This window comes from Miniopterus natalensis, chromosome 10 (genome assembly GCF_054644295.1).
Source record: "Miniopterus natalensis isolate mMinNat1 chromosome 10, mMinNat1.hap1, whole genome shotgun sequence".
In the NCBI taxonomy this organism is placed as follows: Eukaryota; Metazoa; Chordata; class Mammalia; order Chiroptera; family Miniopteridae; genus Miniopterus; species Miniopterus natalensis.
The window spans coordinates 3,405,285-3,549,165 of record NC_142090.1 but is presented as its reverse complement, the minus strand read 5'-3'; the positions used below and the strand labels follow the sequence as shown (position 1 = coordinate 3,549,165).

General features: G+C 43.8%; 5 protein-coding genes and 4 pseudogenes across 6 annotated transcripts; 7 read left to right on the top strand and 2 right to left on the bottom strand.

Annotated features, from left to right (window-relative positions):
* The first annotated feature begins 10,724 nt into the window (after positions 1-10,724).
* LOC148092146 (GTPase IMAP family member 4-like) lies at positions 10,725-17,514 on the top strand. The gene is made up of 4 exons (XM_087821310.1): positions 10,725-10,769; positions 12,659-12,730; positions 14,377-14,440; positions 16,583-17,514. The coding sequence occupies exons 1-4, from the start codon at positions 10,725-10,727 to the stop codon at positions 17,512-17,514; spliced, it is 1,113 nt and encodes a 370-aa protein (XP_087677436.1).
* Positions 17,515-27,925: 10,411 nt separating this feature from the next.
* Positions 27,926-28,810, top strand: LOC148092145 (GTPase IMAP family member 7-like; annotated as a pseudogene).
* A 23,301-nt stretch (positions 28,811-52,111) lies between these two features.
* LOC148092144 (GTPase IMAP family member 4-like) lies at positions 52,112-57,099 on the top strand (annotated as a pseudogene).
* Positions 57,100-67,423: 10,324 nt separating this feature from the next.
* Positions 67,424-68,308, top strand: LOC107524949 (GTPase IMAP family member 7-like; annotated as a pseudogene).
* A 5,741-nt stretch (positions 68,309-74,049) lies between these two features.
* On the top strand, positions 74,050-76,215 carry LOC107546398 (GTPase IMAP family member 5 pseudogene; annotated as a pseudogene).
* Positions 76,216-78,843: 2,628 nt separating this feature from the next.
* LOC148092143 (GTPase IMAP family member 6-like) lies at positions 78,844-82,177 on the top strand. Its single transcript, XM_087821309.1, has 3 exons — positions 78,844-78,867; positions 79,532-79,616; positions 81,027-82,177. The coding sequence occupies exons 1-3, from the start codon at positions 78,844-78,846 to the stop codon at positions 81,644-81,646; spliced, it is 729 nt and encodes a 242-aa protein (XP_087677435.1). The 3' UTR covers positions 81,647-82,177.
* A 5,633-nt stretch (positions 82,178-87,810) lies between these two features.
* LOC107524947 (GTPase IMAP family member 4-like) lies at positions 87,811-125,011 on the bottom strand. Its single transcript, XM_016197016.2, has 3 exons — positions 124,945-125,011; positions 92,672-92,743; positions 87,811-88,832 (listed from the first exon to the last, which is right to left on the bottom strand). The coding sequence occupies exons 2-3, from the start codon at positions 92,727-92,729 to the stop codon at positions 87,901-87,903; spliced, it is 990 nt and encodes a 329-aa protein (XP_016052502.2). The 5' UTR covers positions 92,730-92,743; positions 124,945-125,011; the 3' UTR covers positions 87,811-87,900.
* Positions 119,809-121,233, bottom strand: LOC107524948 (GTPase IMAP family member 7-like). The gene has a single exon (XM_016197017.2). It carries the CDS (start codon positions 121,203-121,205, stop codon positions 120,315-120,317), a length of 891 nt encoding a protein of 296 aa, XP_016052503.2. The 5' UTR covers positions 121,206-121,233; the 3' UTR covers positions 119,809-120,314.
* Positions 125,012-141,293: 16,282 nt separating the features above from the next.
* On the top strand, positions 141,294-143,221 carry LOC107524936 (GTPase IMAP family member 1). Of its 2 annotated transcripts, XM_087821351.1 has the most exons (3): positions 141,342-141,413; position 141,642; positions 142,338-143,221. In XM_087821351.1, the coding sequence occupies exons 1-3, from the start codon at positions 141,354-141,356 to the stop codon at positions 143,201-143,203; spliced, it is 927 nt and encodes a 308-aa protein (XP_087677477.1). In that variant the 5' UTR covers positions 141,342-141,353; the 3' UTR covers positions 143,204-143,221. The 2 variants fall into 2 exon arrangements, with proteins under 2 accessions (XP_016052490.2, XP_087677477.1); XM_016197004.2 differs by lacking the exon at position 141,642 and having other exon boundaries at positions 141,294-141,381.
* Positions 143,222-143,881: the final 660 nt, after the last annotated feature.

The following is a 143,881-nucleotide window of genomic DNA, read 5'->3' as shown; positions in this document are numbered from 1 at the left end:
ACCGGGGGTGGGGATCGAACCTGCAACCCACCTATGTGTCCTTGAGCAGGAATCAAATCTGTGACCCTTCTGTGCACAGGCCAATGCTCTAACCACTGAGAACACCAGGGAGGGTTAAAGACAAGAACTTCTGAACAATATAAAAACCAATTGATGTAAAATTTGAAAAAATTGCAAATATTATTCTTTAGAGCTACACGAGAAGTGTGATATATGACACTGCCCAAATAGTATTGTAGGTCTTAAAGAATTCCCAAAGCTATGAAGAAATGTTATGAACTCAGTGGGGAAATTCAAATTGGTGGTACAGATATTTTTCAATCTTTTGAACATGTCAGATAATGGAAGCATCTGCTTAATACTCCAGTCTCACTCTGTCTGCCCCAGAATTACTGGACCAAGCCTCCTCCACTCCTGGATCATGCTTCTATTTGTCTAGATTGTCTCCAGAAACATTTCATCGACCTCCACTGATACACAGTATTTGATTCAAAAATTGAAGTCACTTTAGGTATGACAAGTCAGACGACGAGGCACGACTGTTGTCTGTTTGCAAGAGCTGTCAGACACCGGTATTCCTCTGTTGCGTATGTTTCTAATCTCGTAGGAGGGCCCTTCATTGGGGGACCCTAACCTAGGCCTGATACAGGGCAGTAAGGAGCTAGGAAAATTCCAGGGTAGGAGGCATAGGGAACTGAGATAGGGAAGTTGAAGCAACGCCAAACAAAGTGGGCAATTGGCAGCCAGCTTTTCAATAACAAGCCTTATCTTCCCAGCCAAGGACACTTGAGAGCAAATGGTTAAAAGCCTCCCTAACAAGAGAATGAAGAAAAGGAAGGGAGAAGGGGAAAGTGGGAAAAGGGCAGTTTTACTCCCTAAGCAGAGAAGCCAGCAGTCTGGGGGCTTGGCAAGATAAAATTGCCAGGTGCTTCTCATGAGTCCTGGGAAGGCCACAGCAAAGTCAAAAAGGACCTTGAGAACGAATGTATACCAGAATATTCAGCAGAGGGGTTCTGAAACCTAGAGGCAGGAGGGAGTATAAGGCCTCAGACCCCCACCCAACTCACCCTTCAGTCTAGCTGAGAGCCCCTCTGTGCTTCATAAGCCACATGTATAGATTTATCCACCTTACCTCTAGAATAATGGTGCTTGCTTTAATAAAATTGGTTTCACGACAGCGCAATCATCTGGAGTTTTCTCATTGAAATTTATTTATATGAGAACACAAGAATCAATGGTGGGAACAACCTTGTCCATCCAACTTGGGGGGCTGTCCAATGACACCTCTCTGGTGTCTGTGAGAGGTGCCTCCAACAGACCTGTTCGAAATGGAAGATAGGATGTCTCCAGGCCCTTCCCTGTGATGCTGAGAACACAGCGGGACAATCCACGGAGCCCTGTTTACAACAGAGGACTCAGCCAGCTGAATAGTCCCTGTGAGAATTCACTGGTGCCTGACCTTCCTAGGGAAACGTTTCCATCTCATCCAAGGCAGCAGTAGGACTTACACCTAAGATGCAGGGCATGCCCGGGACAGAGTATTAACTTACTGTCTTGTACTTTCATGACCTGTGGTCCAAGTGGACTAACACATGCTGTCATCAGAGTGGGTGCCAGGGGCTCCTCCCTGCTCACCGCTTTCTTTCAGATTCCCAGGGTGCATGAGGCCCTCACTAAAGATCTGTCACCCTACCGTTAGGAGATTTGCAGAAACTGGGCTCAAGGGACATTGCCACAGCATGGAGAGTCCCAAATCTCTCTTGCTCTTTGAGGGAACTTTCTGAGATCACTTCCTCAAGCTTCCCTCTACATTCTCAATCATGTGCCGCAGTCCTGTCTATTTTTCCCCAAATTCCTATAAACTTGAAATTCAGTTCTTTAGCTGGTTTCCACAGTAACAACATGTAGGAAGCGTTGTGTAGCCTTTAGCTTCTATACTGGAGATTTTGAAAGTCACAAGGAGGGTCCCACAGGCAGCCCTGGGCATTACTGCACCAAGCTGACTGGTGTCGTTCTGGAAAGAGGGAGAGCTTAACCCCCAACCCTGGAGGGAGAAGCTCTGGGTGATACTTCATAAATTACCCTCTTCTCACAAGAGGAAAGGGTGGTCTGTTTCAGGATGTGGGACCACTACCTGCTATTCTATTTACTTTTCGCAAAAAGGAAACAGACTGCCTTCTCTCCCTCTTGGCCAGTGGTGGCCACATCAGAGCTGCATTTGGGTTCCTTGTTTCATTCTCTGGGCAGACCACTGAGTTCTCTGTCAGGTGGGTCTCGCTGAGTCTGACTTGTTTGGTGTCATCTTCTCAGACTGTGACTCTTTGGTCGTCAGGTGGCCCCAGATGTGCAACTGGCTCCCTTCCATCCTGAGAGAAGAATGAAGTCCCCTAACTTTGGCCTCTGGTCCCTGCTACTGTATTTACTCATCTTGTGAACAACCTCACCATTCTTTTAACATTATTTCTGTAAGTGATGACCTGTTAACTAATGTGTGGCTGCAATTAGATAGCCTGTTTGCTCTAGAATTCTATAAACTAACTTCAAATGCAGTCGACTCTGACCTTCAGACATTCTGGATCTGGGATTATTGCTGACCCAGCTGCCCAGAGTTTCTGATATTGGAGACTCTCCCTACGAGTCCTCTCAGGGTATCAGCAGACTATAAACACTTTATTGGAAGAAGGAAATGGTCACTGGGGGAGTTGATAAACTCCAAGCCTGGGAAAGTCAAACAGGTGTACATTCTAGGACACCTCTGTCTCCTCCATTTGGGCTTTGTGCCATTTGGACCTTGTAAAGGCCATTCCTGGTAATCTGTTGGCGTGAGATAAGTTCAAATACCAGAGGGTTGGTTTGAGAGGCCTTGTTTGTTTGAACTTAATCTTTACTTTGGAGTTTGTTTCTGTTTTAAAATGAGCGGTTCAGGCCTGGCCAGTTTTGGCTCAGTGTTTAGAGCATCGGCCTGTGGGCCGAAGTTGTCCCAGGTTTGGTTCCAGGCAAGGGCATGATCCTCAGTTGCAGGCTTGATCCCAGGCCCTAGCTGGGGAGGGTGTGGGAGGCAACTGAAAGATGTGTCTCTCTCACATCAATGTTTCTCTTCCTCTATCTCTCTCTCCCTCTCTCCCTCCACTCTCTCTGACGAGCAATGGAAAAAACATCCTCATGTGAGGATTTGAAAAATAAATAAAATAAAATAAAATATAATATAAAATAACATAAAATAAAATAAATTAAAAAATAAAATGGGTGGCTCAGTCTCAGGTCTACCAGAGAATCCTTTAGGCCATAGTTTAGCTGACCCGTTGACTTCTATCTATAAGCCAATAACTGATTAGAAATGTTTTGCCAAAGGCCTGGTAATTGGGATGAGATCTCTTAAGTGGAAGGTTTCCCGTTGTTACATAATAAGGATTCTATTCAGAAAAGATCTAAGTAGATGGTTCAAAGAGGCAAAAAAGTTCTCACTCCTCTCCCAGACAGTAAAACTCAGGAAGAAGGAAAACACAATGAAGTGAGTCTTTTAAACACCCTAAATCTTCCTCTTGGAGGCCTGGGAGCTGCTGAAGTCCTGGGAGTAATGGGGGAACTGATGCAGGCTGTGGGAGCAGCAGGGGCGACTGCCCCTCCTCAGTGTGCAGGAGAAGCTGGCCGTCAGCCGTCCACCCTTCTGACCTTACACTTTCTATTACAACGAGTTTTGCAGTTTTGCACACCTTTCAAATGTCATTAACTGTGAGAAGATTTTACTTGAATACCAAATACATATAATGTTTATATTTAAAAGGGCCTGATTTGTGTTCAAGAGGAAATCAGGGTTGTAGTAAATTTCAACACTGCACAAATAATAAAGCATTCACTCTTTCAATAGAAATTGTCCCACATAATGCTTTTAATAATTTGCTATTGAAAGAATAGATGTTTTTTTTTTTTAATGTGCAGAGTGAATTATTTCTTCATAGTACTAGAGTTAGGACTAGGGCTTCTTTATTGCTTCTTAAATATCATATATTTGATATGCCCAGGCTGCATACAATTTTAAGCAGAGTAAAACTACTATTGTAAAGCTGTGAAAATACTATTAGTAAGAACTTGTTCCCCCAGAAATTTGGTGTCTTTCAAATAATACATTGACCTTAAAACATTTGAATATCCAGCCAATTTATTCCTTAATGAGGTAAATTCTCATTTTCAATAACTTACTGGTGCTGAAATGGCTCACTAGCTGTGGTCTGACCCAGTTAATTTACAAATACAGATTACATAGCACCTATTAAAGCTGCATTTAGAGAGTCTATGGTACATTGACTAGGCAGAACTCATCTAAAATATTCTCAGAAATATCATATATTTGATATTTCTATATATTTTCTATACCTCATCAGTTTCATTCAACAAATAAAGTTTTAAATTTTTACAAAGCTACTAGGATTTACACATTTCTATTTAAACATTGACATATAGAGAATTGATTGACTGCTCATAATTGAATTGGTAAGGTTAGAAACAACTGTTCCTAAGATCTCACCATCAAATAATCAGGTTCAATAAAAATTGATTATGGGATGGAATGAACTGAGTATAAGTATAATTTTTATGACTTTGTTCAAAATATTACTGATTTTTAAATCTTTTTGTTCCTTTCCAGATGTAAGGAAACTTGATTTTTAGAGCAATTTGGTGGATTATACCTTGATAAGTAATATCAAAGACTTTATATTCTTCTCCCTACTGATTCCTCCAGAATTTGAAAACTCTTATTGCGTGACTATTATTACTTTCTTAACAACATGTCTGTTTGCATGAATCCAACAAGAATCTGTTCTCTTTATAACAGGTCATGAGTGGAAACTTTTTATTAACTGAGCCTTTGACTGCAATGTCATATATGAGAGAGACATGCCTAGACTCTGAATGTCACCAGAAAGCTTTAAAGAATTAAGATTTGGGGTGGAACGTGTCATTGGGGAGCAAAAGGGACATCTGTTACATTTTAAACAACAACAACAACAAAATTAAGATTGACTATGGAAGCTGATAAAACCCCTTGGAAAAACCGCCTGGTACCTTGATTATTTACATGGTCCATGGCAGTCTTTCCAGGTCAGAACGAAGGTTGCTTTCCTGGGAGATGGCAAAGAAAGAACCTCAAGACATTTTTGGGTAGGGAACCTCAATAACTTTAGAAATTTATCATTTTTATGAGTATTCCAGGAAAATTCTGACGACAACTATGTGGCTTGGCTTCTTTGTCCTGAGAGGCTTGGGTCAATTTCTGGGTTCACTGTTTGTTCCATTGATCAATATGCCTGTTCTTGTGCCAGTGGTCGGCTGTGTTGATTACAGTGGCTTTGTAGTATAACTTGATATGTGATATTGTGATCCCTCTAAGTTTGCTTTTTTTTCTCAAGATTGCTGAAGCTATTCGAGATCTTTTTTGGTTCCATATAAATTTTTGGAGTATTAGTTCTAGATCTGTGAAATATGCCATTGGTATTTTAATAGGGATTGCATTGAATTTATAGATTGCTTTGGGTAGTATGGACATTTTAATGAGGATAATTCTTCCAATCCATAAACACGGTATTTTCTTCCACTTGTTTATATCCTCCTCTGTCTCTTTTTTCATCATTCTGTAATTTTCCTAGTAGAGGTCTTTTACCTCCTTGGATGTTTATTCCTAAGTATCTTAGTATTTTTGTTGCAATGGTAAATGGGATTGTTTTTTAGTTTCTCTTTCTGAGAGTTCATTATTGGTGCATAAAAATGCCACTAATTTCCGGATGTTCATTTCCTATCCTGCTACCTTGCCAAATTCATTTATTAAATCTAGTAGTCCTTTGGTGGAGTCTTTACGGTTCTCCATATAAAATATCATGTCCACTATGAATAATGACAGTTTTCCTTCCTACTTTCCAATTTGGTTGCCTTTTATGTTTTCTTCTTGTCTGATCCCTGTGGCAAGGACTTCCAGTACTATGTTGAATAAGAGTAGTGAAAGAGGATACCCCTGTCTTGTTCCTGTTCTTAGGTGAAATTGTTTTATTTTTGCCCATTGATTATGATGTTGGATGTAGGTTTGTCATATATGTCCTTTATTATGTTTAGGTATGATGCCTCTATTCCCACTTTACTGAGAGTTTTTATCAAAAATGGGTGTTGGATTTTGTCAAATGCTTCTTCTGCATCTGTTGATATGATCATGTGATTTTTGATTTTCAATTTGTTTATGTGATGTATCACGTTTACTGATTTGTGAATATTATACCAGCCTTACATCCCTGGAATAAATCCCACTTGGTCATGGCGTATGATCATTTTAATATATTGCCAGATCTGGGTTTTTAAAATATTTTATTGATTTTTTTTTTTTAGAGGGAGGAAGGGAGAGAGAGAAGCAACAATTTGTTGTTCTCCATGTTCACGCATTCATTGGTTGATAGTTGTCTGTCTCCTGACCAGGAATCAAACCCATAACCTTTGTAGTGCTCGAATCCACTGAGCTCCCAGGAGAGGGCTCCATATGGTTTTGGTCAAACTAGCTAAATATTTATCAATTTGTTGATATTTTCAGTGAACTAATTTTGGTTTGGTTAGTATCTTATATTTTTTCTATTTCTAGTTTATTGATTTCCACCTACTCTTTATTGTATTCTTCTTGTGATTGCTGTAGGTTTAGTTTGCTGCCTTAATCACTGCCTTAATGTGGAACATTAGGTTATTGGATTGAGGTCAACAGCAATACTGTCATAGCAGAGGACGTTAACAACCCACTGACTTTACTGGATAGATCTTCCAGACCAAAATCAACAAGGAAACAGTGATTCTAAATGACACACAAGATCAGATGGATTTAACTGACATTTACAGAATATTTCACCCCAAAGTTGCACCATATGCATTCTCCTCAAGTGCACATGGGACATTCTCAAAGATAGACCACATGTTAGGACACAAAACAAGCCTCTACAAGTTCAGGAAGAGTGAGTGAAATCCATATCAAGCATCTTCTTGGGCATTGAGACCATGGACTACTAGGCAGCTGTAAAAATGAAGGATCCCTTACCCTTTGAGACAGCATGGTGGGACCCAGAGAGTATTATGCTAAGGGAAATAAACCAGTCAGAGAAAGACAAGTATCACATGATCTTACTCACATGTGGAATCTAATGAACAAAAATACACCAATAAATAAATTAGATCCAGAGACACAGAAGCAAGAAAAAGACTGAAGAATCTAAGAGGGAAGGCAGGGGTGCGTGGGAGGGTGGGGAGAAATTAACCTAAGAACAGACAATAGTGTGATGAAGGCCTGGGGGGTGGTGTATTCCGGGGGGGGGGGGGGGGGGGAAGGAATCAACGAGGAGGAAAAGGGAACATTTTATTACTTTCAACACTGAAGATAAATTTTTTAAAAAACAACAACAATGAGGCTGCTCAGCTGTTTATTGACCAGTGAAGCTTTGAAAATGTCATTGTTTGAATTTGAAAGATGCCACCATCCATGAGCACCAGTCCCAACAGAGAGAAGAGTTTATTTCGTTTGGCTCAGGTCAGGGTCAAAGTGCTCAGTGTTGTGCCTGCTCAGGAACTGCTGAGGGTTTGGAGACACAGGAAACTCCTCCACTTCATCCTCAGGCCAGCACCAGCCTAGGAAGGATCTGAACTAAACCCTGAGCATAGTTCAGTGTGATATCCATGGTGAGGTTTCTTCTTGGCCCAGCCTTCTCCTCTCAGTCCTCTGAACACTTCAGCAGGTACAAGTAAGGGGATGTGGGCCCTGTAACCCAGCCTTTCTGGCCTGTGCTGTGACCACAACTTTAAGTGATGAGTAAGCTGGGTGTGAGGCAGGAGAGCACTGTGGCTGAGGGAGGAGCCATACTTTCCTACGAACAACTGAATTGTAACCCTGTACAATAAGTAACCCTGTAACTCATTCCTTGGAAATGGAGGGGACTATGAAGAACAAAACAGTTTAACGGTCCTGTGATATGCTGAGATACACATGGGAGTTGTATCTTAGTTCCTTGTTAAGGATGTATTTACAGAATTTGCCAGTTATAACAAAGCAGTTAAGAACATATCTTTATGGGAGGATTGGAATGAAGCAAGAGATTTCTAACTAAAACCAAAAGGGAAAAACAGCAGAAGCTGTACAAACCAAACTGAAAATCCCAGAAAGAGGGCAACTGACTGAAAGGACCAGATGGACCCAACAGCCTCTGAATTCTTTCCTGGTTCCTGTCCTAAGCAGCCTCTTCTTCTGCCTCTGGCATCATGAAATAGCTGGAATTCAGGGGTTTTCTAAGCAGCTGTGTGGGGTTTTAGAGGGGGGGCGGAATAAGGTACTTTGGAAAAGGAGTCAGGAAGGGAGCATGGACTAATCCAGTTTCTCAATCTATTGAACCAAAATGTATAATTAAAAAACTCAGTGTTTTACAGTGATGCAACAGACAACTAGAACATCTTGTCCATCGTGAGAGCTTTGACAGCTTGCGCCACTTACTTGAATACAATTTCCAAAGCCTGTTGGATGCATCCACTGGTGAATCTAGGATAAGCTGCCTCTGCCTGGGCCTGGCCTGGGAGAAGGTGGGAAAGCTGGGAGGGAAAGTTGCATCTACTCCCCAGGTGCATGTTTACTTGTCAGGTCCTGCAGATTTTCAACCTTGCAGGAACCATAGGAAAAAAAAAAAAACAGGCTGTGTGTTCACTTGAAGTCTTTTACAGGCCTTTTCTTCTTCCTTTTACTTTGGCTCCCAATGGTCTAGACCCCTTTGGCTTTGTACCCAAGTCCTAATTTCTGAAGGAGTAACTTCAGAGCTTCCTGAAATACTAGACTCAAAACTCATATTGTACAATGACCAGGGAGCACCTGAAGATCCACCAAGTCACATGCCAGACTTCCTTCTTCCAGAATCACCCCACAGGCTCCCACTGCACCCTGGAAATTGACAGGCACAGTGCCTCACTCTCTGGGCAAGATTCAGGTCATTTAATAAGGGCCTTGTGGATCCATCAATATAAGTCAAAATACTGAATATAGTTTTGGAAATTTGGGTGTGAGATTGGGTACATGGAGGAAAGGGTTTCAACTTGGCAAAACGGAGGCCCCCACAAAATAAGGGACAATATTGCCATGTCATAAAGGCAATGTTTCTCCTCTGGCTCCTCCCAATCTGAGCTTCCTGGTTTAATGAGTCCAGAGGGCACACTTTATCCTCACAGTTAAAAGCACCAGCTCTAAGGTCTTCTTGGAGAGATCTTGAGAACTCACCAACTGGTCCAAAAGAAGGTGAGTATGGCTGAGAGTCGGCCCCAGTTAGTAAAGCTGTGATGGCGGGAAGTCCAGGGGGTGCAGGGTGTGGGTTATGGTCTGAGTAGGGACCAGGGACTGTGCCAGCAGCACAGTGCCAGGTGGGGAGGGTGCTGTCGGAGGCTAGTATGGAGGATAGTCGAGGGAGTCAGGAGTGTTATTAGCACAATGCCACACGTCTCCTATTTGCAGGACACGTGTACTGACTGGTGCCCCTTCATGCACTTGCTGTTGGGACAGACATTGAGAACTGCCTGATGAGCCTTCCTTTTCCCTGGAGTGGAAGTTAGTATCCCCAAGGCAGGTGTTAGAGCTGGTTTGTTGGTTGTTTTTAAAAAATATATCTTTATTGATTTCAGAGAGAGGAAAGGAGAGGGAGAGAGAGAGAGACAGAAACATCAATGATGAGAGAGTTATTGATCGAGCCCGCAACCAGGCATGTGCCCTGACCAGGAATCGAACCTCAGCCTCTTGGATCCTAGGCTGATGCTCAACCACTGAACCACGCCCGGCCGGGCTGTTAGAGACCACACGGGTGGTTTAGAGACCACCCACTCTAACTCCCTCCTTTTACTGAAATAGAAGCATGATCCCAGGGAGTGTGGGGACTCCAGGGGTTGCCCATGTCCCTAAGGGCAGAGGAAACCTAGGCTGCAGTTTGCTGAATCCTTTCCATTGTTCAGCAGAGACGAGATGTGTCCCCAGTAAAGTGACACATGAGGTGAGGAGGGTGCTGTGGGGAGGAGGTGGGCTGCTCTGCAGGAACAGTGTATGTGAAACCCTCCTGCTAGCTTCCCTAGTCACAGGCTCCCTGCCAGTTCCCTGTCTGCAAGGAGTGTGGCCCCTCTTCCCTGCCCTGTGTTGATGCAGCTGTGATGTGATGGGAGTTTAGAGTCATGGGCCTGAGAGGAAACCGAGAAGAGGCCATGGTGTGCAGCGTTAGGAGGGAAGGCGTAGGTCAGACAGACTTAGAATTGGATCCCTGCTCCGTCCAGAACCTGTTAGCACCGTGACCTTGGGCAAGAGTCTCAACATTTTCCAGCCACATCAATATTCCTGCTTAAAAGGTTAGAAAGGTAAAATTAGCATTTTCGCAGGCTATTTGGGGGAGTAAATGAGATCATGTACAAAACATTAATCAGGGTGCTCGGTATAGAGTATTCAGTAGTCATTTTATTACACACAAAGAGAATAGTACAAGGAACTATGGGGGCCGGTTTGAGATTACTTCCAGGAGGTTTCCAACCAACATAAGCTTTTAAAAGAGCAGTCTCATCTATATTTATAAACAAATATAAAAAAATGGAGTGTCTTAGGCAATCAATGATTCTCAAGCTCTTTCTTCCTGTTAAAAAGCATCTTGATTTTCTAAAATTCTTCCTAAGTTGGGATTTAGAATCAGCAAATTGCCATGTCGCTGAACACCATCATCATCTCCTCCACAGAAGTGGAAGATGTCAGCTCTGAGTCTGGGCCTCAGCCCCTCACATGTTCACACCATGGAATGATTGCCAGGCCTATCTTCTCATAGCACACAAGTGGTTGCTGGATGGGGGGGCTGGGGAGGTGGCAGGGTAAGTGGGGTGGGCAGGGATTACTGTAGGGCATGAGGAAACCCATAGGCTCATAATCTTGTTTGTGGTGATGGTTTCACTGGTCTATACATATGCAAAAATTCAACCAATTCTTTGTTCTAATTACATACGGTATATTTTATGTCAAAAGTGCTTATTCATATCTTTTCCCCATTTTAAATTGGGTTATCTTGTCTTTTTATTAATGGATTGTAGGAATTCTTTGTATAATCTTCTCTTTGCCAGTCCTTTATCAAATATATTTACAAGTTCTTTATAAGATGTGTGAATTGCACTTTCTCCCAGTTCTTAGGCTGCTCTTATTTTTATTATTTCCTTATTGCTTAAGATATATTTGCTGATTATTTTTCATACTTTTGAATAATATATATCCCTTTTCATTTCCAAGGTAGTAATTTTATTTCTTTTATTATTTTTTTATTTCATTAAATTTCTTGAGGTGACATTCGTTAATAAAATTACATCGGTATCAACTGTACAATTCTATTATACATCATCTGTGTATTGTATTGTATGTTTACTAGCCAAAATCAGGTCTCCTTCCACCACCATATATTTAATCCTGTTTAACCTTTTCTATCTCTCCCTACAACCCCCTTTCCACCTGGTAACCACCATACTGTTGTCTGTGTCTATGAGTTTCTGTTTGTCGTTTGTCTTGTTCATTTGTTGCTTTCTGTTTTTATGTCCCACATACAAGTGCAATCATATGGCTCTTCTCCTTTGTCCATCGGGCTTATTTCACTTAGCGTGATACGCTCCAATGGCAATATTTCATGCTTTTTATAGCTGAGTAGATTGCATTATATATCCACCTAGCACCACACATAGATATTACAATATAATTGACTATATTCTCTATGCTGTACTTTGCATATTATGACTATTTTGTATCTACCCATCTGTACTTCTTAATCCCTTTACCTTTTTTCACCAAGGCCCCCAAACCTGCTCCCTTCTGGCAACCATTACTCTGTTATCTGAATCTAAAAGTCTGTTTCGGCTTTGTTTTGGTTTAATTTCTATTGTCATTTAGATTCCACATAATTGAAATCACAGGGTGTTTGTTTTCTCCTGACTGACTTATTTCACTGAGTATAAGACTCTCTAGGCCCATTCAAGCTGTCTCAAATGGTAAAATTTTCTTTTTTTTTATGGCCGAGTAATATTACACAGTATATTGGTACCAGAGTTTTTATCCGCTGGTCAATCGATGGGCACTTAGGTTGCTTCCGTATCTTGTCTACTATAACGTTGCAATGAACATAGGGGTGCACATAATGGCGATGGCACCTACTGAAATGGGGACAGAGTCATTTATATGATCTGGAGGCAGGACAGGCTGGGGCTGGGGGAGGTCAAGGGTTACATTTTGGCCCAGTTCTGTTTGAGATGCCCACAACTTGCCCAGTGGAGATGCTGGATGGGATATAAAAGTTCAGAATTCCAAGGAAGGTCTAGGCTACAGAGGACTTACAAAGGGCATTCAAAGCAATAGTTCCCTGAATGAAGGGGGGAAGGGTGCCTAGTACCAGAGCTGAGGAAGCACTTGAAACATTCATATTTGTGTGGAAAAAAACAACACTCGAGAATGAAACTGACAATGGGGAGTTGAGGAGAAGTGCTGGGAAATAGGGGAGGTGAAATCAAGTAGCAAGTTTATAGGAAAGAAGGAACTGTTGGCTGCATGAGGGTTTAATTTCAAATTACTCTCCCTTTCCCTCAAACGAGTTATGTTTCTTATCTACAGGAATTCAAACTACAATGGCAGCTGAATCCCACAGTACCAGTGTCAACGTCAGTGAATCCAATACCAGCTATGGTGAGAGAGACTCAGGCTCCCCAGGCCAGGCTGAATACTGGGGACCTGGCAGGGAGTTCTTCTGTCCTGCCTCTCAGTTCCCATCTGAGCAACAACAAAGTATTTCCAACTCCATTTCTTACTTTCTTGTCATTGACTTGTCTCTTTCTTTACTCTCAATCTTCTGCACTGTCTCCTTACTGTTAGAGTTTAGCCAATGTGGTCTGTGAAAGAATTCACACCTGAAAAAAGAGATAGATGCGGGGAGGGAGTTTATTTTACTTTCCTGCCCCTGAAGGAGGGAAAGGGCTAATGCATGCTAATCAATACAAGGGCAAAAAATAAAGGGTGGCCTAGGGTTTTAAGCAGGTACTGTTGCTAGGTGACAAGGAAAGGAGGGGTTTGGGTTGCCTTGAAGTTGGGCAGATACTAGGGAGGTTTTCTTGAAAAGTGCTTTGTTTGCTTTCCAGGCCACAGTCTGTCAGGTACCCTAGGAAGGTGTCCCATCAGTATTTTACCTAGGCCTATAAAACATGCTCAGAGCAAAAGTTATGAAGAGTGTAAAAGAAGCCTGTTGAATGGGGGGGGCAGGGGGGGCTTTATAACTCAGACTCCGTGGTGTGAATTATCCCTGAGCTGTGGAAACAGAAGGGAGGGGGGGATGCAAGAATGTAGCCTTGAGAGTAGCTTATCTTGTCTGTGGTTTGAACAGAAGGGCTGTTTGAATCAGCGGAGCCAACAATCTTGGGGTTTAATTACCAGGTGCTTCTCATCATTGTGGAAGGCCACTGCAAAGAAAAAGAGAGGCTTTTTTTCCTTCTATCATTACACTCATGATGTAGAGTAACCTCTGAGAGGAAGAGAGGTTAAAGTGTCCCGACTGAGCCCAAACTGCCAAGGTTTCTGATTTCCTACTTCCTACAATGTGGACACAGCAGAAGGGCCAGCTGTAGCCTCTCTGGGTGTTTCTCTGCCCCTCTCTTCAGCCTGACAGAGGACTGGGAAGGAGGAACGTGAGAGGAATTGAGTCTTTATTCAGGTCCTTCATTTCCCTGCTCAGGTGGCCTCACTATGACCAACAAAGTCAACAGACTGGCTCACTCAGTCTCTCACATAACCCTTCTTTTCGCTTATCTCTAGAAATCTACAATATCAGTTTAACTTTTGCTGGTTTGGCACCACACCCCACCAAATCACAATTTAGTCACCTAACACCTAAGCCATTTCTTTGGCTCTGGATTTGGCAGGTCACTGGGCAGTTCTTGGGTCTGGGCCAACTGGGTTCATCTCAGCCAGATTCATTCATGCACAGGTGGTTATCTGGGGGTCCAGCACACAACTGGATAATCTTTTTATTTTATTAAATTCGTTGGGGTGACCCTGATTAATAATATTGTATAAGTTTCAGGTGTACAATTCTATAATACATCATCTATGTGTTACACTGTACAAAGCCTTGTCTCCTTCCATCAACATATATTTCACCACCTTTACCCTCTCCAACCTCCTCACAACCCCTTTCACTGTGGTCACCACCATATTGATGCCTATGACTATGAGTTTGTTTATTGTTTTGTTTATTTCCTTGTTGCTTTCTATTTTATACCCCATATGTGATTGAAATCATATGGTTCTTGACCTTTTGTCATCTGACTTCTTTCATTTAGCATGATACTTTCAAGATCCAGCAAAAGGACAATTTTGAATTGGATAGCCCCACGGCCATGTCTGGTAGTTAGCAGGCTCTTGGGCAGGACAGGGTGACAGGGATAAAGGGGCTTTGTGTCCCTCATCAAGCAGGCTAGTCCCAGCCTCTTCATAAAGCAGTTACAGGGTTCTGAAGAGCAGAATACAGCAAGCCACACAGAGCATGAGCACTTTCAGAGTCTACTTGCATCATGCTTCCACTGCCCTGTTGTCCAGAGCAAGTCATAAGGCCCACCCAGCTGCAAGGGGCAGAGAAACAGACTTAGCACCTTGTGGGAGGAGGTACAGAAACACATCCCAAAGAGGCATGTGCACAGAGATGGGAAGAATTGATGGCCAAATCTCCAATCTGTCAGGAAGACTTCCGTATTCTGTTAGCATTGGGAATTGTGGCAGTGTTGGAGCTGGCCTTTGGTGAATTTTCATTTCACCTCCCGTGATTTTCCTACTCCTTCCCTAATTGTAACTAATGCCCTAAGATATCTTTAGGTTGGAGTCTTCCATTGTGAAGCTAACTAAATAATAATCTGAACTTTTACCTGCAGTTTCCCTTAATCTTAGCCATCCTGTAGCCAGTGCTCTCAGCTTCTAGAAATTTACTTCTCTCATCCCAGGATTCTGCTTTTCAAATGTGCAAACTCAGCCTTAGGAATGGTTTTTCTCATCCCTGGATTAGGAACAGATTCACCATAAAATAGGTGGGAGATGGGGAATAACTACTGATTTTATGGAAACCAGAGAGGGAGGTTCTGCTAAATCTCTCTTCTGTTTGATGTTTTAAAAATCATTCCAATTTACAGAATAGAAGAGGGCATGATGGAACTAGAGGTCAGTTAGGGGACTGCTGAGGCATGGGTGGTGATGGTAGCTTTGGTTACTAGGATGGTCTTCAAAATGGAGAGAAGTGGTCAGATTTGTGGATGGAGCCAGGAGAACTTGCCCATGGGTGGGATCTGGAAAGTAAGGGGAAGACAGGAATCAAGGGAGAATGGTGATGATATCTCTGAATAATAAAATGGAGTTTATAATCATGTCTGCAGTATTGTCAGGGTGGTGGTGTTTGCATCGACTGAAAGCAGAGACAGATGGTGGTCATACAGGACTCCTCCTGCAGGAATCAGTCTTTGTCAAGGGCTGTGCTGACAGGCTCTTCCTTCTGGGAGAAACAGGCCCTCAGATGTGGTTGTCAGTTGTCTTCCATGGTCCCAGTCTGTGCCTCACAAATCCTGAAGACTTTAGCTTCATAGACACATTAGAGATAAGCAGAAAATTACTGAATAGAAACAGGGAAGGAGCTATTTAGATGATTTGGTGTTAACTTAAGACACAGTTACCTTTGAAACATCAGTCAGGTGATAGGCTCTGCTGTTTTGTTCTTAACTTCCCATTGTCCTAGGAAGTGGACATGCCTATCCAAGGAACACTAAGAAAGTGTAACTCTACTGATGCTACTCTGCATGAGTTATTATTATTATTGATGTTGTTGTTGATTTATCAAGGGGTTTTATAGTAACCCCAGGGATCTGGTAATACTGGCTATACCTCTTCAACATATTAACTTAAAATAGGAAAACTTCATTCGATTTCTATGATAAGGTGGTAACTTTAAATGTATTTTGTTTCCCATGGGTCAGAATTCCTGAGGAGATGGCTGTACATGAAATTTAAAGGAACACTTTGTCTTTCTGCCTGTGTGCCCCTTCCTCCCCTCCAAGGGTGAGATGGCTTGAATCACCGCCTACCTGGCTTCTTAATGGGGAGAAAAATCTTCCATTTTGAATATAAATTGGGGGAGGGGGGTCTTCCACTGTGATGCCCTGAAGTCAGACTTTGTGTTACTTCGGTCATTAGTTTATAAAGAACAGGCACCAGCAGGGGTTCAGTTTTCTCACTTGAAGCATTTTGCGCCCTAATCTGGGGGCTCTTAGTTTCCAGAGGTCAGAGTGAGCAGCCCAAGGGACTCCTGAGAAGTGCCCAGCATTACCTGAGTCCTGCAGGAGAGAGGCCAGGCCCAGGGGTTCTACAGACCTCCTATGAGTGCAGAGGTTGCTCATGGGATAGGGCCCGAGTGGGCAATAGAGAAGGGCAATGAGGGGCGGGGAACTTAAAGAGGAAAGGGTTGGAGGTCAGTCCTAACCCTGTGACTTTTGTTTATTGATGTCCCAGGGCTTGGAAACCAACACCCTAGAGATTCACAACTGAGACTTGTCTTAGTGGGTAAGACTGGAGCAGGAAAAAGTGCCACAGGGAACAGCATCCTTGGAAAGAAAGCGTTTTATTCCAGCATTGCAGCAAAATCCATCACCAAGGTCTGTGAGAAAGGGAGCAGCATGTGGAATGAGAGTGAAATTGTCGTAGTGGACACACCTGGCATTTTCGACACCGAGACACCGGATGCTCACACAGAAAAGGAGATTATTAATTGCATCATCCTGACCTCCCCGGGGCCTCATGCTGTGATCATGGTGGTTCCCCTGGGCCGGCACACAAAGGAAGAGAAACAGGCCATTGAGAAGGTACTGACAATGTTTGGACCCAAAGCCAGGCAATACATGATTCTCTTATTCACCCGGAAAGATGACTTGGATGGCATGAAGTTCGAAGATTACTTAAAGGAAGCTCCAGAAGGCATTCAGGATCTGATGAAGAAGTTCAGGGATCGCCACTGTGTGTTCAACAATAAGGCGACAGGGGCTGAGCAGGAGGCTCAGAGGGCGCAGCTGCTGGACCTGGTCCAGCGCATGGTGAAGGAGAACCAGGGGGGATTCTACACTAATAAGATGTACCAAAGGGCTGAGGAGGAGATTCAGAAACAGATCCAAGTGATAGAAGAACAATACAGAGCAGAGCTGGAGACAGCGCAGAGTAAGTTAAGGGCTGAGTATGAGGAGAAAATCAGGAAACTAGAGGACAAAGTCGAGAAGGAAAAGAGAAGGGCAGAAATGGAGAGGGAATTGGCAGACAGGAAGAAAGACTATGCTAGAAAGCAACAAAATGCCAGAGCTGAAGTTGAGAAGGAGAACAAGATAATTGAGAATATCCTGAAAATTTTGCAATATGCTGGCTTCATTCTTCTAAGCATATTCAAATCACTTTAAGCTTAATTTTTAAAAATGTCTATATTTCTTGCAAATTTTCATGTGTCCCTGCCCTGTATAACTCATTTCTAATGTCAGAGCTCTCTGTTTCTGTCTCTCAGGCTCTCAGAACTAGGGAGTTAAGTCAAGTTCCCTGTTGGCAGTAGGTAGCGGTTTGGTTGACTGACGAGGGAAGGGACACATTCCCAATTTCTAAAAGTCCAAAGCAGAAAGTACGGATGCTCCCTATCTTCTGAACACTTTCTCAGACGCACAGAGAAAAGGAATGCAGGAACCAAGAACCATGACCCCAAGCTTTCTCTGTGTCTTCCCAGTACCTGTTTCTCCTCTGGATTCTGTCTAGATTGGCAGATAAGCTCCTCCTGTGGCTTCTACTCCTCATTGTTGCCTTTAGGACCATGCTGCTCATTTTACCCATGTGGTCAGAGAAGTCAGTTCTTTGCCTTAGATAATCTATAGCTAGAGAGGCTTACCGAATTCTTCCTGGATGAACGCAAATTCATTGAATTACATTTTTATGGAAGGACTAAAATTGTTCCCTGTCATCTGCCCACTGAAGAACAAAGAATTGTCTGGAAAACAGATCTCTCAGAACCCAACTAAGTGAAATGCCAGGAAGAGCCAGGAACAGAGATTCAACAGACAAGAGAACCATGTTTGGTATATTCAGATGTTCCTGTAGAAGGTGCTTGACCAACCTCAACATAACCACTTAGCTGAAGAACTAGTTCTCTCCTTTTCATGGGAAACGAGCTGTTGCCACCGCACCTCCATCACCTCACACCTTGATTACTTACTGCTGGGGGGTCATCCCCACACTGCTGCCCCGCCCACTTGAATTGTTTGCTTATTTTTGCTGTAATAAAACTTTTCTATTCTCTCATATTTGTGCAGAAGTGGAATTTCTTTTATCTTGGGAAATACCACTAATACTTCTAAGAGCACAGGGATGAATTTCACTTTTTGGTAGAATGTCAAGATGATTTCCAAGCTTGGCTTGGTCTACCCCTAAGACATCTTCCAGTCATTTCCCCTGAATGTTTGAACCCTGTTCTTGTCTTCTCTGTGCACATTCTCCTTGGATTCATTCATCACGTGCTGATAAAAGTTATCTGTAACCAAGTTTTCTGAGACCTTTTGTGGGTTTTTTTGGGGAAAATGCCTTTAATATGTGAATAAAGAGTTGAAGTCTATCCCTTTTCTACCGGGTCCTCCTACCATAATAAGTTTTAGGATTTCCAAAACCACATGTCCATGTTCTACCAGTGTGTCCTGGTGGTCACATGCTACTGTCCTTGCTCTGCCATTTTGAAATTGGCTTCTCCATGCCTCACCCCGTTTTGCCCCAAATAGGACATATACCTCTCCCTTACTTCCCCAAACACACATTAGTTGAGCTTTTACATAGAATGAAAGTCAGCAAACGTTCAGGAATAAGAGAAGTATCACAGAAAGTTCATGATTCTTACGTGAATCATGAGAGCTGTGCTATCCATTTGTCTCCCAGGGCAGAAGGCAGACAGAAGGTCTTTGATTAATACCATGCATTGTGATCAATACAATAGAAGGATGAGCCATGTTCCCTTCTCTGAAGAGTGTTGGGGATTCATGCTATGCATCCCTTCCATAACAGTCAGTGATGGTTTGAACCTGATGGAAGATTTTATCCCGGACACTGAGAATCTAGAGAAAGTAAAACGAAGTCCCCTTTGAGACTGGCTTCCTTCACTTAGTATAATGACTGAGAATCACACAAGTTGCTTGTATCAATAGCTGGACTCTTTTGCTGATGTGTAAGTCGTATTCCACCTTATGGATGTACCACAGTTTCTGTATCACTTCCTTTTTTATTTCCTCTTATGCCCCTAATTGACTCCTCTTGCCTAATTGCTCTGATGTATGCCCGTGCCTCAAGCTCATAGGTATTTTTCTCTTGTTATCTCCTTGGTTTAGCTGTAGAATGAAAAAAAGTTGATACTTATATGAAACTTTGGGTTAGGAGACTGTCGCCAAGGCCGAGCCCCGGGCAAGTGGGAGGAGCTCCCCAAGAGGACCTTTCAGCGGCAGTCGAGGCTCACGGAGCACCTCGGGGTGCACACCAAGGGGTGTGCAGCCGGAGTGTGCAAAGTGCAGCCGGACCTTCCGCCGACACTCTCACCTCTCCGAGCACGAGCCTTCCCAGCGCCCCGGCTGCGGCAGGGGCGCCCTCTGGAAGGCCTCCGAGGGGGTGCACCAGCGCGGGCACCAGGCCCAGAGGCCCTTCGCCTGCGCCCCGTGGCGCCAGCTCGCCGAGCGCGGGAGAACCCACGGCGGCGGGAGGCCCTGCCGGTGCCCCGAGTGCGACAAGAGTCTCTCGGCTCAAAGGGAATTTGAAAAGCCACTTGCTCCAATCCCTCGTGTCGAGCGGCAAAAGCTTCAGGGCGTACATCAATGCTCTGTCTTTGTAGCACGACGTGAGGTCCCAGACTACCCGAATCCATCAGCTGGGATTAAGGGCGCTCCAGGAATCATAGTGTCTAAACAGAAAGGAGAGGTGCCACCTCTGTCTGGTATGTTCCCGTAGGTGTTAGTCTCTCGGTGAGTCTGTGGTTCCTTTGCGCCACGGGAAAGACCCTGTCCTCTAACCTGCGCTCAAGTGCGTGGGCTGGACGTCCGTGCAGGTTCGCGCTCCTCGGGCGGCTCCCGCAGGCGGCGTTCGCTCCTCCCGGCCGCTGGGGGCGCTGTGGCGGGTGAAGCGTCGGCCGGCCGCGAGTCCCAGCGTGCACTGCGCCAGGGCTGGGCCTGCGCGTCGGGGCGAAGCCGCGAAGGGTCATGGCCGAGCTAGTTCCGGCAAAAGGGGCGCCCCCTACCCCCGCGCGGACGCCCAGGGTCGGGGCGGGTCTTCTGTTCCGGGTTTGGGGGGCGGGTGGGGTGGCGCGAGGCTCTGAGGGCGGGTTCGGCCGGGGCCTGACAGCCGAGCGCGCGCCGGTCCCAGGCTGGGGGCTCGGGGGGCTCGGGGGCGCCGGGGGCGGGCTCGGGGAGGCCCGGGGCGGCGAGCGGGCCGCAGCTGCGCCAGCTTCCGAGGCTGGACTGAGACGGAGCGTTTTCGAAGGTTGAGGAGCCTGCGCGGCGCGGCGGCCGCAGGGTTGCGGCGTCGGGGCGGAGGGAGGAGGCGGCGGGCGCGCCCGGCGGAGAGACCCGCGCGGCGTCGCGTTAGCGGTCGGTGGAGACCGCGGTTCAGAGGGGTGGCCGTTGTGTTTACTGCGTTTCTCTTCGTGCGCTTTCACGTTGAGCGTTTCCGCTGCCTCCGAAACAACGAGGTCCTTAGGCCATTGGTCTGAAAGCGCCCTCAACCGTCTCCAGGAAAGATGTAGTTCCGGGGTTAAAGGTGGAAGAGACGGGGCGCATGCGCAGAGGGAGTGACGAGTAGACGGGGGACGCGCCGGCCCCACCGACGGGAAGACTGAGCGGCAGGGGCGATGCTCTTCTTCCAAGTTCAGGTGTGAGTTTTAACTGCGGTTTCACCAAAACGGCGGCGAGGTTTCTAGGGATTTAGATGAACAGAGTCTGAATTTCATTTGGAAAAAGGTGAAACGTGATTCTTAAAAAAAAAAGCAAAGGAGGAGGAATTAGCCCAGAAGGTAGTCGGATTTACTCTACATCTGTAGGATTCATACTGTGCTGTTTTGTGTGGAGAGAGACAGACACAGAGCGGTGGGAACCGGAAGAGCACCGGAAGCGAACTGTAAGGGATTGAGCGTCTCCCTACCCCCCGCCCCGCCCCCCGCCAATTCAAGCCTCTCCTGGGACCTCAGACGGTGACCCTGCTTAGAAAGGAGGGTGTTTGCAGATGTAACAGGATGAGATCATTCTGCAGTGGGGTCGGTTCTCAGGCCAGCATGACTTTATAAGAAGAGACGCAGGGACCAGACACACCGGGGGGAAGGCCATGCGCCGGCAGAGAGGGGAGCGATGCAGCCCTAAGCCAACCTGCACCAAGGATGCACAGCCACCACCGCAAACGAGGGGAAAGGCCAGGAACAGAGCCTTCCTTAGAGCCTGCAGACAGAGCATGGCCCTGCTGACACCCTAGTTTCAGGCTAGCCCCCAGAACTGAGAGAGAATAAGTTTTCATTGTTTTAAGCCATCCAGCTGGTGGTACTTTGTTACAGCAGCCCTAGGAAACTAATACAGAGACCTTCAAAAGCAGTGCTTGGGAACAGTTGACTTTTCCATTTGGGAAAAAAGAAAAATTGAGGTAATCACTACTATATACCATTTAAAAAATTAACATTCGGTGTAAATTAAAAATATAAATGTAAAAAGTGAAACTACAACCTTTTGGAAGAAAATGTGGAATATCTTTGTAACCTCAGTGTAGAAGAAGATTTCTTAAAACACAGACAGCAAAATAACCTAAGAAAAGATTGCTATATTTACATCACAATAAAAAATTTATGTATAAGACAGCATAAGTAAAATTAAAAGATTTAGGCACACTAGGAGAAAGCATTTGCAACCTAATGTAGTCAACAATGTACAGATTATATAAACAAATCCTAAAAATGGAAGAACAGGTGACCCAGTAAAAATACGGGCAAAGGATATGCACAGGCAATTCGCAGAACTGAAAGCAGTGAGTGGGCAATGGTTAAAAGAATGGGTAAAAAATTGTGACATTCAGACAGTGAAACTCTGTACAAATAGAAAGTAAATCAGTTCTCTAAATATCCACAGAGCTCAGAATATTGAATGAAAAATACAAGTTGCAGTATCATAAAGCATTTTTGCATAAAAGACAAAGCAGTAGTATATATTATTTATAGATATGTATGAGTATTAAAACATGAACTGAAAAGTTAACACATTCATCATACTGTTTGTGTCTTGGAAAGGGGGAGAATAGGACTGAGTGTAAGAACAAGACTGAAGGAGGGACAAAGGGGACTTGAGCTTCATCTGTCACTCCATTTTATTAAAGGGAAATTTGAAGGAAAAAATGTTAAAATCAATGGTAAATACAAGGATGCTTGTTATGATCTGTGATTTTCTGGATCTTGTAAACGTCTGAAGAAGTCATAAACAATGAAGGCTTTTTGAGCATTTTTGAAAAACATTTATTTAAAAGTAAGGAATTTGCCCGGCCAGTGTGGTTCAGTGGTTGAGCATTGACCTAGGATCCAGGAGGTCACCAGTTCGATTCCCGTCAGGGCACATGCTCAGGTTGCAGGCTGATCCCCACTAGGGGACGTGCAGGAGGCATCCTATCAATGACTCTCTCATCATTGATGTTTCTCTCCCTCTCCCTCTCCCCCTCCCTCTCTCTCTCAGAAGTCAATAAAAACATTAAAAAATAAAAGTAAAGAATTTACCACCAAGAAGAGGAGAATAAGTATTTAACACAGAAATAAAAACATACATTCAGTTCTGCTGTAGTACATCATACACATTTCTAAACAGCGCCAGGCAGAACCATGCAATGGAAACCACTTAAGCACACAACACTCAAAAAGTTTGTCAGTGGTAGCCCTGGCCTGGTGGCTCAGTTGGCTGGAGTGTCGACCCGATATGCCAGGGTTGTGGGTTCCATCCCCTTTCAAGGCACATTGAACAGTCAGCCAGTGGATACATGAATGGGTGTAGCAACAAATCAGTGTTTGTCTCTCCTTCTCTCTCTAAAGTCAATAACTTAAAAAAAAAAAAAATTGCCAATGAGATGCTAAAAAGAAAAGATAGGAGCCCTGGCTGGTAGCTCAGTTGGTTAGAGCATCCTCCCCTGGTCAGGGCACGTACAAGAAGCAGCCGATGAATGTATAAGTAAGTGGAACAACAAATCAATGTTTTCCTCTCTCTCCCTCCCATTTTCCCTCTCAAACTTTAAAAGCCCTGGCTGGTACGGCTCAGTTTGTTGGGTGTCACCCACCACTGAAAGGTCGCCAGTTCCATTCTTGGTTAGGACACATGCCCGGGTTTCGGACTTGATCCTCAGCGTGGGCTGTGCAGGAGGCAGCCAATCAGTGACTCTCATCATTGATGTTTTTATCTCTCTCTCCTCCTCTTGTCTCTCTGAAGTCAATAAAAAAATATTTTTTTAAAAAGTTACAATAGCTCTGGCCGATTTGGCTCAGTGGTTAGAGTGTTAGCCCATGGAGTGAAGGGTCTTGAATTTGATTCCAGTCAAGGGCATGTACCACTGTTGCAGTCTCAATCCCTGGGCCCCAGTCAGGGCAGATACCGAGGCAACCAATTGATGTGTCTCTCTCACATCAGTACTTCTCTCTCCCTCTGTCTCCCTTCCACTCCCTCTGTAAAGCAATAGAAAAAATGTCTTTGGTGAGGGTTAAAAAATAATAGTTATAATAATAAAGTTAGCTTCCTTGCAGGCTAATATGGTTGAATAAATGAGATGTACAAAAAATTTATCAGGTGTTTGGTCAGGAATACTTGTAGTGGTTATAGTACATAGAGATTAAATTTTTTTATTGCAGAAAAATTTTAACTTATTCAAAGATAAAGAGAATAGTACAAGAAACTTAGAGCAGCTTCCACAATTACCAACTGATGCCAACCTTCTCTCACCTGTATACTCGCCCTCCCCACCTGCCCACATTATTTTGAAGCAAATTGGACATTGTTTCAGTTTATCAGTAAATATTTGAAACAATTTTTTAAATATTAACAATAATCAAACTTCACAAAGCAAGTAGAATTTTTTAAAAAGTTACCAGTTGTGTCCATATTTTACTGATTTTCTCATAAAATTTTAAAAATGTTTGAATTCAGATCCAAATATGACCCATAAATCAGATTGTTTGATTTCTTTTAAATTTAACTTAATATATAGGTTTCCACCTTCCCTGTTTCTCTCTGGGAAGTTTCTCTATAGGACAAAGGGCAAGTCTTATGTCCACAGAACGGAACGTGTACACTGTGTCCATTCCATCCTCATGGCATCATTTCACCTGCTCTTCTAGCTCCAGGGTTTGGTGTGAAGTTATATTTAAGGAGTGGCTTCATCAGACTCAGGTTTAACTGGTTTTTAGTGGGAACACTTCATAGGCACAGTGGTCACCTTCCATCAGAAGGCACATGATGTTTGGTTGTCTGTGACATTAATTGACATTAATGATTGCCTTAGCTTCATTAAGGGTCACAAATGATAATACTCAAATATAAAAAGGAAAACAAGATAAATGCTCGATTCTTTCCCTGTGTGTGTCAATGTTCAGAACAAGGAGATGCTCTCCTAGCAGACTCCAAGGGATCAATTGACTACTTTTAAGAAGGCAACAGGGTAGAAGGGGTCAATGGGGAAAAAGGGGTACATCTGCAATTCTTTCAACAATAAAGATAAATTTTAAAAAAAAGGCATTGTTGTGAACTCATGGATTTCAGCATATTTGATACATCTTGATTCACTGGAATTATGATTGATGTTCAAATTGGCCCATTGTTATCCATTTAGATTTGAAGTTAGCTTTTAAGTCTTTTTGATAAGATCCTAGTGATTATTGAGAGCATCCTGGCTTTGTAGTTGATGAGAGTGTAGGCTCCACTCAAACATTTCCTGCCTAGACCTAAAATCAGTACTTTAATCTTAGAGCCCTAATTTTTGGTGGGAAGTGGCATTTGAAGACCATACTTGGACACTAAGGGTACTTATTCACTGAGTTTATTATCTCTGTGCGTTTTCAATGGACTTCAAAACCACCACACACACACAGCCCTAAGATTATGATTTTTGAAAACAGTTTGAGATTTTTTTTCAGGTTTTGGATTTTTTTCTTTTTTGACCTTAAGATATATCCCTCTAGAGATGGACAGTGAAATTACTGCGTTTTCAAGTCTCTGGTACCAATTTCTTATGTGGTTCATCCATCACACAAAATACAATTAGATTTGTTTATTGGCTTTTGATTTTAGCATCCTAAAACATAACTTTTGTTGTATAATTATTTCAATTACCTACCTGGTTTCAAGATCAAATCTATGAAATCTAAGTGTATCCAAGACGTCCAGTTTCCAGCTTCTGTCCCTGTGACCTTCGCCCTGCTTCTCCCATCCCCATACCATTACCTTTTCGTTGGTTTAGTTTCCAGAGTATTCTGCTATTGCCTTTTCATATATATAAAAAATATATGTACAGTGTTATATATGTAGTTCATATTCATTCTTATTAGAGAAATGGTAAGTAAACTCTATTTTCTTCATTTTGTCTTTTTTTCACCTGATGACATATCCTGGAGATCTCTCCACACTGGTCTAGACAGACACATCTCATCCCTTTTCACAGCTGGACAGCACTTCACTGTGTGACTATACCTTAGTTTATCCAACCAGTCCCTGCTGATGGCCATTTGATAGGTTTTTGGTCTTTTGCTATTAAGATGATGATGCAGTAAATAAGTAGCCTCATGCGTCATATTTTTTGTACTTTTCAGTGTAATTTAGGGATAAATCCTGACACTGGGGACAGACAATCAAGGGGAAAATGTGTAGGTACTTTTGCAGGAAGCGCTGACTTCCTTGTAGGGTGTGGACTGGTTTTCCTTCTCAGCAGCCACGCAGGAGAGGACCTGCTCCCCCCACCCCTTTACCAACAGATTCTGCCAGCGAACATTTACCCTTTTGCCTAACCTGGAGAAGAGAAATAGTATCTCACTCAGAAATAGAGCTGTAGTTTTAATTTATTTTACTTATTTTATTTTGTGTGTTTTGATTTCTTTTTTTCTATTATGAGTGTATGTTAATGCCTTTTCATATATTCAGGGCACATTTAAATTTCGTTTTCTCAATGTTTATTCCCATCTCTTGCTCCATTTTCTATCCAGTTGTTGGCCTTTTGTTTTTTTTTTAATAACAGGAAAATTCACTCCCTTTATGCAAGTTGGAAAATGCTTCTTTCCCTAGTTTCACATTTGTGCATTAATTTGTGTATGGTGGCTTTGTCCCATATTACCTGTGAGATTTTTATGTAATCACACCCTATTTCAAGTCTTAGAAGTATTTTCCCTACACCCCGCTTACAAAGAATTTATCCATGTTTGTTCTATTTATATGGATAAGATTTTTACATTTAAACTTGTAACCCATTTGGAATTTGAATGGCATGAGGCAATGGATGCAGCTTCACCCTTTTCTATATGGTTTTATTTATCTCAGAGCTGCTTTATTAGTCCATCTTTCTCCCCATTGATGTGAGATGGTGCCGTCCTGAATGTAACTGTAACACAATGGAATGGAATATAAATGAACACGGTAGGATTAATTTGGTCTGTTTCTAAATTTTCCATTTTTGTTTCACTGGTCTCTCTATTCTGCACAAACATCACACTGCTTTTTTTTTTTTTTTTTTTTTTAATATTGATTTCAGAGAGAGGAAGGGGGGAGAGAGAGAGAGAGAGAGAAAGAAACATCAATGATGAGTCATTGATAGGCTGCCTCTCCTACGCCTCCTGCTGGGGATCGAGCTTAACAGCTGGGGCGTGTGTCCTGACCAGGAATCAAACCAGTATCTCCTGGATCCTAGGTCAGTACTCAAGCTCTGAGCCACACTGGCCAGACCACACTGCTTTAGTTATAGAAACTACGATGCTTGGCTCCTGGGAGAGCCACCCTCCCTCCTTGTTCTTTTTCTTGCTGGTGCCGAACAACTTTCTTTTTTCTTCATTCAAATGAACTTTATAACCCGTTACAGTTTATAACCCACTATTTAACTGTATAACCCACTATTTGTCACCTGCATAAAAACAAAGATGGTAACAAAAATTTGACTTTATAGTTATATAAAATCATGTGAGAGAAGTATCTATTAATTCCAATTTTATGAAATTCTTTAAACCTGAGTCAGGATTGAATTTGGTCAAATGTCTTTTCTTCATCTAGGTAAGTTTCCTCTCCATCTATTAATGGGATGTAACAACCAATTTTCTCATATCGAAACATCCTAGTACTTCTGAAATATATCACACAATCATGGTGTATTATTTTTTAGTGTCTAATAATTTATTTAGGATTTTTGTATTAATATTTCCAAATGAGACACATATGTAGCTTGATATTGGTAAAATCTATGTTAGCTTTACATCAATATTACATTTGATTCCTATAAAAAATGAAAGCTTTCATCTTTTTTATTGCATCAGGAATAGCTCACATAGCATGGAGATGACCAGATCTTTAAAGGTTGAAGTGAGTTCCCCTGGGACAGCACCTCGGCCTTGGACTCTTTTGTAGGAAACTCAACTTTATTATCATCTCTCTGCCCTTCCGGGGATCAGCATGAATAATAGACCATTACAAATTTCCAGGGAGGAAAATAATAAAAGAGGGTTGGGAATGGTCCCCAATTAGCTAAGTTTGCCCTTTCCCCCTCTCCTTCCCTTCACTAAGGTCCTGTGAGTACCTGCACCCCAGAGCCTCTTGATAGAACATGGATGGCCTTGAGGACAACACCCTGAGGATTGTTCCGGTGGGAAAAACTGGAAGTGGGGAAAGTGCGACAGCAAACACCATCCTTGGGAGAAAACAATTTGAGTCTAAAATTGCTCCCCATGCTGTTACCAAGAAATGTCAGGCAGCATTGCAGGATTGGAAGGGGAAGAAGATTCTTGTTGTGGACACCCCAGGGCTCTTTGACACCAAAGAGAAACTGCTGACCACCTGTGAGGAAATGAGCCAGTGTGTCATTGCCTCCTGCCCTGGGCCTCATGCCATCATCCTGGTTCTGCAGCTAGGCCGCTACACTGAGGAGGAGCAGAGAACAGTTGCATTGATCAAGGCCACCTTTGGGGAGCCGGCCATGAAACACATGATCATCTTGTTCACTTGCAAAGATAATTTGGAGGACCAGACAGTGAGTATCTAGCAGAGGCAGAAGCGAACCTACAAAACATCATCAAGGAGTGTGGGAACCGCTGCTGTGCCTTCAATAACAGGAAAAATGCAGGCGAAGCTGTGAAGGAAGCTCAAGTGCAGGAGCTGGTGGAGCTGATAGAGGAAATGGTGCTGAAGAACAGAGGGGTTCACTTCTCTGATCCCATCTACAAGGACACACAGGAAAGGCTGAAACATCAGGCGGAGGAATTGAAGAAACAGTATGCTGATAAATTACAGAGGGAAGTTAAAGTAATAGAAGGAATATGATCAGGGAAAAATATCGCAGCAACAAAAGGAGGGGAAGATAAAATTCCTAAGGGCAAATTATGATAAAAATGTTAAAAAAATAAAGGAAGAAACTGAGAGAAATATATTTGAAGATGGTGTACATCACATTCGGAAGATCCTTTCTAACATATGGCTTAGCTTTTGGAAATGATGTAAATTATGTTGTTGTTTCTTAACCTACAATGGTGTGTTAATGCGAATGATTGTATTTTCCAAAGATGGCTATAGTAGTATCTTCTGTCCCACCCATTGTTCTTGCATTCTGAACTTGATTTTCCTTCTGTAGAGTTATGGGACCTGTGTCTCCTACCTTGAGACTCGATGGACTTTGGGACTGCCTTGACAAATAGTGGATGGTTGTGACTTCTAACGTGAGATAGGGAGAATGCCTCCTTGCTCTCTGGGGTACATGCCCTTGGAAATTGGCCACCATGTTGGGAGGAAGCCCAAGTTGCCCATCGAGAGGCCACGTGAAGAGGACTGGAAGTCACTGGCCCACTCCCCTGGCTGGTATTTCATCTGCCAGAAGAACCAACTTGGCAGCCACACAAATGAGATAAAACAGAAGCCAATTCTCCAGCTGCCTGTCTAGCCACCTCAGATGAAGCTGCAGACAGCAAATATGAGCCTTCCCCACTGTGCTCCCCAACCCCCAGATTGCAGGTTGATGAGAAAAAGAAATGATTCTTGCTGCTTTAAACCACTAGTCTTTGAGATGTTTTGTTATGTAGTGATAGCTAACCAGAAGCATCCTCCCAGCTCATTTCCCATCACACCCACAATGCCAACAAACAGAAGAAATTACAAAATTGGCATAATCAGGCAATGACATATTCTGTATAGTTCAATTAAGGAAAATTTGAATGAGAAACACTGCCTGTGTCCTGTGTTAGCACCACTGGTGATGTATGTTATTTCAGTCCACATCTCTGAGCACTTTGTTAGTGAAGCAGCAGACTTCTCCAGCATGATGGTTCTGTGGTCCCTATGAAGCAGGATAGCGAGAAGCTAAGAAGGATCCAGGGCAAGTGGAATGGGGAGACTGAGATAAAAAATTAAACAGTGCCAAACAGTTTGGGCAGGTAGCAGCCAGTTTGTGAATAGCAAGACCTTGTCTTCCCCAACCAAGGGCACTTGCGAGCAGGGGGTTTACACCTCCTCTCTAACCAGAGAATACATAGGTTAAATCACCCTGGTCTGGGAAGCAGAACACAAAAACCCAATTAATGCCATTTGTGCCAGCTCAACCCAGAGACAGATGAAGTCAGGGAACATATCACAAAAATCCCACTATAGCCAGACAGACCTAAGGTAAAAGTAAAACAGACCAAAGAACAATCCAAAACTCCTCTATATGCTTATTTTGATGCATCAGCATATTAAAAATGCACTGGGAAAGCTGATGAATATTGTACTGAAACTGTCCCCTAAGATTCTCCCCACAGGATATATTCCAAGAATCCTGAAACACTAATCAGAAAGAATATCTGCACCCCTGTGTTCCTAGCAGCATAATTTACAATATTTAAGATTTGGAAACAGCCAAGTGCCCTTCCGTAGATGAGTGGGTAAAAAAGCTGTGGTATATTTAGACCATGGAATACTATGCAGCTGTAAAGAAGAAGGACTTCATATCCTTTGGGACAGCATGGAGGGACCTGGAGAATACTATGCTAAGCGAAATAAGCCAGACAGAGAAAGACAAAGATCACATGGTCTCACTTATGTGTGGAATCTAAAGAACTTAATAAACTCATGAACAATACAGGTTCAGTGACATGGAAGCATGGATCAGACTGAAGAATCTCAGAGGGAAGGTGGGACGGGGTGGGAGGAGGTGGGAGAGATTAGCCAGAAAATTTGTATGCATATATGCAATACCCGTGGACACAGACAGTAGTGTGGTGAAGGCTTGGGGGGGGGAGTGGGTGCTGGGTAGACGGGTCAATGGGAAAAAAAGGAGACATCTCTAATATTTTGAACAATAAATAAATAAATAAATAAATTCATTACATAAAATTAAAATTTTAAAAAGATTGAAACATTAAAAAAAAACTAGAAAACTAGAAAAAAGAAAAAAGAAAAATAAACACACACACAAGAATAAAAGCTCTACGGTGCTAACAGGTATTGGGCAGAGCGGGGATCCGATTCTAAGTCTGTCTGACCTCCGACTTCCCTCCTAACACTGCGCACAACGGCCTCTTCTCGGTTTCCTCTCAGGCCCATGACTCTAAACTCCCATCACATCAGAGCTGCATCAAGAGAGGAAAGGAAAGAGGGGCCACACTCTTTCAGACAGAGAACTGGTAGGAAGCCTGTGACTAGGGAAGCTAGCAGGAGGGTTTCACATACACTGTTCTTGCAGAACAGCCCACCCTCTCCCCTCAGCACCCTCCTCGCCTCATGTGTCACTTTACTGGGGACACAGCTCATCTCTGCTGAATAATGGAAAGGATTCAGCAAACTGCAGTCTAGGTTTCCTCTGCCCTTAGGGACATGGGCAACCCCTGGAGTCCCCACACTCCCTGGGTCCTGCTTCTTTTTCGGTAAAAGGAGGGGGTGAGACTGGGTGGTCTCTAAACTGCCTTCCAGCTCTAACACCTGCCTTGAGGTCAGGGAAAAGGAAGGCTCGTCAGGTAGCCCTCAGTGTCTGTCCCAACAGCAAGTGTATGAAGAGGCACCAGTCATCACACATGTCCTGTCAAATAAATGATGTGTGACATTGTGTTAATACTGCTCCTGACTCCCCCCATTACCCTCAGCGCTAGCCTCTGTCACCATCCCCACCCCTCGCTGTGCTGCTGGCATAGTCTCTGGTCTCTCCTAGGAACAGAGCCTATGCCTTGCACCCCCTGAACCTCCTGCCCTCACAGCTCCACTAGTCAGGGCCGCTTCTCAGCCAGGTTCACTCTCTTTTCAACCAGTTGATGAGTTCTCAGAATTTCTCCAAAGAAGCTCTTTGTGTTGGTGCTTTTGCTTTCACTGTGAGGATCAAGTGTTTGTGCCTTCAGAACCCACTGACCCAGGAAGCTCAAGTTGACTGGAGCCAGTGGAGGAACTGCTGGCCTAAAGAAGTTAGAAATCTTGCCCCTAATTTGGTGGGTGCTTCAGTTTGTCAAGTCGAAACATTTTTCCTCCAAGTGCCCCATCTCACACCAAAATTTCCAAAGGTATACTCAGTGTTTTGGGTTATAGAAGACCAGGAACAGTGTCTTCCATCCTCCTGGGTGCACTTGGAGCCTGTAGGGTGATCCTGGAAGAAGGGAGATGGTCATTTGACTTGGTGGATCTTCAGGTGCTCGCTAGTGATTGTACAATATGGGTTTTGAGCCTAGTATTTAGGAGGGTCTCGAGTTACTCCTTCAAAATTAACAAGACTTTGGTACAAAGCCAAAGGGTCTAAACCATTGGAAGCCAAGTGAAATAAAGGAACACGAGTCCTGGAAAAATGTCTTCCAATGATCACATAGCCTCTCAGGATTTTTCATATGGTTCTTGCAAGACTGAAAGTCTGCATGACCTGAGCAGTAAATATGTACCTGAGGAATAGATGCAACTTTCCCTACTAAGCTTCCCACCTTCTCCCAGGTCAGGCCCAGACAGAGACAGCTTGTCCTAGATTCACCAGTGGATGCATCCAACAGGCTCTGGAAATTGTGTTTAGGTGAGAGGCAAGCTGTTAAAGCTCTCACGGTGGACAAGATGTTCTAGTTATCTGTTGCATCACCATAAAATACTGAGTGTTTTATTATACATTTTGGTTCACTAGATTGAGAAATTGGATAAGTCCATGCTTAAGCTTGAAGGTAGGTACTAAGAGGACCAGATGTGGCAGGAAGTAGTGGACAATAGGGTGGCTACCCATGGAGGGAAGCAGCTAGATTTGGGAATGATGGTGTTGATGACCATGTCATTGGACCAATTAGTGCTGTTAATGACTTGTGTCACCTAGAAAGGGCCAATAAAAGAGTCACTTGACTTCTAAAAATTTAAAGATCGGGACCAGCTATTAATTTGCAAGGTCTGGCACAAAAGGAAAATACCTGGTCCCACATTCAAAAACCATGAAAAATTCCAAGGTGACATTACAGAGCATTACACCATGTGAGGGGCCACTCTAAGCACAGAGCCCTGAGCAGCCCTACAGTTCACCCACCCAGGAAGCTCACCTTTACAGGCTGCATATATATGAGTTGAGAGGTGAGCCAGAACTTCATCTCCTGCTCAAGGTATCTCCACCACTGGCCAATCTCACTTCACTCTCCACATTCCTTGCATGAACCTTGTTCAGGCAAAAGCTGCCTTGGATGATTTTCTGGTCAACTAATGGCTTCTCCAGGTATTAAGCTCAGGTACACTCTTCAGTTCCCTAAAGGGAAGAGGGAACTGGCTGAGACAGAATCCACAGGTGCTACAGGGCATAGGACCCAGGTCTTGAGTGGTAATAGCCTTGAGGCCATTGACCATGAGGAGCATCTAGAACCCAGCTCCCACCTCTGAACCCTACCTTAGGGGTGACCTCCCTCTAGAAGACTTGTGATAGGAGGAGAGATGCCTCGTCTGTCTCCTGCACTGTTCACCTGGCCATGCTCCTTGTCAGTAAGAACTCCTTTCCACTTCCAGCTCTGCTGTGAGCCACCTGTCTCTCTGCTGCCGGTCCCCACCTGCAAGTCCGTGAAGTTGCTCTAACCCTTCCAGGATGCTGGTCCTGCACATAGTCAGAAGCAAGAGGATGGATGTTGAGAAAGACACGGCTTCCTTTTTGACATTTTCCCTTCATTCCTTTTTCCTCTTTGTTCTTTACCTCATACACACAGAGCAATGTGGATATATATGGACTTTTAAAAACATTGGGGGTTATTAAAACACATTTATTTAACTTCAATCAGAGTCTGCTGGCAGAACTTCGGGCTTTTCTGCTGCTATGATCTATAGAAATTCAAAGCACAAATTTATTACGACAATGCAGAAATAATAGCAGGAGGTGAAAAGAACGGTTCCTGACACTGTCCTGACTCATCTACAAACAAACAATTAACCTTGGTATTTCAGTTACTCTTGCTGCCATAACAAATTACTACAAATTTAGTGGCCTGAGACAATACAAATTAATTCTCTTAGAGTTCTGAAGATCAGGAGCCTGAAATTAGTCTTACGGAGGTAAAACGAAGGTGTCATCAGGGCTAGTCTTTCAGGAGGATCCAGGAGTGAATCCAACTCTTGCTTCTTCCAGCTTTTGGAAGCTTCCAGATTATTTTAGTTGTGACCCCATCACTCCAAGCTCTCCTGCCATCATAACATTGCCTTCCTCCTTTTACCTTCTTGCCTCCCTCTTCTAATGGCCTTTGTAATTACTTCTGGGACTCATTCAGAAATACTGGCATAATCTCCCCATCTCAAAATCATTCATTTAATCACATCTGCATTAAGGTAACCCTCACAGGTTCTGGGGATTAGGACATGGCTATACTGGGGAGATGGATTTTCAGTCGACCACTTGTGGATAAGTTAACCTCTTTGCAACTCACTTTCCTAATCTTTTAAAAGGATATTTGCTTCATAGGGTTGGTGTTGGTACCAGCAAGTGTGGTGCTGCTGTAAACAATCATTAAAATGTGGAAGTGGCTGTGGAATTAGGTGATGGACAGACACTGGGAGAATTCTGAGCAGGCATCTGACAGAAAGGCCTACATTGCCTTGAAGAGACTGTTGCTGGGAATTTGAATATTAAAGGTGAGATCTCAGATCAAAGTGAGGACTGTGTTACTGGACACAGGAGGAAAGTTGACACTGATACACAATTGGGAGAAGTTGCTGAGTTGTGTTGTGCTGCTGGGTGGAAAGAAGAGCTTATAGGTGATGAACTTGAGTCTTTAGCTGAGGAGGTTTCCAAGCAGAGTGTTGGGGGTGCAGATTGGTTTCACCTTGTAAAATGCAAAAGGCAAGAAATCAGAGGGATGCATCCACCAGGCTAGAACCTCCAAGGACTGCCAGGAGCCGGGAGGAGCTGGGAGCCAGCAAGGGAGGATCATCTCCAGCACCTTCAGAGAGAGCGGGGCTCTGCCAACCTTTTCATGCTGGACCCCTAGAACTATGGGACCATAAGTTTCTGTGGCCTCAAGCTGCTCAGTGTGTGGTGCGGTGTTTCAGCAGCCCTGGAATCTCACACAACACTTCACTCCTTCTCCACCTCTTCTCCTGCCTTTCTCGCCTTCCGTCATCTCTACACCCCAGAGATTTCCCCTTCTGTAGGAGCTAGGGTTTAGAGAGTAGCTGCCCCACCCCCCCTCCACATGTGGACCAGAAGGACCGTGGAGGTCATGGAAGGGTGAATTGCTGGGTTCCTTGGAGGCCTTGAATCTGCCTCACCCTGTTTCTCAGAAACTTCTCAGTGCCCAGGACTCTACACCCGAGAGGTGCCCCAACCCACCCTCTTTACTTTTGCCCTCTCTGAACTCAGGCCCTTAACCGCAGAACTTATCAGTTATCAACAATGAATACAACACCTAGACAGAATTAAAGCCTTGCTCCTTTTTGACAGACACAGAGGGAACGAAGGACTCCTGGACTGTTAAGGGGAACCGGCAGACTGACAGTGGGTATGAGCCCAGCAGGTCCTGAGACCACCTCTGCCTGAGAGCTCACTCCAGGCCCACCAGCAAGAGTCGACCTCGCCCTCCCAGAAAACAACCAATTCACACAAAAGAATAGGTTTACAAAAACTCACAGACACAGACAACAGTATGGTGGTCACAAAAGGGAAGGGTGTGGGTGGGGAGTAAATGGAAAAGAGGGTCCAATATATGGTGAAGGCAGAAGACTACACTTGGAGTGGTGGGCACACAATGTAATATACATAGGGCATATCATAGAATTTTACACTTGAAAGCTATCAGTGATATCACTTCTGTCTCACCAATGAAGTTAGTGGCAGCCATTTCCCCTTACAAAATAAAACGAAATGAGCTTTCATGCATTAAATACACCTGACTGAGGAGCCACCTGCCTCAGCCACAGCACAGGATGGCTAACCTGTCTGACAGGGTGTCCCCTTCTATTAGCCCAATGACACTTGCTTTGTCCCATGAGCTTCAGAGCAGACTGTCATCATAGCACATCAGCGCTGGTGTCTGCCATTAACACCTGAAATGTGGTCAGGAAAAGTGAGTGGGTCTGTTTCTGCCACTATCGGGTCTATGGCTTTGGACAAACTATCACCCCTCTGACCCCGGTATCTCTACAGATGAGAAGATGGGGAAGTGTCAGATCATGCAGGTCGGATGTCGCCCAAGGAACTACATCACACGCCAATATCTGGGCCTTGCCCATGAGAACAAGTCCAAGACTCTCCCACCAGTAAGAACCCTGAGCACTGGCCGCGTACCCACACTTCCTCACAGATTTGGGGTGATTGTGGTGATTAACCTGTGACACTGCTCAGGGTCCTCATGGAAGACCATATGCAGAGACCAGTCCTGGGACTCTTGGCCTGAGGGGTCTGGTGTGAAGGAGCAGCATCACTATGGGCCCTCTGCTCCCATGCTGTCTGTCCCCAGGTCATCAGAACGATGCACAGTTACAGACAGGGACAGACAGCAGCTCCATTTACCACGTGGAACCAACAGCCAAGAAGGCAGAGGCAGGGAAGCAGGGGTCTTTCTCCCACAGTTTTCTGTTGCTCTCAGGACACCCTCTGCTCCCTTCCTAAATCGTCTTCCAAGACTTTTTATTCCCCTCCCTCCAAACCCCACAAGGTTGCTTGGAAACCCCCTGAATTCCAGCCCTTCCATGATGCCAGGGGCAGAAGAAGAGGCTGCTTCCAACAGGAACCGAGGGAAGAATTCAGAGGCTCCTGGGTCCATCTGGGACTGTCAGTCAGTTGCCCTATGTCTGAGATTTTCAGGTTCGTTTACACAGTTTCTGCTGTTATCTGCATTTCCTCCTTTCGGTTTTAGCTTTACAGTTTTTCTTCATTCCAATCCTCCCATAAAGATATGTTCTTAAGTGCTTTATGACTACTGAGATATGCTGTAAATAAATATTTAACAAGGGACTAAAGGACAATTCCCTTGTATATCTCAGCATATCACAAGACCGTTAAACTGTTTTGTTCCTCATAATCCCTCCCTTTCCAAGGAATGAGGTACAGGGTGGTTTAGTGTAAATTCAGCTGTAAACAGGAAAGCAAGCATCCCACCTACACCACAGCCCTTTCCTGCTTCACATTCTCTTAATTGAGTTTCACTCATCAATTCAAGTTGTGGTCACAGCACAGGCCAGAAAGGCTGGGTTACAGGGCCCATGTCCCCTTACTTGGACCTGCTGAAGTGTTCAGAGGACTGAGAGGAGAAGGCTGGGCCAAGAAGAAACCTCACCATGGAGATCGCACTGAACTGTGCTCAGGGTCTGATTTGGACCCCTCCTAGGCTGGTGCTGGCCTGGGGATGAAGTGGAGGAGTTTCCTGTGAGGCTCCAAACCGTCAGCAGTTTCTCCTCCAGGGCAGGGGCAGCTCTTAGCACTTTGACGCTGACCTGAGCCTATCAAAATAAACTCTGTCCTAAATTGGAACTGGTGCTCACAGATGTTGCCATCTTTCAAATTCTACAGTGAAGTTCTGAAAGCTTCACTGGTGACTTGATAGCTGAGCAACTTCATTGTTTTTAAATATTGTTGATCATGAAGAAATATCACTTGAAAATTAGAATTAAAAGACTCATGCCTGATCTGGGAGAGACCATAAATGATTATTTGGAATTATAAGGAGACACCAGCATTTCTCCTGTCCTCTGAGTATAACATATCTCATTCAGTGGAAAGCCAAAGACTCCAGCTAAAGACAGCAACCTGAAGGCATTGGCAGCTGTCACTTGGGCCCGCATTTAGCAATTTGTCATCCACCTCCACTCAAGACAACAAAAAGGGAAAAGTGAACTATACAAAATGCATGCACTCGGCAGGGAGGAATATGAGGGAGCTAGCTGGGTAGCCACGTTGAATCCAAAATTACTGACAGAGTTTCCACCTGTTGACAGCATTGTGAGGAACCCTGCAGACTTATTACTGGTGAAACAACCCTAAGTGGTGAATTTATTTTTAATTCAAAGCTCTAAAATTTGCACTAAGGTCATATAGCAAATGAGGAAATGTTACTTATTTTTTAAATGTAGTAAATCTCAGTAAGTAGAGTGATAGTCTGTGCGGTACTTGAGCCAGCCTTCCTCTTCCCCCTTACTGACATTCTGCTCAGCATGAAGGTAACTCCATTCTGGGCAGGTGTGGTGAAATGAATGGGATCCCTCTCCCTACAGTTACCCATCAAGGGTCTGCTACCTTGCCAGTAGGAGCAGGCTGGCAGCATTTCTCATGCCTTCCAACTCTGAGTTGCAAGACTAAACTGGTGAATGCAGCCAGCTTCACCCTCCTGCTTCTCTATTCATAGTGCAGAGGCTCAATCGCAGGTACCACAGGCTCAGGATCCAGGGAGACCAGCTGCCCACACGCCAGCTCCCTCATATGATGAAGGGTCCATAGTGGGAGAGGCAGGTTGAGAAGACCAGAGGATACCATCCCCTGCTCAGAGCCTAGAGCTGTGGCTCAGACATTTTGTTCAGGGAGAAAAGAAGTCCATAATTACAGAGAAACCCAAAGCTCTCCTCAAAGGAAATGACTATTTGAAGCAAAGTGTGGGAAGTTCAAAGTGGTTTTTTTTAAAACACTGATGATTTTAATGATAAGTAATTTAGAGGAGACTGATCATCCTACAAGAGACTTTCCAGAGAAATCACAGGCAGAAAATTTACCAGGGAGAATCAGGAAAGTAGACAGGTACAAATGGTCCTTCTGGATTCAGAGAAAATGTGAAAGACTGACCACAAAAACCACCCCTTAAAAGGAAAACCCAATTGAATTATATCAAACTGTGGAGTCAATTATGCACAAAGGCATTGTCAAAGAAAACAAAAAAAAAAACAACAAAATAAACTGAAGAACAAAATAGATCCAGTGACTGGTGAATCTCTGAGGAAAGGCAAGGGTGGGTGGAGAGAGATTAACCAAAAATTTATAAGGGTATATGCATAATTCATGGACACAGACAATAGTGTGGTTAAGGCCTGGGATTGGAGGGTGAGTGTGAGGTAGGAGTCAATGGGGGGGAGGAGGGGGACATCTGTAATACTTTCAACAATAGATACACTTTTAAATAAGTAAATTAATTAATTAAAACGAGAACAATCAGCTGGTGATTACTAGCCCTAACAGCTGGGTGTAATACCAATAGAGACACACAGATTAACAAAGAGATTAAGGAAAGAGACAATCAAACAGAGCACTGCTAAAACAATTGTCATCTAGGGGACATCTCAAGGTTACACCCTCTGAAAACAATATCAGAGTTTTCACAATGCAAGGGAAATAAAGTTCACCAGAAGAGTCCAGCTAAGTTTTTAAACGAACATGTAAGCAACAGCAAATTGAGCTGTAGAAATACAGAAGGTAGGTCAATATCCTGATTTCCTACACTATATTATCTAAAATGCCTATATATATATATACAAAGAAATATACAGAAACAGGGAGGTGTAACCCATGAAGAAAAGCAGAATGTGGACTTAGTACTTCAGAATCACAGGTGGGCAGGGGTCTTTATGTTCTAAAAGTACAGATATGTGAACCAAAATCTTTAAGAAACATACATTTTACAGGATCCCCTAGATAATTCCCAAAGACAGGAGGTTCAGGAAACCCTGGACTCAGTGAATAGACTCAGACCCTTGGAAGACCGGGGGTGGGGATCGAACCTGCAACCCACCTATGTGTCCTTGAGCAGGAATCAAATCTGTGACCCTTCTGTGCACAGGCCAATGCTCTAACCACTGAGAACACCAGGGAGGGTTAAAGACAAGAACTTCTGAACAATATAAAAACCAATTGATGTAAAATTTGAAAAAATTGCAAATATTATTCTTTAGAGCTACACGAGAAGTGTGATATATGACACTGCCCAAATAGTATTGTAGGTCTTAAAGAATTCCCAAAGCTATGAAGAAATGTTATGAACTCAGTGGGGAAATTCAAATTGGTGGTACAGATATTTTTCAATCTTTTGAACATGTCAGATAATGGAAGCATCTGCTTAATACTCCAGTCTCACTCTGTCTGCCCCAGAATTACTGGACCAAGCCTCCTCCACTCCTGGATCATGCTTCTATTTGTCTAGATTGTCTCCAGAAACATTTCATCGACCTCCACTGATACACAGTATTTGATTCAAAAATTGAAGTCACTTTAGGTATGACAAGTCAGACGACGAGGCACGACTGTTGTCTGTTTGCAAGAGTTGTCAGACACCGGTATTCCTCTGTTGCGTATGTTTCTAATCTCGTAGGAGGGCCCTTCATTGGGGGACCCTAACCTAGGCCTGATACAGGGCAGTAAGGAGCTAGGAAAATTCCAGGGTAGGAGGCATAGGGAACTGAGATAGGGAAGTTGAAGCAACGCCAAACAAAGTGGGCAATTGGCAGCCAGCTTTTCAATAACAAGCCTTATCTTCCCAGCCAAGGACACTTGAGAGCAAATAGTTAAAAGCCTCCCTAACAAGAGAATGAAGAAAAGGAAGGGAGAAGGGGAAAGTGGGAAAAGGGCAGTTTTACTCCCTAAGCAGAGAAGCCAGCAGTCTGGGGGCTTGGCAAGATAAAATTGCCAGGTGCTTCTCATGAGTCCTGGGAAGGCCACAGCAAAGTCAAAAAGGACCTTGAGAACGAATGTATACCAGAATATTCAGCAGAGGGGTTCTGAAACCTAGAGGCAGGAGGGAGTATAAGGCCTCAGACCCCCACCCAACTCACCCTTCAGTCTAGCTGAGAGCCCCTCTGTGCTTCATAAGCCAGATGTATAGATTTATCCACCTTACCTCTAGAATAATGGTGCTTGCTTTAATAAAATTGGTTTCACGACAGCGCAATCATCTGGAGTTTTCTCATTGAAATTTATTTATATGAGAACACAAGAATCAATGGTGGGAACAACCTTGTCCATCCAACTTGGGGGGCTGTCCAATGACACCTCTCTGGTGTCTGTGAGAGGTGCCTGCAACAGACCTGTTCGAAATGGAAGATAGGATGTCTCCAGGCCCTTCCCTGTGATGCTGAGAACACAGCGGGACAATCCACGGAGCCCTGTTTACAAGAGAGGACTCAGCCAGCTGAATAGTCCCTGTGAGAATTCACTGGTGCCTGACCTTCCTAGGGAAATGTTTCCATCTCATCCAAGGCAGCAGTAGGACTTACACCTAAGATGCAGGGCATGCCCGGGACAGAGTATTAACTTACTGTCTTGTACTTTCATGACCTGTGGTCCAAGTGGACTAACACATGCTGTCATCAGAGTGGGTGCCAGGGGCTCCTCCCTGCTCACCGCTTTCTTTCAGATTCCCAGGGTGCATGAGGCCCTCACTAAAGATCTGTCACCCTACAGTTAGGAGATTTGCAGAAACTGGGCTCAAGGGACATTGCCACAGCATGGAGAGTCCCAAATCTCTCTTGCTCTTTGAGGGAACTTTCTGAGATCACTTCCTCAAGCTTCCCTCTACATTCTCAATCATGTGCCGCAGTCCTGTCTATTTTTCCCCAAATTCCTATAAACTTGAAATTCAGTTCTTTAGCTGGTTTCCACAGTAACAACATGTAGGAAGCGTTGTGTAGCCTTTAGCTTCTATACTGGAGATTTTGAAAGTCACAAGGAGGGTCCCACAGGCAGCCCTGGGCATTACTGCACCAAGCTGACTGGTGTCGTTCTGGAAAGAGGGAGAGCTTAACCCCCAACCCTGGAGGGAGAAGCTCTGGGTGATACTTCATAAATTACCCTCTTCTCACAAGAGGAAAGGGTGGTCTGTTTCAGGATGTGGGACCACTACCTGCTATTCTATTTACTTTTCGCAAAAAGGAAACAGACTGCCTTCTCTCCCTCTTGGCCAGTGGTGGCCACATCAGAGCTGCATTTGGGTTCCTTGTTTCATTCTCTGGGCAGACCACTGAGTTCTCTGTCAGGTGGGTCTCGCTGAGTCTGACTTGTTTGGTGTCATCTTCTCAGACTGTGACTCTTTGGTCGTCAGGTGGCCCCAGATGTGCAACTGGCTCCCTTCCATCCAGAGAGAAGAATGAAGTCCCCTAACTTTGGCCTCTGGTCCCTGCTACTGTATTTACTCATCTTGTGAACAACCTCACCATTCTTTTAACATTATTTCTGTAAGTGATGACCTGTTAACTAATGTGTGGCTGCAATTAGATAGCCTGTTTGCTCTAGAATTCTATAAACTAACTTCAAATGCAGTCGACTCTGACCTTCAGACATTCTGGATCTGGGATTATTGCTGACCCAGCTGCCCAGAGTTTCTGATATTGGAGACTCTCCCTACGAGTCCTCTCAGGGTATCAGCAGACTATAAACACTTTATTGGAAGAAGGAAATGGTCACTGGGGGAGTTGATAAACTCCAAGCCTGGGAAAGCCAAACAGGTGTACATTCTAGGACACCTCTGTCTCCTCCATTTGGGCTTTGTGCCATTTGGACCTTGTAAAGGCCATTCCTGGTAATCTGTTGGCGTGAGATAAGTTCAAATACCAGAGGGTTGGTTTGAGAGGCCTTGTTTGTTTGAACTTAATCTTTACTTTGGAGTTTGTTTCTGTTTTAAAATGAGCGGTTCAGGCCTGGCCAGTTTTGGCTCAGTGTTTAGAGCATCGGCCTGTGGGCCGAAGTTGTCCCAGGTTTGGTTCCAGGCAAGGGCATGATCCTCAGTTGCAGGCTTGATCCCAGGCCCTAGCTGGGGAGGGTGTGGGAGGCAACTGAAAGATGTGTCTCTCTCACATCAATGTTTCTCTTCCTCTATCTCTCTCTCCCTCTCTCCCTCCACTCTCTCTGACGAGCAATGGAAAAAACATCCTCATGTGAGGATTTGAAAAATAAATAAAATAAAATAAAATATAATATAAAATAACATAAAATAAAATAAATTAAAAAATAAAATGGGTGGCTCAGTCTCAGGTCTACCAGAGAATCCTTTAGGCCATAGTTTAGCTGACCCGTTGACTTCTATCTATAAGCCAATAACTGATTAGAAATGTTTTGCCAAAGGCCTGGTAATTGGGATGAGATCTCTTAAGTGGAAGGTTTCCCGTTGTTACATAATAAGGATTCTATTCAGAAAAGATCTAAGTAGATGGTTCAAAGAGGCAAAAAAGTTCTCACTCCTCTCCCAGACAGTAAAACTCAGGAAGAAGGAAAACACAATGAAGTGAGTCTTTTAAACACCCTAAATCTTCCTCTTGGAGGCCTGGGAGCTGCTGAAGTCCTGGGAGTAATGGGGGAACTGATGCAGGCTGTGGGAGCAGCAGGGGCGACTGCCCCTCCTCAGTGTGCAGGAGAAGCTGGCCGTCAGCCGTCCACCCTTCTGACCTTACACTTTCTATTACAATGAGTTTTGCAGTTTTGCACACCTTTCAAATGTCATTAACTGTGAGAAGATTTTACTTGAATACCAAATACATATAATGTTTATATTTAAAAGGGCCTGATTTGTGTTCAAGAGGAAATCAGGGTTGTAGTAAATTTCAACACTGCACAAATAATAAAGCATTCACTCTTTCAATAGAAATTGTCCCACATAATGCTTTTAATAATTTGCTATTGAAAGAATAGATGTTTTTTTTTTTTAATGTGCAGAGTGAATTATTTCTTCATAGTACTAGAGTTAGGACTAGGGCTTCTTTATTGCTTCTTAAATATCATATATTTGATATGCCCAGGCTGCATACAATTTTAAGCAGAGTAAAACTACTATTGTAAAGCTGTGAAAATACTATTAGTAAGAACTTGTTCCCCCAGAAATTTGGTGTCTTTCAAATAATACATTGACCTTAAAACATTTGAATATCCAGCCAATTTATTCCTTAATGAGGTAAATTCTCATTTTCAATAACTTACTGGTGCTGAAATGGCTCACTAGCTGTGGTCTGACCCAGTTAATTTACAAATACAGATTACATAGCACCTATTAAAGCTGCATTTAGAGAGTCTATGGTACATTGACTAGGCAGAACTCATCTAAAATATTCTCAGAAATATCATATATTTGATATTTCTATATATTTTCTATACCTCATCAGTTTCATTCAACAAATAAAGTTTTAAATTTTTACAAAGCTACTAGGATTTACACATTTCTATTTAAACATTGACATATAGAGAATTGATTGACTGCTCATAATTGAATTGGTAAGGTTAGAAACAACTGTTCCTAAGATCTCACCATGAAATAATCAGGTTCAATAAAAATTGATTATGGGATGGAATGAACTGAGTATAATTATAATTTTTATGACTTTGTTCAAAATATTACTGATTTTTAAATCTTTTTGTTCCTTTCCAGATGTAAGGAAACTTGATTTTTAGAGCAATTTGGTGGATTATACCTTGATAAGTAATATCAAAGACTTTATATTCTTCTCCCTACTGATTCCTCCAGAATTTGAAAACTCTTATTGCGTGACTATTATTACTTTCTTAACAACATGTCTGTTTGCATGAATCCAACAAGAATCTGTTCTCTTTATAACAGGTCATGAGTGGAAACTTTTTATTAACTGAGCCTTTGACTGCAATGTCATATATGAGAGAGACATGCCTAGACTCTGAATGTCACCAGAAAGCTTTAAAGAATTAAGATTTGGGGTGGAACGTGTCATTGGGGAGCAAAAGGGACATCTGTAACATTTTAAACAACAACAACAACAAAATTAAGATTGACTATGGAAGCTGATAAAACCCCTTGGAAAAACTGCCTGGTACCTTGATTATTTACATGGTCCATGGCAGTCTTTCCAGGTCAGAACGAAGGTTGCTTTCCTGGGAGATGGCAAAGAAAGAACCTCAAGACATTTTTGGGTAGGGAACCTCAATAACTTTAGAAATTTATCATTTTTATGAGTATTCCAGGAAAATTCTGACGACAACTATGTGGCTTGGCTTCTTTGTCCTGAGAGGCTTGGGTCAATTTCTGGGTTCACTGTTTGTTCCATTGATCAATATGCCTGTTCTTGTGCCAGTGGTCGGCTGTGTTGATTACAGTGGCTTTGTAGTATAACTTGATATGTGATATTGTGATCCCTCTAAGTTTGCTTTTCTTTCTCAAGATTGCTGAAGCTATTCGAGATCTTTTTTGGTTCCATATAAATTTTTGGAGTATTAGTTCTAGATCTGTGAAATATGCCATTGGTATTTTAATAGGGATTGCATTGAATTTATAGATTGCTTTGGGTAGTATGGACATTTTAATGAGGATAATTCTTCCAATCCATAAACACGGTATTTTCTTCCACTTGTTTATATCCTCCTCTGTCTCTTTTTTCATCATTCTGTAATTTTCCTAGTAGAGGTCTTTTACCTCCTTGGATGTTTATTCCTAAGTATCTTAGTTTTTTTGTTGCAATGGTAAATGGGATTGTTTTTTAGTTTCTCTTTCTGAGAGTTCATTATTGGTGCATAAAAATGCCACTAATTTCCGGATGTTCATTTCCTATCCTGCTACCTTGCCAAATTCATTTATTAAATCTAGTAGTCCTTTGGTGGAGTCTTTACGGTTCTCCATATAAAATATCATGTCCACTATGAATAATGACAGTTTCCCTTCCTACTTTCCAATTTGGTTGCCTTTTATGTTTTCTTGTTGTCTGATCCCTGTGGCAAGGACTTCCAGTACTATGTTGAATAAGAGTAGTGAAAGAGGATACCCCTGTCTTGTTCCTGTTCTTAGGTGAAATTGTTTTCTTTTTGCCCATTGATTATGATGTTGGATGTAGGTTTGTCATATATGTCCTTTATTATGTTTAGGTATGATGCCTCTATTCCCACTTTACTGAGAGTTTTTATCAAAAATGGGTGTTGGATTTTGTCAAATGCTTCTTCTGCATCTGTTGATATGATCATGTGATTTTTGATTTTCAATTTGTTTATGTGATGTATCACGTTTATTGATTTGTGAATATTATACCAGCCTTACATCCCTGGAATAAATCCCACTTGGTCATGGCGTATGATCATTTTAATATATTGCCAGATCTGGGTTTTTAAAATATTTTATTGGTTTTTTTTTTTTAGAGGGAGGAAGGGAGAGAGAGAAGCAACAATTTGTTGTTCTCCATGTTCATGCATTCATTGGTTGATAGTTGTCTGTCTCCTGACCAGGAATCAAACCCATAACCTTTGTAGTGCTCGAATCCACTGAGCTCCCAGGAGAGGGCTCCATATGGTTTTGGTCAAACTAGCTAAATATTTATCAATTTGTTGATATTTTCAGTGAACTAATTTTGGTTTGGTTAGTATCTTATATTTTTTCTATTTCTAGTTTATTGATTTCCACCTACTCTTTATTGTATTCTTCTTGTGATTGCTGTAGGTTTAGTTTGCTGCCTTAATCACTGCCTTAATGTGGAACATTAGGTTATTGGATTGAGGTCAACAGCAATACTGTCATAGCAGAGGACGTTAACAACCCACTGACTTTACTGGATAGATCTTCCAGACCAAAATCAACAAGGAAACAGTGATTCTAAATGACACACAAGATCAGATGGATTTAACTGACATTTACAGAATATTTCACCCCAAAGTTGCACCATATGCATTCTCCTCAAGTGCACATGGGACATTCTCAAAGATAGACCACATGTTAGGACACAAAACAAGCCTCTACAAGTTCAGGAAGAGTGAGTGAAATCCATATCAAGCATCTTCTTGGGCATTGAGACCATGGACTACTAGGCAGCTGTAAAAATGAAGGATCCCTTACCCTTTGAGACAGCATGGTGGGACCCAGAGAGTATTATGCTAAGGGAAATAAACCAGTCAGAGAAAGACAAGTATCACATGATCTTACTCACATGTGGAATCTAATGAACAAAAATACACCAATAAATAAATTAGATCCAGAGACACAGAAGCAAGAAAAAGACTGAAGAATCTAAGAGGGAAGGCAGGGGTGCGTGGGAGGGTGGGGAGAAATTAACCTAAGAACAGACAATAGTGTGATGAAGGCCTGGGGGGTGGTGTATTCCGGGGGGGGGGGGGGGGCAGGAATCAACGAGGAGGAAAAGGGAACATTTTATTACTTTCAACACTGAAGATAAATTTTTTAAAAAACAACAACAATGAGGCTGCTCAGCTGTTTATTGACCAGTGAAGCTTTGAAAATGTCATTGTTTGAATTTGAAAGATGCCACCATCCATGAGCACCAGTCCCAACAGAGAGAAGAGTTTATTTCGTTTGGCTCAGGTCAGGGTCAAAGTGCTCAGTGTTGTGCCTGCTCAGGAACTGCTGAGGGTTTGGAGACACAGGAAACTCCTCCACTTCATCCTCAGGCCAGCACCAGCCTAGGAAGGATCTGAACTAAACCCTGAGCATAGTTCAGTGTGATATCCATGGTGAGGTTTCTTCTTGGCCCAGCCTTCTCCTCTCAGTCCTCTGAACACTTCAGCAGGTACAAGTAAGGGGATGTGGGCCCTGTAACCCAGCCTTTCTGGCCTGTGCTGTGACCACAACTTTAAGTGATGAGTAAGCTGGGTGTGAGGCAGGAGAGCACTGTGGCTGAGGGAGGAGCCATACTTTCCTACGAACAACTGAATTGTAACCCTGTACAATAAGTAACCCTGTAACTCATTCCTTGGAAATGGAGGGGACTATGAAGAACAAAACAGTTTAACGGTCCTGTGATATGCTGAGATACACATGGGAGTTGTATCTTAGTTCCTTGTTAAGGATGTATTTACAGAATTTGCCAGTTATAACAAAGCAGTTAAGAACATATCTTTATGGGAGGATTGGAATGAAGCAAGAGATTTCTAACTAAAACCAAAAGGGAAAAACAGCAGAAGCTGTACAAACCAAACTGAAAATCCCAGAAAGAGGGCAACTGACTGAAAGGACCAGATGGACCCAACAGCCTCTGAATTCTTTCCTGGTTCCTGTCCTAAGCAGCCTCTTCTTCTGCCTCTGGCATCATGAAATAGCTGGAATTCAGGGGTTTTCTAAGCAGCTGTGTGGGGTTTTAGAGGGGGGGCGGAATAAGGTACTTTGGAAAAGGAGTCAGGAAGGGAGCATGGACTAATCCAGTTTCTCAATCTATTGAACCAAAATGTATAATTAAAAAACTCAGTGTTTTACAGTGATGCAACAGACAACTAGAACATCTTGTCCATCGTGAGAGCTTTGACAGCTTGCGCCACTTACTTGAATACAATTTCCAAAGCCTGTTGGATGCATCCACTGGTGAATCTAGGATAAGCTGCCTCTGCCTGGGCCTGGCCTGGGAGAAGGTGGGAAAGCTGGGAGGGAAAGTTGCATCTACTCCCCAGGTGCATGTTTACTTGTCAGGTCCTGCAGATTTTCAACCTTGAAGGAACCATAGGAAAAAAAAAAAACAGGCTGTGTGTTCACTTGAAGTCTTTTACAGGCCTTTTCTTCTTCCTTTTACTTTGGCTCCCAATGGTCTAGACCCCTTTGGCTTTGTACCCAAGTCCTAATTTCTGAAGGAGTAACTTCAGAACTTCCTGAAATACTAGACTCAAAACTCATATTGTACAATGACCAGGGAGCACCTGAAGATCCACCAAGTCACATGCCAGACTTCCTTCTTCCAGAATCACCCCACAGGCTCCCACTGCACCCTGGAAATTGACAGGCACAGTGCCTCACTCTCTGGGCAAGATTCAGGTCATTTAATAAGGGCCTTGTGGATCCATCAATATAAGTCAAAATACTGAATATAGTTTTGGAAATTTGGGTGTGAGATTGGGTACATGGAGGAAAGGGTTTCAACTTGGCAAAACGGAGGCCCCCACAAAATAAGGGACAATATTGCCATGTCATAAAGGCAATGTTTCTCCTCTGGCTCCTCCCAATCTGAGCTTCCTGGTTTAATGAGTCCAGAGGGCACACTTTATCCTCACAGTTAAAAGCACCAGCTCTAAGGTCTTCTTGGAGAGATCTTGAGAACTCACCAACTGGTCCAAAAGAAGGTGAGTATGGCTGAGAGTCGGCCCCAGTTAGTAAAGCTGTGATGGCGGGAAGTCCAGGGGGTGCAGGGTGTGGGTTATGGTCTGAGTAGGGACCAGGGACTGTGCCAGCAGCACAGTGCCAGGTGGGGAGGGTGCTGTCGGAGGCTAGTATGGAGGATAGTCGAGGGAGTCAGGAGTGTTATTAGCACAATGCCACACGTCTCCTATTTGCAGGACACGTGTACTGACTGGTGCCCCTTCATGCACTTGCTGTTGGGACAGACATTGAGAACTGCCTGATGAGCCTTCCTTTTCCCTGGAGTGGAAGTTAGTATCCCCAAGGCAGGTGTTAGAGCTGGTTTGTTGGTTGTTTTTAAAAAATATATCTTTATTGATTTCAGAGAGAGGAAAGGAGAGGGAGAGAGAGAGAGACAGAAACATCAATGATGAGAGAGTTATTGATCGAGCCCGCAACCAGGCATGTGCCCTGACCAGGAATCGAACCTCAGCCTCTTGGATCCTAGGCTGATGCTCAACCACTGAACCACGCCCGGCCGGGCTGTTAGAGACCACACGGGTGGTTTAGAGACCACCCACTCTAACTCCCTCCTTTTACTGAAATAGAAGCATGATCCCAGGGAGTGTGGGGACTCCAGGGGTTGCCCATGTCCCTAAGGGCAGAGGAAACCTAGGCTGCAGTTTGCTGAATCCTTTCCATTGTTCAGCAGAGACGAGATGTGTCCCCAGTAAAGTGACACATGAGGTGAGGAGGGTGCTGTGGGGAGGAGGTGGGCTGCTCTGCAGGAACAGTGTATGTGAAACCCTCCTGCTAGCTTCCCTAGTCACAGGCTCCCTGCCAGTTCTCTGTCTGCAAGGAGTGTGGCCCCTCTTCCCTGCCCTGTGTTGATGCAGCTGTGATGTGATGGGAGTTTAGAGTCATGGGCCTGAGAGGAAACCGAGAAGAGGCGGTGGTGTGCAGTGTTAGGAGGGAAGGCGTAGGTCAGACAGACTTAGAATTGGACCCCTGATCTTCCCAGAACCTGTTAGCACCGTGACCTTGGGCAAGAGTCTCAACATTTTCCAGCCACATCAATATTCCTGCTTAAAAGGTTAGAAAAGTAAAATTAGCATTTTCGCAGGCTATTTGGGGGAGTAAATGAGATCATGTACAAAACATTAATCAGGGTGCTCGGTGTAGAGTATTCAGTAGTCATTTTATTACACACAAAGAGAATAGTACAAGGAACTATGGGGGCCGGTTTGAGATTACTTCCAGGAGGTTTCCAACCAACATAAGCTTTTAAAAGAGCAGTCTCATCTATATTTATAAACAAATATAAAAAAATGGAGTGTCTTAGGCAATCAATGATTCTCAAGCTCTTTCTTCCTGTTAAAAAGCATCTTGATTTTCTAAAATTCTTCCTAAGTTGGGATTTAGAATCAGCAAATTGCCATGTCGCTGAACACCATCATCATCTCCTCCACAGAAGTGGAAGATGTCAGCTCTGAGTCTGGGCCTCAGCCCCTCACATGTTCACACCATGGAATGATTGCCAGGCCTATCTTCTCATAGCACACAAGTGGTTGCTGGATGGGGGGGTTGGGGAGGTGGCAGGGTAAGTGGGGTGGGCAGGGATTACTGTAGGGCATGAGGAAACCCATAGGCTCATAATCTTGTTTGTGGTGATGGTTTCACTGGTCTATACATATGCAAAAATTCAACCAATTCTTTGTTCTAATTACATACGGTATATTTTATGTCAAAAGTGCTTATTCATATCTTTTCCCCATTTTAAATTGGGTTATCTTGTCTTTTTATTAATGGATTGTAGGAATTCTTTGTATAATCTTCTCTTTGCCAGTCCTTTATCAAATATATTTACAAGTTCTTTATAAGATGTGTGAATTGCACTTTCTCCCAGTTCTTAGGCTGCTCTTATTTTTATTATTTCCTTATTGCTTAAGATATATTTGCTGATTATTTTTCATACTTTTGAATAATATATATCCCTTTTCATTTCCAAGGTAGTAATTTTATTTCTTTTATTATTTTTTTATTTCATTAAATTTCTTGAGGTGACATTCGTTAATAAAATTACATCGGTATCAACTGTACAATTCTATTATACATCATCTGTGTATTGTATTGTATGTTTACTAGCCAAAATCAGGTCTCCTTCCACCACCATATATTTAATCCTGTTTAACCTTTTCTATCTCTCCCTACAACCCCCTTTCCACCTGGTAACCACCATACTGTTGTCTGTGTCTATGAGTTTCTGTTTGTCTGTTTGTCTTGTTCATTTGTTGCTTTCTGTTTTTATGTCCCACATACAAGTGCAATCATATGGCTCTTCTCCTTTGTCCATTGGGCTTATTTCACTTAGCGTGATACACTCCAATGGCAATATTTCATGCTTTTTATAGCTGAGTAGATTGCATTATATATCCACCTAGCACCACACATAGATATTACAATATAATTGACTATATTCTCTATGCTGTACTTTGCATATTATGACTATTTTGTATCTACCCATCTGTACTTCTTAATCCCTTTACCTTTTTTCACCAAGGCCCCCAAACCTGCTCCCTTCTGGCAACCATTACTCTGTTATCTGAATCTAAAAGTCTGTTTCGGCTTTGTTTTGGTTTAATTTCTATTGTCATTTAGATTCCACATAATTGAAATCACAGGGTGTTTGTTTTCTCCTGACTGACTTATTTCACTGAGTATAAGACTCTCTAGGCCCATTCAAGCTGTCTCAAATGGTAAAATTTTCTTTTTTTTTATGGCCGAGTAATATTACACAGTATATTGGTACCAGAGTTTTTATCCGCTGGTCAATCGATGGGCACTTAGGTTGCTTCCGTATCTTGTCTACTATAACGTTGCAATGAACATAGGGGTGCACATAATGGCGATGGCACCTACTGAAATGGGGACAGAGTCATTTATATGATCTGGAGGCAGGACAGGCTGGGGCTGGGGGAGGTCAAGGGTTACATTTTGGCCCAGTTCTGTTTGAGATGCCCACAACTTGCCCAGTGGAGAAGCTGGATGGGATATAAAAGTTCAGAATTCCAAGGAAGGTCTAGGCTACAGAGGACTTACAAAGGGCATTCAAAGCAATAGTTCCCTGAATGAAGGGGGGAAGGGTGCCTAGTACCAGAGCTGAGGAAGCACTTGAAACATTCATATTTGTGTGGAAAAAAACAACACTCGAGAATGAAACTGACAATGGGGAGTTGAGGAGAAGTGCTGGGAAATAGGGGAGGTGAAATCAAGTAGCAAGTTTATAGGAAAGAAGGAACTGTTGGCTGCATGAGGGTTTAATTTCAAATTACTCTCCCTTTCCCTCAAACGAGTTATGTTTCTTATCTACAGGAATTCAAACTACAATGGCAGCTGAATCCCACAGTACCAGTGTCAACGTCAGTGAATCCAATACCAGCTATGGTGAGAGAGACTCAGGCTCCCCAGGCCAGGCTGAATACTGGGGACCTGGCAGGGAGTTCTTCTGTCCTGCCTCTCAGTTCCCATCTGAGCAACAACAAAGTATTTCCAACTCCATTTCTTACTTTCTTGTCATTGACTTGTCTCTTTCTTTACTCTCAATCTTCTGCACTGTCTCCTTACTGTTAGAGTTTAGCCAATGTGGTCTGTGAAAGAATTCACACCTGAAAAAAGAGATAGATGCGGGGAGGGAGTTTATTTTACTTTCCTGCCCCTGAAGGAGGGAAAGGGCTAATGCATGCTAATCAATACAAGGGCAAAAAATAAAGGGTGGCCTAGGGTTTTAAGCAGGTACTGTTGCTAGGTGACAAGGAAAGGAGGGGTTTGGGTTGCCTTGAAGTTGGGCAGATACTAGGGAGGTTTTCTTGAAAAGTGCTTTGTTTGCTTTCCAGGCCACAGTCTGTCAGGTACCCTAGGAAGGTGTCCCATCAGTATTTTACCTAGGCCTATAAAACATGCTCAGAGCAAAAGTTATGAAGAGTGTAAAAGAAGCCTGTTGAATGGGGGGGGCAGGGGGGGCTTTATAACTCAGACTCCGTGGTGTGAATTATCCCTGAGCTGTGGAAACAGAAGGGAGGGGGGGATGCAAGAATGTAGCCTTGAGAGTAGCTTATCTTGTCTGTGGTTTGAACAGAAGGGCTGTTTGAATCAGCGGAGCCAACAATCTTGGGGTTTAATTACCAGGTGCTTCTCATCATTGTGGAAGGCCACTGCAAAGAAAAAGAGAGGCTTTTTTTCCTTCTATCATTACACTCATGATGTAGAGTAACCTCTGAGAGGAAGAGAGGTTAAAGTGTCCCGACTGAGCCCAAACTGCCAAGGTTTCTGATTTCCTACTTCCTACAATGTGGACACAGCAGAAGGGCCAGCTGTAGCCTCTCTGGGTGTTTCTCTGCCCCTCTCTTCAGCCTGACAGAGGACTGGGAAGGAGGAACGTGAGAGGAATTGAGTCTTTATTCGGGTCCTTCATTTCCCTGCTCAGGTGGCCTCACTATGACCAACAAAGTCAACAGACTGGCTCACTCAGTCTCTCACATAACCCTTCTTTTCGCTTATCTCTAGAAATCTACAATATCAGTTTAACTTTTGCTGGTTTGGCACCACACCCCACCAAATCACAATTTAGTCACCTAACACCTAAGCCATTTCTTTGGCTCTGGATTTGGCAGGTCACTGGGCAGTTCTTGGGTCTGGGCCAACTGGGTTCATCTCAGCCAGATTCACTCATGCACAGGTGGTTATCTGGGGGTCCAGCACACAACTGGATAATCTTTTTATTTTATTAAATTCGTTGGGGTGACCCTGATTAATAATATTGTATAAGTTTCAGGTGTACAATTCTATAATACATCATCTATGTGTTACATTGTACAAAGCCTTGTCTCCTTCCGTCAACATATATTTCACCACCTTTACCCTCTCCAACCTCCTCACAACCCCTTTCACTGTGGTCACCACCATATTGATGCCTATGACTATGAGTTTGTTTATTGTTTTGTTTATTTCCTTGTTGCTTTCTATTTTATACCCCATATGTGATTGAAATCATATGGTTCTTGGCCTTTTGTCATCTGACTTCTTTCATTTAGCATGATACTTTCAAGATCCAGCAAAAGGACAATTTTGAATTGGATAGCCCCACGGCCATGTCTGGTAGTTAGCAGGCTCTTGGGCAGGACAGGGTGACAGGGATAAAGGGGCTTTGTGTCCCTCATCAAGCAGGCTAGTCCCAGCCTCTTCATAAAGCAGTTACAGGGTTCTGAAGAGCAGAATACAGCAAGCCACACAGAGCATGAGCACTTTCAGAGTCTACTTGCATCATGCTTCCACTGCCCTGTTGTCCAGAGCAAGTCATAAGGCCCACCCAGCTGCAAGGGGCAGAGAAACAGACTTAGCACCTTGTGGGAGGAGGTACAGAAACACATCCCAAAGAGGCATGTGCACAGAGATGGGAAGAATTGATGGCCAAATCTCCAATCTGTCAGGAAGACTAGCGTATTCTGTTAGCATTGGGAATTGTGGCAGTGTTGGAGCTGGCCTTTGGTGAATTTTCATTTCACCTCCCGTGATTTTCCTACTCCTTCCCTCATTGTAACTAATGCCCTAAGATATCTTTAGGTTGGAGTCTTCCATTGTGAAGCTAACTAAATAATAATCTGAACTTTTACCTGCAGTTTCCCTTAATCTTAGCCATCCTGTAGCCAGTGCTCTCAGCTTCTAGAAATTTACTTCTCTCATCCCAGGATTCTGCTTTTCAAATGTGCAAACTCAGCCTTAGGGATGGTTTTTCTCATCCCTGGATTAGGAACAGATTCACGATAAAGTAGGTGGGAGATGGGGAATAACTACTGATTTTATGGAAACCAGGGTGGGAGGTTCTGCTAAATCTCTCTTCTGTTTGATGTTTTAAAAATCATTCCAATTTACAGAATAGGAGAGGGCATGATGGAACTAGAGGTCAGTTAGGGGACTGCTGAGGCATGGGTGGTGATGGTAGCTTTGGTTACTAGGATGGTCTTCAAAATGGAGAGAAGTGGTCAGATTTGTGGATGGAGCCAGGAGAACTTGCCCATGGGTGGGATCTGGAAAGTAAGGGGAAGACAGGAATCAAGGGAGAATGGTGATGATATCTCTGAATAATAAAATGGAGTTTATAATCATGTCTGCAGTATTGTCAGGGTGGTGGTGTTTGCATCGACTGAAAGCAGAGACAGATGGTGGTCATACAGGACTCCTCCTGCAGGAATCAGTCTTTGTCAAGGGCTGTGCTGACAGGCTCTTCCTTCTGGGAGAAACAGGCTCTCAGATGTGGTTGTCAGTTGTCTTCCATGGTCCCAGTCTGTGCCTCACAAATCCTGAAGACTTTAGCTTCATAGACACATTAGAGATAAGCAGAAAATTACTGAATAGAAACAGGGAAGGAGCTATTTAGATGATTTGGTGTTAACTTAAGACACAGTTACCTTTGAAACATCAGTCAGGTGATAGGCTCTGCTGTTTTGTTCTTAACTTCCCATTGTCCTAGGAAGTGGACATGCCTATCCAAGGAACACTAAGAAAGTGTAACTCTACTGATGCTACTCTGCATGAGTTATTATTATTATTGATGTTGTTGTTGATTTATCAAGGGGTTTTATAGTAACCCCAGGGATCTGGTAATACTGGCTATACCTCTTCAACATATTAACTTAAAATAGGAAAACTTCATTCAATTTCTATGATAAGGTGGTAACTTTAAATGTATTTTGTTTCCCATGGGTCAGAATTCCTGAGGAGATGGCTGTACATGAAATTTAAAGGAACACTTTGTCTTTCTGCCTGTGTGCCCCTTCCTCCCCTCCAAGGGTGAGATGGCTTGAATCACCGCCTACCTGGCTTCTTAATGGGGAGAAAAATCTTCCATTTTGAATATAAATTGGGGGAGGGGGATCTTCCACTGTGATGCCCTGAAGTCAGACTTTGTGTTACTTCGGTCATTAGTTTATAAAGAACAGGCACCAGCAGGGGTTCAGTTTTCTCACTTGAAGCATTTTGCGCCCTAATCTGGGGGCTCTTAGTTTCCAGAGGTCAGAGTGAGCAGCCCAAGGGACTCCTGAGAAGTGCCCAGCATTACCTGAGTCCTGCAGGAGAGAGGCCAGGCCCAGGGGTTCTACAGACCTCCTATGAGTGCAGAGGTTGCTCATGGGATAGGGCCCGAGTGGGCAATAGAGAAGGGCAATGAGGGGCGGGGAACTTAAAGAGGAAAGGGTTGGAGGTCAGTCCTAACCCTGTGACTTTTGTTTATTGATGTCCCAGGGCTTGGAAACCAACACCCTAGAGATTCACAACTGAGACTTGTCTTAGTGGGTAAGACTGGAGCAGGAAAAAGTGCCACAGGGAACAGCATCCTTGGAAAGAAAGCGTTTTATTCCAGCATTGCAGCAAAATCCATCACCAAGGTCTGTGAGAAAGGGAGCAGCATGTGGAATGGGAGTGAAATTGTCGTAGTGGACACACCTGGCATTTTCGACACCGAGACACCGGATGCTCACACAGAAAAGGAGATTATTAATTGCATCATCCTGACCTCCCCGGGGCCTCATGCTGTGATCATGGTGGTTCCCCTGGGCCGGCACACAAAGGAGGAGAAACAGGCCATTGAGAAGGTACTGACAATGTTTGGACCCAAAGCCAGGCAATACATGATTCTCTTATTCACCCGGAAAGATGACTTGGATGGCATGAAGTTCGAAGATTACTTAAAGGAAGCTCCAGAAGGCATTCAGGATCTGATGAAGAAGTTCAGGGATCGCCACTGTGTGTTCAACAATAAGGCGACAGGGGCTGAGCAGGAGGCTCAGAGGGCGCAGCTGCTGGACCTGGTCCAGCGCATGGTGAAGGAGAACCAGGGGGGATTCTACACTAATAAGATGTACCAAAGGGCTGAGGAGGAGATTCAGAAACAGATCCAAGTGATACAAGAACAATACAGAGCAGAGCTGGAGACAGCGCAGAGTAAGTTAAGGGCTGAGTATGAGGAGAAAATCAGGAAACTAGAGGACAAAGTCGAGAAGGAAAAGAGAAGGGCAGAAATGGAGAGGGAATTGGCAGACAGGAAGAAAGACTATGATTTCAAGCAACAAAATGCCAGAGCTGAAGTTGAGAAGGAGAACAAGATAATTGAGAATATCCTGAAAATTTTGCAATATGCTGGCTTCATTCTTGCAACCATATTCAAATTACTTTAAGCTTAATTTTTAAAAATGTCTATATTTCTTGCAAATTTTCATGTGTCCCTGCCCCGTATAACTCATTTCTAAAGTCAGAGCTCTCTGTTTCTGTCTCTCAGGCTCTCAGAACTAGGGAGTTAAGTCAAGTTCCCTGTTGGCAGTAGGTAGCGGTTTGGTTGACTGACGAGGGAAGGGACACATTCCCAATTTCTAAAAGTCCAAAGCAGAAAGTACGGATGCTCCCTATCTTCTGAACACTTTCTCAGACGCACAGAGAAAAGGAATGCAGGAACCAAGAACCATGACCCCAAGTTTTCTCTGTGTCTTCCCAGTACCTGTTTCTCCTCTGGATTCTGTCTAGATTGGCAGATAAGCTCCTCCTGTGGCTTCTACTCCTCATTGTTGCCTTTAGGACCATGCTGCTCATTTTACCCATGTGGTCAGAGAAGTCAGTTCTTTGCCTTAGATAATCTATAGCTAGAGAGGCTTACCGAATTCTTCCTGGATGAGCGCAAATTCATTGAATTACATTTTTATGGAAGGACTAAAATTGTTCCCTGTCATCTGCCCACTGAAGAACAAAGAATTGTCTGGAAAACAGATCTCTCAGAACCCAACTAAGTGAAATGCCAGGAAGAGCCAGGAACAGAGATTCAACAGACAAGAGAACCATGTTTGGTATATTCAGATGTTCCTGTAGAAGGTGCTTGACCAACCTCAACATAACCACTTAGCTGAAGAACTAGTTCTCTCCTTTTCATGGGAAACGAGCTGTTGCCACCGCACCTCCATCACCTCACACCTTGATTACTTACTGCTGGGGGGTCATCCCCACACTGCTGCCCCGCCCACTTGAATTGTTTGCTTATTTTTGCTGTAATAAAACTTTTCTATTCTCTCATATTTGTGCAGAAGTGGAATTTCTTTTATCTTGGGAAATACCACTAATACTTCTAAGAGCACAGGGATGAATTTCACTTTTTGGTAGAATGTCAAGATGATTTCCAAGCTTGGCTTGGTCTACCCCTAAGACATCTTCCAGTCATTTCCCCTGAATGTTTGAACCCTGTTCTTGTCTTCTCTGTGCACATTCTCCTTGGATTCATTCATCACGTGCTGATAAAAGTTATCTGTAACCAAGTTTTCTGAGACCTTTTGTGGGTTTTTTTGGGGAAAATGCCTTTAATATGTGAATAAAGAGTTGAAGTCTATCCCTTTTCTACCGGGTCCTCCTACCATAATAAGTTTTAGGATTTCCAAAACCACATGTCCATGTTCTACCAGTGTGTCCTGGTGGTCACATGCTACTGTCCTTGCTCTGCCATTTTGAAATTGGCTTCTCCATGCCTCACCCCGTTTTGCCCCAAATAGGACATACACCTCTCCCTTACTTCCCCAAACACACATCAGTTGAGCTTTTACATAGAATGAAAGTCAGCAAACGTTCAGGAATAAGAGAAGTATCACAGAAAGTTCATGATTCTTACGTGAATCATGAGAGCTGTGCTATCCATTTGTCTCCCAGGGCAGAAGGCAGACAGAAGGTCTTTGATTAATACCATGCATTGTGATCAATACAATAGAAGGATGAGCCATGTTCCCTTCTCTGAAGAGTGTTGGGGATTCATGCTATGCATCCCTTCCATAACAGTCAGTGATGGTTTGAACCTGATGGAAGATTTTATCCTGGACACTGAGAATCTAGAGAAAGTAAAACGAAGTCCCCTTTGAGACTGGCTTCCTTCACTTAGTATAATGACTGAGAATCACACAAGTTGCTTGTATCAATAGCTGGACTCTTTTGCTGATGTGTAAGTCGTATTCCACCTTATGGATGTACCACAGTTTCTGTATCACTTCCTTTTTTATTTCCTCTTATGCCCCTAATTGACTCCTCTTGCCTAATTGCTCTGATGTATGCCCGTGCCTCAAGCTCATAGGTATTTTTCTCTTGTTATCTCCTTGGTTTAGCTGTAGAATGAAAAAAAGTTGATACTTATATGAAACTTTGGGTTAGGAGACTGTCGCCAAGGCCGAGCCCCGGGCAAGTGGGAGGAGCTCCCCAAGAGGACCTTTCAGCGGCAGTCGAGGCTCACGGAGCACCTCGGGGTGCACACCAAGGGGTGTGTAGCCGGAGTGTGCAAAGTGCAGCCGGACCTTCCGCCGACACTCTCACCTCTCCGAGCACGAGCCTTCCCAGCGCCCCGGCTGCGGCAGGGGCGCCCTCTGGAAGGCCTCCGAGGGGGTGCACCAGCGCGGGCACCCGGCCCAGAGGCCCTTCGCCTGCGCCCCGCGGCGCCAGCTCGCCGAGCGCGGGAGAACCCACGGCGGCGGGAGGCCCTGCCGGTGCCCCGAGTGCGACAAGAGTCTCTCGGCTCAAAGGGAATTTGAAAAGCCACTTGCTCCAATCCCTCGTGTCGAGCGGCAAAAGCTTCAGGGCGTACATCAATGCTCTGTCTTTGTAGCACGACGTGAGGTCCCAGACTACCCGAATCCATCAGCTGGGATTAAGGGCGCTCCAGGAATCATAGTGTCTAAACAGAAAGGAGAGGTGCCACCTCTGTCTGGTATGTTCCCGTAGGTGTTAGTCTCTCGGTGAGTCCGTGGTTCCTTTGCGCCACGGGAAAGACCCTGTCCTCTAACCTGCGCTCAAGTGCGTGGGCTGGACGTCCGTGCAGGTTCGCGCTCCTCGGGCGGCTCCCGCAGGCAGCGTTCGCTCCTCCCGGCCGCGGGGGGCGCTGTGGCGGGTGAAGCGTCGGCCGGCCGCGAGTCCCAGCGAGCACCGCGCCAGGGCTGGGCCTGCGCGTCGGGGCGGAGCCGCGAAGGGTCATGGCCGAGCTAGTTCCGGAAAGAGGGGCGCCCCCTCCTCCCGCGCGGACGCCCAGGGTCGGGGCGGGTCTTCTGTTCCGGGTCTGGGGGGCGAGTGGGGTGGCGCGAGGCTCTGAGGGCGGGTTCGGCCGGGGCCTGACAGCCGAGCGCGCGCCGGTCCCAGGCTGGGGGCTCGGGGGGCTCGGGGGCGCCGGGGGCGGGCTCGGGGAGGCCCGGGGCGGCGAGCGGGCCGCAGCTGCGCCAGCTTCCGAGGCTGGACTGAGACGGAGCGTTTTCGAAGGTTGAGGAGCCTGCGCGGCGCGGCGGCCGCAGGGGTGCGGCGTCGGGGCGGAGGGAGGAGGCGGCGGGCGCGCCCGGCGGAGAGACCCGCGCGGCGTCGCGTTAGCGGTCGGTGGAGACCGCGGTTCAGAGGGGTGGCCGTTGTGTTTACTGCGTTTCTCTTCGTGCGCTTTCACGTTGAGCGTTTCCGCTGCCTCCGAAACAACGAGGTCCTTAGGCCATTGGTCTGAAAGCGCCGTCAACCGTCTCCAGGAAAGATGTAGTTCCGGGGTTAAAGGTGGAAGAGACGGGGCGCATGCGCAGAGGGAGTGACGAGTAGACGGGGGACGCGCCGGCCCCACCGACGGGAAGACTGAGCGGCAGGGGCGATGCTCTTCTTCCAAGTTCAGGTGTGAGTTTTAACTGCGGTTTCACCAAAACGGCGGCGAGGTTTCTAGGGATTTAGATGAACAGAGTCTGAATTTCATTTGGAAAAAGGTGAAACGTGATTCTTTAAAAAAAAAAAAAAAAAGCAAAGGAGGAGGAATTAGCCCAGAAGGTAGTCGGATTTACTCTACATCTGTAGGATTCATACTGTGCTGTTTTGTGTGGAGAGAGACAGACACAGAGCGGTGGGAACCGGAAGAGCACCGGAAGCGAACTGTAAGGGATTGAGCGTCTCCCTACCCCCCGCCCCGCCCCCCGCAAATTCAAACCTCTGCTGGGACCTCAGACGGTGACCCTGCTTAGAAAGGAGGGTGTTTGCAGATGTTAACAGGATGAGATCATTCTGCAGTGGGGTCGGTTCTCAGGCCAGCATGACTTTATAAGAAGAGACGCAGGGACCAGACACACCGGGGGGAAGGCCATGCGCCGGCAGAGAGGGGAGCGATGGAGCCCTAAGCCAACCTGCACCAAGGATGCACAGCCACCACCGCAAACGAAGGGAAAGGCCAGGAACAGAGCCTCCCTTAGAGCCTGCAGACAGAGCATGGCCCTGCTGACACCCTAGTTTCAGGCTAGCCCCCAGAACTGAGAGAGAATAAGTTTTCATTGTTTTAAGCCATCCAGCTGGTGGTACTTTGTTACAGCAGCCCCTAGGAAACTAATACAGAGACCTTCAAAAGCAGTGTTTGGGAACAGTTGACTTTTCCATTTGGGAAAAAAGAAAAATTGAGGTAATCACTACTATATACCATTTAAAAAATTAACATTCGGTGTAAATTAAAAATATAAATGTAAAAAGTGAAACTACAACCTTTTGGAAGAAAATGTGGAATATCTTTGTAACCTCAGCGTAGAAGAAGATTTCTTAAAACACAGACAGCAAAATAACCTAAGAAAAGATTGCTATATTTACATCACAATAAAAAATTTATGTATAAGACAGCATAAGTAAAATTAAAAGACTTAGGCACACTAGGAGAAAGCATTTGCAACCTAATGTAGTCAACAATGTACAGATTATATAAACAAATCCTAAAAATGGAAGAACAGGTGACCCAGTAAAAATACGGGCAAAGGATATGCACAGGCAATTCGCAGAACTGAAAGCAGTGAGTGGGCAATGGTTAAAAGAATGGGTAAAAAATTGTGACATTCAGACAGTGAAACTCTGTACAAATAGAAAATAAATCAGTTCTCTAAATATCCACAGAGCTCAGAATATTGAATGAAAAATACAAGTTGCAGTATCATAAAGCATTTTTGCATAAAAGACAAAGCAGTAGTATATATTATTTATAGATATGTATGAGTATTAAAACATGAACTGAAAAGTTAACACATTCATCATACTGTTTGTGTCTTGGAAAGGGGGAGAATAGGACTGAGTGTAAGAACAAGACTGAAGGAGGGACGAAGGGAACTTGAGCTTCATCTGTCGCTCCATTTGATTAAAGGGAAATTTGAAGGAAAAAATGTTAAAATCAATGGTAAATACAAGGATGCTTGTTATGATCTGTGATTTTCTGGATCTTGTAAACGTCTGAAGAAGTCATAAACGAAGGCTTTTTGAGCATTTTTGAAAAACATTTATTTAAAAGTAAGGAATTTGCCTGGCCAGTGTGGTTCAGTGGTTGAGCATTGACCTAGGATCCAGGAGGTCACCAGTTCGATTCCCGTCAGGGCACATGCTCAGGTTGAAGGCTGATCCCCACTAGGGGACGTGCAGGAGGCATCCTATCAATGACTCTCTCATCATTGATGTTTCTCTCCCTCTCCCTCTCTCCTTCCCTCCCTCTCTCAGAAGTCAATAAAAACATTAAAAAATAAAAGTAAAGAATTTACCACCAAGAAGAGGAGAATAAGTATTTAACACAGAAATAAAAACATACATTCAGTTCTGCTGTAGTACATCATACACATTTCTAAACAGCGCCAGGCAGAACCATGCAATGGAAACCACTTAAGCACACAACACTCAAAAAGTTTGTCAGTGGTAGCCCTGGCCTGGTGGCTCAGTTGGCTGGAGTGTCGACCCGATATGCCAGGGTTGTGGGTTCCATCCCCTTTCAAGGCACATTGAACAGTCAGCCAGTGGATACATGAATGGGTGTAGCAACAAATCAGTGTTTGTCTCTCCTTCTCTCTCTAAAGTCAATAACTTAAAAAAAAAAAAAAAATGCCAATGAGATGCTAAAAAGAAAAGATAGGAGCCCTGGCTGGTAGCTCAGTTGGTTAGAGCATCCTCCTCTGGTCAGGGCACGTACAAGAAGCAGCCGATGAATGTGTAAGTAAGTGGAACAACAAATCAATGTTTTCCTCTCTCTCCCTCCCATTTTCCCTCTCAAACTTTAAAAGCCCTGGCTGGTATGGCTCAGTTTGTTGGGCGTCACCCACCACTGAAAGGTCGCCAGTTCCATTCCTGCTTAGGACACATGCCCAGGTTTCGGACTTGATCCTCAGCGTGGGGCGTGCAGGAGGCAGCCAATCAGTGACTCTCATCATTGATGTTTTTATCTCTCTCTCCTCCTCTTGTCTCTCTGAAGTCAATAAAAAAATACTTTTTTAAAAAGTTACAATAGCTCTGGCCGATTTGGCTCAGTGGTTAGAGTGTTAGCCCATGGAGTGAAGGGTCTTGAATTTGATTCCAGTCAAGGGCATGTACCACTGTTGCAGTCTCAATCCCTGGGCCCCAGTCAGGGCAGATACCGAGGCAACCAATTGATGTGTCTCTCTCACATCAATACTTCTCTCTCCCTCTGTCTCCCTTCCACTCCCTCTGTAAAGCAATAGAAAAAATGTCTTTGGCGAGGGTTAAAAAATAATAGTTATAAAAATAAAGTTAGCTTCCTTGCAGGCTAATATGGTTGAATAAATGAGATGTACAAAAAATTTATCAGGTGTTTGGTCAGGAATACTTGTGGTTATAGTACATAGAGATTAAATTTTTTTATTGCAGAAAAATTTTAACTTATTCAAAGATAAAGAGAATAGTACAAGAAACCTAGAGCAGCTTCCACAATTACCAACTGATGCCAACCTTCTCTCACCTGTATACTCGCCCTTCCCACCTGCCCACATTATTTTGAAGCAAATTGGACATTGTTTCAGTTTATCAGTAAATATTTGAAACAATTTTTTAAATATTAACAATAATCAAACTTCACAAAGCAAGTAGAATTTTTTAAAAAGTTACCAGTTGTGTCCATATTTTACTGATTTTCTCATAAAATTTTAAAAATGTTTGAATTCAGATCCAAATATGACCCATAAATCAGATTGTTTGATTTCTTTTAAATTTAACTTAATATATAGGTTTCCACCTTCCCTGTTTCTCTCTGGGAAGTTTCTCTATAGGACAAAGGGCAAGTCTTATGTCCACAGAACAGAACGTGTACACTGTGTCCATTCCACCCTCATGGCATCATTTCACCTGCTCTTCTAGCTCCAGGGTTTGGTGTGAAGTTATATTTAAGGAGTGGCTTCATCAGACTCAGGTTTAACTGGTTTTTAGTGGGAACACTTCATAGGCACAGTGGTCAACTTCCATCAGAAGGCACATGATGTTTGGTTGTCTGTGACATTAATTGACATTAATGATTGCCTTAGCTTCATTAAGGGTCACAAGTGATAATACTCAAATATAAAAAGGAAAACAAGATAAATGCTCGATTCTTTCCCTGTGTTTGTCAATGTTCAGAACAAGGAGATGCTCTCCTAGCAGACTCCAAGGGATCAATTGACTACTTTTAAGAAGGCAACAGGGTAGAAGGGGTCAGTGGGGAAAAAGGGGTACATCTGCAATTCTTTCAACAATAAAGATAAATTTAAAAAAGAAGGCATTGTTGTGAACTCATGGATTTCAACATATTTGATACATCTTGATTCACTGGAATTATGATTGATGTTCAAATTGGCCCATTGTTATCCATTTAGATTTGAAGTTGGCTTTTAAGTCTTTTTGATAAGATCCTAGTGATTATTGAGAGCATCCTGGCTTTGTAGTTGATGAGAGTGTAGGCTCCACTCAAACATTTCCTGCCTAGACCTAAAATCAGTACTTTAATCTTAGAGCCCTAATTTTTGGTGGGAAGTGGCATTTGAAGACCATACTTGGACACTAAGGGTACTTATTCACTGAGTTTATTATCTCTGTGCCTTTTCAATGGACTTCAAAACCACCACACACACACAGCCCTAAGATTATGATTTTTGAAAACAGTTTGAGATTTTTTTTCAGGTTTTGGATTTTTTTCTTTTTTGACCTTAAGATATATCCCTCTAGAGATGGACAGTGAAATTACTGCGTTTTCAAGTCTCTGGTACCAATTTCTTATGTGGTTCATCCATCACACAAAATACAATTAGATTTGTTTATTGGCTTTTGATTTTAGCATCCTAAAACATAACTTTTGTTGTATAATTATTTCAATTACCTACCTGGTTTCAAGATCAAATCTATGAAATCTAAGTGTATCCAAGACGTCCAGTTTCCAGCTTCTGTCCCTGTGACCTTCGCCCTGCTTCTCCCATCCCCATACCATTACCTTTTCGTTGGTTTAGTTTCCAGAGTATTCTGCTATTGCCTTTTCATATATATAAAAAATATATGTACAGTGTTATATATGTAGTTCATATTCATTCTTATTAGAGAAATGGTAAGTAAACTCTATTTTCTTCATTTTGTCTTTTTTTCACCTGATGACATATCCTGGAGATCTCTCCACACTGGTCTAGACAGACACATCTCAACCCTTTTCACAGCTGGACAGCACTTCACTGTGTGACTATAGCTTAGTTTATCCAACCAGTCCCTGCTGATGGCCATTTGATAGGTTTTTGGTCTTTTGCTGTTAAGATGATGATGCAATAAATAAGTAGCCTCATGCATCATATTTTTTGTACTTTTCAGTGTAATTTAGGGATAAGTCCTGACACTGGGGACAGACAATCCAGGGGAAAATGTGTAGGTACTTTTGCAGGAAGCGCTGACTTCCTTGTAGGGTGTGGACTGGTTTTCCTTCTCAGCAGCCACGCAGGAGAGGACCTGCTCCCCTCAGCCCTTTACCAACAGATTCTGCCAGCGAACATTTACCCTTTTGCCAAACCTGGAGAAGAGAAATAGTATCTCACTCAGAAATAGAGCTGTAGTTTTAATTTATTTTACTTATTTTATTTTGTGTGTTTTGATTTCTTTTTTTCTATTATGAGTGTATGTTAATGCCTTTTCATATATTCAGGGCACATTTAAATTTCGTTTTCTCAATGTTTATTCCCATCTCTTGCTCCATTTTCTATCCAGTTGTTGGCCTTTTGTTTTTTTTTAATAACAGGAAAATTCACTCCCTTTATGCAAGTTGGAAAATGCTTCTTTCCCTAGTTTCACATTTGTGCATTAATTTGTGTATGGTGGCTTTGTCCCATATTACCTGTGAGATTTTTATGTGATCACACTTATTCGTCCTTTTCCTCACCCCATTTCAAACCTTAGAAGTATTTTCCCTACACACAGCTTACAAAGAATTTATCCATGTTTGTTCTATTTATATGGATAAGATTTTTACATTTAAACTTGTAATCCATTTGGAATTTGAATGGCATGAGGCAATGGATGCAGCTTCACCCTTTTCTATATGGTTTTAGTTATCTCAGAGCTGCTTTATTAGTCCATCTTTCTCCCTATTGATGTGAGATGCTGCCGTCCTGAGTGTAACTGTAACACAATGGAATGGAATATAAATGAACACGGTAGGATTAATTTGGTCTGTTTCTAAATTTTCCATTTTTGTTTCACTGGTCTCTCTATTCTGCACAAACATCACACTGTTTTTTTGGTTTTTTTTAATATTATTGATTTCAGAGGGAGGAAGGGGAGAGAGAGAGAGAGAGAGAGAGAGAGAGAGAGAGAGAGAGAGAGAGAGAGAGAGAGAGAAAGAAACATCAATGATGAGTCATTGATAGGCTGCCTCTCCTACGCCTCCTGCTGGGGATCGAGCTTAACAGCTGGGGCGTGTGTCCTGACCAGGAATCAAACCAGTATCTCCTGGATCCTAGGTCAGTACTCAAGCTCTGAGCCACACTGGCCAGACCACACTGCTTTAGTTATAGAAACTACGATGCTTGGCTCCTGGGAGAGCCACCCTCCCTCCTTGTTCTTTTTCTTGCTGGTGCCGAACAACTTTCTTTTTTCTTCATTCAAATGAACTTTATAACCCGTTACAGTTTATAACCCACTATTTAACTGTATAACCCACTATTTGTCACCTGCATAAAAACAAAGATGGTAACAAAAATTTGACTTTATAGTTATATAAAATCATGTGAGAGAAGTATCTATTAATTCCAATTTTATGAAATTCTTTAAACCTGAGTCAGGATTGAATTTGGTCAAATGTCTTTTCTTCATCTAGGTAAGTTTCCTCTCCATCTATTAATGGAACGTAACAACCAATTTTCTCATATCGAAACATCCTAGTACTTCTGAAATATATCACACAATCATGGTGTATTATTTTTTAGTGTCTAATAATTTATTTAGGATTTTTGTATTAATATTTCCAAATGAGACACATATGTAGCTTGATATTGGTAAAATCTATGTTAGCTTTACATCAATATTACATTTGATTCCTATAAAAAATGAAAGCTTTCATCTTTTTTATTGCATCAGGAATAGCTCACATAGCATGGAGATGACCAGATCTTTAAAGGTTGAAGTGAGTTCCCCTGGGACAGCACCTCGGCCTTGGACTCTTTTGTAGGAAACTCAACTTTATTATCATCTCTCTGCCCTTCCGGGGATCAGCATGAATAATAGACCATTACAAATTTCCAGGGAGGAAAATAATAAAAGAGGGTTGGGAATGGTCCCCAATTAGCTAAGTTTGCCCTTTCCCCCTCTCCTTCCCTTCACTAAGGTCCTGTGAGTACCTGCACCCCAGAGCCTCTTGATAGAACATGGATGGCCTTGAGGACAACACCCTGAGGATTGTTCTGGTGGGAAAAACTGGAAGTGGGGAAAGTGCGACAGCAAACACCATCCTTGGGAGAAAACAATTTGAGTCTAAAATTGCTCCCCATGCTGTTACCAAGAAATGTCAGGCAGCATTGCAGGATTGGAAGGGGAAGAAGATTCTTGTTGTGGACACCCCAGGGCTCTTTGACACCAAAGAGAAACTGCTGACCACCTGTGAGGAAATGAGCCAGTGTGTCATTGCCTCCTGCCCTCGGCCTCATGCCATCATCCTGGTTGTGCGTCTGGGCCGCTACACTGAGGAGGAGCAGAGAACAGTTGCATTGATCAAGGCCACCTTTGGGGAGCCGGCCATGAAACACATGATCATCTTGTTCACTCACAAAGATAATTTGGAGGACCAGACAGTGAGTATCTAGCAGAGGCAGAAGCGAACCTACAAAACATCATCAAGGAGTGTGGGAACCGCTGCTGTGCCTTCGATAACAGGAAAAATGCAGGCGAAGCTGTGAAGGAAGCTCAAGTGCAGGAGCTGGTGGAGCTGATAGAGGAAATGGTGCTGAAGAACAAAGGGGTTCACTTCTCTGATCCCATCTACAAGGACACACAGGAAAGGCTGAAACATCAGGCAGAGGAATTGAAGAAACAGTATGCTGATAAATTACAGAGGGAAGTTAAAGTAATAGAAGGAATATGATCAGGGAAAAATATCGCAGCAACAAAAGGAGGGGAAGATAAAATTCCTAAGGGCAAATTATGATAAAAATGTTAAAAAAATAAAGGAAGAAACTGAGAGAAATATATTTGAAGATGGTGTACATCACATTCGGAAGATCCTTTCTAACATATGGCTTAGCTTTTGGAAATGATGTAAGTTATGTTGTTGTTTCTTAACCTACAATGATGTGTTAATGTGAATGATTGTATTTTCCAAAGATGGCTATAGTAGTATCTTCTGTCCCATCCATTGTTCTTGCATTCTGAACTTGTTTTTCCTTCTGTAGAGTTATGGGACCTGTGTCTCCTACCTTGAGACTCGATGGACTTTAGGACTGCCTTGACAAATAGTGGATGGTTGTGACTTCTAACGTGAGATAGGGAGAATGCCTCCTTGCTCTCTGGGGTACATGCCCTTGGAAATTGGCCACCATGTTGGGAGGAAGCCCAAGTTGCCCATCGAGAGGCCACGTGAAGAGGACTGGAAGTCACTGGCCCACTCCCCTGGCTGGTATTTCATCTGCCAGAAGAACCAACTTGGCAGCCACACAAATGAGATAATACAGAAGCCAATTCTCCAGCTGCCTGCTTAGCCACCTCAGATGAAGCTGCAGACAGCAAATATGAGCCTTCCCCACTGTGCTCCCCAACCCCCAGATTGCAGGTTGATGAGAAAAAGAAATGATTGTTGCTGCTTTAAACCACTAGTCTTTGGGATGTTTTGTTATGTAGTGATAGCTAACCAGAAGCATCCTCCCAGCTCATTTCCCATCAAACCCACAATGCCAACAAACAGAAGAAATTACAAAATTGGCATAATCAGGCAATGACATATTCTGTATAGTTCAATTAAGGAAAATTTGAATGAGAAACACTGCCTGTGTCCTGTGTTAGCACCACTGGTGATGTACGTTATTTCAGTCCACATCTCTGAGCACTTTGTTAGTGAAACAGCAGACTTCTCCAGCATGATGGTTCTGTGGTCCCTATGAAGCAGGATAGCGAGAAGCTAGGAAGGTTCCTGAGCAAGTGGAATGGGGAGACTGAGATAAAAAACAACGCCAAACAGTGGGCCGGTATCAGCCAGTTTGTGAATAGCAAGACCTTATCTTCCCCAACCAAGGGCACTTGCGAGCAAGTAGATTATACTTCCTCTAACCGGAGAATATATAGCTCAAATCACCCTGGTCTGGGAAGTAGAACACAAAAACCCAATTAAAGCCATTTGTGCCAGCTCAACCCAAGGACAGATGAAGTCAGGGAACAAATCACAAAAACCCCACTATAGCCAGACATACCTAAGTTAAAAGTAAAACAGACAAAGAATAATCCAAAACTCCTCTATATGCTTATTTTGATGCATCAGCATATAAAAAATGCACCTGGAAAGCTGATGAATATTGTGGTGAAACCGTCCCCTAAGATTCTCCCCACAGGATATATCCTATGAATCCTAAAACACTAATCAGAGAGAATATATGCACCCCTATGTTCATAGCAGCACAATTTACAATAGCTAAGATCTGGAAAGAGCCCAAATGCCCTTCAGTAGGTGAGTGGGTAAAAAAGCTGTGGGACATTTACACCATGGAATACTATGCAGCTGTAAAGAAGAAGGACTTCATATCCTTTGGGACAGCATGGAGGGGAATATTATGCTAAGTGAAATAAACCAGACAGAGAAAGACAAAGATCACATGATCTCACTTATATGTGGAATCTAAAGAACTTAATAAACTCATGAACAACACAGATTCAGTGACATGAAAGCGTGGATCAGACTAACGAATCTCAGAGGGAAGGTGGGACAAGGTGGGAGGAGGTGGGAGAGATTAACCAAAGAATTTATATGCATATATGCAAGACATGTGGACACAGACAGTAGTGTGGTGAAGGCTTGGGGAGGGGAGTGGGTGCTGGGTGGAAGGGGTCAATGAGGAAGAAGGGGGACATCTGTGATGTTTTGAAAAATAAAATAAAAGTAAAAATTAAAAAGGTTGAAACATTAAAAAAAAACCTAAAAAACTAAAGAAAATAAAAATCACAAATAAATAAACACACACAAGGATAAAAGCCCTCAAAACAAAAACAATGTGTACATGCTCTAGAGCAGACCCATGCACCTTCCCTGGCATAAATTTTTTATTTCTTCCTAAACTCTAAGGGTCCCAACAAGACTTGCAACCAGGTGTGCAGTGGGCAGCGGCAGCTCAACCCGGGCTCACCCCCTGATCCTGTCTCCAAAGGCCCCCTTTTTCTTTGACTTTTCAGTGAGCTAAAGCCCCACCTGGGCTCATTTCTTTCCTATAACATTTCTAGTGGGCCAAAGCAGAGCACCATCTAGTCTGTCTCCTGTTGTTTCTTCCACCCTAAGCCCTTCCTTTGTTTCACTGTCCAGAGCTTTAATAAACAGACTCTCAAAATCACCTGGACTCATGTTGTGAAATCTTACCTGCACCAAGTCAAGAGCCCACACACAACAGGGGGGGAGGGGGAAGGGGAAACCTGTGATACTTCCAACATTAAAGATTTTTTTAAAAAAAATGAATGGGCACATTACAGGCTGGGTTGAGGCAGACCCTTTCCAGACTGGTCCCTGTCCAGTAACACATGGATGCCCGGATATTGCTAAATTCTCTTACTGTTTTTCTCTCTTTTCTTTTTTAGGTACCAGCCTAAAATGTCCCTGACTGTAACATAAATATCTCTTCCGTGCCAAATATTTTTCCTTTGCCTCTGTAGATCCACACTTTGCCTTCCTTCACTCCAACTCTTTGCCCCAGGAGGTTGATCTGTGTGGATCACATTGTTACCAAACTCAAGGGGTTCTCTGTGTGGGGTGTTGTATTCAAGAAGGAGACATGCTTATCACAGGGTATTTTTATTGACCTGCAGCAAGTTAAGGAGACAAAGGATTCATATCCAAAGTTCTGTCTTCCCAAAGGGGGGCTTAATGATGGTTTATATACACTATTTGGTCAATGACATGTTGATTTCTTCTTTGCAGTTGACAGTTGTCCAGTTGAGTTCTTGTACAGCTCATCCAGTTACAGCTGGTCTGCAAAATAATGTTGAGTTCTTGTCAAGCTCATCCTGTTTACACCTGGTCTGCTACATTTTAATATTTAGCAAGAATAGCATTTAATAAGAATGGCCCAGACCTTGAGACCGTTGTCCTATCTTAACAGCATCAGTGGGATCTCTGGCTCTCTGACTTCTGCTTGGCTTCTGCCAATGGGAAGTCCAAGCAGGAGATGTCTTTAAGGTTGAAAAGCAAGGTCGGGGTATTTGTCCTCTGACCTCTCTCCCTGCCAGGTCATCTCTGATTTGCTGCAATCCTAAACCAAACATCACACCTTCTCTAGCCAACTGTCCTTCTGGGTTCCAGTTCTCATTCACTCCCTTAGGGTTACGGTGCAACTTCCTCCCTGTTACCAGCTGTCTCCCTTGTCACTGGCATACCCTGTTTCCACATCTTGTAGGAAACCCTTCAACTTTATTTTCCCCCAGTACCTATTTAGAGTGGCCCATCTCTGCTGCTAGAATCCTCATCAAGAAATCTTAACGATACCCACTTTTTTTTCTCTTTCCTATATACCCTGATCTTTATTATAGTTTCTTTTCAAAATTCCCTCCAGTGATTCTGACACCAGAATATTTCTCCTGACAGTTGAAATTATTGTCCAAGCAGAATGTTTTGTGTTCATACCTGATGCATCTGCTAATGTATCATCTTTGCTAAGTCTCATGAGAATACATGTCAATGCCCTGAGTGCAGCCCAGGGGACTCGCTAAATCAATGGTTTGGATCATAGGGGCTTGGGTGGAAAATGTTTTCTTTGATTTTGGGAATTGTTGTCTTAACCTGTGTTTTCTCTTGCATATGACTGTATTGTTGCTATGGCATCTGAGAGAGCAGCCACCAAACGAGCCACCTTCGGGCTAGTGAAGATCTCTTGCTGTCCTCTCAGGGCACTTTGCAGAAGAAGGAGTCAGGGGGCATCTGAAATTGTGAAAGCTGGTCACCAGTGATGGAATATTGGTGATAGATGGGACAAGTGTCTCAAGTCTATTCAATTCTTACTAAATGCTAAAATGTGGCACAGCATTTTGCATAGGAGCTCTAATGGGATGAACTAGACCTGAACCACCATAGATGAGTTTAGCCAGCTACAAAGAAGAAATCAACATGTAACTAAGCAAACTGTGTATATCAGCCATGGCTAAGCCTCCCTTAGGAGAGGCAGAGCTTTGTTAATTATTCCCTCGTCTCCTTCACTTGTCACAAGTAATAATACAACTTTTTCTTCCACCTAGAAGAATGTGTTCCTTTGAACCCATTATGGTCTATTAACCTGGGGAAGGTCATGGAGAAGATGTGACCTCCAGCTGGCCCAAAAGCTGGACCTGTGTATATAAGCTAAGAACTGCTCTAGAAGCAGCAGCTGTCTGCTGTGAGATAGAGAAACAGGAAGTGGGTGGGAATACCCAGTACCTAGCATTCCTTCCTCAGAAGTGTGCTGTGTGCACTTTGCCTGCAGCTTTAGTGATATAAACAGGAAAAACAAGAGCATGAGACTGTTGTTACGTTTATCCTGACTTAGCACAGCTAGAGCTCCGAGGCTTAACAAGGCAGCAGACCCTTCAGAAAATTTTATGCTAGGACAGCAATTTTCATCTCATTGCACACAGAAACTAATTACAGAAGATATATTTTTGCAAATCTGACAAAAAAGAATAGGTATAATTTTGTTGTTGTTATTGTTAATCCTCACTGGAGGATATTTTTCCACTAATTTTTAGAGAGTGTGGAAAGGAGGGGATGACAGGAAGAAAGTGAAAGAGAGAGAAACATTGATGTGAGAGAGACACATCCATTGGTTGCCTGCTGCACACATCCTGATGGGGCCAGGGATCAAACCTGCAACCCAGGTATGTGCCCTTCACCTGCAACCACTCCTGTGTCCCTCTGGTTCTGGGGCTGAGGCTCTAATCACTGAACAATATTAGCCAGGGCAAAATGTGTATAATTTTGATTCATTCACAGTGGACAGCTATTGTTATGTTAGCTGTTGTCATTTATTTGACCATCTAGGGGAAAAGAGGTCAAGGCCCCTACTAAATAGTCAGTATTGCATGTTTTAAAATTTTTTGCATCATACTGGTTGAAAGTTGCTGTGCTAGAAAAATGATTTTTTTCTGATCTCCCTTTTCTGAGAACAGCCCAACTCCTGCAGCTATCCTATCCTTCATTATCGTGACAGAAATGCATTGTCTTTTTTCTTCCCCTAAATCATCCCTCCTTTAAATGTTTTCTCTCAGGACAAGGCTTTGGACTTGAACTGAAACATGGGCTTTTCCTGAGTCTTGAGCTGAATGTCTTCAAGCAGGAACTGAACTCCCAGCTCTCCTGGGTCTCCAGTGTGCTGACTAGATCTTGAGACTGTTAACACCATAATCACATGAGCTAATTCCTTATAATAAATCGTGAGCTAATTCTTTATAATAAATAAATATTCTTTATAATAAAGAGATCTCTTTATATATGTGTAAACACACACACATTCTGTGTGATTATTTTCCAGCAAACATACTTTGAAAGAGGGACATAAGCATGTGATTTTTTAAGAAACATTTCCTGCTTTCCTGTAAACTGAGAAAATGAAAATACTCATGCATTGTGTGAACAGTGCATTGCTTTAGCATCCCCTGGTTTGCTTCAAGTTATTTATAGGTGTTTGCAAGTACAAAGTGAGTTAGGAGATTAGCATGGAAATGGCTCCTCAATGGAGAATTAGTTTTAGGAGTCTGAACTGGAGGTGCCCTCAGGCCTTGCCAACTCCTAAGTGGACATCTGCTGTTTATTTTCTTCCTGTTTTTGTTCCAGAAGACAATGGAAGGGCCTCCGAAGACCAGATATGGAACTATGGCTGAAGTTAAGAAAGCCTCCAAGTTCTCAAGAGGCCCCAGCCCCTCACCTCAAACACAGCGACAGACCCAGTGATTTTAATCTGAGGAAGAAAAAGACAGCTCCCTTATTCTTTACCACCCCCCCACCACCCCCCCGTCATCACACCCCCACCCAACCCCCACAGTGCCATGCTCTCGGTGCACATGATGTGTGGGAAACAGGAAATGAAACTTCAAGTCAAAAATTGGAGGATTTGAACTCAATTGTGGACAAAACTTCTCTTTCCTTATCTGCTCTCAGCTGGAAACTGGAAAAGTTCCCAGAGAGATTTAGTAATCGTGTTTTTGCTACAAAACATCCCAGAAAACTGCAGGAAGGAAGAACCAACACAAAGTAGAAGGAATAAAATAATAGACTTTAGGAGGCTACAATAAACTCGGAATCCATTTGGGCTCATAAGACTCCAGAACTCCTCGGGTTCTCACCCTCTTCATCCCTTGAGGGTTTTAGCTCTTGGCTCAGGGTCGCCCCCCCCCCCCCCCAACACCACTTTTCTTAACTTCCTGTAATTCAATCAACCAAGGAGATGATCTTTCCAACACAGGTCCTTCTAGTGCTCTAATCCTCCGCTCCTCTTCAGCCACCCATCCTCACTCATCTCCCAGACTCTGCCCTTGACGTCAACTACGACCTTCCTGTCGTCTCAGTTCCAAGCGTCCAACTCCCCACCCACAGAGCAGAGACCAGGGACCCTCAGCTGGTCCTTGATGGGAGGTCACAGCTGACACTTCCTTTGCTCCCAAGGTTCCGGTGGATGTGTTGAGCACTTCTACACGGGTGTGCCTGGGAATTTGTGGGTGAGAAAAAGGTGGTAGTATTTTCCCAGGTGTGACTTCTCATCTTCTGCCCCCCTGTAATCAAATTTATTCATCATGAAACTGGCCTAGGCACCATCCCTAGAAAAAACAACACAGGGACCACTTTTTCTTCAGAAAAACGGTACCTGCCCTGGTCTAGATGAAGGGCTTGGAGCACTTTCCTCAGTGTAGCGGTCGTTACTCTTGCCTGTGGGTCCAAAGTGGGCTTCCTATGTGGACTTCCTGTGACCCAAGAACCTCATAATGTTGGCAAACATTGTACATATTTAGACGTGACTGTTTCCCAGGAGGGAGGTCCATGGCTTTCATGAGATACTATGAGGGTCCATAACTGAAAAATCTTGAGCATCACTATCGTAGTAAGACACACAATTTTCTTTTCAGGCATAGCAAAAGGTAACCAGTTAGCAGCAGCATCCTCACTGAGGCTGGTCCTGGTGGGCACATCTGGCTGTGGGAAAAGTGCCACTGGGAACAGCCTCCTCTGCCAGCAGGTATTTGAGTCCAAGCTGGGGGCCCAGGATGTGACCAGGACGTGCCAGGAGGCCTCAGGCACGTGGAATGGGAAGAACATCAGGTGGTTGACACACCATCCATCTTTGAGGCAAAGGCCCAGGACCAAGACCTGTACAAGAACATCGGGGATTGCTACCTGTTCTTATCCCCAGGGCCCCATATGCTGCTGGTGGTGACAAAGCTGGGCCGCTTCACTGCCCAGGACACGGTGGCAGTGAGGAGGGTGAAGGAGATCTTTGGGGCAGAAGCCATGAGACATGCGGTAGTCCTGTTCACCCACAAGGAAGACTTAGAGGGTGACTCCTTGGATGACTATGTAGTCAACACAGACAACCACAGCCTGCGGAGCCTGGTCCAGGAGTATGGGAGGAGGTACTGTGGCTTCAACAACAAGGCCACTGGGGAGGAGCAGAGGGAGCAGCTGGAGGAGCTGATGGCTGTGGTGGAGAGCCTGGAGAGGGAGCACCAGGGCGCCTACTACACAAATGACCTCTTCTTCGATGCACAGATGCTCCTGGGATGTGGGGGTGGCACCCGCGGAGAAGAGCACAGGCGCTACCTGGCCAAGGTGCAAGCTCACGTTGAAAAGCAAAGGCGAGACCTGCAGGAGGCCTGGAGATACTGGGTGTCCAAGGCTGTCCACAGAGTCAAAAATTGGATGCTTTCTCACATTGGGTTATCTGCTTTTCTTGTGACATACATTTTGATTTTCCTTGCCATTTTAATTAACTTGTGTATTACTAATGGTCGCTGAGCATTTTCAGGTGGCTTCTACAATCAGCTTTTATTTTTCAGACTCACCATCTCTGTCTACGTAAGATACTCGATTTGATTTTTTTCTTTCTTTTTTATAAATTGTATTGGGGTGACATTGGTTCATAGGATCATACAGGTTTCAGGTGTGGTTTTCTATGATACAAGATCTGTATAGTGCACTGTGTGCCCAAAGTCAAATCATCTTCTGTCTTCATATATTAGGCCCCCTTCACTCCCCACCCCCACTCCCTTTGATTTGTTTTTACTTAGATTCAGTTTTAATTTCTCTTCCTGGCACCAGACATGTCACTCGTGTTCTCCAAGTGCTTCTAGATTTAAAAAAACAACAACAAAGGAAAAATATTTTGGTGTTGTTTTGTTAAAAATTGTGGAGATAAATAATAGACTAACTGGATAGCCTCCTGGAGTCCTTGGGAGGGGTTTGCAGGAAGGAAGGCGAGTGGCCTGCCGTATTTCACGTTGAGGGAGGAAATGTTACATTAGAAGCTGGTTGCAGAATTCCTTATTTCATTCAGAAACGTGCTGTGATTTCATCGTAGGCTGTAAGGGATGACACCCATCACTGTCCCACCCGGGAGAGGTTGGTGAGGATGTTCTGGGGGGAATTCTGGAGGCGTGAAGGGGTTGGGGAGGAAGGTAGAAGGGACGTGGACATTCGGGGAGGAGAGAAAACGGTCACAGATGTGGGATGGGGTGAGGCCTTGGGGAAAGCAGGGACAGTGGCTGGGAAATACAGGAACTGGGATCCCATAGAGCAGAGCCAGATAGTGGGTCCTTTAGGCTCAGCAGAGGACACGCTCTCAGTCACGTACAGAGGGAATGGCGCATGGACAAGACGGGAGTGATGGGTGAGGCTGTATTCACAGAACTTGGTGCACACGGGACTTTGAGTTTCATGTAACTTTCATATGTGCCCGGGAAACATTACTATTCTTTTCATTTCCTCAACCTTTCAAATACCTAAAAGCCTTTCCTTAGTAGCTCGCAGGCTGTACCAATGGCAGCAGGAAATTGACCGGCTGAAGTCCAAGGATGGAGTAGCTTCAGGGCTAGTTGACTCAGGGGCCCATCTCTGTTACAACTCTCTCCTCTGCTTTGAGGTGTTGGTGTCAACCTCAGGCTGGTGACCGGATGGTGGCTCGAGTTCCAAGCATCATACTCAGACCCAACCACGCGCAGAGGAGAAGGGGGACTGTGTCTCTCTGTGGGTCTCTCCTGGGAAAGGAGAAACCTCTGGCCCCAGCTCTGCACACTCAATTCTTCTTGTTTGTCCTGTTTCTTTCACTAAGGCTGCAGGCACAGTGCGCACAGCATGATTCTGACTCAGAGAGGCCTGGCCCCGGCTGTTCCCACCCACTTCCTGTTTCTCTAGCTTCCAGTAGACAGCTGCTGCTTCTAGAGTGGTTGTTAGCTGAGCTTTCAGACACATTTTGCTGAAAAATATAAGCAATGTCTTTGTGTTCAAATGTCTACAATGCTTTGTCAGACTTCCCCCAGCCAAGGCCCCCAGGAGTGTCTGATGTGTCGGCCCCAAACGGAGAAACCAAAAACTCAAAGGAGCACAGGGTATGTTTCCGAGTGTATCTGTGTGTTGTGCATGTATTTGTGTTTGTGTGTGTGTTATGTTTGTATGTATATGTTGTGTGTGTCTGTTTATGTGTGTGTTGTGTTTGTGAGGAACTGTGTGTGAGGCGTGTATTTTGTTTTTGTGTGTTATGTTTATGTCGAGTGTATGTGTGAGTGTTGGCGTGTGTGTTTGTGCGTATATGTTGTGCACAACTTATGTTGTGTGTGTTGTTTTTGAGGAAGTGTTTGTGAGTTGTGTGTATTATTTTGTTGTAACATGTTTATGAGTGTTGTGTGTTTGTATGTTTGTGAGTGTATGTGGGTGCTGTGGATGTGAGTGTATTTGAGTGCATTGTGTGAGTGCTGCGTATGTCATGTCTGTGTGTGTTGTGCCTATGTGTATGCTTGTGATATATTAGAAAGGGCTGGGACTGAAAGTCAGGAGGTCTTTGCACACTTGAGCCTGTCTGGAAACTCCCCACTTAAACCGGGGAAAATGCTTCTGTGGCTTTCACTTTCTTCTTGAGAAGCACAACAAGACAATGTACCTACTCTGTGTTCTATGCTAGAGACAAAACTACAAAGTGTGGCAAAGGTGTAAGGCGCTATTCAGGGCACTTTCTATGGAGGCCCATGAGTCAGGTGTCCCCACACCCCAGAGCCTTCATCTGGAGATGGTCTCTGACTGTAGATGTGTCCGAGTGTCTGAGTGTCCTGGCCAACAGTCCTGGGGCTGTGCACTTTCCTTCCCAACTCCACAGAGGAGATGGAGCAGATAGCCCAGGACAGGCTCCTGGAACAAAGAACCATCCTAGACCCTGAGGGATGTGGGTGGCAGCAGGGTGCACTGCCCTCTCGCCAGAAAGATGGCACGAGGAACTGGCTGGGTGACAAGGTCCTCTTTGCAAAGACTAGGACTTGCAATAGAAAATGTCATAAAAAGTGTTCGCATGTTACAGGGACCACAGGGACATCTAGGTCAGACCCAGAATTGACACTTATGGGGACACAGGCTCAGGCATTGTGACCACACTACCTGATGGCGATAGAGATGGATACTGAGGTCTCCTAGCTCCCAGCAGGACTGTCCCTGAACCATGAATTTCCTATGCCAAGGGTATTGGCCTCCTCACCACAACACCAGGCCACTCACCTCTCAGCCCTCTGCCACCCTCACCACCAGGCCTTCCTCGGGGGTCATCCTGGCACCAGGACCCCACCCCTACCCCAGCCAGCCCTTCACCGCAGCTCCCTGTTCCCCCTCCCACACACTCTGGCCACTCTACTGACTGCTTCCAAGACACAGTGTCAGACCTGCTTCGGTGTCTCTACTCCTTTCTCCTCCTCACATGACAGCTCCAGGGCCCTTTGTCCATCCAGATGCCACCCCATCCTCAGGCTGCTGGCCGACTGCACCTTCTCCATGAAATCACTTAAACTCACGATGGAGACCACAGAGCAGACAGACAGAGACACAGAAACAGAGAGAGACGGAGACACAGAAATAGAGGCACAGAAACAGAGACTCAGAGACAGAGAGAGACAGAGAAGCAGGGTCTTGAAAGGAGGTAGAGAGTGTCTCAGACCTTCCTCCCCTCTCCTCACCCAATCACCTCACCCCCACCCGAAGCAATGTAAAAAAAACATCCCTCTGGCAAGAGAAAGGCAAAGCCAGGTGCCTCCTGAAACTCGGTTGGAAAATCAGCCAGACTTCCTAATTTCTCTAGATAGAGGAAGCAGAATCTGAGCTCACTGCCCGGGACAATCCCACAGGAACACCGGCCCAGCATCCTAAACAAGAGGAGTCTGAAGGTAAGAAGTCTTCCCTCTGTAGGTGAACCTGAGACAGGTGTGAACAGGGACATGTGACCTGCGGGGTGCTCTTGGAGAGGCCAGAGAGTGCAGCCCAGGCAGAGCTTCAGCCAACAGGAGGCCCTTGGGTGGGCCCTTGCTTACCCCACTTAATAAGGGGGAAAGGCTCCTCCTCCCACAGGCACAGGGTGAGAAAGGAGGTGAGAGAGAGCACCAGTCCCACCAGGAAGAGAAAGAAATTCTCTTCCTGTCCTTTAACCCCAGTCATTTCTAAAACCTTATCATTAGATTTTTTTTATATTAGGTTGGCATCTCCAAGTCTTCTCCCTGCTAATGGTTTCTATGTTGGCTGGGTGGGAACATTTGGCCCAAACATCAAGGATGTAGCCTAAGCACGTGACCCCCGTGTACCTCTGTGCTGCTGAGCCTGGGGTCTGGCTGAAATGTCCCACACTCCCCACAGTCCCTGTTGGAAAAGCTGAAAGAGGTGATGTGGTCAGTCACCTCAGGGACAAGAGGTGACACAGAGGCCACTCACTTCTATCCTCATTACTCAGGGATACCTAGGGAAGCTCAGGGTCTTCATGATGGGCTGGTTTGCAGCTGGGTGTCAACAGGACCCTGATAAGAAGTTTCAAAACCTAAACATAACACTGTGGAATTCTACCGTATTATCCAGCCTTTCCATTCCTCGGTTTATGCCCCCAGGGAATTCAAAGCAGGGACTCAAGCAGGCATGTGCATGCCAAAGCTCACAGCAGCATTATTCTCAATAGCAAAATGTGGGAGCAACCCCTGTCCACATGTAAGAATCAACAAAATGTAGTCCATCCACACAATGGAATATTTCTCAGCCTTGAAAAAGAAGGAAATGCTAACACAGGCTACAGTAAGGATGAACCTCAAAAACATGATGCCAAATGAAATAAACCAGACACAGAAGGTCATATTTGCAAACACCCACTTATCTGAGGCCCCTAGAATAGTAAAATCCCTCAAGACAGAAAGGAGAATGGTGGTTAGCAGGGGACCAGGGGAAGGAAGGTTTGAGGAGTTATTGTTTCATGGGGACAGAGCTTCAGTTTGGGGTGATAAAAACTTTCTTGAGATGTGTAAGAGTGATGATGACGTAACAGTGTGAAGGTACTCAATGCCACTGAATTGTACACCTGAAAACCGTTAAAACGGTATCTTTTATGTTATGTGTATTTTATCACAAATAAAAAATTTAACAATGAAAGAAATGGGAGCTGAGGACAGGTCTCAGGTGCAGATGTTAATCTTTGTCCCTCCTCCCAGGACAGTCGGCCTGAGGTCATGGAGCAGATCCAAGGGTGAGGCCTCTGATGAGACTAAATGGGGTGCATGGGCTCTAATCCCAATCCCTCTGCTTTCTCTTGACGCTTCTAGATCTGAGGGAGAAAGAACAGACCCCACAGAAGCTGAGGCTCATCCTGGTGGGAAAAACTGGAAGTGGGAAGAGCGCAACAGGAAACAGCATCCTTGGCGGAGAAGTGTTTGAGTCTAAGCTCAGCACCAGACCAGTGACCAAGACCTTCCAGAGGGGGAGCCGAACCTGGGCCGGGAAGGAGCTGGAGGTGATCGACACCCCTGATATTTTGTCCCCTTGGCTTCTACAGGAAGTGGAAGGTGAGGGCTCCTGGGAAGCCATCTCCTCCTCAGGGCCACATGTGGTGCTCCTGGTCATAGAGCTGGGCCGGTTCACAAAGGAGGATCAGTTGGTGGTCAGGCGCCTCCAGGAGGTCTTTGGAATGGGCATCCTGGCCCACACTGTCCTGCTGTTCACCAGGAAGGAGGACCTGGATGGTAACTCTCTGGATGAGTATGTGCAAGAAACTGACAACCGGGAGCTTGCCCAACTGGATGTGATCTGTTCACGGCGCCACTGTGGCTTCAGCAACAGGGCAAAGGGTTCAGAGCAGGAGGCCCAGCTGGAGGAGCTCATGTTAAAAATCGAGGGAGTCCTGTGGGAAACCCAAGGCCATCCTTATAGCCACAAGGCTGACTAGTGCTCTGCAAGGACAGGAAAAGGCCTCTCCTTTGTTTTTCTGTCACAACTCACAAAATATGGGGAGCTTCTGGGAATTATACACGATTGTTTTTTCTGATTCAAGCAGCCTATTCATACAGCAGGATAGATAAGGCCTGAGTTCAAGGCTGCACGTTCCTCCCAACCCCGCCTCCCTGCTGTTTTAACCACTCCTGGATAATTTGCACCAAGGCATCTCTAGTTAGTAGGGAGCTGCCTTTCCCTCCTCTTCAGAAAAGCCTCTTTTGAACTATTTATAACTTTTGTTCTAAGCTTGTCTTACAGGCTTGGGAGAAATTCTGGTAAGACACATTCTCAGCACATCTGCCTGACTGTCTCCTCCAAAGCAAGCAAACTAACTTTTCAAGACCATCCTTGGTACCTGGTCAGTTTCAACACAATTGCCCTCCCTTCCTTGTTGCCTAACAACAGCAACTGCTTGCTCTTTAAAAGTGTAAGCCACACTTTCTTCCCCTCCCTGTGTTACTAGCAATATGCTGGTCCTTTCCTCCCTTGGAAAGTAAAATAAATTTCCTCACTGCATCTCTTCTCTTCGTTGTGAATTCTTTCACTGCCCGTGTCACCGGCCAAATCCTAACATACTGGAAGTAAAGCTTTCTGCTTGCAGGGGCCAGGCCCTCAGGAAGGGCCCAGTGGGGATTCCTGACTGAGGTACTGTGCCAAATCCAGAAGGCATCTGAGGAAACTCAGCAATATCTCCTGAAGGGGGCACCCACCTGAGCATATGCAGGACTCCAGGGAGGGACAGCTGTTTCCTCTAACCTCCCTCGGTCCTGTATCCAGCTTCCAGCCTGTCACTTGTCCCCTCTATCCCATGGGTCACTGACCATGCCAGTCTCCAGGTGGGTGTCTGGTGTGATGTAGAGGGTATGGGCTCCTGAGTTGCCAGCTCCCATCCAGGTCCTTCATCACATCTTTGGGAGCAGGTGGGCGCTCCCTCCTCTGTGCCCTCCAGCACACCTCCTCATATGGAACCTGACATTGCATTGGCATTGCATTTCCTGATGTTCTTATCTTTACCCTGATAGAACCAGAGCTTCCTTAGGGCAGGTCATGCCTCATTCTTCCACGCAACCCCACAGCGTCCTGGTCACTGGAGTCACATGAACGATGATAGCAAATCAGTGTGGGACATTGCCCAGGTGACTTCATACCTCTTGGGCTATGTCTTCGCCTGTATCTGCTGCGTGTGGTTGGTCTGGACATAGCACTGGCTCTGTGACATGTGGGGAAGGACAGCTGCTAGGCTGGGGACTAGAAAGCAAACTGAACAAGGGAAGGGGGCAGGAGAAGCAGCCCTTTTATTCACCCCTGAAAGAGGCCATTGAATCACAACAAAGGAGCCTCATGGGAACTTCCTGGTAGGAATGGTGAGCACAGTGGGGCCAGGGTATCCCAGAAGCCAGACCTGGTCAGGAAGGTGACCCCTAAACATGGCTACAGGACATGGAGGCTCACGGAGGTGCCAGTGAGGCTGGGTAGAGGAGGGGCACTTCCCTAAAGTAGACTTGGATTCGGGATGCTATAATTAGGGCCCCTTCTCATTATATCAGCCTTTTAATTTTGGAAAAATAAGGTGATTTTCAACCCTGTGTCAGCCTGGTCTGCAACACCTTCCCCTCTCCCTTGACAGTGGGGAGAAAGCGTGCATGGGGTCAGTGTCTGAGTGTATAGTGGGGTTCCCAAGTAAGGTATGTGTGGGTGTCAAATGGAGGGAGGCAGAGAAGAAGGGGAACTGGCAAAAGTGGCGAGTGAGTGACGTGAACATCCTAGGGAGCAGCCTACATGGTGATGGGGAGGAGTCTGCACCACATGGGTCTTTGTGGAGGGCTGCTTCTACCCACAGGGACCATGGGAAGTGATGGGACCAGAACCAGAGGCCAGGGAATGTTGGTCCAGGCCAAGCCTCTGATAGGGAGATGCAATCTAACCTCACAAAGAGACTGACACACCTCAGATGCACTTGAGCTTCTTTAAGGTTCACGATGCTCCTTGTGGAATCTGATCAACTGTTGGAAACACGATAAGAGGGGACAGGGGAAATGCCTCCCCATAGATCCTTCTTTCCTTTCTTCAAGCCACATGGCAAAGGGTCTCCAGCTACCTTCTTTGAGGAAAGGTGGGAAGTAGGGGTGGGGTGACAGTGCTGCGGGAGAATCAGAAATCAGAAACACAGCTTCAGGTCTGTCTGAATGCTGACCTGCTGGTCAGAGACCCTCTACTGTCAGAGGCTCTCTGAGGACCCTGGTCTCCCAGTCAGGAGGCCATGGCACTCCCCGTCCCAGACACAGGGGGTGCCTAAGAAAGCCGAGCCATTTCTTGGGCTGAAAGATTCAGGAAAGTGTCTCAAGGCAGAAGGGAGGCTTATTTTGATTTATACTTAAGACAGGCTTCCTGCCAGACCACTTATTACATCAGCACTTGACTTATGATGGACCAAACACAGCCGTTAGCACTTCTCAGTCTTCCATCATCCCCAAGACCCATGGTAGGATTTTCAGTTCTGGTCCCGTCTTCTACTTTTCTACTCCTTATGAATAAAATATTGATCTGATTACAGGGGCTTTAATTTCCTCATTTATGCATTTCCTTTATTATTCTCAGGCATTTATTCTTCTACATGAAAATTAAAATCACTTGTTTAATTTTCAGAAAAAGACCTTATTGGCATTCCAGTTGGAGTTGTCTTTCACCTCTGTATTACCTTTGGGAGAATTTTAAATACTTCAAGAACACGTGAACCAAGGTGATCTTGTTTCTGAGTGAGCAGACTCGCAGCTTCAGAGCTACTGAGTAATAGTTAAAGCCATCTGTATTGCCATTAGGATAACAAGGTAAATTTCTTTCAGTGTTGCTATTTTCACTGTTAGCTTAATTCATTGCATAATAGAAAATACAAGCATTTTACAAAATGACACCCAGTCAGTGATTCTAAATGGCAAGTCACTCAAAATATATCATGTTTTAAAAATTCTAGAGGAATTATTTCAAATTATATCAAACACAGTGTTTTCTCTCCTTTATTACTAAAAATCCTGGGAGATGCCTCCCACAACATTGCAGGAGGAGTGACAGATGCTGCTCCCCTGGTGTCACTCCAGGGCCTGAGAGAGTGGGGAACCCAGGTGTGGGCGTGTTTGGAAACTCCACAGTCTGTGCATCAGTAAGAAAGAGGTGGTGTGGGCAGGGTGGGCTGGGGAGGGTTGTCTTGGCCAAGTCTGAATGTGTCAGGTGAGAATTTTAGTCATTATTTGGCACAAACTCCTCATGATGGAGCATCTGCTGAAGAATCCGGTGGCAGATCCTAACCTGACCTGTCCAAGAAGGGACGATAGGATGTGCCCAGGCCCTTCCCTGTGATGCTGAGAACACAGCGGGACAATCCACGGAGCACTGTTTACAACAGAGGACTCAGCCAGCTGAATAGTCCCTGTGAGAATTCACTGGTGCCTGACCTTCCTAGGGAAACGTTTCCATCTCATCCAAGGCAGCAGTAGGACTTACACCTAAGATGCGGGGCATGCCCGGGACAGAGTATTAACTTACTGTCTTGTACTTTCATGACCTGTGGTCCAAGTGGACTAACACATGCTGTCATCAGAGTGGGTGCCAGGGGCTCCTCCTTGCTCACCGCTTTCTTTCAGATTCCCAGGGTGCATGAGGCCCTCACTAAATATCTGTCACCCTACCGTTTGGAGGTTTGCAGAAACTGGGCTCAAGGGACATTGCCACAGCATGGAGAGTCCCAAATCTCTCTTGCTCTTTGAGGGAACTTTCTGAGATCACTTCCTCAAGCTTCCCTCTACATTCTCAATCATGTGCCGCAGTCCTGTCTATTTTTCCCCAAATTCCTATAAACTTGAAATTCAGTTCTTTAGCTGGTTTCCACAGTAACAACATGTAGGAAGCGTTGTGTAGCCTTTAGCTTCTATACTGGAGATTTTGAAAGTCACAAGGAGGGTCCCACAGGCAGCCCTGGGCATTACTGCACCAAGCTGACTGGAAGAGAGAAGGGTCTTTGGTGCCCTGGGAGCAACTGGTAACATTTGGAAATACCTTGAATACTCTAGAGTGACTTTCCCATTTTCCTTTTCAAACATGAGATATAGGCTCCAGTGAAGCCACTCTCAAAGTGTGGTCCCAGAGCAACAGCAATGCCCAGGGACTTGTGAGAAATGCAGAGGTTCGGGCTCCACCCTACACCTCCTGAGTGAGAAACTTTGATTTTAACAAGCCTCCCAAGTGGCTCTGATGCATGCCTGTGCCTCACAAAATGCAGAAAGGACCTGAAGAATCTGCTTTTAATATTAACTAACCTATGCATCTGAATTGTCCCAAGATGACAGCTTTGGAGACTTGGGTATGTTCTTTAGAATGGATTATCTATATTCTATCACATGTCCAGTCTGCAGAACAAGGCCCAGGTTTCATTTGCTAGGCGCTAACATTCTATACAGTGGAAGTCAGGATCCTAAGAGATGGGAACACCCCTTGTCTCCAAGTGGAAAGGAAGCAGAAGGATGGAGCAAACAGATATGCATCCCAAATTTTGTCTCTCCAGGTTCAGGAAACACAAAGTATGTTACATAAAGATGTTCTAGTCACTTACTGAGCTGTGGCCTGGGGAGTGCTCTCAGGGGAAATGATTTTAAAACACGGATGTCACCGCCTGGATGGCGTGGCTCAGCAGTTGAGCATTGACCCACAACCCAGGAAATGGTGGTTTGATTCCCAGTCAGGGCACATGCCGGGGTTGCAGGTTGGATGCCCAGTGGGGGAAGGGCAGAAGGCAGCCAATCAATGACTCTCTCTCATCATTGATGTTTCTATCTCTCTCTCTTCCTGTCTGAAATCAATAAAAATATTTTTTAAAAACATAAAATAAGACATGAGTGTCACCTTATGTGGTTCTTTTTTTAAAGATGGGGGTACACCTTCAGTTTCTATCTGGTTTTGGTTGCTTTCTGCTGCTTTCCAGTATTTGAAGGTTGTAAGTTTCCCGAAGTTTATCTGTGGACTATTTAGTCTGTTATAAGCCACTCTTGTTATTTTTGAAGCCAGACTCCCACTCTAAGGTTGTATTCTCTTGTCCTTTCCTTGGTTTCTTTCAGCACATAATGGATGGATCCAAGGAGAATGTGGTCTTTGCTGGGTAGAGGGGTTAAGAATGTGGTTCAGACTTCCAGGTGAAATGAGGGAGGTCTTAGGGGTAGACCAAGCCAAGCTTGGAAATCATCTTGACATTCTACCAAAAAGTGAAATTCACCCCTGTGCTCTTAGAAGTATTAGTGGTATTTCCCAAGATAAAAGAAATTCCACTTCTGCACAAATATGAGAGAATAGAAAAGTTTTATTACAGCAAAAATAAGCAAACAATTCAAGTGGGTGGGGCAGCAGTGTGGGGATGACCCCCCAGCAGTAAGTAATCAAGGTGTGAGGTGATGGAGGTGCGGTGGCAACAGCTCGTTTCCCATGAAAAGGAGAGAACTAGTTCTTCAGCTAAGTGGTTATGTTGAGGTTGGTCAAGCACCTTCTACAGGAACATCTGAATATACCAAACATGGTTCTCTTGTCTGTTGAATCTCTGTCCTTGGCTCTTCCTGGCATTTCACTTAGTTGGGTTCTGAGAGATCTGTTTTCCAGACAATTCTTTGTTCTTCAGTGGGCAGATGACAGGGAACAATTTCAGTCCTTCCATAAAAATGTAATTCAATGAATTTGCGTTCATCCAGGAAGAATTCGGTAAGCCTCTCTATCTATAGATTATCTAAGGCAAAGAACTGACTTCTCTGACCACATGGGTAAAATGAGCACCGTGGTCCTAAAGGCAACAATGAGGCGTAGAAACCACAGGAGGAGCTTATCTGCCAACCTAGACAGAATCCAGAGGAGAAACAGGTACTGGGAAGACACAGAGAAAGCTTGGGGTCATGGTTCTTGGTTCCTGCATTCCTTTTCTCTGTGCGTCTGAGAAAGGGTTCAGAAGATAGGGAGCATCCGTACTTTCTGCTTTGGACTTTGACAAATTGAGAATATCTCTCTCCCTAGTCAAATCAGTCAAAAGTCTACCAATTTCCAACAAGGAACTTTCCCTACACTTCCCAGTCCAAAAAGCCTGAGAGAAAAACAGAGAGCTCTGACTTTGGGGAATGAGTTGTATGCGGAAGAGACGCCCAAAAGTATGTGGGAAATATAGACAGATTTTCATTAAGCTTAATCTTCCTTGAATAGAAACGAAAACACAAAGGACGCAATCTTCAATACACTCACAATTATGTCAATGATGCTACTCTGACTCTCAACTTCAGCTCTGGCATTTTGTTGCTTTGAAACATAGAGTTTCTCCCTTTCTGCCAATTCCCTTTCCATTTCTGCCCTTCTCTTTTCCTTCTCCAATTCGTCCTCTAGTTTCCTGATTTTCTCTTCATACTCCGCCCTTAACTTCCTCTGCGCTCTCTCCAGCTCTGCTCTGTATTGTTCTTGTATCACTTGGATCTGTTTCTGAATCTCCTCCTCAGCCCTTTGGTACATCTTATTAGTGTAGAATCCCCCCTGGTTCTCCTTCACCATGCACTGGACCAGGTCCAGCAGCTGTGCCCTCTGAGCCTCCTGCTCAGCCCCTGTCGCCTTATTGTTGAACACACAGTGGCGATTCCTGAACTTCTTCATCAGATCCTGAATGCCTCCTGGAGCTTCCTTTAAATAATCTTTGAACTCCATGTCTTCCAAGTCATCTTTCCGGGTGAATAAGAGAATCATGTATTTACTGGCTTTGGGTCCAAACATTGTCAGCATCTTCTCAACGGCCTTTTCTTCTTCCTTTGTGTACGGGCCCAGGGGAACCACCATGATCACAGCATGAGGCCCCGGGGAGGTCAGGATGATGCAATTAATAATCTCCTTTTCTGTGTCAGCATCCGGTGTCTCGGTGTCGAAAATGCCAGGTGTGTCCACTACGACAATTTCACTCCCATTCCACATGGTGCTCCCTTTCTCACAGACCTTGGTGATGGATTTTGCTGCAATGCTGGAATAAAACGCTTTCTTTCCAAGGATGCTGTTCCCTGTGGCACTTTTTCCTGCTCCAGTCTTACCCACTAAGACAAGCCTCAGTTGTGAATCTCTGGGGTCTCGGTTTCCAAGCCCTGGGACATCAATAAATAAAAGTCACAGAGTTAGGACTGACCTCCTACCTTCTCCTCTACAATGTGCCCACTCATCATTGCCCTTCTCTATTGCCCACTCGGGTCCTATCCCATAAGCAACCTCTCCACCCAGAGGAGGTCTGTAGAACCCCTGGGCTTGGCCTCCCTCCTGCAGGACTCAGGGAATGCTGGGCACTTCTCAGGAGTCCCTTGGTCTGCTCACTGTGATCTCTGGAAGCTAAGTGCTCTGAGATTAAGGTGCAAAATGGTCTAAGTGAAAACTCTGAGCCCCTGCTGGTGCCTGTTCCTCATAAGTTAATGAATAAAGTAACACAAAATCTCACTTTGGAGCATCACAGTGGAAGATCCCCTCCCTCCAGTTTATACTCAAAATGGAACTTTTCTTCTCATTTGGAAGCCAAGTCAGGGGGTGATTCTAGCCATCCCACCCTTGTAGGCGAGAAAAAGGCACTTGAGCAGAAAGACAAAGTGTTCCTTTAAATTTCACATACACGGTCATCGCATCAGGGATTTTGACTCACAGGAAATAAAATGCCTTACTTTTAAAGTTACCACTTTAGTGTAGAAATCTGATGAAGCTAAAGAAGGATCGCTTATCCTTTGAGACCACATAGATGAACCTGGAGAATATTATGCTAAGTGAAATAAGCCAGACAGAGAAAAACAAGTCTCACATGATCTCACTTATATGTAGAATCTAAAGAACAAAATAGATCCGGTGACACAGAAGCATGGAACAGACTGACAGATCTCAGAGGGAAGGCGGGGGTTGGTGGGTGGGGAGAGATTAACCAAAGAATTTACATGCATATATGCATAACCCATGACACAGACAATAGTGTGGTGAAGGCCTAGAGTGGGGGGAGGGGGTAAGGGGTAGAAGGGGTCAATGGGGAAAAAAGGGGGATATCTGTAATACTTTCAACAATAAAGATAATTTTTTAAAAATTAATATGTTGAGCCTGGCCGGGCGTGGCTCAACAGTTGAGCGTCGACCTAGGATCCAGGTGATCACGGTTCAATTCCGGGTCTGGGCACATGCCCGGGTTGCGGGCTAGGCAGCCGATCAATGACTCTCTTATCATTAATGTTTCTATCTCTCTCTCTCCCTCTCCTTTCCTCTCTCTGAAATCAATAAAGATATATATTTTTAAAAATTAATATGTTGAAAACTTAAACCAGAAAGTATTGACAGTTCTCTGGAGCTACTATAAAATCCCGTGATACATAAATAATAATAATAATAGTAACAACAAAAACTCATGCAGAGTAGCATCAGTAGAGTTACACTTTCTTAGTGTCCCTTGGTGTCCACTTCCTAGGACAATGGGAAGTTAAGAACAGAACAGCAGAGCCTATCACCTGACTGATGTTTCAAAGGTAACTGTGTCTTAAGTTAACACCAAATCATCTAAATAGCTCCTTCCCTGTTTCTATTCAGTAATTTTCTGCTTATCTCTTTAATGTGTCTATAAAGCTAAAGTCTTCAGGATTTGTGAGGTACAGACTGGGACCATGGAAGACAACTGACAACCGCATCTGAGAGCCTGTTTCTCCCAGAAGGAAGAGCCTGTCAGCACAGCCCTTGACAAAGACTGATTCCTGCAGGAGGAGTCCTGTATGACCACCATCTGTCTCTGCTTTCAGTCGATGCAAACACCACCACCCTGACAATACTGCAGACATGATTATAAACTCCATTTTATTTTTCAGAGATATCATCACCATTCTCCCTTGATTCCTGTCTTCCCCTTACTTTCCAGGTCCCACCCATTGGCAAGTTCTCCTGGCTCCATCCACAAATCTGACTAGTTCTCTCCATTTAGTTCTCTCTCTACTAACCAAAGCTACTGTCACCACCCATGCCTCAGCAGTCCCCTAACTGGTCTTTTCATTTCCATTGTGCCCTCTTCTGTCTGTTCTGTAAATTGGAATGATTCTTTAGAGATATCAATCAAACAGAAGAGAGATTTTGCAGAATGTCCCACTCTGGCTTCCATAAAATCAGTAGTTATTCCCCATCTCCCACACACTTTATGGTGAAACTGTTGCTAATTCAGGGATGAGCAAAATCACCCCTAAGGCAGTTAGTTTCCCATGTTTGAGAAACAGAATCCTGAGGTGAGAGAAGTAAATTCCAGAAGCTGAGGGTATTTGCCATAGGATGGCTAAGATGAAGGGAAACTGTGGGTGGGAGTTCAGATTATTATTTATTTAGCATCACAAAGGAAGACTCCAACATAAGGAAATCCTGAGGGCACTAGTTGATCATTGAGAGAGGGAGTAGGAAAATCATGGGAAGTGAAATGAAAAATCACCAGAGGCCAGCTCCAACACTGCAACAATTCCCAATGCTAACAGAATACGCAAGTCTACTTGACAGATTGGAGATTTGGCCATCAAGTCTTCCCATCTCTGTGCACATGCCTCTTTGGGATGTGGATTTGCACCTCCTCCCACAAGGTGCTAAGTCTGTTTCTCTGCCCCTTGCAGCTGGGTGGACCTTATGACTTGCTCTGGACAACAGGGCAGTGGAAGCATGATGCAAGTAGACTCTGAAAGTGCTCATGCTCTGTGTGGCTTGCTGTATTCTGCTCTTTGGAACCCTGCAACTGCTTTATGAAGAGGCTGGGACTAGCCTGCTTGATAGGGACACAAAGCCCTTTTATCCCTGTCACCCTGTCTTGCCCAAGAGCCTGCTAACTACCAGACATGGCCGTGGGGCTATCCAATTCAAAATTATCCTTTTGCTGCATCTTGAAAGTATCATGCTAAGCAAAATAAGTCAGATGAAGAAAGGACAAGAACCATATGATTTCACTCACATATGTGATATAAAATATAAATCAACCGGCGAACAAACAAAACAAACAAACAAAATCATCGTCACAGGCAAAAGTATGGTGGTTATCAGAGGGAAAGAAGAGTTGAGGGGAGGTCGAAGAGTGTAAAGGGGGTAAAATATATAGTGATGGAAGGAGACAAGGTTTTGGGTGGTGAGCATACAATGTTAATACACAGGTGATGTATTATAGAATTGTACACCTGAAACCTATATAAGTCTATTAACCAATGTCACCCCAGTAAATTTAATCTAAAAAAAACACAACATTATCCAGTTGTGTACTGAACCACCCACTTACCACATCTGTGCATGAGCAAATCTGGCTGAGAAAAGGCCAGATGGCCTAGACCCAAGAACTGCCCAGTGACCTACCAAATCCAGAGCCAAATAAATGGTTGAGGTGTTAGGCTACTAAATTGTGGTGTGGTGTGGTGGTCTAGTGTGGTACAAAACCAGCAAAAGTTCAACTGATATTGTAGATTCCTATAAATAAAATAGTAAAAGGATGGTTAAGTGAGAAACTGAGTGAGCCAGTCTGTTGACTTTGTTGGTCATAGTGAGGCCACCTGAACAGGGAAATGAGGGACTTGAGGGAAAGATCAATTCCTCTCATGTTCCTCCTTCCCAGTCCTCTCTCAGGCTCAATAGAGGTGCAGAGAAACAACCAGAGAGGCTCCAGCTGGCCCTTCTGCTGTGTCCACATTGTAGGGAGTAGGAAATCAGAAACCTCATCCGCCTGGGCTCAGTCAGGACACTTTAAGCTCTCTTCCCCTTAGAGGTTAGGCTATGTCAGGAAGCGACCGTGCAGAGGGTCTAGAGACAAGCAAGAGCAGAGTCAATGAAGAAAAAATCAGAAATGGGGTTGGAAATATTTTGTTGTTGCTCAGATGGGGGCTGGCAGACAGGACAGGAGAACCCCCTTCCAGGTCCCGTCCCTCCAGCCTGGCCTGGGGAGTCCAAGCCATCCTCTCACATTGGCTGATCTTGGCCTCACTGAAGTTCAAATGGGTGATGGGTAATTGAGCTGCCATCGTGGTTTGAATTCCTGTAGATAAGAAAGAGAATTCATTTTAGGAAAATGGAGAGTAACTGCAAACTGAAACCTCGTGCAACCAATAGTTCCTTCTTTTCCACAAACTTGTTACTTGACTTCACCTCCTTATTTCCCAACACTTCTTCTCAACTTCCCCATGGTCAGTTTCATTCTCACTTGTTGCTTTTCTCACACAAACATGAATGTTTCAAGCGATTCCTCAGCTCTGGTTCTGGGCGCCCTTCCCCCATCTATTCAGGGAATTCTAGCTTTGAATGCCATTTGCACATACTCAGTAGCCTAGACCATTCTCAGTGTTCTGAACTTTTATATCCCATTCAACGTCTTCACTGGGCAAGTTCATGAGCATCTCAAACAGAACTTGGTCAAAATGGAACCCTTTACCTTTTCCAGCTGCAGCACATCCTGCCACCAGATCACGGCAATGATTACGCCCCATTTCAATAGATGGCATTACCATTCAGCCAGTGGCTGCTGCAGACTCTTGGGGTCACTACATCACTCTTTCCTTACTTGCTCATCAGTCCACCCACCAAATCCTATGGATTCTACCTCGAAATCATGCAAAATTATCCATTCTCCTCAACTTCATGCTCATCCAAGCACTTTTACTTGTTTGCCGTGTAACAGGCTCCTAAACTATCATCTCACCTCCAATCCCTTTTCTCCTCTGTAACCAGGTGGTTTTCTAAAACTAAAACTTGATATATATTTTTTTTCCTCTAAGGTTTCCCTCCCCAACACAATCACCATCAACAATACATATGAGCTGGGATCCACTTGCTATGTGCTCTAACCTCACTTGCGGAGGTTCCTACAGAACACACAGCACAATAAGAAGTTGTTTTTCTGCTCTTTTTACTCTTCCCCTTTAGACCATAAGCTTTGTGATGATGGTGGGACCATCTGTGTTTTGAATTTCCCTTATTGCCTGGAGACAAGCACAATGCTGGACAAAGAGTAGTTCTCAATAAATATTTGTTAAATAAATCAATGAAAAATCTTTCTGACTCTGAAATTTCTGTCCTGCCTACATCTGTGAAAAGATTATCCTTTCCTTTTTCATCAATGCTTAGAGTCATACAAATATGATATTACATTTTGAACACTTTTTTTCCCTATACATTTGGCAATGGGGAAAGCCATCTGAACAACTTGTATTGGAGCAGACTATGACTGCAACAGGCTAAAAATGCTAGTTGTTAAAGGCAGGCTCATCTCAGAGGAAGCCATCAAATACACACTTGAAACACTGTTAGAGAGACGGACACACTTTTTGAAAGAACAGGTATGTCTTTATCCCTTAAGGATAGGGAGTGGAAAACAGCTTCTTGTAAACTGGGAAGAGAAATCACAGAATGTTCCAAATGAGCTTTGGCTGCAAAGTTGATGTTGGTGATGGGTGTTCAGAGGAGAACACCCCGAGCTGTGCTTCTTACATTTCCTAGGGCCCTTCACCCACCAGCTGCCCTCAGAGCTAATTCTGCCCCCTTACCCAACTCTATCCCTGAAAACTTCAAGTTCATTTCTAAAGTCTATAAATGGTGAAAGGAATTATTTGTACAAATATCCTCTAATCAACAGCTCCTGAAAGAGGCACTAATTTGTAGGGCTCAGCCTTTGCAACCAATTACAGTCTAAAATCAACAGAGACAAGAAACAGAAAGCAGTGACAAATCTATGCTGACAGCAAGTTTGCCAAAGGTTTAAAATACAGATCCAGGGGAGAGGTCCCCTCAGCGCCAAATCCCACATTTTCCTGCCTCTCCCCCTCAACACACACACAAACAAGCATACTTCTTTACCTGGAAAATCTGGGTCCTATTCCCTTCTCTAAAGGGAGGCTTCTTTAAAGGCGAGGCTAAGGGAGGATATTGAGGGGAAGGAAGAAAGAGGAAATGATGACGCATAAATCTGAAAATAAACACTGTCTTGAATGGGTTAATTATATAAGTAAATTCCACAAGCATCAGTGGACAAATACCAGCTGGCTGTCCTCTGAGTGAATTTATTCTTCCCAACCTAAAAGACAGGATAAAATTTACAGCCTTGACTACAGAATGAACTGCCGTTAAGTGCCGCTTATTGCCAACTGCCATGTCTGCTTCTGTGTTTGTCTGCTTGTACCTCCCTTAAGCTGTCAGGAAATAGCAAATGCAGAAGTGCAAAACAACCCCCTTTAAAAGCAAAGTGTAACTGATCTCCGAAAACTCCGGTTTGAAGGAGTGGGGATCAGTCGCCAGCCGGCTAATAAATTGCTCTCTATTTGACCTTAATTCAGCTCCAGTGGTCTTTCGGTTCTCTCGTGCCACAACAGGGAAGAGCTGTCCAAACTTGCTCATGTAAGAGACCTGCCCACCTTACCATCTGAAACAACTCTCTGCCTTTTGTTGACCTACTTCTGGGTTTGGTGGTGGTGGAAGCCACACTTGGTGCATATCTTGGCCCCTTCCACACACATCCAGGCCCAATAGAGGCAGCCACAGAATGTGGATCCCTTTGTAGCTCCAAACAAGTATCCCATGGTCGGTCACAGGCAGGTCCACAGTGCCTCCAAATAGGCCCCAGAACCAACACACCTGGTGGTGGGCTTCAGACTACATCAGAGCATGACCCAATTAGTTCCGCAAGCAGCACACACAAAAGGAGAACTCAGCAGACATCAGACATTGCTGGGGCAAATTCTGCTTCCTGGAGTCAGTCCCCTCTCAGCAGCTCATACACTGTGATTGAGGTTGATTCTCACAGTCAGCCAGCCTGAGGGTTAACCCTACCCATGGATGGGCCAACAACAATGAAGACTCAACTACAACAGGAGGGTTCACATATTCCACACATGAAATAATCCTGAAACACCTACCTCAGGTGATCAGGAAGACTGTGCCACTAAGCCCAAGAAGACATCTAATTTGTAAGGTCACCATACCAAGACTGGGAAACATAGCAGATCTACCTAATACACAGACTCAAATACAGAGGGGCAGCCAACGTGGGGAGAAAAGAAGCATACCCTAAATGAGAGAACAGGAGAAATCTCCAGAAAAAATTAATTAATTAAGTGGAGGCAAGCAATCTACCAGATACAGAGTTCAAACAATGGTTATAAATATGCTCAAGAAACTTAGTGAGAACTTCAAAAAAGAGCTGACAAGTATAAAAAATGACATAGAGCCCTGGCTGGTGCCACTCAGTAGTTACAGCATTGGTCCACACACTGAAGGGCCACGGGTTCAATTACTGGTCAAAGGCATATACCTGGGTAGCAGGTTCAATCCTCAGTCCCAGTTGGGACATGTGCAGTAAGCAACCAATCAATGTGTTTCTCTTCCATCAATTTCTCTCTCTCTCTCTCTCTCTCTCTCTCTCTCTCTCTCTCTTTCTCCACCCCTCCCTCCCTTCCACTCTATCTAGAAGATCAATGGAAAAAGTATCCTCCAGTGAGTATTAACTAAAAGGAAAAAAAAAAAAAATGACATAGAAACCATAAAAGAGAACCAGTCAGAAATAAAGAATACAATATCTAAAATGAAGGATACACTGAAGGAATCAACTGCAGATTAGGTGAAGCAGAGAATCAGGTCAGTGATTTAGAAGACAAGGTTGCAGGAAACACTAAATCAGAACAACAACAAAAAAAGAATTTTAAAAAACTACAATAGTTTAAGGAACCTATGGGACTACATGAAGCATAACAACATTCATATTGTAGGGGCACTAGAAGGAGAAAGGAGAGAGCAAGAGATTGAGGACCTATTTGAAAAAATAATGACTGAAAACTTCCCTAACCTGGTGAAGGAAAAGACACACAAGTCTAGGAAGTGCAGAGAGTCCCAAACAAGATGGACCCCAAGAAGTCCACAGCAACACACATCATCATTAAAATGGCAAAGGCCAGGAACAAAGAGAATCTTAAAAGCAGCAAGAGAAACATGGTTAGTTACCTATAAGGGAGCTTCTGTAACTCTGTCAGCTGATTTCTCAATAGAAACTCTTCAGACCAGCAGAGATTGGCATAAAATATTCATATTCATGAAAAGCAAGGACCTACAACCCAGATTATTCTACCCAGCAAGGCTATCATGTAAAGTTGAAAGAAAGATAAAGAACTTCCCAGACAAGGAAAAGCTAAAGGAATTCATCACCACCAAACCAGTATGACAAGAAATGTGAAAGGAACTTCTTTAAGAAGAAAGAATAAAAAGGGAGGAACACAGTTATAAATCTCAAAATGGCAATAAATATGTACTTATCAATAACCAATTTAAATGTAAGTGGATTAAATGCTCCAATCAAGAGACATAGGCTAGCCCTAGCCAGTTTGTTTCAGTGGTTAGAGAGTCAACCCTCAGACTGAAGGGTCTCAGGTTTGATTCTGGTCAAGAGCACATATCTGGGTTGCAGGTTCAATCCCCAGCCATGGTCAGGCGAGTGTGGGAAGCAACCAATCAATGTGTGGAGTTTAATGAACAAAATAAACCCATGAACAAAATAGATCCAGAGACATAGAAGCATGGAACAGACTGAGGAATCTCAGAGGGAAGGGGGGTGGGGTGGGAAGAGGTTAACCTAAGAACTTATATGCATATGCGCATAACCCATGGACACAGACAATAGTGGGGTGAAGGCCTAGGGGAAGAGATACAGTGTGGAGGGGATCAATGGGGGGAAGAGAGGGACATTTTTAATACTTTCAACATTAAGATAAAAAATTTTTAATTCAATTAATGTGAAATGCCACATAAACAAAATGAAGGGAAAAAAATTATTGATCACATTTATAGAGGCAAAAAAAGCACTTGACAAGACTCAGTACTCATTTATGATAAAAACTCTCAGCAAAGTGGGGATAGAGAGAACATACCTCAAAGTAATTAAGGCCATATATAACAAACCCACAGCTAACATCATACTCAATGGGGAAAACTTTTAAATGTTTTCCTTAAGATCAAGGATCTTAAGGACAGGGATGTCCACTTTCACAACTATTATTCTACATAGTAATGGAGGTCCTTGCCACTGCAGAAAAGAAGATTAAAGCCATCCCAACTGGAAAAGAAGAAGTAAAACTGTCATTATTTGCAGATGACATAATACTGAATGTAGACAACCCTAAAGATTCCACCAAAAATCTACTAGAACTGATAAATGAACTCAATAAAGTAGCAGGATAGAAAATAAAAATTCAGCAATCAGTTGTAATTTTATACACCAATAATGAACTATCAGAAAGAGAAACTAAAAAAGCAATCCCCTTTACAATTACCACAAAAAAATACCTAGGAATAAATTGAACCAAAAAGGCAAAAGACCTATTCTTGGAAAATTATAAAACATTGAAGAATTAAAGTAGGTACAAATAAATGGAAGCATATACCATGCTCATGAATAGGAAGAATTGGCATCATTAAAACATCAATGTTTTAAATTATAAGACAATCAGGGAAATCTGAATGCAACAGGTAATTTTTAAAAATTCTACTTCCTATCTGAAGTTTGATTATCATAATATTTTAAAATGGTTTCAAATATTTATTGATGAACTGAAAAAATGTCTGATTTGTTTCAAAGTAATGTGGGGTGTCAGGGAGTGGGGAGTATATAGTTGAAACAAGATTGGCATCAAAGCGTAATTGTGGAAGCTGGTCAAGCTACAAGGAAGATCCTTTTATTATTTTCTTTATCATTGAATAAGTTAAAAAATTTCCCACAATAAAAATATTTTAATCTGTGTGTAATATAACCACTACTGAATGCCCTGCTTCAAGTACGCTGATAAATGTTTTCTGCATTATTCCCAAAAATAGCGTGCAAAAATGCTGATTTTACTTTTCTAACTTTTTGTTTTTATTTTTAAATATATCTTTATTGATTTCAGAGAGAGGAAAGGAGAGGGAGAGAGAAAGATAGAAACATCAATGATGAGAGAGTCATTGATTGGCCACCTCCTGCACACCCTCAACTGGGGATCAAGCCCGCAACCCAGGCATGTGCCCTGACTGGGAATCGAACCCTGATCGCCTGGATCCTAGGTCGATGCTCAACCACTGAGCCATGCCCGGCCGGGCTATTTTTCTAACTTTTTAAACAAGGACAGTGATGTGGCTGGAAAATGCTGAGACACTTGCCCAGGGTCACAGTGCTGAGAGGTACTGAGCAGAGCAGGGATCCAATTGACGGCTGTCTGACCTCCACCTTCCCTCCTAACACTGCACACAACGGCCTCTTCTCAGTTTCCTCTCAGGCTGATGATTCTAAAGTCCCATCACATCACAGCTGCATCAAGAGAGGAAACGAAAGAGGGGCGACACTCTTTCCAGAACAGAGAACTCATAGGAAGCCTGTGACTAGGGAAGCTAACAGGAGGGTTTTACGTGCATTGCTCCTGCAGAACAACCCACCCTCTCCCCACAGCACCCTCCTCACCTCATGTGTCAAACTATTAGGGTCACAGCTTCTCTCTGCTGAATAATAGAAAGGATTCACAAACTGCAGTCTAGGTTTCCTCTGCCCTTAGGGACCACTGGAGTCACCACACTCCCTAGGATCCTGTTTCTTTTTCAGTAAAAAGAGGTAGTGAGACTGAGTGGTCTCTAACCTGCCTTCGAGCTCTAAGACCTGCCTTGGGGACACTCATTTCCTCACCAGGAAATAGCAAGGCTAGTTAGGCAGCCCCCAGTGTCTGTCATAAGAGTAAATGAATGAAGGTGCAACCGTCAGCACATATGTCCTGTCAAATAGGAGACGTGTGACATTGTGCTAATACCACTCCCGATTCCACAAATACCCTCCACACTACCAACTGACAACACATCCCCCTTCCCAGTGTGCTGTTAACACAGTACCTGGTCTTTCCTCCAAGCAGAACCCATATCCTGCACTGCCTGGACCTCCTGCCCTCACAGCTCTACCACTCAAGGCAGCTTCTCAGCCACACTGACCTTTTCAACCATTTGATGAATTCTCACGGTTTCTCCAAAGAAGCTCCTGGAGCTTGTGCTTTACGTTTAACTGTGAGGATAAAGTGTTTGCGCCTCTAAAACCAGGAAACTCAGATTGGGTGGAGCCAGAGGAAGAACTCTTTGCCTTTAAGAGCCAATAATATTGCCCCTAATTTGGTGGGTGCTTCAGTTTTGCCAAGTTGAAACCTTTTCCTCCATGTGCCCAATCTCATATCAAAATTTCCAAAGCTATCCTCAGGGTTTTGGATTATAGATGACTAGGCACAGTGTCTGCTATCTTCCCAGATACAGTGAGAGACAGCAGGGTGATTCTGGAAGAAGGGAGCTGGCATGTGACTTGGTAGATCTTCAGATGCTCACTAGTGGTGGTGCAATATGGGTTTTGAATCTAATCTTTAAAGAGGCTCTCAAGTTACTCCTTCAGGAATTAACAAGACTTAGGTACAAAGTCAAAGGGGTCTAATCTACTGGGAGCCAAGAAAAAAAGAATAATAGGAGGCTTGGAAAAAATTCTCCTAGTGACCTCTCTGTTTATTTCATTTGGTTCTTACAAGATTGAAAGTCTACATGACCTGATGAGTAAACGTGCAGCTGGAGAGTAGACACAACTTTCCCACCCAACCTTCCCAACTTCTCCCAGTCAAGGCCCAGACAGAGGTAGCTTATCCTAAATTCACCAGCAGGTGGATACAACAGGCTCTGGAAATTGTGTCAAAGCTCTCAGGATGGACAATATGTTCTAGTTGTCAGGTGCATTACCAAAAAATACTGAGTTTTTTATTATATGTTTTGACTCACTAAATTTATAGATTGGATTAGACAATGCCAAAGTTTGAGAAGAGGTACTGAGAGGACCAGATGTGGCAGGAAGTGGTGGACAATAAGGTGGGTACCCATAGAAGGAAGCAGCTAGATTTGGAAATGATGGTGTGAATGACCATGTCATTGGACCAATTATTGTTGTTAATGACATGTGTCACCTAGAAAGGGCCCATATAAAAGTCACTTGACTTCCAAAAATTATACAGATCAGGACCAACTATGTAATTTGCAAGATCTGGCACAAAAGGAAAATACCAGGCCCTTTGTTCAAAATTCATGAAGAACTTTAAGATGACATTACAGAGCATTAAACCATGTGAGGAGCCCCTCTAAGCACAGACCCTGAGCAGCCCTACAGCTCACACACCCAGGAAGCTCACCTTGACAGGTTGCATATATGTGAGTCGAGAGCTGAGCCAGAACCTCATCTCCTGTTCAAACTATCTCCACCATTGTCAAGTCTACTTCACTCTCCATATTCCTTGAATGAAACTTGTCCAGGCAGAAGCTGCCTTGGATGATTTCCTGGTGAACTAATGGATTCTCTAGGTATTAAGCTCAGATACACTGTTCAGTTCCCTAAAGGGAAGAAGGAACTGGTTAAGACAGAATCCACAGATGCTACAGGGACTAGGATACAGGTCTCGAGTGGTAACAGCCTTGAGGCCATTAGCTAAGGAAGAATATCTAGAACACAGCTCCCACCCTTGAATTCTAATTTATGAGTGACCTCCCTCCAGAAGACTTGTGATATGAGGAGAGATGCCTCATCTCTCTCCTATACTGTTCACTTGGCCATGCTCCTTGTCAGTAGGAACTCCTTTCCAGCTCTGCCATGAGCCACCTATCTCTCTGCTGCTGGTCCCCACTTACAAGTCCATGAAATTACTCTAATCCTTCCAGGATGCTGCTCCTGCACACAGTCAAAGGCAAAGAGATAGATACGGAGAAAGACAAGCCTTCTTTTTTCACATATTCCACTTATTTTTTATATATGCACACATAGGGCAATATGGATATATATGAATTTTTCACAAGGTTGGGGTTATTAAATAATATTTCTTTAACTTCTATCACAGTCTGTCTTGTGGAGCACAGGGCTTCCCCCCACCCACCCCCCTGCTAGGAGCTAGATAAATTCAGAGCTCAAATGCATTATGGTAACATTGCAGAAATAATAGGAGGTGAAAGGAACGGGTCCTGACACTGTCCTGACTCTTCCACAAATCAACAGTTAACCTTGGTATATCAGTAACTATTGCTGCCATGACAAATTTAGTGGCCCAAGACAAAGGAAAATAATTCTCTTACAATTCTGGAGGTCAGTGGCCTGAAATTAGTCTCATGGAGATAAAATGAAGGTATCATCAGGGCTGAACTTTCTGGAGGCTCCAGGAAAGAATCCATCTTTGGCCTCTTTCAGCCTCAGGAATCTGTGGGATTCCTTGGCTTGTGACCCCATCACTCCAATCTCTGTTGTCATCATCACATTGCCTTCTTCCTCGTTTGATCTTCTTGCCTCCCTCTTCCAAAGGCCTTTGTGATCACATGTAGGACCCACTCAGATAATCCAGGACAATCTCCCCATCTCAAAATCATTAAGTTCATCGCATCTGCAATAAGGTAACACTCACAGGTTCTGGGGATTAGGACATGGCTCTCTTGCAGGAGAGGGTTTGTGATTTTCAGCCAAACACATGTGGGTAAGTTAACCTCTCTGCAGCTCACTTTCCTATTCTTTAAAATGGAGTATTGACTTCATCAGGTTGGTGCTGATACTGGGAAATGTGGTGTTGCTATAAAAAACACACACACTTAAAATGAGGCAGTGGTTGTGAAATTGGGTGATGGACAGATGCTGGGAGAATTCTGAGGGACATGATAGAAAGGCCTAGGTTGCCTGGAAGAGATTGTTGCTGGGAATTTGAATATAAAAAGTGAGATCTCAGGTCAATGTGAGGACCGTGTTCTTGGACAGAGGAGGAAATGTAATAATTGATACAAAGTGGTGTAAGTCCCTGAATTGTGTTCTACTGCTGGGTGGAAAGAAGAGCTTGTAGGTGATGAACGTGAGCCTCTACCTGAGGTTTCCAAGCACAGTCTCTGAGATGCAGCTTGGTTTCACCTTGTAAAATGCAAAGGGAGAGATCAGAGTGATGCATCCAGCAGCCAAGGACCTCCAAAGATTCTCAGCAGCCAGGAGATGGGAGCCAAGAAAGAGAATCACCCCCACAGCCTTCAGAGATTGTGGCTCTGCCAACCTTTTGATGCTGGACCCCTAGTTCTATGGGACCATAAGTTTCTGTGGCTTCAAGCTCCACAGTGTGTGGTGCTGGGTTTCAGCAGCCCTGGAATCTCACACAACACCTCACTCCTTCCTCCACCTTTTCTCCTGCCCTCCTCGCCTTCCATCATCTCTACATCTGAGAGATTTCCCCATCTGCATGAGCCAGGGTTTATAGAAGAGCTGCCCCACCTCCACCCCCATATCTGGCAAAGGTGGACCAAGGAAGCCACTGAGAAGTGAAATGCCAGCTTTCTCAGAAAGCCCTTGAAACTCTGCCTGACCCTGTTTCTCAGCAACTTCTTCCTGCCCAGGGTTCCAGACATTGAGCTGCCCCACCCAATTATCTTTACTTTTACCCTTTCTGAACTCAGGCCCCTTACAGCAAAATTTAGTGGTTCTCAACAATTTATACAACAATGAAGGAAACCAAAAATAATCTTTCTTTTCCAGAGACACAGAGGAAATGAAGGGCTCCTGAACTCTTAAGGGGAATGGGCAGACTGCCAGCTGGTGTGAGCCCAGAAGGTCCTGAGACCACCTCTGCCTCAGAGCTCGCTCCAGGCCCACTGGCAAGAGTGAACTCACCCTCCCAAAGAACAACAAATTCACACAAAATAATAAACAGATTTACAAAAACTCACAGACACAGGCAACAGTATGATGGCTACCAGAGGGAAGGGGGGGCAGTAAGGGAAAAGGGGGTCAGACATATAGTAAAGGAACTTGAAGGGATGTGAGTGCTGGGCACACACTCCATATAGAGATAATATAGAATTGTGAAACTTACATAATGCTACTAACCACTGTCGCCCTATAAATTCAACATAAAGAAAGAATAAATAGTTTTACCTAAGAAGGGGAGGAGTGCGATTTCCCTAACAGAAAAAGACAAACTAGCTTTTGTTCATTTAAATACACAGGAGCTGTCAGCACAGGATGGTTAACGTGTATGACAGTGTGTCCACTTATGTTCACCTAGTGACACTACTTGGTCTCATGAGCTTCAGAGCAGACTGTCATCATAGCGCAGCAGCCCTGGTGTCTGCCATTAACAGGTGAAATGCAGTCAGGGAAGGTGTGTGGGTCTGTTTCCACCACTATCGGGTCTATGACTTTGGACAAACCATAACCCCTCTGAGCCCTGGTATCTCTACAAATGAGAAGATGGGGAAGTGTCAGATCATCCAGGTCTGATGTCCCCCAAGGAACTACATCACATGCCAATATCTGGGCCTTGGCCCATGAGAAAAATCCCAGACTCTCCCACCAGTAAGAATCCTGAACTCTGGCCACATACCCACACTTCTCAGGTGTTGGGTGGTTGTGGTGATAAACCTGTGACATTGAACAGGGTCCTCATGGAAGACCACCTGGAGGGACCAGTCCTGGGACTCTTGGCCTGAGGGGTCTGGTGTGAAGGAGCAGCATCACTATGGGCCCTCTGCTCCCATGCTGTGAGTCCCCAGGTCATCAGACTAATGCACAGTTATGCACAGGGACTGACAGCAGCTCCATTTACCACGTGGCACCAACAGCCAAGAAGGCAGGAGACAGGGAAGCAGGTGTGTTTCTCCCACCATTTTCCGCCACTCTCAGCACACCCTCTGCTCCCTTCCTAACTTGACTGCCAAGGCTTTTTAGCCCCTTCCCTCCAAACCCCACATGGTTGTGTGGAAACCCCTGAATTCCAGCCCTTCCACAATCCTAGGGGCAGAAGAAGAGGCTGCTTCCAACAGGAACGGGAAAGAATTCAGAGCCTCCTGCATCCATCTGGGACTTTCAGTCAGTTGCCCTCTTTCTTGGATTTTCCATTGGTTTTGCACAATTTCTACTGTTATCTGCTTTTCTTCCTTTGACTTTCAGTTTGACATCTTTTGTAGTTTCACTCCAATCCTCCCATAAAAAGATGATACATTTTTTAAATTTTTATTCATTAATTTTAGAGAAGAAAGGAGAGAGAGAAACAAACATTGATTTTTGTTGTTCCCTTATTTGTGCTTTCATTGGTTGACTCTTGTATGTGCCCTGACCTGGGCTGACCCTCTAGCTACCTGAGTTACTTGGCCAGGGCCAAAGAGATGTTCTTATGTGCTTTATTATTAAGGACAAATGCTATAAATAAAACATTAAGAAGGAACAAAGGGAGAATTTTAATGTCTATCCCAGCATATCACAGCACAATACAATGTTTTGTTTCTCATAATCCCCTCCATTTCCAAGAAATGAGGTACAGGGTGATTGAGTGTAAATTCACCTGTAAACAGGAAAGCAGGCATCCCACCTACACCACAGCCCTTTCCTGCCTCACATCTTCTTATTGAGTTTCACTCATCACTTCAAGTTGTGGTCACAGCACAGGCCAGAAAGGCTGGGTCAAGGGGCCCACGTCGCCTTACTTGGACCTGCTGAAGTGTTCAGAGGACTGAGAGGAGAAGGCTGGGCCAAGAAGAAACCTCACCATGGAGATCGCACTGAACTGTGCTCAGGATCTGATTCGGACCCCTCCTAGGCTGGTGCTGGCCTGGGGATGAAGTGGAGGAGTTTCCTGTGAGGCTCCAAACCCTCAGCAGTTTCTCCTCCAGGGCAGGTACAACAGTTATAGTTATCACTTTGACCCTCACCTGAGCCAAACAAAATAAACTCTGCTCTAAATTGGATCCAGTGCGCATGAATGTTGCCATCTTTCGAATGCTAATAATGATGGTCTCGAAGCTTAACTGGTGAGTTAAGAGCTGAGCAGGCTCATTGTTTTTTAATATTGTTGATCATGAAGAAATATCACTTGAAAATTAGGTTAAAGAACTCCTGTCTGAGCTGTGAGAGACCATAAATGATTATTTGGAATTATAAGGAGACACCAGCATTTCTCCTGTCCTCTGAGTCTAACATATGTCACTGAGTGGAAACCTAAGAACTCCAGCTAAAGACAGCAATCTGAAAGCATTGGCAGCTGTCACCTAGGCCCCCATTTAGCAATATGTCATTCACCTCCACTAAAGACAACAAAAAGGGAAAAGTGAACTGTACAAAATGCATGCACTCAGCAGGGAGGGAGATGAGGGAGATAGCAGGGTAGCCACATTTAATCCAAAACTACTGATGGGGTTTGCACTTGTAGACAGCATCGTGAGGAACCCTGCAGGCTTTTTACTAGTAGACAACCATTAACTGGTGAATTTTTTTAAATTAAAATCTGTGAAAGCTGCTCTAAACTCATGTAGGAAATGAAGGAATGGTGATTTTTTTTTTTAATTGACTAAATCTTAGTAAGACGAGTAAGATTCTGTGTGGTACTTGAACTTAGACTCCCTTCCTCCCTCCCCCACACACCTTCAGTTTGGCTAGGAGGAAACTCCATTCTGGGCAGGTGTGGTCAAGAAGATGGAGCTCCCTTTCCCCTCAATTACCCATCAAGGGTCTTGTCGATTACAATAATGTGGAATTCTAGGAAAAGCAAAACTATGATGACAGAAAGCATTTTTCACAGAAATAGAACAAATAATCCTCACACTATATGGAACCACAAAAGACCCGGAGTAGCCAAAGCAATCTCAAGACAGAACAAAGCTGGAGGCATCATGTCACCTGACTTCAAACTTTATTACAAAACTGAAATAATTAAAACAGTATGGCATTGGCATTGAAACTGATACATAAATCATTGGAACAAAATAACCCAGAAATAAACCTACTCCTATGTAGTCAATTAATTTACAACAAAGGAGCCAAGAATATACAATGGGAAAAGAATGGACTCTTCAATAATAGGTGATGGGAAAACTAGGCAGTCATATGCAAAAGAGTAGAAGTTGACCACTATCTTACACTGTGCACAAAAATTAAGTCAAAATGTATTAAAGACTTGAAAAATATAGATGTGACCGTGAAACTCTAGACAAAAACATTGATGGGGAGCTCCTCGACTCGGGGTTTGGTGATGATTTTTTGAAGCTGACACCAAAAGGAAAACAAACACAAAAATAAACAAGTAGAACTACAACAAACTAAAAAGCTTCTGCACAGCAAAGGAAACCATCAACAAAAGGAAAAGTCACCATACTGAATGGGAGAAAATACTTTCAATGCCCAAACTATGTAAAGAACTCATGCAACTCAATTGCAAAATAATGAACTGTTTGATTTGAAAAATGGGCAGAAGACCTGCATAGACATTTCTCCAAAGAAGACATGCCAAGAGGTACATGAAAGGATGCTCAACATCACTAGTCATCAGGGAAATGCAAATCAAAACCACAATGAGATATCATCTCGCTCCTGTCAGAATGGCTATGATCACAAAGACAAAAATAACAAGTGTTGGTGAGGATATGGAGAAAAGAGAACCCTCGTGCACTCTTGGTGGGAATGTAAATTGGGGCAGCCAGTATGGAAACAGTATGGAGGATCCTCAAAAAATTAAAAATAAAACTACCTCAGGACCCAGCAATTCCACTACTGTGTATTTAGTTGAAGAAAACAAAAATACTAACTTGAAAAGATATCTGCACTCCCGTGTTCATTGTAGCACTATTTCAAATAGCCAAGACATGGAAACAACCTGTGCCCATTGATGGATGAATGGATAAAGAAATTGTGAGATATATAGAAATAAAATATGTTCTGCCATAAAAAATCTTACCATTTGCAACAACATGGATGGACCTGAAGGGCATTTGCTAAGTGAAATAAGTCAGACAGAGAAACACAAATACTATATGAACTCACTTATCTGTGGAATCTAATCAAATAAATAAATAAATAATAGAAACGAGCTCATAGTTGCAGATAAGAGTGGTGGTTGCCAGAGGTGAGCGTGGGAGAAAGGGTCAAAGGGGATCAAAAGGTAAAAATTTAAATTAAATAAAATATAAAATAAAATGACTACACATTACAACATGTGTACATGCATGTAAGCTAATGGGAAATACCAAGACTTGTGGGAAATATGTTTACAAAATTGATTACTGAATCTACTAAAGGAAGTAATGAATTTTATTTTATGTAAATTAGAATTTCATGAAGATTGGAAATTGTAGCCATTTAGGTACAATCAGATGGAACTAGGATATTCCTTTGTACACTGGTTGTAAAATGGGCCACAAGTTGTCACACCAGCTCCTGTTGGTGCTTTTTCCAGTAGGAATTTGTATCTATTCAGTCCAGAGACAGAGTTCATACCGGCACCTATTTTTTTTTCATGTATTGATTTTTTTAGAGAAAGAAAGAGAGAAAGAAAGAGAAACTGATTTGTTGTTCAACCTATTTGTGCATTCATTGGTTGCTTCTTGTATGTGCCCTGACCTGAGATCAAACCCACACCTTGGGTATAAAGATGTCTCTCTAACGAACTGAGCTACCCAGCCAGGGCTATTTCTGCACCTCTTGAAACCCAAAACCTCAAAGCTTTGAAGTTTCATCCTCGACAATTTCTGGTGTTGTAAACACTTCATTTTCTTCACAACTTGACACCCATTTCCAGCCCATGTCTTACCTTCTCGTGTATATAAAAATATCTGTACCGCTTTACTGGAAATTAAAAGGTGAAAAGGCCACAGGACGATTTTCATACACATCACGCCACAGTCCCCAGGAAGTCTGTGGTCTACCGTTAATGTGAGCCCATTTCTCAGAATCTTCCCCCATACTTGGGAGTGGGACCAACGGAGACAATAGGTCTCCACCAATTTCTGGAAGGCTGGCAGATATGAAGGATGAACTGGGGCAGAACGTCCACAGACAACATGATCTCTCTGTAGTTGAAATGGCCACAGGTGTTGACTGGAGCACCCCAGTGAGGTTCTCTTCCAGAAATTTCAGCTACAATGCAAAGGGCACTGGGCCGATGGTAGGAAAGAGCTGAAGATGTGAATATGAGACCTCTGCTTCCATGATCCCCTCACTTCCCCCTATTCAGAACCGCACACTTGAAAAGGGGTCCTCTCGAAAGACTACACTGTTTTCAAAGGAAAATGCCAGCCTTTGGGCCTAACAGCCTGTCCTGCCCTCTCCTTGGGGGAAGCCTGCAGTCACCAGCCTCACTCCTACCTCCAGGTAGCTTGTCTAAGGATTTATTCCGAAGTGTGAAAAGGTGATCAGGGAGAACTGACACTTGAAAGAGAGAGAAGAGAGAAAGATAACAGAAAAAATAACCCTAAAAGGAGCCATAAACTAGAAACAAAAACAGGGGGAAAACTAACCAAACAAAATCAAACTTCTCTTTCAAGTATCTGGTTATTAACCATCCCGCTGAAGTCAACTAAAAATACTGAAAAATATTACATACATGTTCTGAAAACCATGTCCGAGTGGGCAAGAAAATGAACTTTCTCAGGTGCTGAGTGAGGCAAAGGTGGAAACCCAGACCCATGGGTGAAGGGCAGCAGCTGGCTGTCACTCAGGACGTTTTACCAAACCTGGAGAACTTAAACTTTGTTCCTCAAAGCCACAATGACAAGAATGTCAAAGGCAAGGGCTGGTTCAAAAGGGATCCCATAGGGAACTTTTACTATAAACCCCACAAGGCTACCCCCTCAATAAGAAGTCAGGGACTTCTCACTGGTGAGTGGAGAACACATTTGAAAAAGGAAAGCCCAGAATGCAATTAAAACAGGCAAAAAAGATGCTTGTGGAGGAAAAAAAGAAGAGAAGACCATAGAGAACATCTGTAAAGCAGTAACAGCAGTGTTTTTCTGGACTGATGGAACACACCAATCCACAAACTCAAAAACTCTAACAAACCCCAAAGAAGATCATTAAGAAGGAATTCACACTTTAACACATGAGAGTGGAGCTGTATGACATCAAAGCAAACAGAAGCTCTTAAAAGTAGCCTGGGACACAGACAGATTGCCTTCTAGGAGGAGATGTGAGAATTGCACTATTTTTTAATCAGTAACAAAGGCAGCCGGGAGACAGGGCAAGCAGATTTCCAATGCGCTGAGAGAAAATAACAGTAAACTGAAAGCTCTATACTCAGGGAAAGTAGCTGTCAGAAATAAGGGCCAAACAAGCACATTTCAGACAGGAAAGATGAGCGTTCCTGCCACCAGCACTTCCTCATTAGAGGAATCTCTAAAGAATGTACTTGAGACAAGCGGGAAGTAACCCCAGATAGAAAATCAAAGGTTAAAACAAGGGCTAAGGCTAAACTAACACAAACAGTAGAAAATAATAGAAACAACCCCTAGGATTTAAAAGGAAAAAATGAATTAGCCCGGCCGGGCGTGGCTCAGCCGTTGAGCGTTGACCTAGGATCCAGGCAATCGGGGTTTGATTCCCAGTAAGGACACATGCACAGGTTGTGGGCTCAGTCAATGACTCTCTCATCATTGATGTTTCTATCGCTCTCTCTCCCTCTCTTTCCTCTCTCTGAAATCGATAAATATATATTTTTTAAAATAATAATCATAAAAAATAAATTATAATACACAATAATATATAGATTGGGATGGGGAGTGGGAATGAAATTACAATGTTCAAAGTAATTAGTTGTCTAAGAGGAAGATAAAATTATAGATAACCTTTAGACTTTCATAAGTTAAGAACAGCTGTCACTATCACTGGGTGGCTCCTAAAATATTCAAGAAAGTGTATGTAATTTCCAGACTAGTAGAGATAAATAGAGAATGTGAAAGCATACCCAAATAATCCAAATTCAACCACAAGAAGAAGGGAAAAAATGAATTATGGAACAGGCAGGACAAGTAGAAAGCAAACAATAAAATTTTATATATACCTTGAAATAGTTCAGAAGCTGTAATTATGAGGAATGAACCAAACAGGTTTCAGTTAAAGAAAAAGCAACACCGCCATTTTTTTCAAATGGATTGGAAAAGAAATTTCAGTCTAAAGCACGAAACCAGAGGAAGTTTGAAAGTATAGGCCAAGATAGCACCCAAATTGTAAACCAACAAGAACAAAATACCAAATTAAATATACTTTTCATTCAGTATCTACTAAGAGCCTATTATGTGCCAGGCACTCTTCTAGGCACTTGGATACAATAGTAAATAATAATAGGTAAAGCCACTTGGTTTTTGGATCTTCCAATATTCCCTGAAGGAGCTGAAAATAAACAAAAAGGAATAAATGTGTCAATTATAAAATATATGAAATATTTCCCTGGCTGGTGTGGCTCAGTTGGCTGGGCCTCATCCCATGCACTGGCAAGTTCCAGACTCCATCCCCCGTGGGAGGTTTGTAGGAGGCAGTGGGTAGATGTTTCTCCATCTCACACGGATGTTTCCCACTCTCTAAAGATCACTAAAAATATTTAAAAAATATATATATGAGATATTCATTTATGTAAGAAAGAACACCACAGGGTGTATAAAAAGGAAGGTGAGTGGAGAAGGCAAGTTTAACTTCCACAGTGTGGTCACAGCATAGCTACAAAGCCCTGCTCACCAAGGTCTAACAGGGCTTTATATTTATATGGACCACATAAACAGGTGTCACATTTACAACGGGTGTAATTGAATCACAAGAGAAAAATAGACAAATCTACACATATGATGACAGGTTTAACACACATTTCTCAGTCACTGCTAGAACAGGCAAATAAAACTGCAAAAAGGACACAGAAGTTGAAGCCACCTGCTTGATCTAATGAGCATATGTGGATACTTCACAAACTTGCAGTCAGTTATTTTCAAACACATAGGGAATACTTACTAATATTGGTCTTACCTTTGTCCCTAAAGAAACGCTCTAAAAATTGTATAGGATTGAAATAGCATAGACCATATTTCCTGACCACAATGGAATTAACAGATAAATTATTAAAATATCATATGTTTGGCAATTGGAGAACATTTTTAAATAACTCATGGATCAAATAAGATATAATAGAAATTGATAAATACGGGTGTCCCCCAAAAATGTACACACACTCTCTGAATAATTATAAAGACAGTGTTTGTTAAAATGCATTTCATTTTCAAAATTGAATTATCAGCTGCTAAGTGTGTATACATTTTGGTGGACACACCCTGTATTTAGATCAAAAGCATAATTTAAATGCTGTATATTAAAGCTTATGAGATGCAGCTGAAATTGTTAATTACACAAGTTTTAGCTTTAAGTGTATTTATTAGAAACAATTACAGTAAAGTTGCAGGATACAAAATCAATGTAGAAAAATTGATTGTGTTCCTATATACCCACAATAAAATTTCAGAGAAAAACAAACAAACAAAAAAAGCACTTCCTTTTACAACTGCAAAAAAAAAATTAAAATACCTAGGAATAAACTTCACAAAGGATGTGAAGGACCTATGCACTGAAAACTACAAGCCATTATTTTATTGTATTTTTATTATTTTTAAAATATATTTTTATTGATTTCAGAGAGAGGAAGGGAGAGGGAGGGAGAGAATTGAAACATCAATGATGAGAGAGTTGTCATTGATCAGCTGCCTTCCACATGCCCCCCCACTGGGGATCGAGCCTGCAACCAGGGCATGTGCCATGACCAGGAATCAAACCATGATCTCCTGGATGCTAGGTCAATGCTCAACCTCTGAGCCACGCCCGGCTGGGCACAAGCCATTATTTTAAAAAACTAAAGAAGAATTAAAGAAAACACAAGGAAATAAAGATATATTCCATGTTCGTGGATTGGAAAAATCAACGTAGTTAAAATGGCCATATTACCCAAAGCAATATATAAATTTAATGCAATAACATTTTTCAAAGAAACACAACAAAAAATCATCAAATTTCTATGGAACCACAGAATACTCCAAACAGCCAAAGCAATCCTGAGGGAAAAGAACAAAGGTGGAGGTATCACACTCCCTGGCTTCAAATTATACTACAAAGCTACAATAATCAAAACAGCATGTATTGGCAGAAATACAGACACACTGCCCAATGGAACAGAACTGAAGGCCCAGAAGTAAACTCACTTATGTATGGGTGATCACTTTTAACAAAGGAGCCAAAAAACACACACTGGAGAAAAAAATCCCTTGTCTATAAATGATGCTATGTAAACAGGAATGCCACATGGAAAACAATGAAACTATACACAACTGCTGTTTGTCACCATATACAAAAATTAACTCAAAATATACCAAAGGCCTAAATATGAGACCTTAAACAATAAAAACATAGAAGAAGACATGGGTACCAAACTTATGACCTTGGTCTTAGAGAGGACTTTATAAATTTGACCTGAAAGACAAAGGAAGTGAAAGCAAAAATAAATGAGTAAGACCATATGAAACTAAAAAGCTTCGGCACGGCAAAAGAAACCATCACAAAACAAAAAAGCAACCAACCAAATGGGAGAAGATATTTGCAAACAACACCTCCAGTAAACGGTTAATATCCAAAATATATAAAGAACACATACAACTCAACAACTAAAAACCAAACAATTCCATTTTTAAAAATGGGCAGAGGACCTGAACAGACACTTCTCCCAAGAAGACATATAAATGGCCAACAGATACATGAAAAGATGCTGAACTTCTTTAGCTATGAGGGAAATGTGAAAAACAACCACAATGAGATACCTCCTCACACGTGTTAGAATGGCTGTCGTCAACAAGACAAGTAATAACAGGTGTTGGACATTGTGGAGAAAAAGAAACCCTCATACACTGCTGCTGGGAATGTAAAGTGGTACAGCCACTATGGAAAACACTATGGAGGTTACTAAAAGAAATTAAGAATGGAACTCTCATATGACCCAGCAATTCCTCTTCTGGGTATCTACCCAAAAAATCTGAAAACATTTCTTTGTAAAGATATATGTACCCCTATGCTCACTGCAGCGTTACTCATGGAAGCCAAGACATTAATGCCCTTCAATGGACAATTGGATAAAGGAGATGTAGTGCATATATGCAATGGAATATTACTCAGCAATAAAAAGAGTGAAATGTTGCCATTTGCAAGAACATGGATGAATCTTGAGGGTATCACGCTAAGTGAAGTAAGTCAGAAAGAAAAACACAAGAACCGTATCATTTCACTTGTGTGTGGGATATAAACAGAAGCAACAAATGAACCAACAAGACAGACAAACAGAAACTCATAGACACAGACATCAGTATGGTGGTTACCAGAGTAAAAGGGGGTGGGGGAGATAGAAAAGAGTAAAGGGGTTCTAATACATGGTGATGGAAGGAGACTTGACTTCGGGTGCTGAACATACAAAATACAGATGATGTGTTATAGAATTGTACCAGTGAAACCTAGGTAATTTTATTAACCAATGTCACCCCAACATACTTAATAAAATTAAAAATAGAAATACAATTATTATCTTTGAGGAAAAAAGATAGTAGAAAAAAGAATAAAAAAATCAGCAAAATATATCTTAATCAATAAGGAAATAATAAAAATAAGAGTGTTAGAGTAGACAGCTAGATAGATAGGAGCTGGGAGAGGCAGCTGGGGCTTGGAGGAAGTGTGAGATGTGACAAACTGAAAAAAGACAATGGAGGTGGCAGGTCCCTATGTGAGCAGGAAAAATTCAGAGCCCCCAGGGTGTGGTCTAACCAGTGGCATAACAACTGGGTGAAGGAGCCTTATAGCTTAAAGATACATTTTTTGGACACATGAGGGAGGAGGTGACTTGCTCCTTGCCTGGCAGCATTCCGGCCTAGGGCTACAAATCCTCTGAACTTCCAAATATCAAGGCACTTGGTTTGGTTTCGGCCAGCCAAGTTGCCAGCTCAGGTCCTATCTCAGAGTTTTTCTTTCTTGCAAATAAATCCTTGCCTGCTTTTGCTGCCGTTTGTTATCTGTTGTTTGAATTGATTCCTACAAGCAAGATAAGAACTGGGGGCACAGAGATCATCTCTGGCCAGAGACCTCCATGACCATCTCTGACAAGAGCAAGCTAAGACCTGGGAGAAAACGTTTGCAAATCACACATCTGATAAAGAACTTGTAAATGTATTTGATAAAGGGTTGACCAAGAAAAGATTATACAAAGAACTCCTACAACCCACCAAGGAAAAGACAGATAACCAAGTTTTAAATGGAAAAAAGATATGAATAAGCATATTGGACATATAATATACCACCTATAATTGGAACAGAGAATTGATTGAATTTTTGCATCTGTCTCTACCAGTGAAACCATCACCACAAGCAAGATAGTAAGTCTTTCGGTTTCCTCATGCCCTGTAGTAATCCCTGCCAACCCCACCTACCCCCCCCCCCCCCCGCCCATCCAGGAACCACTTGTGTACTATGTGCAGATAGGCCTGGCAATCATTTCTTGGTGTGAACATGTGAGGGACTGAGGCCCAGACTGTGGAAGAGGGTATGATGACCATTTTCTGCAACATGGCAAGTTGTTGATTGCAATTCCCAGTGGAGAATTTTTGAAGATCAAGATGCTTTTTATTTATTTACTTATTTTTAATTTTATTTTTGTTTAAAAATTTACACACGTCCCTTTCTCTCCATTCCACTCGGAAGAAAGAACTTGAGAACCATTGCCTTACATACTCCATTTTTAATATTTGTTTGTAATATTTGTTTGTAGATGAGACTGCTCTTTTAAAAGCACATGTTGGTTAGAGCCGGACTCATAGCTAGAGATCAGGCTGATAGCTGTCAGGCGGAACTCAGGGGGTGGGGGGAGCTGGGTGGGGGCGTGGAGGGATTGAGCAAAAAAGAAAAAAAAGAACGAAAAAACTCAAGGACACAACAGTGTGATGATTGCAGTGGTGGGATGTGGGGGGAATGGGAGGGAGGGAAGGTGGAGGTGGGTACAGAGAGGATACATGGTGATTGGAAGGAGACCTAACGTGGGCTGGTGAACACACAGCACTGTTATACCTGCCTTATGCAAGATTAATTCATACAGAGACCAAATTGACTGTTTGGAGATTTATTAGCTCGTGACTGCGAGCGAGCTCCTGCCCAAAACAAAACTCTGTAGGCTCTGACAGTCTTTGCAGGGAGAATATAAAGGCAAAAACCACCTTCTGTTTGGTTAAGGGGGGAGCTGGTGGGGGAACTAGGGAAGCGGTATACAAAAGCTAAGGTAAGCATTAATTAACCTTCTTCAGTTAGCTATTCCCTGGAATTTTGTGGGCAGAAATCTTTGACAAAGAGCCAGGAGAAGGGAAGAGGTCATTTGTCTACATAATGAATTTTGTTGCTCTTGCTTAGCTTCAAAGTCGCGGTTGTAAGGGTAGAAAACGGGAGTGCTATACTTCAATACCATGGACAGGTGATGTGCTGTGGAGCTGTGAACCTGAAGCCTGTATAATCTTGTTAACTAACTGTCACCCCTAATAAATTCAATAAGGAACGATAAATAAAATTAAATGAAATTAAATTTACTGTGTTTATTCCAGAAATATATATAAATAAATAAATAAATAAATAAATAAATAAATAAATAAATAAGTAAGTAAGTAAATAAATAAATAAATAAATAATAAAAGCATATGTTGGTTTGAAACCCCCTGGGAGTAATCTCAAAGCAGCCCCCCTACGGAGGGCAGGGAGAGACCCAAGAAAGAGGCAGGCCACTGCAGATGGGCAGGTGGCAGTTTAATGAGCCAGGGGACTTCTTTACAAGGCTTGTCTAGAAGGCTCAAAGACAAATATTTTCTGCACCTGCCTGCCCGCCTGAAAAGTTTCTATAGAGACCTTAACTGGGCTAAGTCACCAACAACGTTTGGGTGTTCTCAACAATACATCACTATCTCAAAGGCTGTGTCCTTGAGGCAGCTCCTGGGAAGAGAAGGCAAGCTGATCGTACATTCCAAAGACAGGGTGGGGCGAGCCTCCAATCGCCTGGGTCCAGCCTTCGGGTCAACCTGGAGGTCACATCTTCGCCGTGACCTCCCCCAGTGTAACTGAACACAATGGATTTACTGTTCTGAGTGTCTGAGCCAAAGCAACACAAGTCTTGGTGGAAGAAATAAGTTCTGTTTTCACCTGTGACACGTGAAGGAGATGGGGGAATAATTTCCAAAGGTCTGTGTCTCCTACGGGAGGCCTAGCCATTGCTTATATACGGTTTTTTAAATGATATGTTGCTTTTTTATTTTTTTTTTTGGTTAACCCTCACACAAGGATATTTTTTCCATTGATTTTTAGACAGTGGAAGGGAGGGAGAGAGGGGGAGAGAAGAAGAGAGAAGGAGAGAGAGAAACATCTACAGGTTGCCTCCCCCACAGGCCCCGACTGGGGCCAGGGATCGAACCCATAACCCTTCGGTGTGTGGGCCAATGCTCTAACCACTGAAAAACAGTGACCAACACTACATGTTGATTTCTTCTTTGTAGCTGGCTAAACTGATCAGTGCATGGTTCAGGTCAAGTTCATCCCATTAGAGCGCCTCAGCAAAATACTATGCCACATTTTAGCATTTAGTAATAACAGCCAGGCCTTGGGACCCTTCTCCCAACTATCACCAACATTCCATCACAGGTGACCGGCTTTCACAATTTCATATGCCTCACCCCCCCTGAGCCCCCTGACCCGAGAGGTCAAAAAGGGGCTTCACTGGCCTGGAGGTGGCTCGTTTGGTGGCTACTCTTTCAGACACCATAGCAAAAATACAGTCACATGCAAGAGAAAACACAGGTTAAGACAACAATTCCCAAAATCAGGGAAAACTTTTTCCATCCAAGACCCCATGACCCAAACCACTGACTTAGCAAGTCCCTTGGGCTGCAGATTGGATTGCTCAGGACCTTGACTTTTAATCCCATGTGATTTAGCAAAGATGATAAATTAGCAGATGCATCAGGTATAAACACAAAACATTCTGCTTGGATAATGATTTCAGCTGTCAAGAGAGATAGTCTGGTACCAAAAGATATTAGAGGGAATTTTTTAAAAGAAACATTAATAAAGATCAAGGTATGTCTGAAAGAGAAAAGAAAGTTGGTGTCATTAAGATTTCTCAATCAGGATGCTAGCAGTAGAGATGGCCCACTTTCATTAGGTACTTGGGGAAAGTAAAGTGCAGGGGTTTCCAACAAGCTGTGGACACAGGGTATGCAAATGATAAGAGAGAGAGCAGTAACCCTAACCCTAAGGGGGTGAAGGAGAACTGGAACCCAGAAGGACAGGTGGCTAAACAAGGTGTGACCTTTAGCTTAGGACTGCAGCAAGTCAGAGATGACCTGGCAGGGAGAGAGGCCAGAGAACAAATACCCCAACCTTGCTTTTCTACCTTAAAGAGATCTCCGGCTTGGACTTTCTATTGACAGAAGCCAAGCAGAAGTCAGAGAGCCAGAGATCCCACTGATGCTGTTAGATAGGACAAGGCTCTCAAGGTCTGGGCCATTTTTACTAAATGCTATTCTTGCTAAATGCTAAAATGTAGCAGACCAGCTGTAACCAGCATGAGTTTGACAAGAACACAACAGGACATGTGTAGCCAACTGCAAAGAAGAAATTGATGTGTAATTGACCAAAAAGCATATATAACCCATCACTGAGGCTTCCTTTGGGGAGACAGAACTTTGGATATGAATCTCTTCTCCTTACCTCGGTGCAAGTAAATAAAACTACCCTGTGACAAAGATGTCTCCTTTTTTGAATGCAACACCTCACGTGGAGAACCCCTTGAGGTTTGTAACAATGTGATCCACATAGATCAGCCTCCTGGGGCAAAGTGCTGAAGGGTGAAGATGGACAAAGTGTGGATCTGCAGAGGCAAAGAAAAATATTGGGCACAGAAGAGATTTTTAAGTTACAGTCGGGGACCCTTTAGGATGGTACCTAAAAGAACAACAGAGAGAGGAAAACAATAAGAAAATTTAGAAACTTCCAGATGTCCATGAGTTACTGGCAGGGACTGGCCTAGAGCAGGTCTGCCTCAGGCCTGCCTGTAGTGTGTTGCTTCTTAACATCCATGCAGGAAAGATTTCACAAGTGAGTCCAGCTGATTTTGAGAGTATGTTTATTAAGGGTGGGAACCGTGAGAAACAAAGGAAGGCCTTAGAATAGAAGGAACAGGAGAGAGCCTAGGTGGCGCTGCTTGGCCCCCCCAGAAATGTTACAGGAAAGATAGCAGCCAAGGTGGGGCTGCTTTAGCTCACTGCAAAGTCAGGGAAAAAAGGGGGCCTTGGAGACAGGATCGGAGTGAGGCTGGGTGCGCTGCTACTGTCCGCTGCTCCCCTGAATGCAAGTCTCTTCTGGGGAGCCTTAGAGTTTGGGAAGAAAAAAAGTTCATGCTCTGCAAGGGGCATGGGCCTGCTTTAGAGCACGTACACATTGAGTCTTTCTCCTGAGGGCTTTATCCATTTATTTATTCATTAGCTTTCCAAGTGCACTTTTAGTATGCTGATGCATCAAAATAAGTGTATAGGGGAGTTTTGGGTGACTCTTTGTTCGCTTTACATTAACCTTAGGTCTGTCTGGCTTCAATGAGGTTTTTGTTACTTGTTCCCTGACTTCATCTGTCCTTGGGTTGAGCTGGCACAAATGGCATTAATTGGGTTTTTGTGCTCTACTTCCCAGACCAGAGTCATTTAAACTATTTTTTTCTCTGGTTAGGGAGAGGAAATGTAAACCACTTGCTCTCAAGTGCCCTCAGTTGGGGAAGACAAGGTCCTGCTGTTCACAAACTAGCTACTAGCTGTCCAAACTGTTTGGCCTTGTTAGATTTTCTTGTCTCAGTTTCCCCATTCCACTTGCCCAGGAACCTTCCTAGCTTCTTGCTATCCTGCCTCACAGAGACCACAGAACCATCTTGCTGGAGAAGTCTGCTGCTTCACTAACAAAGTGCTCAGAGACGTGGACTGAAATAATGTACATCACCAGTGGTGCTAACACAGGATGCAGGCAGGGTTTCTCATTTGAATTCTCTATGTAGTGTATGAGTGCCTGATTATGCCAATTTTGTAACTTCCGTTTGTTGGCATTGTGAGTTTGGTGGGAAATGAGCTGGGAGGATACTTCTGGTTAGCTATCACTACATAATAAACCATCCCAAAGACTAGTGGTTTAAAGCAACAGCAATCATTTATTTTTTTTTTTTTGAAGCTGCAATCCTAGGGGGTGGAAGGTACAATGGGGATGGCTCATCTTTGCTCTTTGCAGCTTCATCTGAGGTAGCCCAGTAGGCAGCTGGAGAATCAGCTTCTGTGTTGCCTCACTTGGGTGGCTGGGCAAGTTGGTTCTTCTGGCAGATGAAAGACCAGTCAGGGGAGTGGGCCAGTGACTTCCAGTCCTCTTCACGTGGTCTCTTGACAGGCAACTTGAGTTTCCTCACAACTTGGTGGCCAATTTCCAAGGGCATGTGCCCCAGAGAGCAAGGAGGCATTCTCCCTATCTCACGTTAGAAGTCACAACCATCCACTATTTGTCAAAGCAGTCCCAAAGTCCATCGAGTCTCAAGGTAGGGGACTCAGATCCTATAACTCTACAGAAGGAAAAACAAGCTCAGATTGCAAGAACAATGGGTGGGATAGAAGATACTACTGTAGCCATCTATGGAAAATACAATCATTTACATTAACACATCGTTGTAGGTTAAGAAACAACAATATAACTTACATTATTTCCAAAATCTATTCCATATACTAGAAAGGTAATTAAAAATCTTAACTACAATTTCTTGAAATACATTTCTCTCCGTTTCTTCCTTTAGTTTTTTAACATCTTTATAGTAATTTTCCTTTAGGAATTTTATCTTTGTTTCCTTCTCTTGCTCTGATATTTTTTTCTGATCATATTTCTCTTCTATTACTTTAATGTCCTCCTGTAATTTATCAGCATACTGTTTCTTCAATTCCTCCGCCTTACGTGTCAGCCTTTCCTGTGTGTCCTTGTAGATGGGATCAGAGAAGTGAACCCCTCCGTTCTTCTGCACCATTTCCTCTATCAGCTCCACCAGCTCCTGCAACTGAGCTTCCTTCACAGTTTTGCCTGCATCTTTCCTGTTATCGAAGGCACAGCAACGGTCCCCACACTCCTTGATGATGTTTTGTAGTTTCGCATCTGCCTCTGCTAGATACTCACTCAGTGTCTGGTCCTCCAGACCGTCTTTGCGAGTGAACAAGACGATCATGTGCTTCATGGCCGACATCCCAAAGATCTCCTTGATGAATTCAACTGTTCTCTGCTCCTCCTCAGTGTAGCGGCCCAGCTGCAGAACCAGGATGATGGCATGAGGCCCTGGGCAGGAGGCAATGACACACCGGCTCATTTCCTCACAGGTGGTCAGCAGTTTCTCCTTGGTGTCAAAGAGCCCTGGGGTGTCCACAACCATAAGCTTCCGCCCCCTCCAATCCTGCGATGCTGCCTGACATTTCTTGGTAACAGCATGAGCAGCAACTTTAGATTCAAATTCCTTTCTCCCAAGGATGGTGTTTGCTGTCGCACTTTTCCCATTTCCAGTTTTTCCCACGAGAACAATCCTCAGAGTGTTGTCCTTAAGGCCAGCCATGTTCTATCAAGAGGCTCTGGGGTGCGGGTGCTCACAGGACCTTCATGAAGGGAAGGAGAGTGTGAAAGGGTCAACTTAGCTAAGTGTGGATCTTCCCAACCTTCTTTTCTTTATAATTTCCCCCCTGAATATTTGTAATGGTCTCTTATTCATACTGATCCCAGGAAGGGCAGAGATGAGACAAGTTCAATTACTATGGAATAAATAATAAAGCTGAGTTTCCTACAAAAGAGTCCAACGCCCCGGTGCTGTCCCAGGGGAACTCACTTCAACCTTCAAATGTCAGGTCATCTCCATGCTATGTGAGCTATTTCTGATCACATGAAAAAAGGGGACAGTCTTTCAGTTCTTTCTATCACTCAAGGGTAATATTGATCCCAAAAGCTAACAAAGATTGGCCAATAAGTAAAGCTACAGACATGTCTCATTTGGAAATGTTAATACCAAAAAATCATAAATAAATTTTTAGAAATGAAAAAATAAATACATTATGATAAAGTGTGATTTAGTTAAGAAGTACTAGGATGGATTAATATGACAAAATTGATTGTTACAACCCATTAATAGATGAAGAGGAAAATTACCTAGATGAAGAAAAGACATTGGACTGAATTCAACACTGACCCATATTTAAAGCATTTCATAAAATTGAAATTAATAGATGCTTCTTTCACATGATCTCATATAAATACAAATTTTAAAAATGTTGTCAGCACATTTTTTTTCCTGAAGGTGAGAAAGAGTGGGTTATACAGTTAAATAGTGCGTTACAAAGTTAAAATAATGGATTATAGAATTTATTTGGGTGAAGGAAAAAGAAAGTTGCTCAGCAGCAGCAACTAAAAGGACAAGCAGGGAAGACTGGCTCTGCTAGGAGCCAAGTACCCTAGTTTCTATGACTAAAGCAGCGTGATGTTGGTGCCGAAGAGAGACAGCAGCCTGGTCGGGCGTGGCTCAGAGCTTGAGCATTGACGTAGGATCCAGACGATCGGGGTTCGATTCCCGGTCAGAGCACATGCCCGGGTTTCGGGCTCCAACCCCAGTCGGGGGCGTGCAGGAGGCAGCGGATCAATGACTCTCTCATCATTGATGTTTCTCTCTCCCTCCCTCTCGTTTCCTCTCTCTCAAATCAATAAAGATATCTTTTTAAAGAGAGAGAGGACAGCAGAACAAAACAGAAAATTCACAAACAGACCAAATTAATCCTACCGTGTTCATTTATATTCCATTCCATTGTGTTACAGTTACATTCAGGACGGCAGCATCTCACATCAATGGGGAGGAAGACGGACTAATAAGTACACAAACAAAATCCTAACAACTCCATAGAAAATTGAGCAAGAGACAGGGATAAACATTCAGAGAAAAAGAAACTGAATGTGCCTTGAATGTATCAAAACACTAACATACACTCACAATAGAGGAAATAATTCAAAATGCAAAAAATAAAATAACTAAAGAAAATAAATAAAAATTTCACCTCTATTTCTGAGTGAGGAAGTATTTCTCTCCTCCAGTTTTGGCAAAAGTCCAAGCGTTCGCTGGCAGAATCTGTTGGTAAAGGGGTGGGGGGAGCAGGTCCTCTCCTGCGGGGCTGCTGAGAAGGAAAAACAGTCCACACCCTACAAGGAAGTCAGCACTTCCTGCAAAAGTACCTACACATTTTCACCTTGGTGGTCTGTCCCCAGTGTCAGGATTTATCCCTATATTATTACACTGACAAAAATACAGAACAAATAAGGCATAAGGCTATTTACCTCATCATAATTTGTAACAGCAAAAGCCCAAAACCTATCAAATGGCCCTCAGCAGGGACTGGCTGGATAAAGTAAGGTATAGTCAACCAACTGAAAACGGATGCTGTCCAGCTGTGAAAATGGATGAGATATGTCTGTCTAGACCAGTGTGGAGAGATCGCCAGGATATGCCATCAAGTGAAAAAAACAAAGTGAAGAAAATAATACAGAGCTTACCTACCATTTCTCTAATAAGGAGGAATATGAACTACATTTTAAAAATATAATACATATATTTTTTCATATATATGAAAAGGCAATAGCAGAATAATCAGAAAACTAAACGAACAATAAAAGTTATATGGGGATGAGAGAAACAAAATGATACAACAAAATTTATATTTTAATATACTAAATTCAAAAGCTTATGAAAGAAACAAATCTAATTCTATTTTGTGTGGTGGATAAGTCACATAAGGAATTGGTCCAAGAGACTTGAAAATGCAATAATTTCATTGTCTGTCTCTAGTGGGATATATCTTAAGGCCAAAAACCAACCAAACAAACAAAAAACAGAAAACCTGAAAAAAAACACACAAATTGTTTTCAAAATTCCTAATATTAGTTGTGTGTGTATAGTTTTGAAGTCCAGTGAAAAGGCATAGAGGTAACAATGAGCCCGGTGACAATGAGGACCCTTAGTGCCCAGGGTCCTCAAATGGCCTTTGTGGTCTTCAAATGCCCTTTCCCACCAAAACAATTAGGGCTCTAAGAAGAAAGTACGGATTCTAGGTCTAGGCAGGAAATGTTTGAGTTGACCTACACTCTTGTCAGCTACAAAGCCAGGATGCTCTCAAAAATCACTAGGTCCTTATCAAAAGGACATAAGAGCCAACTTCAAGGGAACCCAACTGGACAAAGATGAAACCATCTGAACATCGATAATAATTCCAATGAATCCAAATGTATGAAATATGTTGAAATCCATGAGTTCATAGCAATGCCTTCTGTTTGAAAGTAGTCAGTCACACCCTTGGAATGTGCTAGGAAAGCCTCTCTTTGTTCTGAACATTGACAAAGAGAAAGAATGAAGCAGTTACCTTGTCTTGACTTATATAACTGCACCTCGGGGAAATGAGAGAATGGTTGAGGGGAACTTTCTTTTTATAGGACTATTCCTATAAAAAGAGTATTTGTGACCCTTAATGAGACTAAGGCAATCATGAATGTGGGTTAATGCCACTAAAAAAGAGACAACCAAACATCATGTGCCTTCCGATGGAAGGTGATAGCTGCACCTATGAAGTGTTCCCACCAAAAACCAGTCACACCAGAGTATGATGAAGCCTCTCCTTAAATATAACTTCACACAAAACCCTGGAACTACAAGAGCAGCTGAAATGACACCATGAGGATGGAATCGACACAGTGTACACGCCCAGTTCTGTGGACAGAAGACTTCCCCTTTGTCACACAGAGAAACTTCCCAGAAAGAAACAGAGAAGGGTGGAAACCTACATATTAAGTTACATTTCAGAGATAGCAAACAGTTGCAATTTCTTCTGCCCTCAGTGACAGGCAACCCCTGGAGTCCCACACTCCCTGGGTCCTGCTTCTTTTTCAGTAAAAGGAGGGAGTGAGACGGGGTAGTCCTAAACTGCCTTCCAGCTCTAAGACCTGCCTTGGGGTCACTTATTTCCTCTCCAGGGAAAAGGAGACTCCTCGGGCAGCCCCCAGTGTCTGTCACAACAGCAAGAGCATGAAGGGGCACCAGTCATCACACATGTGCCCTGTCAAATAGGAGACGTGTGACATTGTGCTAATACCGCTCCTGAGTCCCCCGCTACCCCTCAGCACTACCCTCTGAGAGCAGACCCCACCTCTGCTGTGCTGCTAGCAATACAGTCCCTGGTTCCTCCTCTACCCAGAACCCATACCTGCGCCCCCTGGATCTCCCGCCCTCACAGCTCTACTGCTCGCTGCCGCTTCTCAGCCACACTCACCTTCTTTTCAACGAGTTGATGAGTTCTCAGGGTTTCTGCAAAGAAGCTCTTGGAGCTGATGCTTTCGCTTCAACTGTGAGGATCCAGTGTTTGTGCCTCAAACTGAGAAGCCAGGAAGCTCAGAATGGGCGGAGCCGGAGGAAGAACTGTTTGCCTCTAAGAGCCAATAATATAGCCCCTAATTTGGTGGGGGCTTTAGTTTCTCAAAGTGAAACCTTTCTCCTCCATGTGCCCACTCTCACGCTGAAATTTCCAAAGCTATATTCGGTATTTTGCTTATAGTTGTGGATCCAAAAGGCCCTTATTAAATGATATAAATCTTGCCCAGAAAGCCAGGCACAGCATCTGTCATCTTCCCAGGTGCAGTGGGAGACAGAAGGGTTATTCTGCAAGAAGGGAGTCAGCATGTAACTTGGTGGATCCTCAGGTGCTCGCTAGTGATGGTGCAATATAGGTTTTGAGACAAGTCTTTCAGGTGGGTCTCAAGTTACTCCTTCAGAAACTAACAAGACTCAGGAGTCTAAACTACTAAAGCCAAAGGGGTCTAAACTACTGTGAGACCAGGGGAAAAGAGGAAGGGGGGGCCTGGACAACTCTCCCAGTGACCAAACTGCCTTTCTGGTCATTTCATATGGTTCTTGCAAGGTTGAAAGGTTGCATGACCTGATGAGTAAACCATGCACCTGGGGAGTAGATGCAACTTTCCAACCCCACCTTCTCACCTTCTATCCCCCTGCAGATCTGGACAGAGGCAGTTTATCCTAGATTCACCAGTAGATGCATCCAACAGGCTCTGGAAATCGTGTTTAGGTGAGAGGCAGACTGTCAAAGCTCTCACGGTGGACAGGATGTTCTAGTTGTCTGTTGCATCATCATAAAATACTCAGTTTTTTATTATATATTTTGGTTCGCTAGATTGAGAAATTGGATTTGTCGATGCTTAAGGTTGAGGGTAGGTACTAAGAGGGCCAGATGTGGCAGGAAGTCGTAGAAAATGGGAGGCTACCCATGGAGTGAAGCAGCTAGATTTGGAAATGATGGTGTTAATGACTATATCATTGGACGAATTATTATTGTGAATGACTTGGGTCACCCTGAAGGCCCCCAGGCAACAGCTTTTCAATGTCTAATAAAGACACAGATCAGGACCAGCTATGTCATTCGCAAAGTCTGGCACAAAAGGAAAATACCAGGCCCTTTGTTCAAAAACCATGAAAATTTCAAGTGAAATTACAGAGCATTAAACTATGTGAGGGGTCCCTCTAAGCACAGAGCCCTGAGCAACCCTACAGCTCACACACCCAAGAAGCTACCTTGACAGGCTGCATATATATTAGTCTAAAGCAGAGCCAGAACCTCATCTCCTGCTCAAAACATCTCCACCATTGCAGAGTCTCACTTCACTCTCCATATTCCTTGAATGAAACTTGTCCTGCCAGAAGTTGCCTTGGATGATTTCCTGGTCAACTAATTGCTTCTCCAAGTATTAAGCTCAGGTACACTGTACAGTTTCCTAAAGGGGAGAGGGAAGAAGGTGGTTGAGACAGAATCCACTGGTGCTACAGGGGATAGGACGCAGATCTTGAGTGGTAACAGCCTTGAGGCTGTTGACCATGAGGAGCATCTAGAACCCAGCTCCCACCTCTGAACCCTAAGGTAAGAGTGACCTCCCTCTAGGAGACTTGTGATAGGAGGAGAGATGCCTCGTCTCTCTCCTGCACTGTTCACCTGGCCATGCTCCTCAGCAGTAGAAACTCCTTTCCACTTCCAGCTCTGCTGTGAGCCACCTGTCTCTCTGCTGCTGGTCCCCACCTGCAAGTCCATGAAGCTGATCTAATCCTTCCAGGATGCTGCTCCTGCACATAGTCAGACACAAAGAGATGGATGTGGCGAAAGACACGGCTTCCTTTTTGACATTTTCCCTTCATTCCTTTTATCTCTGTGCTCTTTACATCATAAACATACCTGGCAAGATGGATATATGTGGATTTTTCAAAAGGTTTGGGGTTATTAAAATACATTTCTTTAACTTCCTTCGAAGTCTGCCTTGTGGAGCTCAGGGCTTTTATTTTTCTCCTAGAATTTAGATAAATTCAAAGCTCAAACTTATTACAACATTGAAGAAATAACAACAGGAGGTGAAAGGGACAGTTCCTGACACTTTCCTGACTCTTCCACAAACCAAGAATTGCCAAAAGTGGTATTTCAGTTACTATTGCTGCCATAACAAATTACCAAAAATTTAGTGGCCTGAGACAAACAAGTTAATTCTCTTAGAGTTCTGGATGTCAGGAGCCTGAAATTAGTCTCATGGAGATAAAATGAAGGTATCATCAGGGCTGGACTTCCTGGAGGCTCCAGGAGAGACTTATTCTTTGGCCTCACTCAGCATCAAGAATCTGTGGGATTCCTTGGCTTGTGACCCCATCACTCCAATCTCTTGTCATCACATTGCCTTCTTCCTCCTTTGATCTCTTTGCCTCCCTCTTCCAAAGGCCTTTGTGATCACATGTAGGACCCACTCAGATAATCCAGGACAATCTCCTCATGTCAAAATCATTAACTTAATCACATCTGCAATAAGGTAACACAGGTTCTGGGGATTAGGACATGGCTATATTGGAGGAAAGGGATGGTAATTTTCAGCCTACCACATGTGGGTAAGTTAATCTCTCAGAAACTCACTTTCCCAATTTTTAAAATGGAGTGTTGACTTAAACGGGTTGCTGCTGGTCTTAGGAAGGAGGGTGAGCTGTAAAAAAAAGTACTTAATTGAGGAAGTGGTTGTGAAATAGGGTCTTGGACACATGCTAGAAGAATTCTGAGACACATGACAGAAAGGCTTAGACTGTCTCCAAGAAATTGTTGCTGGGAATTTGAATTTTAAAAGTGACATCGCAGATCAATGTGAGGACCGTGTTATGGAACCTGGAGGAAAGGTGACACTGATACCAAGTGGGGAGAAGTTGCTGAGTGATGTTCTACTTCTGAGTGGAAAGAAGAGCTTGTACACTATAAACATGAACCTTTAGCTTAGGAGGTTTCCAAGCACAGTGTAGGAGATGCAACCTGGTTTCTCCTTGTAAAATGCAAAAGGCAAGAAGTCAGAAGGTTGTATCCACCAGCCAAGAACCTCCAAAGACTGTCAGGAGCCAGGAGGAGCTGGGAGCCAGCAAGGAAGGATCGTCCCCAGCAGTTTCAGAGAGAGCGGGGCTCTGCCGACTTTTTGATGCTGGACCCCTAGAACTATGGTACTATAAGTTTCTGTGGCTTCAAGCTCCACAGTGTGTGGTGCTGGGTTTCAGCAGCCCTGGAATCTCACACAACACCTCGCTCCATCCTCCACCTCTTCTCCTGCCCTCCTCACCTTCCATCATCGCTACACCCCAGAGATTTCCCCTTCTGTAGGAGCCAGGGTTTAGAGAGTAGCTGCCCCACCTCTACCCCAACATCTGGACCAGGTGGACCACGGAGGCCTCTGAGGAGTGAAATGCCAGCTTTCTCAGAAAGTCCTTGAAACCCTTCCTGACCCCGTCTTAGTGACTATTCCCTGCCCAGGGTTCCCAGACCCTGGAGCCACCCTACCCCATTCTCTTTCCTTTTACTTTTTCTGAACTCAGGCCCCTTACAGCAGAATTTAGCAGTTGTCAACAATTTATACCACACCAAACAAAACCAAAAAAAATTATTTCTTTTCCAGAGTCACAGAGGAAATGAAGGGCTCCTGGAATCTTAGAGGGGAACCTGAAGACTGCCAGTGGGTGTGAGCTCAGCAGGCCCTCAGACCACCTCTGCCTGAGAGCTTGCTCCAAGTCCACCAGCAAGAGTCGACCTCACCCTCCCACCGAACAACAAATTCACACAAAAGAATAAATACATTAACAAAAACTCACAGACAACAGTATGATGTTTGCCAGAGGGAAACAGGGGGTCGGGGGGGACAGTAAAGGGGAAAAGGGATCAGACATGTGGTGAAGGAAGTCGACGGGATGTGGGTGCTGGGCACACACTCCATATAGAGGTGATGTACCATAGAATTGTGAAACCTATATACTGTTATTAACCACTGTAACCCTATACATTTAATTTAAAGAAAGAACAAATAGTTCTATGTAAGAAAGAGAGGAGTGCATTTTCCCTAACAGAAAAAGACAAACGAGCTTTCATTCATTTAAATACACAGGAGCTGCCTGCTTCGGCCACAGCACAGGATGGCTAACCTGTCTGACAGTGTGTCCACTTATGTTCACCCAGTGACACTACTTGGTCTCATGAGCTTCAGAGCAGACTGTCATCATAGCGCAGCAGCCCTGGTGTCTGCCATTAACAGGTGAAATGCAGTCAGGGAAGGTGTGTGGGTCTGTTTCCACCACTATCGGGTCTATGACTTTGGACAAACCATAACCCCTCTGAGCCCTGGTATCTCTACAAATGAGAAGATGAGGAAGTGTCAGATCATCCAGGTCTGATGTCCCCCAAGGAACTACATCACATGCCAATATCTGGGCCTTGGCCCATGAGAAAAATCCCAGACTCTCCCACCAGTAAGAATCCTGAACTCTGGCCGCATACCCACACTTCTCAGATGTTGGGCGGTTGTGGTGATAAACCTGTGACATTGAACAGGGTCCTCATGGAAGACCACCTGGAGGGACCAGTCCTGGGACTCTTGGCCTGAGGGGTCTGGTGTGAAGGAGCAGCATCACTATGGGCCCTCTGCTCCCATGCTGTGAGTCCCCAGGTCATCAGACTAATGCACAGTTATGCACAGGGACTGACAGCAGCTCCATTTACCACGTGGCACCAACAGCCAAGAAGGCAGGAGACAGGGAAGCAGGTGTGTTTCTCCCACCATTTTCCGCCACTCTCAGCACACCCTTTGCTCCTTTCCTAACTTGACTGCCAAGGCTTTTTAGCCCCTTCCCTCCAAACCCCACATGGTTGTGTGGAAACCCTTGAATTCCAGCCCTTCCACAATCCTAGGGGCAGAAGAAGAGGCTGCTTCCAACAGGAACGGGAAAGAATTCAGAGCCTCCTGCATCCATCTGGGACTTTCAGTCAGTTGCCCTCTTTCTTGGATTTTCCATTGGTTTTGCACAATTTCTACTGTTATCTGCTTTTCTTCCTTTGACTTTCAGTTTGACATCTTTTGTAGTTTCACTCCAATCCTCCCATAAAAAGATGATACATTTTTTAAATTTTTATTCATTAATTTTAGAGAAGAAAGGAGAGAGAGAAACAAACATTGATTTTTGTTGTTCCCTTATTTGTGCTTTCATTGGTTGACTCTTGTATGTGCCCTGACCTGGGCTGACCCTCTAGCTACCTGAGTTACTTGGCCAGGGCCAAAGAGATGTTCTTATGTGCTTTATTATTAAGGACAAATGCTATAAATAAAACATTAAGAAGGAACAAAGGGAGAATTTTAATGTCTATCCCAGCATATCACAGCACAATACAATGTTTTGTTTCTCATAATCCCCTCCATTTCCAAGAAATGAGGTACAGGGTGATTGAGTGTAAATTCACCTGTAAACAGGAAAGCAGGCATCCCACCTACACCACAGCCCTTTCCTGCCTCACATCTTCTTATTGAGTTTCACTCATCACTTCAAGTTGTGGTCACAGCACAGGCCAGAAAGGCTGGGTCAAGGGGCCCACGTCGCCTTACTTGGACCTGCTGAAGTGTTCAGAGGACTGAGAGGAGAAGGCTGGGCCAAGAAGAAACCTCACCATGGAGATCGCACTGAACTGTGCTCAGGATCTGATTCGGACCCCTCCTAGGCTGGTGCTGGCCTGGGGATGAAGTGGAGGAGTTTCCTGTGAGGCTCCAAACCCTCAGCAGTTTCTCCTCCAGGGCAGGTGCAACAGTTATAGTTATCACTTTGACCCTCACCGGAGCCAAACAAAATAAACTCTGCTCTAAATTGGATCCAGTGCGCATGAATGTTGCCATCTTTCGAATTCTAATAATGATGGTCTCGAAGCTTAACTGGTGAGTTAAGAGCTGAGCAGCCTCATTGTTTTTTAATATTGTTGATCATGAAGAAATATCACTTGAAAATTAGAATTAAAAGACTCATGCCTGATCTGGGAGAGACCATAAATGATTATTTGGAATTATAAGGAGACACCAGCATTTCTCCTGTCCTCTGAGTATAACATATCTCATTCAGTGGAAAGCCAAGGACTCCAGCTAAAGACAGCAACCTGAAAGCATTGGTAGCTCTCATTTGGGCCCCTGTTTAGCAATATGTCATCCACCTCCACTCAAGACAACAAGAAGGGAAAAGCGAACTATACAAAATGCATGCACTCGGCAGGGAGGAAGATAAGGGAGCTAGCTGGGTAGCCTATGTTTAATCCAAAACTGCTCATGGGGTTTCCACCTGTAGACATCATCGTGAGGAACCCTGCAGACTTATTACTGGCGGAGCAACCCTAAATGGTAATTTATTTTAAATTAAAATCTCTAAAAGCTGTGTTAAAGTCACATATGAAATAAAGAAATAGTGATTTTTTTAAAAAATTGACTAAATCTTAGTAAGAAGAGTGAGAGTCTGTGTGGTACTTGAGCTGTGATTCCTCCCTCTCTCCCCCACTCACCTTCAGCTCAGCTCCAAGGCAACTCCATTCTGGGCAGGTGTGGTCAAGAAGATGGAACTCCCTCTCCCCACAGTTACCCATCGAGAAGCTGCTACCTTACCAACAGTGGTAGGCTGGAAGCATTTCTCATGCCCTCCATCTCTGAGTTGCAGGACAAAACCGGTGAGTGCACCAGCAGCACCCTTCTGCTTCTCTATTGATAATGCTTCTCTATTGATAGTGCAAAGGCTCCATCCCAGGTACCACAGGCTAAGGATCCAAGAAAACCAGCTGCCCATACTACAGCTCCCTCATGTGACTGAGGGTCCATGCAGGGAGAGTCAGGTTGAAAAGACCAAAGGCTACCATCCCCTGCTCAGTGCCCATAGCCATGGCTCAGAGATTTTGTTCAGAGGGGAAAGAAGTCCATAATTACAGAGAAATCCAAAGCTCTTCTCTGAGGAAATGTCTTTATTTGAAGTTGAGTGTGGGAAGTTCAAAGTGTATTCTTGAATACAGTGGCGATTTTAATGGTAAGCAATTTAGAGGAGACTGGTAATCCTCTAAGAGTTGCAAGAGAAAGCATGGGCTAGCAAGTTTATCTGAGAGAACCAGGAAAAGAGACAGGAACAGAGGGTCCTTCTAGGGTCAAAGAAAACCTGAAAGACGCCACACAAAAAACACCCCTGAAAAAGAAACTACATTTAATTATATCCAACTGTGGAGCAATTTATGCCCAAAGAACTTTGTCAAAAACAAGAGCACAATCAGCTGGCAATTAGTAGGCCTAACAGCTGGGTGCAATACCAACAGAGCACACAGATTAACAGAGATATTAAGGAAAGAGATAGCCAAGGAGAACACTGCTAAAACTATTGGCATCCCAAGTGACATCCCAAAGCTGCACCTTCTGAGGAGCAACATCAGAGGTTTCTCACTGCAGGGAAATCGACTTCCCAAAAGAGTCCAGCCAAGTCACTAAACAAACATGCAAACAACAGAAAATCAAGCCCTAGAAAAGCAGAAAGCAAATCACTATCCAGAGTTGCTACACTACATTACTTAAAATACCCAGTTTTTGCCTTAGCCAGATTGGCTCAGTGGTTAGAGCGTAGGCCCTTGGACTGAAGGGTCCCAGTTTTGATTCCGGCCGGGGACACATACCTCAGTTGCAGGCTCAATCCCCAGCCTAGTCAGGCTCCTGTGGGAGGCAACCAATTAATCTGTCTCTCTCACATCGATGTTTCTCTCCTTCTCTCTCTCTCTGCCCCCCTCCCACTGTCTCTGAAAATCAATGGAAAAAATATCCTCAGGTGAGGATTGAAAAACAAACAAACCCAGTTTTTAATGAAAACTACAAAACATACAAAGAAACAGGAACGTGTGACCCATATACAGAAAAAAATTCAGGCAACAGAAACTACCTGTGAGAGGGCCTAGATATTGGATTTGAAAACAGGGCTTCAAAGTAGCAATTATAAATATGTTTCAAAAACTGAAGGAAATCACACACACAAAAATAAAGGCTCTTTCTTCCTCTCTCTGAAATCAATAAAAGATATATTTTTTTAAAATAAATAATAAATAAATAAATAAATAAAATAAAGGGAGCCTTGGCCAGTGTGGCTCAGTTGGTTGGAGCATCATCGCATACACCCAAAGATTGTGGGTTTGATTCTCAGTCAGAGCACATACCCAAGGTTCAAATCCTGGTTGGGGTGTTTACAGAAGGCAACTGATGGATGTTTACCTGTCACATAAATATTTCTCTCTTAGTCTCTCTCTCTCCCTTCCTGTCTCTCTAACGTCAATAAAAACATATCCCTGGGTGAAGATTAAAAAATAATAATAAGTAAAAGAAGCTATGATGACAATATCTCATCAAACAGAGAATGTCAATAGAGAGGTAATAATGATTTTTTAGGGACAAAATGTAATTTCTGCAGTTGAAAAGTATAACTGAAATGAAAAATTTACTCGAGGAGCTCAACAGTAGGTTTGAACCGGCAAAAGAAAAAATCAATGAATGGCGAAAAAATAACAGGAGTCAAGCCCTGGCCGCTGTAGCTCACTTGGTTGGAGTGTCATCCCATACACTGAAAGGTCTTGGGTTCGATTCCCAGTTAGGGCACATACCCAGGTCAGGGCTTGTGCTGGAGACAACCCATCAATGTTTCACTCTCATACTGATGTTTTTTTCTCTCTCTCTCCTTCTCCTTTCCCCTTTCTCTAATATCAGTTTGTTTTAAAAGCCCTTTTTTAAAAAATAAAAATAAAAAATAACAGAAGTTAAGGGGAAATAGACAATTTAACAATAATAGTTGTAGATTTTAACACCCCACTTTGAATAATGCATAAAGAAACTAATCAGGTCAACAAATATGAGATGTGAGCAACTAAGTCCAACACTGGAATACTCCACCCAACAATAACAGAATATACATTCTTTTCAAGTGCACAAAGGAACATTCTCCTATATAGATCATGTGTGAGGCCATAAAATAAGGCTCAATAAGTTTAAGAGGCTTGAAATCATACCAAGTATGTTCTCCAGCCAAAACGAAGTAAAATTAAAAATCAGGAACAGAAAAAAAAATGGAGGAATTCAATAATAAGTAGACATTAAACAACATAATTCTAAATAACCAATGAATCAAGGAAGGTATCAAAAGGGAAATTATAAATATTTGGGGATGAATAAAATAAAAAAACAACATAGCAAAATGTATGGGGTATAACTAAAGCAATGCTTAGAAGAAAATTTACAACTAGACATATATATGTAGCTATATTAAACAAAGAAGATAGATCTTAAACCAATAAGCTAATATTTCACATTAAGTCAGTGATTCAGGCAGCAAACAAAATCTAAAGCAATCACAAGAATATAATAAAGAGTAGAGTGGAAATTAATGAACTACAGAGTAGAAAAACAATACAGGTAACCAACAAAACCAAAGCTTGGTTCTTTAAAAATATCAACAAATTGACAAATATTTAGCTAGTTTGACCAAAAACATACAGAGAATTACTAAAATCAGGAAAGAAAGAGCAGACATTATTACTGAGTTTATGGAAATAAAACAATTATAAGGAAATATTATAAACAAATTTATGCTCCCCAAATTAGAGAGCATAGATGAAATGGAAAAATTCACAAACTACCAAAATTAACTTTAAAAAATGGAACATCTAAATAGACCTATAATACATCAAGGGATGAAATTACTAATAAAAAACATTACTTACAAGGAAAAACCTAGGCCCAGATGGCTTCCCTAGTGAATTCTACCAAATATTTAAGAAGAATTAATATCAATTCTTCACAAACGCTTCTAAAAATAGAAGAGGAAGAACATTTTCCAAATCATTCTATGATGTCAGTATAGTCCTGATACCAAACCAGAAAAAGTCATCACAATAAAATAAAACTACAGATCAATGTCCTCTATGAATGTGGAGGCAAAAATCCTCAAAAAAAAAAACAAAAACAAATGAAAAGAACCCAGCAATATATAAAAAGGAGTACACACCATGACCAAGTGGAATTTACTCTAGTAATGCAGTATTGTTTAGCATTCAGAAATCAATTAGTGTAATAAACCATATCAATAGAATAAAGAAAAAAAACACACGATAATATCACTAGATTTAGAAAAAGTACTTCACAAATTGATCACCTTTTCATAATAAAAAAAAAACTCAACAATCTAGGAAGAGAAAGAAACTTCCACAACCTGCTAAAAGGAATCTATGAAAATCCCACAGCTAGTACCATACTTAATGATCACAGACTGAAAGCTTTCCTACTACAATCAGGAATAAGACAAAGATATCTGCTCTGGTCACTTTATTTCAACTTTGTACAGGAGGTTCTAACTAGGGCAATTAGGCAACAAAAGACTGTTCAAAAACAAGAATGGATCAACATCCTTAAGTCAGTCCATGTGATACAGCACATTAACAATATAAAATATAAAAATTATTTTATCATCTCCATAAACAAAGAAAAAGCATTTGACAAAATGCAACCTCCTTTCATGATAAAAACTCTTAACAACCTGGGTACAAAGGGAATGTTACCTCAACATAATAAAGGCCATATATGGCAAGTCCACAGCTAGCATCATACTTAGACGAAAGGAAAAATACAAGGATGCCCACTTTTACCACTTTTATACAATATGGTACTGGAAGTCCTAGCCAGAGCAATTAGGCATGAGAAACAAAAGACATGCAAATCAGAAAGGAAAAAGTAAAATTGTTTCTATTTGCAGATGACATGACCTTATATACAGAAAACCCTAAAGACTTCACACACAAAAAATCTGTGAGAAAAAATAAGCAAATTCAATACATTTGCAGGACACAAAATCATTATAAAAATATTTAAAAATCAATTGCATTTCAGACACTAATAATGATATATCATAAAGAGAAATTAAGAAAATAATTCCATTTACAAAAACATCATAAAGAATAAAATACCTAGGGATAAATTTAACCAAGGAGTTGAAAGACCTATATATAGAAAACTATAAGATATTGATGAAAGAACCCGAAGAAGACACAAATAAATGGAAAGCTAGTTTGTGTTTATGGATTAGAAGAATTAATATTTTTCAAATGTCCATACTACTCAAAATGATCTACAGATTCAACACAATTCCTGTCAAAATTCCAATGGCATTTTTCACAGAAATTGAAAAAAACAATCCTAAAAATTCTATAGAATCACAAAAGTTCTTGAATAACAAAAGCAATCTTAAGAAGCAATATCAAAGCTGAAGACGTCACACATCCTAATTTCAAACTATATTACAAAGCTCTACTAATCAAAACAGTGTGGTGTCAGCATAAAAAACAGACACATAGATCAATGGAATGAAACAGAGACCCCAGAAATAAATAGTCAATTATTTTACAACAAATTAGTCAAGACTATACTATGGAAAAAAGATAGTCTCTTTAATAAATGCTGCTGGGAAAACTGGATAGCCAGGTGCAAAAGAATGAAATGGGACTCTACTCTGACACCATACACAAAAATCAATTCCAAATTGATTAAGACTTAAACATATGACCTGAAACCATAAAATTCCTAGAAGAAACAAAGGGGGTAAGCTCCTTGACATCGGTCTTGGCAATGACTACTTGAATTTGACATCAAAAGTAAGGAAACAAAAGCAAAATTAAATAAGTGGAACTACGTCAAATTAAAAAGCTTTGGCACAGCAAAGGAAACCATCAACAAAATGAAAAAGCAATCTATAGAATGGGAGAAAATATTTGTAAGTCATATATCTGATAAGGGGTTAACATCCAAAATATGTAGGGAACTCATATGCCTCAGTAGCAAAAAACCAATAATCCAGTTTTTAAAAAATGGGCAGAGGAACTGAAGAGACATTTTCCAAAGAAGACATACAAATGGCCAACAAGGAAAGGGGCCCAACACCACTAATCACCAGGGAAATGCAAAGCAAAACCTCAATGAGAGATCACCTTGCTCGCACCTGTTAGAATGCCTATTATCAAAAAGACCAGATATAACCAGTGTTGGTGAGGGTGTGAGAGAAGGGGACCCTTGTGCACCGTCAGGAATGGAACTGGTGCAGCCACTGTGGAAAACAGTATGAAGAGTCATCAAAAAATCAAACATAGCACCACTTTATAATTCATGTGGGAATCTGCCCAAAGGCAACGAAAACAGGATCTCAGAGAGACCTTTGCACCCCATGTCCACTCCAGCATTACTCACAGTAGCCAAGAAATGGACACAACCCGAGGGTCCCTCTACAGAGGAACAGATATATGGGGGGGCAAAAGTAGGTTTAGAGCTGTGAGTGTGGGGAACAAATGATACAATAATAAATAATAATGCAGGAATAAACTCTGTGTTTTGAGTACTCACAACTGCAAACCTACTTTTGCCCACCGTGTGTGTGTGTGTGTGTGTGTCTGTGTCTGTGTGTGTCTGTCTGTGTTCTGCCATGGAAATTAGAAGGACATCTTTCCATTTGCAGATGGACCTTGAGGGCATTTGCAGTGAAATTCGACTGAGCATAATAAATACTATATAATATGACATTTTATGTGAAGTTTTAAAAATCCAAACTTATAGAAATGGAGAGTAGAGAGGTGGTTACCAGGGGCTGGTGGGTGGGAGAAATGGGGAGATGTTGGTGAAACAGAGCAAACTTCCTGTGAGAGGTGAGTAAGTCCTGGGGTGGGATGCACAGCAGAGTGGTTCTAGTTGGTAACGCGTGTTATGTACTGGAGAGTTGCTAAGAGAGTAGATCTTATATATTCTCAGGACAGAAAAGAAATAGTAATTATGGGACGTGGTGCAGGTGCTAGGAAACTATAAGGTGGTGATCATTTTTGCAAATATATAAATGTATCAATTCAACACAATGTTATTTGTCAATTATATCTCATAATTATATGTCAATTATATCTCAATTATATCTCAGTAAAGCTGACTAGGGGGCAGGTGAACTAGGTGGGGTTGAGCTGGGTTCTTCCCTAGAGACAATGGCTGGCAAGAATGGGTGAAAATCAGACCCCAGCTGATTAGCTTCAGATTAAATTAAACCCCTCCCTATGTATGGGCAGAGCCAACTCTAGAGATTGTGACAAGCGTGGTCACCTTCCTGTTATTGACCTGACCAGGCCAGGTCCCCATCACCATCATCCTGCCCCTCCCTCCCCCCTCCCAAGGTAACTGGCTATGTTCCTCACCTTTCCCGTGACCCTCTGGGGGGAGAGACCTAAAAGATGGCCAGAGTGAGCCCCGAAGGAAAGGGCCATCCTCTCCCTGCTGTCCCATTTTTAAGAGTGGAAAAGCCTCCCTTTCCTTTGAGAATGATGAGGCTTTGCAGGTGACGTCCTGGCATTAGGACCACCTTGGTGGCACTGTCCGGGGGAGGCGGCTATCAAGAGACCATTTTATAGGTAAAGACCTAAAAAGCAAAAGGAATTGAGATCAGTGCTCAAGGCCAGAAGTGAAAACAGGCCCCAGAAACCTAAAATGCTCTTCTCCTTTGGGTTTAGACCCCCAGGGGACAAGCTGTTGGTGGCACAGGGACCTCCTGAGAACAGCACCATCATCCAAAGCAGGGTTTTCAGTGGAAACGCCCCATCCCACTGCCTCAGTGGCGAGTGTTCTGTCTCTTTAAGTTGTCACCCCTGGGCCCCACCTCCCTGGGCTTCCTGCCCTCTGAGGTCTGAGAGGCGGGACACTTCTCCCTGCACTAGAAGGAACAGCCTGCCGCACTCACAGCCGGAGGACAGCAGTAGGTCAGGGGCTTCTGGGGCCAGCGTCAGACCTGTCTCCAATTCTGCAGGACCGGTGAGCCCAGCAGGGGAAGGGAGCTGGCTGGGGCAGGAGCTGTGGGGACCGGGAAGAATCCAGTGCCTGTAAGATGCTCGCTGAGGGAGCACCCCCGTTCTAGTAGGTACCAGAAAGGGGAGCAGCACCTAGAAAGGGTAACCCCACACCCCCAGGTGAGTGAGGCCGCCCTGAGCCTCACACATTGGTTCAGGAGCAGGCAGGCATCTCCTGCAGCCTGCTGCCCGGGCTCTTACTGGGCCTAAGTCCTTTCCTAGCCTAGTTCCCCAACAAGGAAGGAAGGGCTCTGCTCGCTCGCCCACAGGGGCCAACACACCCTTTAGAAGGCAGCAAACACGCCCCACGGGCTTGTTGGGCTCATGCAGGGAGATTTCTGAGGACATACAAGCCAGTCTAACCTCAGAACAAGTTACAAAGTGAAAATCCTGCGTGTATCTGGGCTGACCGCCTAAAACACTCCGCTCTCCTCCGAGTGTCCCCAAAGTGTCTTGAGGGAGACGCCCGAGGCCATGACCGTGGTCTTCAAGGCCTTGTGCCACCTGTGCCCTTAGACACCTGCTCCCACCCCACGCTGCCAGGGCTGTGCGGGCGGCTGACCCTCTGAACTCCCTCCCTGCTCTGCAGGAGGAAGGGCTTGGACTAGGAAACTGACCCCGAAGCTCAGGTCCTGGGATGAGTGCATCAGAGTCATGGGTAGGGGGCGCGGGGGTGCTTATGTTCTAACAGTACAGATATGTGAGCCAAAACCTCTAAGAAACACATTTTACAGAATCCCCTGGGTAATTCCCAGAAACAGGAGGTTCAGGAGCCCAGGACTCGGCGAATAGACTCGGTCCCTGGGAGGCTTAAGGTATAGGATCCCCGGTGTCCTCCATTCCTCAGTGACAGTACGTGTTCGTAAGCCCAGCCTTCAGCTCTCTGGACTGCACTAGAACTTTCTAAATCCCACTCCCAACTCTGTGGGAAGTTCGAGAGGGTTTACCCAGGGCTACTGGGCATTCCCTGCCCCTTCTCATCTCCACCTTTGCCCAGGGCTCCTCGCTTTAGCTGAATTCCTGGTCTCTGCTCTGCATCTGTGGCTCTGTCTTCATTTCTGCTTCTGTGTCAGTCAGCGGAGTGTGTTGATTTCAACAGATGTGAACATTACTGAAGGCTTTGCGGGGAGGGGAGTTCCTGCAGAAACAGGATCACCTTTGGACTGAGGACCAGGCCAGTCTGTCATCTAAGTACCTTGGCCAGAGACCAGGTATTCAGCCCACCTCTCCCTTGGCTTTTCCTTGAGTGGTGCCAACAAGAAAGAACGCAGTCACCTGCGATAACTAGGTGGAGGAAGTGAAGAGGTGTTACTAGAAATGGAAATGACACACAGACAAGACTCAGACAGAGAGTGGGGAGGCTGAACAGTCACAGGCCCGAGAGCACAAGGCGGCTGGGGAAGGCCCGGCATCTCCTCTCTGGGGAGCATCTGAGTGGAGGTGTCATGGTCCTGAGGCTGGAGAGGCAGGCTGAGGACAGACTACACTGTGCCCAGGGACTCTGTGAGCCCGAAATGTTTGACTGTATTAAATGTGACTGATTGGCTGGAACCACTTTACCTGGAGGAGCCTCAGCTTGGTGGCAGGATGTCAGGAGTTGGAGGGGAGTGTCCCAGTCTCTCCAGGACAGCACTCATGTTTAGACACATTGAGACAGGACAGTGATTTGACTTCCGAGAGCAAAGTCAGAGGTTCCAGATCACCTGGGACATATGTTTCTTCTCCAATTTCCAAAACTAAAATTCCAGTTCTCTTTTCTGTCTCCCAGGCCAACCACCCCAAGTGGTTCCCTAAGTCACTGCTCAAATGTTCTAGTTCTCACAGTTTTCCAAAGTCTCCCCCAGCTGCTGAACCTCCTGGGAAAACTTAATATCTACAGCTTTGGTCAGCAACAGAAAATTACCTGAGAAAACTTAATATCTAATGCTTTCTGACTGACACAAGTGTTACAATGTCCCTTCTGCCCTTTGCGTTTGACGTCCTTGAAAAGACAAAACCAAGCTCATCACACCCTCTCACAGCATCATTCCAACCCCAGCCCAGGCCCTTCCAATGTTCTCCCCTCGGTTCTGATGTTCAGGGGAAGTGGGAACCATGACTTTGTCACTGGTATCACCAGCTCTTTGGATTTGGCCTGACATATTGTAGTTATACCTATTTGATGAATGATGAATGAATGAATGAGCGAGTGAATGAATGAGTGAATGAGTGAATGAATGAATGAATGGGTGAATGAATGGGTGAATGAGTGAGTGAATGAATGAGCGAATGAATGAATGAGTGGATGAATGAATGAGTGAGTGAGTGAGTGAATGAGTGACTGAATGAATGAGTGAGTGAATGAGTGAATGAATGACTGAATGAGTGAATGAGAGAATGAATGAATGAACAAATTGTGTTTGGGACTCTTTCAGGCCAGCATGGGAGGACGGAAGATGGCAAGAGATGAAGAGAGTGCCTATGGTAAGAGCACGTGCACCGCATCCTTGCCCCGGGTGTGAGCTCTGGGGAGTGAGGGGAACGGGCGACCTCAGAACTGAACAGACCACCCAAAGGGGTCTCTGGGGAGCCTGGGCTGAAACAGGAGCCCTGAGATGTGCATTTTAGCTGGGTCCCTGCCCTGCCCTGCCCAGCCGGGAGGTATGAACTTCCTTGCCGAGCCTGCGCCTCCATTCCCCAAGCGCAAAAGGGGGTAATGAACCGCCCTGATCGGCACAGAGGAGGGTTTGGAGGGCATCAGGTCACGCACTAGAGGGTGGTGACTCGTGGGGTAGAGTGTTAGAGAATCAGGGTGGGGGTTGAACTGTGTCTCACCAGTAGGCAGCAGGTTTAAGAGGGAGGGAGGGAGGGAGCCAGAAGGAAAGAGGTGAGCTCCTCTGATCCTCTCAGCAACTCCAGGAGAAACAACTCTACACTGTTATTCCCATTTTTGCACAAATGTTTAACCTTAGGTAAGCAACTTCCAAGGGGGCTCAGCTGGCTGATGGGGGGCTGTGGACAAGCCCAGGGTGTCCGGGAACCCAGACAGCCCCCCTCCTGCCCACCTTCCCTGGGCTGGAATCTGGGAGGAGCATGGCAGAGGCCACTGAAGCCTCAAATAGGGACGGCTCTGCACCATGTGGGCGGCCAGGGACCATGCAGGTGAGGTCATGCCTGGGATTATGAAGGGGCGTCCCCTAGAGAAATGCCCACCATGTGTTGAGCATCTGCAGGTGCATGTGGTGAAGCCAGAGGTGACAGGAATAGTGTCATCTCAGATCCCCCGGATTCTGAGAGCTCTGAGCAAGGACTTCGGTGAGGCTCCTGTGGAAAAGCAGAGCTGAGGCCCTGATGTTCTCCTGGTTCAGAGGGCTCTGGGGTCCAGGTAACCAGGATCAGCTGCTTTAAGGCTTGGACGCTCACAGATCACTGTCCTCCAGGTTCTGAAGACTCCACGCAGGCCCTGCAGGAGCCCAGGCTGAGGCTCATCCTGGCCGGGAAGACAGGGACAGGGAAAAGCGCCACAGGGAACACCATCCTGGGCCACAGGCGCTTCCTCTCCAGGCTCGGGGCCACCACAGTGACCAGAACCTGTGAGGTGCAGAGTTGCAGATGGGGCCAGTGGCACTTGGAAGTCATGGACACCCCAGACATTTTCAGCTCCCAAGTCCCCAAGACAGACCCGGGGTGCAAGGAACGGGCCCGCTGCTACCTGCTGTCAGCGCCCGGGCCCCATGTGCTGCTCCTGGTGACTCAGCTGGGCCGCTTCACTGAGCAGGACCAGCAGGCGGTGAGAGCGCTCAAGGGCCTGTTCAGGGACCAGGTGATGGCACGCACCATTGTGCTGTTCACGCGCAAGGAGGACCTGGGGGGGGGCTCACTGCGGGAGTATGTGCAGGACACGGACAACCATGCGCTGCGAGCACTGGTGGCTGAATGCGGGGGCCGCGTGTGCGCCTTCAACAACCGGGCGGTGGGGGGGGAGCAGGAGGCCCAGGTGCAGGAGCTGTTGGACCTGGTGGAGCGCCTGGTGCAGGGCCACGGAGGTGCCCCCTACTCCAACGATGTGTACCGCCTGGTGCAGGAGCTGTCCCAGGAGGACCCTGAGGAGCGGAGGCGCAGGGTGGCCGAGAGTCTGGCAGGCCTGGCGCTGCGGTGGCAGAGGCGCTGGTGGTGGGACTGGTGGCTCCCCTGGATGTCGCTGCCAAGGATGCTGCGCTGGGCCATGCTGCTGGGCGTAGTGGTCCTGGTTTACCAGCTGGCCAGACACTGGCCTGAGGCCATTGTTGAGGTCCCTCCTGAGTGACAAACTCTAAATAGACCTCTGACCCATCAACTGAGAGTCGCATTAATCCCTGCTGTCTGTGCCTCCAGGGCTTTCTTCCAGGGCTCACCTGCCTGTCATCCACCAACGATAAAATCCCCCCAGGGCCCCATCTCCCCCAAACCTGCCCACGTGACCTCACCCTCCCTCAGCACTTCTCTTACTGGAGCCAAACAATTGTTGATGCTTTTGCCTGTTTCCCACTCACATCAGACTTCCTCCTGTCATGGAATCATCCCTGGTCTCCCCAGGGGACCAAAGTTCAGAGCCAACACAAAGCCTCAGTCCAGACCTGTTTGTTTCAATTGAATCTGAATTGAATGAATAAATGCCCCAGACATTCACATTGTGTTAACAGAAATTAGCATTTGTAGATGTTTGTTCATCTGCCTTATGTGCCCGTTGAAAAAGCTGCTCTGTCATTCCTAACCCCTCCTGCAAAACCTCGCACCTAAGTGCAGACACACACACACTCACTCACACACGGGGGGGGGGGGGGGGGGGGGGGGCTGGTGCCCATAAGACAAGGCCCTGAAGAACTGCCATCTGTCCCAGTAGGGGACATGTCCCCCTGCGTCCCCACTCAAACCCCTTAGCAGCCTGAATGCAGAGGCTTCTACAATCCAAGGAAACTTAAACTAGAGACTTGAGTCCCTAGGA

Coding starts and splice junctions, on each gene's coding strand:
- LOC148092146 (XM_087821310.1), top strand. CDS start 10,725: ATGTCGCTGAACACCATCATCATCTCCTCCACAGAAGTGGAAGAT. Junction 10,770..12,658: donor CCTCCACAGAAGTGGAAGAT/GTCAGCTCTGAG, acceptor TCTTATCTACAG/GAATTCAAACTACAATGGCA. Junction 12,731..14,376: donor TGAATCCAATACCAGCTATG/GTGAGAGAGACT, acceptor TCTTTCATTTAG/CATGATACTTTCAAGATCCA.
- LOC148092143 (XM_087821309.1), top strand. CDS start 78,844: ATGGCGATAGAGATGGATACTGAG. Junction 78,868..79,531: donor CGATAGAGATGGATACTGAG/GTCTCCTAGCTC, acceptor TAATTTCTCTAG/ATAGAGGAAGCAGAATCTGA. Junction 79,617..81,026: donor TAAACAAGAGGAGTCTGAAG/GTAAGAAGTCTT, acceptor TGACGCTTCTAG/ATCTGAGGGAGAAAGAACAG.
- LOC107524947 (XM_016197016.2), bottom strand. CDS start 92,729: ATGGCAGCTCAATTACCCATCACCCATTTGAACTTCAGTGAGGCCAAG. Junction 88,833..92,671: donor TGAGGCCAAGATCAGCCAAT/GTGAGAGGATGG, acceptor TTGATGTCCCAG/GGCTTGGAAACCGAGACCCC.
- LOC107524948 (XM_016197017.2), bottom strand. CDS start 121,205: ATGGCTGGCCTTAAGGACAACACTCTGAGGATTGTTCTCGTGGGAAAA.
- LOC107524936 (XM_016197004.2), top strand. CDS start 141,303: ATGAACAAATTGTGTTTGGGACTCTTTCAGGCCAGCATGGGAGGACGG. Junction 141,382..142,337: donor AGATGAAGAGAGTGCCTATG/GTAAGAGCACGT, acceptor ACTGTCCTCCAG/GTTCTGAAGACTCCACGCAG.